The sequence below is a fragment of the Manis javanica genome, chromosome 16 (genome assembly GCF_040802235.1).
Source record: "Manis javanica isolate MJ-LG chromosome 16, MJ_LKY, whole genome shotgun sequence".
NCBI lineage: Eukaryota > Metazoa > Chordata > Mammalia > Pholidota > Manidae > Manis > Manis javanica.
Genome location: NC_133171.1, coordinates 49,297,311 through 49,421,157, shown reverse-complemented (window position 1 = coordinate 49,421,157; position 123,847 = coordinate 49,297,311). Strand labels below are relative to the sequence as shown.

The 123,847-nt window shown below is 44.6% G+C and overlaps 5 protein-coding genes across 28 annotated transcripts; 3 read left to right on the top strand and 2 right to left on the bottom strand.

Moving 5' to 3' along the window:
- Positions 1-36,752: 36,752 nt before the first annotated feature.
- UNC5CL (unc-5 family C-terminal like) lies at positions 36,753-58,120 on the bottom strand. 6 transcript variants are annotated; one of them, XM_037004667.2, is made up of 10 exons: positions 57,944-58,120; positions 52,009-52,307; positions 44,077-44,529; positions 43,281-43,581; positions 42,279-42,541; positions 41,525-41,626; positions 41,192-41,259; positions 40,235-40,335; positions 39,968-40,081; positions 36,753-38,526 (listed from the first exon to the last, which is right to left on the bottom strand). In XM_037004667.2, the coding sequence occupies exons 3-10, from the start codon at positions 44,462-44,464 to the stop codon at positions 38,304-38,306; spliced, it is 1,560 nt and encodes a 519-aa protein (XP_036860562.2). In that variant the 5' UTR covers positions 44,465-44,529; positions 52,009-52,307; positions 57,944-58,120; the 3' UTR covers positions 36,753-38,303. The 6 variants fall into 6 exon arrangements, with proteins under 6 accessions (XP_036860562.2, XP_017508606.2, XP_073080284.1 ...); XM_017653117.3 differs by having other exon boundaries at positions 52,086-52,307; XM_073224183.1 differs by having other exon boundaries at positions 52,009-52,304.
- On the top strand, positions 49,514-52,856 carry TSPO2 (translocator protein 2). Its single transcript, XM_017653120.3, has 3 exons — positions 49,514-51,623; positions 51,996-52,137; positions 52,374-52,856. The coding sequence occupies exons 1-3, from the start codon at positions 51,268-51,270 to the stop codon at positions 52,572-52,574; spliced, it is 699 nt and encodes a 232-aa protein (XP_017508609.2). The 5' UTR covers positions 49,514-51,267; the 3' UTR covers positions 52,575-52,856.
- Positions 58,121-61,522: 3,402 nt separating the features above from the next.
- On the top strand, positions 61,523-72,429 carry APOBEC2 (apolipoprotein B mRNA editing enzyme catalytic subunit 2). The gene is made up of 3 exons (XM_017653107.3): positions 61,523-61,804; positions 69,266-69,828; positions 72,273-72,429. Exons 1-2 carry the CDS (start codon positions 61,674-61,676, stop codon positions 69,807-69,809), a joined length of 675 nt encoding a protein of 224 aa, XP_017508596.2. The 5' UTR covers positions 61,523-61,673; the 3' UTR covers positions 69,810-69,828; positions 72,273-72,429.
- Positions 72,430-74,522: 2,093 nt separating this feature from the next.
- OARD1 (O-acyl-ADP-ribose deacylase 1) lies at positions 74,523-80,289 on the bottom strand. Of its 7 annotated transcripts, XR_012126356.1 has the most exons (7): positions 79,807-79,945; positions 79,106-79,185; positions 78,633-78,777; positions 77,573-77,631; positions 77,359-77,482; positions 76,526-76,638; positions 75,077-75,201 (listed from the first exon to the last, which is right to left on the bottom strand). XR_012126356.1 is itself a non-coding variant. In XM_073224919.1 (6 exons), the coding sequence occupies exons 2-6, from the start codon at positions 79,142-79,144 to the stop codon at positions 75,099-75,101; spliced, it is 459 nt and encodes a 152-aa protein (XP_073081020.1). In that variant the 5' UTR covers positions 79,145-79,185; positions 79,819-80,289; the 3' UTR covers positions 74,523-75,098. The 7 variants fall into 7 exon arrangements, 6 of the variants coding, with proteins under 6 accessions (XP_073081020.1, XP_017508601.1, XP_017508599.1 ...); XM_073224919.1 differs by lacking the exon at positions 77,359-77,482 and having other exon boundaries at positions 74,523-75,201; positions 79,819-80,289; XM_017653112.3 differs by lacking the exon at positions 77,359-77,482 and having other exon boundaries at positions 74,523-75,201; positions 79,826-80,288.
- On the top strand, positions 79,748-106,787 carry NFYA (nuclear transcription factor Y subunit alpha). Of its 13 annotated transcripts, none has more exons than XM_073224917.1 (11): positions 79,748-79,888; positions 80,478-80,579; positions 86,581-86,727; positions 88,884-88,964; positions 91,838-91,984; positions 95,482-95,613; positions 95,790-95,895; positions 97,201-97,349; positions 98,441-98,614; positions 99,403-99,504; positions 102,708-106,787. In XM_073224917.1, exons 3-11 carry the CDS (start codon positions 86,653-86,655, stop codon positions 102,759-102,761), a joined length of 1,020 nt encoding a protein of 339 aa, XP_073081018.1. In that variant the 5' UTR covers positions 79,748-79,888; positions 80,478-80,579; positions 86,581-86,652; the 3' UTR covers positions 102,762-106,787. The 13 variants fall into 13 exon arrangements, with proteins under 13 accessions (XP_073081018.1, XP_017508591.1, XP_073081016.1 ...); XM_017653102.3 differs by having other exon boundaries at positions 97,183-97,349; XM_073224915.1 differs by having other exon boundaries at positions 88,884-88,967.
- The last annotated feature ends 17,060 nt before the right edge of the window (positions 106,788-123,847 follow it).

Genomic DNA, 123,847 nt, shown 5'->3' with positions numbered 1-123,847 from the left:
GAGAAGCAACGAGTCACTGCTCCCAGGGCCCAAAGGAAGCTTAGCACAGCTACTGCAGGGACCGCGCCTCCTTGTGTCTGCTTCCTAAGAGCTTCCCTGCTGCCCTCCAGAAGCCATTGTGGATGTGGTGGCCTGTAAGTAGCACATTTAAAGTTTGAAGATAGGCATCACTTAGGAATTCTGTCCAGGTCAGCTACCTGATAAGCAGGGACTGAGGCCTGCAGCACCACAAGTTCGCGGGTAGCAGAGTGAGGAGACAAGTGGGTGATTTCAAAAGGAGCATCTTTTCTCCAAAAGGAGAGAAGCCCAGTTTTAAAAGCAGGAAGATGAGAAAGGAGAACCTTCGAACACTGCTGGTGGGAATATAAAGTGCTACAGCTGTAGCGGAAACCAGTCAGATGATGGTTCAGTAAGTTAAACATAGAAACCATATGGCTCAGCAATCCCACTGCCAGGTATATACCCAAAGGACTTAATAGCAACTTCTCAAGCAAAAACGTGTATGTGAATGTTCATGGCAGTTCTAGTCACAATAGCCCAAATGTGGAAACCACCCACATGTCATTGATTTATGAATAGAGGAACAAAATGTGGTATATCCACATGATGGATTGTTATTCAGCCATAAAAAGAGATGAATACCAACTCACACTCAGCGCATGATCCTCAAAAACATGCTGAATGAATAAGCCAGGCACAAAAGGTCGCATATTGTATGATTTCATCTGTATGAAATGTCCAGAAAAGGCAAATCAGTAGAGACAGAAAGCAGATTAGCGGCTGCCAGGGGCAGAGTGGAGGAGAGATTGGTGGACAACAAGAGGTATGAGGTTCCCATCAGGTGTAATGAAAATGTCCTAAAACTGATTGTGGTATTAATGCACAACTCTATGACTATACTAAAAGATAGGGAATTATGCACTTTAAATAGTGAATTGTACAGTATATAAACTATATCTCAATAAAGGTGTTTTTTAAAAAGTTGGCAGATGGCCCAAAATAGACTTGAAATTCCATTAGACGAGGCTAAAAGAAAAAAATCGAAAAATCATTCACCAGGGAAGAGGTGAACTCTGACACAACTGTATTGCGGTGGCTGTGGAAAGCCCAAAAGGTGGGTCACGGACCTTTTCTCTCTCCGTTGCTAGATTATTTTCCTCCTCTGCCCTTGGTGCTACCTCCGCATCTTGCACGTATCTCTCTTTCTCCTTTAAGAGACTCGGGTTATTACTGTTGGCTGACTGGGCTGCTCCCTGAGGGGATCTCAGAGGACCAAGACCATTCCCTGTTGGTCTTCATACCTCTCGTACCTGGCACCTGGCTGATGCTCAATAAAGAAGTGCTGAATTGACATAAGTCTTAGAAATCCTGGTCTCTTTATCTTAAGATCTCACAAGAAACCAGCAACACCAATTGCCTTGGAGGGAAGAATCAGGTGGCTGGGGAGGGGGAAGGTAGTGACACTTTCACATGCCTTTTAGTACATTTTGAATTGTATGCATGCCAACACATCACCTATTCCAAAAAGAAATTAATTTTTTAAGTTTAAAACTGCAACACCTATAACAAAGACACAGAATTCCTGCATTTAATAGGATAGGACAAAGGTCTCAGGAAGGCAGATTCTGGCAGCAAACCCCTTAGTGGGAGGTCCTGGGGAGTGGGGTGCAAAGCCTCTGGGAGAGAATAGTGGTGAGATTTATGGCTCCCTTCCTGTAACTGGAAGGAGACAACTGCATCTCTCTGCTCACTCCTGCTAATGGCATCAGGTCTCCCTGGACACTGCCAGCTTCCACAATCAGGCCCCTGTCATCCCAGGGTTGACACAGATTTATCAGGATCATGTGGCCTTTGCATCCACACCATCATGCCCGCCTGTCTACTGGGGAGACCCACCAGGGCTGCAGTGGCCATAAACCAGGAGGAAGACCTCATCACTCAGCATCTAAGCAACTGACCAGTGCAAAAGATGAGGCCCAGCCCCCATTGCAGGTCTGGAAGCCTATGACAGAGGCAGACCTTGTCCCCCATGCCCTGCTCCCCTCTCCTTGCAGATTTTGCTCCTTTCTCAGGAGCCCTCCCACACAACACTCCTGCCCTTCATGCTGTCCCCTCCTGGTCCTGAGCACTGACCCCTGTGGCAGTGAAAAAAGAGAAAGCAATGAGACTCAAATGGCCCTGAAGGACACCAGCCTTCACAAGGAGCCGGCATCTGGTAGGCGTTTGCTTTGAAATGGCCTACTGATGTCCCTGCCTCCCTGTCTTCCCAGTAGGCACCCTGGAGGGAGGCCTGTGCCTCCCCATCATCCACCACTGCCCCAGCATGGCCTGACAGCTGGCAGGCACTCAGTACTTCTTATTAGCTAACACTGGGTGAGTGCAAACTGACCAATGTCAAGCACTGCTCCGATTTATTTAATCCTGACAGCAGCCTGATGAGGCAGGTGCTATGATTCCCATTTTACAGATGAGTCACAGAGCTGAAAGTAACTGGCCCAAAAGCCCACAGCTACTAAGTGACAGGACCAGGACTCGAACCTAGTCAGCTCCAGAATCCATCAGCTTAACCAAAATGCTATGAGACCATGATTCAGACAAGAGTCACTGAGTGTGTGTGTGTGTGTGTGTGTGTGTGTGTGTGTGTGTATGTGTGTGTGTGTGTGAGTCAGGGTGAAGGTGGGTAGACAGAAGGAAGAAACAGAAAGAATAGAAGGGAGGGAGAGAAGACAGGAGGTCACAAAGTCCCAGGCACTTGCTTTGAGAAATAGCAGCTCTATTTGGTCAGTGTCCCAGAGGTCAGCAGCTGACCCCGGCAGTGCAGACTCTCAAGAGAGACAGATGAATAAGCCAGGATATGAGTTCATTAGTTCCAGAGAAAACCAGAACTTCTGAGAAAACCAGAACTTCGTATCCATTGGTGGGAGGCCAACGTACATGGGAAATGAATTATTCTCTTCAGAAGTTTGCATAGTGAGCCAGGACTCCAAGCCAGAGAGCAGCAGAGTGATCTTAATGGCTCATGTCGGTGAGTTATGACTGCTGATGCTCCAGCTCCTCTCGGGTCTTGCCTGTCAAGCAGAGTGGATGTTTCTGTCAGCCAGATCGGCTGCCTTGCTCTGGACAGTGCTGGAAAAACTTCGACAAATCACGGCTCCTTGGAGTCCCTTCCTCTACACGGCGCACAGACCACCCCACCTTTAGTTAATGCTTTGTTTCCCAGACAAGGCACATTGTAATCGATTAAATTTCACCATTGATCAGGCTTCACAATCACAGATGCTTAACTCCATTATGCATGCATTTTTCTTACTAGTTTTTCTCTCCTGGTTCCACCATCAATGAGCTGTGTGACCTTGGACAACTTACTTGTCCTGGTGCAACCAGAATTCAAACACAAATCTGTTTTCATAACCATTCGCTGGAATTCAGCCTGGTCAGGGAGGTTCCTGGAGTCAAGTGATTTTCCTGCAGTGACCCTAAGATCCTACCCAAAATGAGGCCACCCACTCTGTCATGTGGTAAGGTAGGTACCTTTAACTTATCATGAAACTAACTGAAAAGAACCCAAATAGTAGTGGCCACAGCATCAAGACTAAGATCTGAGCCTTCCCTATTCTAGGCTTTGAACTCAGACTCACTGCAGAGGCAGCTCGTGTTTCTCCCTGCTGGCTCACCGAGGATCACTGCCTGGGCTCCCTAGCCTGTCCTCATTTGCTATGGTTTACCACTTATTCCCCTTGGCAGCCTACCCAATGATATGACTCTGTGCCTACCTGACCTAGCTCAAAAATGTCTCATAACCATTTATTAAGCACTACTATGTGCCAAGCACTGAGTGATGCAGAAAAAAATCAGACATTGTGTGCACCCTCAAAAAGTTCACAGAATTTCTTGGATCTAGCGCTGCGCTCTCCAGTACAAGCTGCACATGCTTGAAATGCGGCTCATCTGAAAGAGATGTGCCCTTTCTGTAACATAACAGTGGGTTTCAAACACTCATATGAAAGAAAAATACCTCATTAATAATTTTGGGGAGTTATATGTTAAAGATAATATTTGGGGTATATTAAGTAAAACCTACTGTTGAAATTAATGTCATTTGTTCTTACCTTCATAATGTGGCTACAAGAAAATTTTAAATGGCATAAGTAGCTCACTTTTGTGGACTTTATTATATTTCTATTGGGCAGTACTGGTCTAGAGGCAGAGAATCAAAGGACCACAACTACCCTTTACAGAGAGAGGGCTTGCTTTGTGCCAGGTGTTTTGCTCCACACAGACTCTACACTGGACACAAGTCATTGCATGAGATCCTCATAATAATAAACTTGCTAAGTGGGTATCATTGTCCCTTTTACAGACTAAGTGGTGACCCATAGGACCAAAGCAACTTGCCCAAAGACCCAAGGTAAGTGGGTGAGCAAAGTCCAGCAGAGAGATGAATGCACGTCTGTGACGTGCAGTGGCAAGGGCTGTAGTGGGGGAAGAGGACAGGTGAGGGCACCAAGAGAAAGCAGTCACTCCACCACGGAGAGACAATGAGGCCCTCCAGATGGCGATGACACTTAGGCTGAGTGAGCCTGGAATAAAGATGTCCACATAGCCAAATAACAGAAAGGGCTTTCTGTGTGGGGAGAGAACAGGTGTGAAGTCACAGAAGCATGAAACCACATGGTGCGCTCAGGCAATGGCAGGGGTGAGATGGCGTGAGTTCAGGAGCAAGTGGAGGGAACTAAGTTGAGTGAGATCAACAGGAGCTTTGCAAGGAGAGGCCTGTATGCCATGCACAGGAGTTTGGACTTCATCCTATGACCCAGTCATCTCAGCTCTAGATGCACATTGGAGTCACCGGAAGAGCATTTCAAAAACACCAACACCCAGGTGCCACCCCAGAGCAATTAAATCAGAAAGTCAGGAGGAAATGGTGTCAGGGTGGCCCAGACCCCAGAGTTTGCTAAACACTCCTTCAAGTGATTCTAATGTGCGGCCAAGGCTGAGACATCTCTCTACAGTACTAGGCATAGGCAGAGGGCTTTCAGGAATGGAGTCAAACGGCCACAATACTTTCTGGGTTAGGAAGATCATTCTGAAGATTGTGTAGAAATGGGTTATTGGAAGTGAGACTGGAGGCAAGGAGCGCAGGCAGGGTTCTACTGCAAGAGTCCAGCTCAGGGCCCCTATGTCCTGAGGGCAAGCAATGATGACTGGGGGCTGGTGAGGTGCCCCCAGAGGGAGACCCCTTCTGCAGTTGTGACTGCCTTCAACCAGCACTTCCTAACCATGTGTCATCAGCCTCAATCACATTCAACTAACGGCCCTCTGGATCTTTCCCACCAGGCACCCCAAAGGTGTCTGCAGTTCATCACGTCCTAACCGGAGCTATCACAGGTCCCCAGAGCCTGCTCCTCCAGGTTTTCCTAACTCTCTTCACTGCTCCCTAGAAACCCCACAGCCCTCCAAGTTCACTATCAACAATTCACTCTCTGTCTCTTTCCATAACCAATCAGTCGCCAAGGATGATCACTTCTACCTTCAAAGGCCCCCAGAGCTGTTCTCCCTGTCACTCCCCAGACCCTCTCCTTCCTGGGGCTCTTTCACTGATTGTTCAAAACACTATGATATTCCCCATGGAAACCACTAGTGACTAGCACCCCAAAGCCATTTTCCCCTGTTCCTTGTTGAGGGAGTACTGACGTTATTTAGATAACAGGCAGCAATGTGCCTATCCCCAGGGACGAATCCATTTAGGTTTAGGCTAGCATTCATAATCCTGGCTGCACATAAGAATTACTTGGGGTTTTTTTTAAATCCCAGTGCTCAGGGAGTAGGTTGGGTATAGGGCTCAGACACACATATATGTATTAAAATCTCCCTTGGATTTATAGTTTTCTATGTATATAAACTCTCTCGAGGTGATTCTACCATATAGCTAGAGTTGAGAACCATCACTCTAAACCAGGGTTCTGAATGTGTGGTCCTTCAACCAGCAGCAGCAGCCTGTCCGGGAACTTGTTAGATGTGAAACTTCCTGGGTCACACACCATACCTACTAGATCAGAAACTTGGGGCTCAGCAATCTGTGTTGTAACAAGTCCCCCAAATTTTAACAAGCACACTCAAATTGGAGACCCAGGGGTCTAAATTAATCATGAGATTCTCATTCCCATTTGCTAGCACTTGGATTTCAGTGGGCCTGTGACCTAGTTGTAGCCAATGAAACATGAAAGTCTTCCAGGAGGACTTCTGGGGTAAAAAAACTTTCCTACCTGATAGAAAGAAGGAGCCCCACAAAGAGAAAACTCTTCCTCAAACTCAGACACTTTTTGTGCAGGAGAAGACCTGTTGTTGTGTGAGGCTTTGATGCTTGGAGCTATGGCAACAACCTTGGGACCATGAGGAGAAAGTGGAGAGAATCAGATGGAAGTTAATCCAGAACCTGATGTTGTTGAGCTGCCAAACTAACCAATCCTGAAATTGTCCAGTCTCTTATCTGATGTGAGGTCATTAAATAACTTCGCTGTTTAAGCCATGCTTAGTTGCATATTGTTTTACTTGCAGCCAAGAACATCCCAACTTCTATGACCTCCTAACTCTTCCCCAGAGCTCCAGGCTCTCCCCTTCAAATCCATCTTACTGTCAGGAACTGTGAAGAGTCTTAGATTTACCCTACTTACAAGAGAACAACTTAACCTGGACGCTGTCAAAAGGCACAAGACCTCCTGGGTCAAGGGCAGAAAAATGCATTACTCATGGTACAGCAAAAAAACACAGTTGCATGGGTTCCCCTTGCCCTCAAGTCCCACAGGGACAGCACTATGGGCCTATAGGGTACCCATCTACACACTGAGATACCTTTTAAGAAAAGAACCCAAAGCCAAGGGCCTTCACACCAGCACACAGTAAACAAGCCACTTCCCTCCCTCTCTTCTCAGGAAAGGAAGAGCGACACGGTAGGCAGACTGTGGTGGCCCTGACCTACTTAGTTGCCTATCTGACCAGCTGCAGAACTGTTTGGTATCCAGAGACAGAGAAGCCTTGCAATCTGCATCACTCAGCAAGAACGTGCAGACAAGCACAGAGCCCATGGTGGACTGCCCCTCGCAAAACCTACATGTGGCTTCCAGCCAAGCTCCCAAATGCCATGGCTGTGGCCACCTGAGCCCTTCCATCACATGGCAGTAGAGTCTGAGCTGGCTTAGGACTCTTAATCACTCCCTCCCGGCTTAAGGCTGAGGCCCTACCCTCCAAAGAAGGCTGTGACCGTGCCCCAGCTGGGCCAGAATGCTCTGCAAGGGCTTTCTCTCACCTCTGGGCAGAATCCTTGTTCTTGTCTGGAGTCACAACTCTCTAGATTTTTGTCTAGTACATGGACCCACCTCTCATCTGCATCTCTTTGAAATTGTGCTTCAGGGTGAGCTCAGCCTTGACCCCTTTTTCAGGTGTGCATGCCCTGGGCTCTGCAGCCTCCAGATCGGTCCTTGCCTGCTCCGTGTTCTCACAGCCAGCGCCTTGTGCTGCCATGGGTCAAGGAGGAAAGTCCAAACAAATGGCTCCCAGTTGGCTCTTAACTCCATACCGCTCCTCGCCCGGGAATCCAAGCCTCCACAGCCTTACTTCTCACACTCCCCCTCTGAAGTCTACACACCCTCCTGTCTCCCAGACTATATGGTCTTCTCCACCCCATCTGTTGTTCTTGCCCCTTTGTACTTTTGCTCATGTTCCTCACTGGGCCCGGAATGTGCTCTTCTGCCCAACTCTGTTCCTGGGGAAATACCATCCCTCCCTCAGGCCCATCTAAAATGACATGACTTTGGTGGAACTCTGCAGGATTCTCTCCCAGCTAGACAGACCCTCTGCCTCCTTTCAGCCCCTGGTGGCTGTGAATTCCTGTTATGGTTGTCATCTTTCCACGCGTCTGTTCCAGTCTTCCGGGGTAGTCTCACCCCTGCCGCTGGAATAAAAGCTCACAAAGCAGGAACCACATGACACTCTCTCTGTCTCTCTTTCAGACCAGAGCACTATTACTTGGTCTGTAACTAGCTTGATGGGTGTCCCCCTAAATATGTTTGAACACCAAGGCTGCTTGTTCCCGACGGAGGCAAACGAGCAGGTCTTGCTGCGAACTGCACAGCCACTGAACTCTTCCACTTTGCTGCTATCTTGGACACCAGAAGAGGGATGAGGCCTTCATGTCCCTGGAACAGATTCATTTACTGAGTCAGCCAAAGGGCAAACAGGCAACATTCAAGTCTATAGAGAAAGCACGTTGTGACTTGGAGTGTGCAGAATCCTACAGCCCTTTGCAGAGTATCCAAAATAGCGAGCAAGCTGAGAATGGGTTTCAGCTTTGCCTACATGCCTCAGCCCCTCAGGTAGTGAGATGGGGCCTGGGGTAGGCTGGAGAAAGCAATCCCAATGAGCTGCGCAAAGACCATTTTCTTTGCATTCATGAAAAGGAAAAAGGCTGAAATGCTCTGCTTTAGGAATGTCAAATTCCTAGACCCCTAAGGTCAAGGGTCTTGAGAGTTTAATCTACAAAGGCTTAGACTGTCATAGTGCTAAGCGCCAAATAAATGGATTTGTAAATGAAATGAAAGAGAATAAAAAAGAGGGTTGAGATGGGAATGGGCTGCCTGAAAATGGTGATGTGAGGTGGAGATGGATTGTGAACTAGGATGGAAGGGACTGGAAGGGATGAGAGTGGCAGCAGGTCAAGCATGAACTCTGGCAAGAATGGGAGGCAATGAATTTGACAGGGAACGGATGGGACTTGTGTGCACTGAGGATGGGGCTGCCGAGATCGGGGAGACAGGATGCTGCAGAAAAGCCCAACTGGCCTCCCAGTGTTCCCCCCCATCTCCCCAGCATCCTAACTGATGGCCGTGCACAGACGATCCTTGTTCCTGGTCAATGTCCAAACAACATGACAAAATGAGGCCTGCCCAGCGCACTCTAAGGCTGTATTTGTGATTGATTCAGCTCAAAAAAGTCTATTTATCATGAAGATACAATGTTTCATGACCTACTCTCTACTTTTTGCTTTATTCCCTAGCACTAAATGCGACTTCAGGATCCCCCCACTTTTTAAACACCCGTGTCCTGTTTCTATTTCCACAGAGGCTTGGTCCTCTCTCTCAGCCTTCCCCAGGCTATAACAAGCCCCGCGGCTCTTTTTGCCAGCTCTTAATTTCTTCCTGTTACCACAGGGTGCTTCTGCCCTCCCATCTTCCTCTCCCCACAGCTCAATGTCCCTTGCGATTTAAATTGAAATCAGACTCCTTCCCTTACCTTTGCTTTCCCACCTCCCGTGGCCTCTTGTTATATATTATTTAACTCAATCACGCTATTACATAAGCACAGGAACCATTTCCAAATATGGCTGGTATGAAGAAAATTAGGATCCAAACCGGAAAACAGACTCACCTCTTCTCAACCCACCTCCAAGACCCATTGTCATTCTGCCCCAGTCCTCAGCCAAGGTTCCCGGAGAGGCCAACCAGCAAGCCTGGATCTGGCCGACAAGCCCTCACACTCGATTAACAACTTCTCAGGTTGGACCCAGAGGAAAATTTCCAGATGGGTATACTTACAGGTATCCTTAAGTTTATGTAAAAGATGTCTTCCTGAAGGTGGATATTTGAATGAAATTCCTTAGGTAATTCCACATGCAATAAGTTAAGTGGAAAACACACAGTATGATTGGTTCAGGGACCCAGGTTCTGTTCGTCAGTTCATGTCCGCCATGAACTTACTCTGGACATTTAGTCTCTCTAGAGCTCAGTTTCCTCATCTGTTAAAAAAAAAAATGATGGAGCAGGGGGAGCTAGACTATGGCTCCTCAAATCCCTTTCAGTGTGAAAATTCTAAAAATCATATTGATCCATTGAGCTACATGACTCAATCGGAGATGCATTCCTTTAGTTAAAATTCAGCTTATTCTAATAAATGGTCGGTAAGGAGTATTTGCACACTGCTGTTCCTGATTAAATGGGCTTTAGACCAAGCTAGTGAGCCCCTTGTTGTACAGATGAAGAAGCTGGAGCAGAGAGAGGAGCATCAACTAACCCAAAGTCACACAGCTATTGAGGGGCAGAGTAAGACTAGAACTCACTACTCCTAGCTCCTTGTGTGGTGCTTTCAGCATGACTACAGATATTTTGACCCTCCTTCTATTGAGAGCTGGGTGTATGCCCCCTATTCTTTACCTGGTGGGCGTTCAACTGCTTCCACCAATACAGTACACGGAAGTAATGCCACGTGACTCCCGAGGCAGGGGCAAAAAGGTCACACAGCTCCTGCCTCACCCCAGAGAACATTCACTTGCTCTTGGAGCCTCGAGCCTCCATGCAAGAAGTCCAGCGATCCTGAGACCTCCATGCTGGAGAAACCACATGTAGGCAACTGGACGACAGTCTCAGCTAAGCCCAGCCCAGCTGCCAGACACACGAGTAAAGAAACTGTAGTTTGCAAATCATCTCCAGCCCCCAGCAGTTGAAGGTGCCCCCAGCCATTCAGTCTTCCCCTGAGGCCTCAGACACCAAGGAGCAAAGACCCATTCCCCATGTCCCTCCGTAACTCCTGACCCACAGAATCCAAGAACATAATAAAATGATGACTCTTTTATACTTCTAAATTTGAGGGAAATTTTTTATGTGACCATAGATAATCCCAAAATTAATAAAGCCTCACATTGGCTAATAGCTGAGCTTGGGGCTCCCTGACCCCAAGGGACTTATGCTGGAAGTGTGTGACTCCCAGCATACCCACTGGAAGTGAGGCAAGGAAACCCCCTGTCTCCTCCCATCCCAGACCTCAGCCTGCCTCCAGTCATTCCCATGGGCTTTCACCCCACTCCCCTGGCCGAGCTCTCCTGCCTCCTCCCACGGGCTTTGTGTATATCATGAATGTTAGAAATCATCAGACTGGATAGTAACTGGTTTATTTGTGTCTGTTTTCACTAGACTGTGAGCTCTGTTAACTGAAAAATAACACAGTTATTTTACCAGCAAAAATGGGTTCATTTGCGAAAGAGGATTGCAATTTAGGACGTGCAAGCTACAGCAAAACCATAGGCAGGTCCAACAGGAGAGGAACGTTATTGTAGGGAGAAGAAGGAGTTGGGAGAAGATATTTTGAATGAAATTCTATTGGAGAAAAGCAAGAGTTTGGGGTGATGACGACTCTCACTGGCTGAATTGCAGGGCTAGTCAATTTTTTGTAGAAGATGCAATGTGCATCTTTCCCTCTAGGGGCCTGCAACTGATTATTTCCTCCTGTTGAAGATTCTTCTGTGGAGGTCTGACAGTCCTTCCTGTAATTGAGGTGGAGTGGTATGGCTCTCTCCTGGCCTCCAGACTTTCATCAGGTTTCCCTTTTGTTAATTTCCACAGCCCTACGGGGCACCACTGCACTCCGTGCATTTCCCTAGGCCAAAGCCTGGCACACAGTGGGCAGGAAATCACTGTGTGTGAAATGAAGCTGGCAAAGATCAGGTGATCAGCTGCATGCCCGATCCCTGATAACAAGAACAGGTCCAGAACCTCCGTCCTCCTCCTCCAGGAAAAGCTCCATTATTTCCTCCCTGGGCAGGCTCCCTCTGCTCCACATCAGCCTAAGAGCAGGGAGTGGGCAATGGCGTGTGCTGCGGGGGGCACAGAGAAAGCCAGAGAGAACGCAGCCAGCTGGGACTGGAACCGGGAGACAGTCCAACCATTTTGGAGAGCAGGAAGTGCGTTTTGTTAGTTGTTGCCTTTATGAACGTACATGTCCTGAAACCCTGGCTAATTTTATTGTTCAAACATTGTTTTAAAATTGTTGGCTCTGGGAGAGGTACCGTCCTTCAGCAGGTTCTGTTATAAACTTTGCCACTCCAAGGTCTGATTCAGCAGCAGCTGGAAAACTTCCTGGTTGCTAAGAAACCAGAAAGCAAATTACCAGCTCACAAAAGACCCAGTTAAGGCCGGTAAACAACAAAACAAAACAAGGTAGGAAATAGGCCACCTCAAAGTCAAAATGAGGTAAATAAACTGGCTAGGAAAATGTCTGATTAGAAAAGGCAATTATAAATATTTTCAGGCTGAAAGGTATTATGTTCTATAAGCGGCTGGGCTCTTTGTGTTTTTGTCACTTGAAGGAAACAGCAGGGGAGCCCCTTCACAGTCCTGAAATTCTGAATCCGTGAGTCAGAGGGAAAAAACAAACTGTCCCAGCCGTTAAAGAAAAAAAAAAAGTGACGTAAGGCTGCCTCTTTCCTGAGCTCTCCCCACCTGGAGGGTGAATGGGCGGCCGTGGCCGTGGCCCAGAAGCAGCCCTGTAATTGGAACAAAAGCCTCCTTCCATGAAAGGTTTCTGATGGATGCTGGTGAGGGATCCCAGAATCCGGCTAGCCAGCCCCCACCAGAGTAGAACACACACTTCAGGATCCAATCTGGGCATAAAACAAGGGTAAAAACTAGCTGGGGCTTGCAAAAGAAAAAGCGATAAGGAAAGTACCCAGTGGGTCCCAGCTATTTGTTTGGTTGTCAAAGCGCTCTTACAGGTAGGATTTTCAGTCATTTCCTTTCTGGCCAGGTGATTTAATAAAATATTAAAATTCTTTTTAATGATGAAGACAAATAAGCATGCTCACCTCTCTCAGTGAATCACATCTATGTGGAAATTCCGCTCCTCAGATGGAAAGATGCCTAAGACCCCACTGCTGAACTGGGCAAATAGGAAAATCCCCTCAGTGGGAATGATCAGCGTCTGGAGACAGGAGTTTGAAAATCTTAGGTGACCACAGAGGAGTGACAATTATCTGGGTTTGGGAGCTCAGAGAAGAAATGAAGTGGGGCAAAAAAAAAAAAGTGGGAAGGAGAGATGGGGGCATCAGGGAAATAGGAATTAGTAGGGAGACTATTACACAACCCGTTTAGGTATATGTTGGGGAGTTATGGAATGATGTGGCTAATAGGTATGAGACTGAACAGTTTCCACTTATCAATACCTGTGGCACAGCAAAAGGATTTCAGAATACAATGAATCCAACAAGCATGGAAGTATCTTCAGGGGGAAGAAAATACAATTCCCCACATGGCCGTTTCCTTCAGATCTTTTCTGACAATCTTCTTTGACAGACTTCAAACAGCAGGCCACTGCTGTGTTTTAGGCAGAATTGGTAGCCTCCCGTGAAAGGCTGTATTATTGTCCAAAATATTCAAGCATTCCTCCCTGTGGGAGAAATATACGCCTCTACTCTGTTGGAGGTACCATGGCCTTATGACTTGGTTTGTCCCCCGAGATGCGAGCAAAAGTCATGTGCCTCCCTGTCCCGTGTAAATTCTAAGAGCTAGCATGGGGTTTTCTAATTTGTCTTCTCCCTGCTTATCTTGATGACCACTAATGTTCTAGACTGCACTTTATCCAACAGCTGGGTTCCCCAGGAGCTACGGAGCAGAAGTATGAACCGGATCGCCGTGGTCAGGTAGCACGGGTGATGAGTAAAGTTCCATTGTAAGCCAGAGATCTGTGGACATCTGTGCTGCGATTACAGAAAAATCTAACCTATCTGACCAATGTACCACCCATGGGACTGAACTGTGGCTGGATTTATCCTTACCCAAACTTTCTCTCTACCTGTCCACAGCCCCACCATTAGTGCAAAGTCATTGTTCTCCTGATGACCCCCTTAGATTTCAGACATGTTGCCATGCAGACTCCCTTTTCTAGGAAATCAGGACTGGAGGCTCTGAGGCCCTGCTCTTGGTGTGGTTTAGGAAGTACACTGTGCCTAACAACTGGCACAGACCATTGTCTGGAGCTGAGCAGGCAAAACAATGAACTTCATCTCTCAGAAATGCCGGACTGGAGCTGGCTCACCAGTTCTAATTTTAATGAAACAAAACAAAACAAACCCACAAAATCACCTTCTCGTTCCTACCTTTAGAACTTCAGAACTAACCCGACTTTTAAAAAAACAGTCTGACTCCCAAAGCCATAGAGAATAACTTTGCATTTATTGAAGAAAGTTTGTTTCTTCCTGTAAAAGCTCTTTACCCACCCCAGAGCCCACACTTCCCAGCCCTGGGCTGCTCTCCTCACCAAAGTTCTCTCTCTGCTCCTTCTCTAAAACTCCAGCCCAGGCCTCTTACCCACCCTTTACTTTTTCAGCTCCTTTCTCCTCATTCTCTCCCATGTGTTACTAGGCTCAGCTTCTTCCCATTGCCCTCCTCAACCAACCCCCCAATGAGCTGGGTTGCAGTGCTGGGCCCACATGCAAGCCTCTCAGAAGGGTGCAGGAGAAGAAAAGTTCTGAGTTTTCCTATTACTGTGTTCCTAAGAAACTTGGTGCACACAGCACAATGGAAGAGACCAGGTAGGAAATGAACCATCATAGCAGCAGAGAGGATGGTGAGAGGAACTTGCTGGAAAACTAAGGAAAGACAGGGTCTGTAGCAGTCACTAAGCCAGAGAGCAGCTGGGGTCACAGCAGTTTATGTGGGTCCTGTGACCACTGGAAGGGGGTGGCCTTGAGCCGGGGGTTAAGCAAGCCTTGGCAAGCAGGTCCCGGGAAGCAGGTCCAGTCAAAGAAGAAGTTTGAACACTTAATGAGGCATCAACTGGGACTTTTCCTGCAGTCTCAGAATCTCCACCAACACCCCAAAATGGAAGACAGTAGGCCAAAGCACACCCACATTCTAAGGAGGACATGATCAGAACATACCTGCAGGATTCACTCAAAGGTGCCTAATCCAGTCCTGCCAGACTCGCCTCCACATCCCAAGAGAATATGAGAAGTTTAGGGAGAGTCCGTGGAAGTAGGGGCATTCCTCGAGCAGTGAGCTGTCAGCCCAGTGAGAAAGGCCGGGCCGTTTCCCCATCCCTCCACTCTCCATGGAGAAAGGGAGGGAACTGCTGCTGCCAGTCGCCAAGCAGGGCACAGGGGTCCAGGGGAAGAGCTCGGAGGCTGGGAGACCTTCACTAGGGGAGAGTGAGTCCAGGGCCCAGCTGGAAGCTGGCGGAGCCACAGAAACAGCTGGCTAACACTGTGCTCCTGCTGGACAGAAGCTTGGGGTGGGCCCTTGTCCTTGCCCCCAGGTTCTGGAACATGGAGCAGGACCTGCTTCTTGCCCTGACAACTCTAAAGAGATATGGGAAGCTGGTCAGAGTGGCCTGCAGCAACAGAGGTGCAGGGAGGGCATGGGGACAGCTTCCCCTCTCATCATTTGGTGTGACAGCTGGATAGCACGGCCTCTGCTGAATGTATCCCTCCTCCAGGTACGTGATAAGACCTCCACCCAAAAGGGAAGCCAGAGACTACAGGCAAGTTTGGGGAGATGGTAAAAAGCAGACTATGCTACCTCCCCAAAACAGGTCCCCAAGCTCAGGCATGTGCTAAGGGATGGAGTGGGGAGAAGCTTTGAGTTGGGTGTGAGATTGAAGGTTTGATTTAGCCTGGGCTGGAAACTTCAATACCTAGAAGAGAGTTGAAGCAGCCAATATAAACCTCCTCATTGTAACTGAAGGTGGCAAAAGGCCGTAGGCTCTGCCTGAGATTACATCCAAGAAGAGAACTGCAACAGAGAGCTTGCAAACAAGACTTAGAGAGAAATAAAACCACTTCCTGATTGTACTGCGTGAGTCAAATTGGTTAAATAAATAAATAAATAAATAAATAATCAGGAGGGGAAATTCGCCCAAATAGATGCTCTCTAGAGAGTAGGTACTTTGAGCAACTACTACTGAAGAGGGTTGCTGAAGGACATGTGATGCTCCATCCCATGACCATTGAGTTCTCAGGGACAGCAGGGCCCCCAAGGGGGCCAAAATTGATTCCCAAAGAGGGGAGAGCAAAGGAACCTTCAGAATTTCTAAGTTTTCAGAATTTCCAGAATTTCAAAGTCTTGAAATTTCAGAATTTCAAAGTGATCCTAAAAACTTCAACTCTACCCAGTAAAATACTATTACTTAGGACTTCATTTATGTAAAACAGAGAAAAATGAAATGAATGGAGTGAAATTACTTCCTTAGGGGTAACTAGGAAATTTAGAAACACTGAATTAGAGAGAGACAACATTCTGCCCCAATCCAGAGCTGGTGCTTAGACATTTTTTTGGCTCCAAGTAGAATTGCTTTCATTGAATTTGCTTTGATATCCTACCTTTTGAAGACGTCATCCCCTGCCTCACAAGGTGTCCTTTTTATAAGGACCTGGAGGAAAAGTTTCTTTTAGGTCTCACGAGGTAGAAAAGCTTCTACAGGATCAGTGGTTTGTCTTTTGTGTGTCACAAATTAGACCAAATTTCCCTCTTTGCTTCAGCCACAGGGGAGCTCAGGGCATCTCTTGCAAGCAACATCTACGGGATTGGGTGATATGCATGTCTGGGGCTTTGTCTTAACTGTGTTTTCAGTATTTTTTTTTCCTTTAACTCTACCACAATTCTTCAAATATGTTTTAACTCTTTTCCATTTCCTATATTTTTATAAGCCCCCTAAACTCCTTTGTGAAATAAGTGGGGTATAAATATGTAAGGAGGAACATGTATCTCCTCTCCTTCCAAAGTTTTTTCTCCACCCTCTGTTTTCAAGTCTATTCTTAATGCAGATGCTTTTTTCTGAACTCAAGGTAGATCTGATGCCTATTCTGTTGTTTTGTTTTCATCCTAGTTTTCCAGGATTTCAAGATCATCTTAAAAATAGATGTGTTTTTCAGACCTCTCAGCTTTGTGTCATCCATAGAGTCAAGGAGCACATCTTCCATGTCTTCATCCAAGTCACTGACAGCAATGTTGAATGGACAGGGCTAACATAGATTCCTGTGGTGTGCCACTAGAGACCTCTTTCCAGCCAGTTACAAACACATTAGTCACCTTCTTCCTTTGAAATGGTTGAACTAGTGATTAGTCCATCACATGTCCATCACCTGCCCACTGGATGGTCAAGAGACGTAGTCACATACCTCTCTGCCTCTGCCCCTGCCCACAACATTCATCAGACCTGTCAGGAAGTAGACTGGCTAGGATGCCAGGAATTCAACTACACTACAGCCAAGCTGCTGTTGCCTCTGCATTAGGAATTTGACATTACATCCCCAAAATGAGAAGCCTGGGCACCAGTAAAACGGATACCCCACCTAGAGCTCTGTGTTTGCTTCCCAATGGAAGTGGCATGCAGGTTCTCCTGACCAGAGATTCACTGCAGCCTGATTCCCATGCCTGGCCACAGCTACCAAGGGTACTAAAAAATTCCAATCCTCTAGATTCTGCCTCGGATCAGAAGTTCCCCTACATCTGGAACTCCAGCAAGCATTAGAACAGTATTTGAAAGTGCCCAGCAGTCAGACAACATGGCCAATGTCCCTGGAGCTTAAATGGTGGAGCATGGCTGCCACCCACAGCCCAGGGTCCCCCCTGCAGATCTCAGGCCCTGCTCCAAGCTCCCAGGAAGAGGACCTGATTGGCTGACCTTGGATAGGGTGCTCCCCCAGGCTTGGTGAGCTTGGCCAGGGCCGCGGGGCCAGGCAGTGTGTGAAGGCTGTCAGTGCCCCACCTACATGCCCCTCAGAGCCCGTGAGCAACTCCTGGTGTGCACCCACCTGAGTCAGCCAGCGTCTGAGTCTCTTTGTCACAGGACTGTTGTCAGGTTACCTCACCCCCAGGAATTCACATCCCCCTAGAGCATTCTTTAATCAATGAGTGGCAGTATAAGGAATCCCCTCCCATCAGCTCCAAAGTGAGCCCTACACTATTTATTGGATTCCCCTGTGGGGCCGATCCAAAGTCACCCACGGGACTTTGTTTTATTCTCCCTTCCTGTCCCCATCCCACTTCCCCAGGCCCTACTGATTTTTTCCTGGGAACACTTCCAAACACTTGTACACAAACCCTCATCTCAGGGTCAGCTCCTGGGGAAATCAACCTGAGACAGACCAACGTGGCTGCTGGAGGGCAAGTGGGACATCAGGGGCAGTGAGAAAACCCCCAAAGTGCCCACCTTCCCCCTGCTTTGACCCTCTCCAGAACCTCCTGGCCCTGCAGGTGGGCACAAAGGTCTGCCCTGGCCCTGCCCTAGTCCAGGACCAGAGCTGGGATGTAAAACCAACTCTCCTCAAGGCGCACACACCTCCCACCACCCTGCTGGTGAGAACACGCAGGCCCATTGGACTCTAACTTCCAGAATTTGCTCTTTTCCCCTTTTTGACTGTCAAGAAAACCTATGCCCATGTCTTGTCTCCGAGCACAAATCCCCTCCTCTACAATTTATCAAAGATTAATGACAGCAGCTCTGAAATCGCATGTCAAGCTCCTCCAGGGTCACAGGACGTAATTCATCTGGTTCGGAGCCCCGAGTTCATTACAGCGGCTTTGGCTGGCTTTCTTGCCTCCTCACCTATCCTTGACTCTAGTCCCCTCTTTGCAATGTTTTTCCTACCCTTTCCAATGGAAGACCACTTTCCTTGCTGGAGAAAAAGGGATAAAAAATAACCAGGCAATACGGCCCTCACTTTGTCTTCAGCCCTGAACATTAAACACTTTCTCTAAGCCATGCTTGCCCTTAATCTTTGCATGCTCAACAGAGATTAATAGGATTCCTCATAGTGTTCATAACCCTTCACTTATTCAAGGCATTAGCATTCTGGCGTTGGTTTTTGCAGATGGGGACAAACTGCTGGATTCAGCCCTTGCCCCATTCAGTCACTAAGTGGACCCTTTTCACAAAACTAACTTTCGTGGCTACTTCTAAATCCCAGGCCAGCTGCTTTGGGACCCAACCTGTTGCCTGAGCTGCCTCTCTTATCCCCTATCTCCGTCCTTAAGAACAGGCTAAAAAGTTCTTAGCCATAGTCCTTGGCTACACTTCCAATCCCCTTTGCTTTTATTCCTGAGGGTAGTGCTCACGAAGTCACGCCTGCCCTCAGTTGCCTGACCCTGTGGTTGGGAAGCGCTCACTTCCTACGAGGTTTGTCCCCAGACAGTTGCCTTTGGGTCATCTGAATATTGGAGACTCTAGCCTGAGGGACCCTTTGGTTCCCTGGCTTCTGCTTTGCAGGTCCCCCGACTCCCTAAATTACTTCTCCTTCCACCATGTACTATTCTATTTTAATCTAGATCACAAGAGAGATTCACCTAGTTTCTTAGCTGAAGCCCCTTTTCCCCTTCAGCTGGATCAGTGCTATTTTAAAACAGTAACATTATCAGGAAGAGTGAATGAGATCTAATGAAAATAGCGATCTGCAGGAGGCGACTGGCATTGTGGTGGAAGTGGTAAGGGTGAGACTTCACATATATACCTTTTCATATGTTCTTTATTTTTCAATCATTTAAATATTTTACACAGCTCAAAAATAAAATTAAATCAACAACTAACCCTATACAAATTCACATAGGAAAAAATTATTCAAATAATTTTGGATACAGTACCCTGACAATACAGCCTTAATGGGATATCTAAAGAGAAAAAGAACTATAAAGAAGCCTTAAATCTGACTTAGTGTGTTTGTTATTGCAGTATTTCTGGTGTAATAATTCTAAAAGTACTTCGTGTGTATTGTAGGATAGAGAAAAATAGTAAATGTATTGACATTGTTGAGAAGCAAGTCCTCACTGGGAGAGAAAGGAAACATCCATATGGAATATGGGAGGGGGAGGAAGAACCTGTGGTGTGGGATGTGAATTGGCAGTATCAAAGCAAATCCAAGATTTGTTTTAAAAAAAAAATAGTATTTCCTAGCTCCACCCACTGAAAGATCTGGAAATAATAATACCTCAATGTTAACATGCACACTGAGTCCCCAGATCTTGGGTTTTAAATACCATTCTTCATTAAAAGGAACAGGGCAGAGCTCCTTGGAGAAATTCAGTTCTGCAGCAGAGAAAGTACCAGGTGAGCCCAGAGCATCAGAAGGCACTAAAATCAAGAAAATGCTTAGATTCAAATGAAGACACGCCGAGGGAACGCAGGAGCCACCCTGAAGAGGCTGCCACTGGCTGGATTTGGGACAATCTGAGCTTTGACATTTGTCATGAATTATGACACATTGATTTTTTTTTTAAATCCTTGAATTCATGGTGCACTTCAAAAGAGTGAAGAAACTCCTCTTTACAGGAAGAAGTCTGTTAGTGAAGTAGAAGGAACGGCAAAATCAGAAAATCGCCACTTAATCACATTATACACAGTGAAGGATTATCAGTGTATTCTCCTACCCCAGGGAGGAGGTTGGTAAGGTATTCGTACAATCAAAATATAGTCCCCTCAGAGTCCTTACGAATTAGAAAGAGAAATACCGTGGCCACCACTTAACCAAATGATCCACTTGACATGACTAAGAGCAGCACCAACGGATGTGAACCGTCCCCCAGTGCACCCCACCCATGCAGTGCTCTGGCCAAAGCGTTTAACCTGGAAGCAGCCAGAGGAAACAGAGATCCAGGCATGGTTCACTCCACAGGAGAAATGGCATGGATTCTTCAAAAATGTCAATGTCAAGAAAGACAAAAAAAATGTTGGAAGGAGCTTGTCTAGATTCTTTATTGTCTAGGATACTAAAGAGACATGCAGTGCATGATCCTTGACTGGGGGAAGAAAGCTACAGAAAACCTGAGACAATAGGGGAAATGTGAATATGGATGGTATAGTAAATATTATATCACTAGTGCATTTCTTGAGTGTAATGTGGTAGTAATTATATAGCACGGTATCTTAAGGGGAGGCATACCGAAGTATTTAAGGGGAAGTATTATGATGTCTACAACTGATACTCAAGTGATTCAGGTTCTCTTAAGTACATATATATAAAAATATATATACATATGGAAAGAGAGGGATTGATATGTGTGGCAAATGTAAGTGAAAGGTCTATTGTACTCGTTGTCCACCATACACTTCTTTCAACTTATCTATAGATTTCTAAGTTTAAGGTGGGGATGCCTAGGCCCCACTTTATACCATTTAAATCAGAATCTTTAGTCTCTGGAAGCCTTTATTGTGCAGCCAAAGTTGAGAACTGCTGACCTACATTATTCATGATGGCATCTTTCACCCCCACCACCTGCCATCAGCCTCCCAGAACTCTGGAAATAAATCCCTTAAAGGTCCCAGGGGCATCTGTGTCTCCAGCAAGCCTCTGCAGCCCTGACTCAAGCTCAGGCAGAGGAGGAGGGAGTGAAGAGCCCTTGTAGAACTTTCTACTTAGCATAGGAACCCTCCTGACACTGTCTATGGCCTCCCCCTCCAGGAAGCACCCCCCCCCCCACCATATCTCTGCCCTCTAAGGCAGTCTCTCAGGCTGCCGTCAGGGCTGCCCTTGGGGACCTCGAGGCCAGAGGCTGTCTTTCCCAGCCAGTGCTCCTCCGTGGCCCCAGCAGAAGCCTTGCCCGCAGACCTTCAGAAAACATGCGCCAGGCCAGCCAAGGCAGCTCTCGCACACCGCCTCCCCTTCTGCTGCCCTCAACCAGGGGAAGGCGAAAAGCACACTATCTTAAAAAAATGATCTTATTTTGTCCAGAGAAACCTAGAGGCAGAAGGTCAAGAAGAAAAGACAGAAGGGTGGGAAGGGGGAGTCTTTACAGAGAGCAGGGCCCCACCGGCTCCCACCAGGAGCCTTCCGGGTGCAGGCAAGCAGCCTTGCTGTGTTCTTCAGATCTCATAACGTCCGTCCACCCAGTGGCCCAGCCTCACGGAGCAGACTCTGCTTGTCATCCTCATTTTACGCCATAAGGCCCAGAAAGGTTGGTAAACTTGCCCAGCATCACAGCTTAAACCCTAACAAGCTGAGACCAGGACCCACAGTCTTAATCACTGTGCCATAGCTTCCTTCCTATGGAGGGGGCTTGAAAGGAAGGGAGGGAAGACAAGAGCTCATGTGTACCAAGCACCTACATTATCTTGTTGAATTCCCTCCACAGCCCCATGAAGTAGGTCTTCTCTCCATCCTTTGATGAAGCTGAGGAAATGGACTCTGAGATAAGTGACTCAGTTCCATCAAGGCTAAAAGGCACCACCGTTTGCACTGTTCTCTGTGACAGGCTCCCTAGTTCTGCTCAAGGACCAGACATCCCTTGGAGTTGTGCGATGCAGGACCTAGAGTGACTTTCCCAGGGTTTCCCTGCCAGGAAGTGATGGTCCCAGAATTGAAAGTCAGGTCTCTTGGCTGCAGCCACTTCCCACTGCACTGCGCTCCTCCCCTGGCAAAGCTCTGCTGCCCCCACCCTCTCAAGTGCTCTGTGCTGCCAGCATCTCTCTGCAATGATCAGGGCCTCCCTTTCTGCAAGAACTGCATGCCCCCCAGGGTGGTCTCAGAGCCTGAGTTCTTCTCCACAAGCCTCAACTACTAAAAATGTAAGAATTTTGCCTTCCAGGGGGTGAGGAGGTATGTGGGGATGGAGTTGAGAAAGCAGAGGCAGAAAAGTCTGAGACAAACTCCCCCAGTTGGCACTACTCTGGGGAGTGGTACGCATGGCAGGGTGACCAACTCATCCCAGTTTTCCCAGGACATTCTCAGTTTTAGTACTGTAAGTCCCACATCCTGGGAAACACTCGGTCCCAGCAAATGGAGGTGGTTGATGTCTTAGTTAGCCGGGACTGCCATAATAACACACCACAGCCTGGGTGACTTAAACAACAGGAATTTGTTTCCCACACTTCTGGAGATTGGGAGGTTCAAGGTGCCAGCAGACTCGGTTTCTGGTGAGAGCTTGCAGATGGTCGCCTTCTCGTTGTGCTCCCACATGGCTCCTCCTTGGTGCATGCACCCAGTGGGAGGACCTTATAAGGATGTTAATCCTCTCATGACCTCACCTAACCCTAATTATGTCCTCAAGACCCTACCACCCAATACTCTTTGGAGGCTTCAACTTCTGAGTTTGGGAGGACACAATTCAGTCAATAGCAGTAGAACACACTACTTGCAGCCAGGTTACTGTTCCCACTCTCTGGCCCCCAAGACACCCAGGGGAAAGGCTATCTATTCCACAGACACACACCCAGCCACAGCCACTGGTGAAGAAGTACCTCCCCTGGAATCGCCAGTCTTTCTTTTCCAAGGCAGGGTCCACTCAGAGTGGGCTGGCAGAGAGGGTTGGGTGGTCCTCAGAACTCCTACTAGCTCTGGATGAGGCACCTCACTACACTGGGTCAAATTCAAATGCTTCTGCCATAGACCTTTCTAGGCACCCGGTTCTGCAGGAGAGGGAGCGGCAGGCAGACTGAGCACAGATCAACCTAGAAGCCTGGCTACTACGCACATGCTGTGTGGCTTCTCAGTTTCCTTATCTGTAAAATGAGGGTGATAATGCCTACCTCATAAAGTTGTTATAAGGGTTAAAAAATATATAAATTTTGAATGACCAGCACCCACTAGGTATCAGTAAATAGCCGCAATCTTCATTGCTCTCCTGAGAGCCGTAGCATTACATCCTTTTCTCTCTCCCTGTCTCTCTCATTCATTCAGCATGTATTTATGGAATAACTACTATGTTCTAGGTCCTGGGGATGTAGCAGTAAGTAGAACAGCTTCTGTCTCCATGAAGCTCACATTGTGGTCTAAGGAAACAGACCAATGATTACATAATAGCAGCAAAAGTATCAAAGGGGGACAGAGAGGGGAACAGAGAGGGGAGGAGCAGCTACATGGATGAGTCTGGAGTACAGAGCGAGGGGAGATTAGGAACATGAACGTGGGATGTTGTGGTGGTCTTTAAAGCCACGGAACTAGCTGAGACCACAGAGGGAGGAAACGAGGAAGCAGTAAAGACACTACTAAGGGGCTGCCCACTGGTGCAGATGAGGGCCAGGCGGAGGCACGCAGAGGGCATCCAGAAGCCCAGCCTGGAGAAGATCCCAGAGGAAAGAGGTGGAAGAGAAGACTAGAGAGAGGGACTGGAGACAGCCCCCCGTGGTAGGGCTGTCCACACCAACTCCAGGAGGAAGCCCCGATGGCATATCTGTTTCTTTGCACATAATTGGTTCTCAGCCAAAATCTACTGAGTTGAAATCAGTTAAAATGCCCTTCCGCTTATGACTGCACATAATTGGTTCTCAGCCAAAATCTACTGAGTTGAAATCAGTTAAAATGCCCTTCCGCTTATGACTGGAGCAAGGCAGGGTTCTCCTAACTTCCCAGGACCTCACTCCTGGCTCCAGAAGCTCCACCTTCACGAGGGCCTCTCTTGCAGGAATGTCAAGGCGTGTGTCCAGCCAGCTTTTGATGACCTCACATGACAGGAGGGTCATGTGTGCATTCCTGGATCCCTGGCTAACCAAAGTGAAGGAAAGAAGAAACAAATGTTCAGGAGCAGGTAAAGGATTTGACTAAATGGAGGACAGAACTGAAGCACTGAACAAAATAATAGCAATGACAATACCATTTAATGAGCTCTTGTTCTGTGTCAGGCTCTGGGCCAAGTGCAGTACCCGTGATGACATGTCTCTTGGCTCAGCTCTGCTCAGTTCAGTCCACCCTCAGTTACCCGGTGAGGATGGTATTGTCAACCCAGTTTACCAAAGGTCATATAGTCAGTAAGTTCCAGGGATGGCATTTCCCAACCACTCTGTGAAGCTTTTATCATTGAGGGATAAACAAGATGGATGTAAGACCATCAAAAGATGGAGACAAAGGTCCCCACCCCCACCCCCAATGCTATCTCCATCTCCTTCCCTGTCTTCAGCAGCTTTGCCAGCAGGCTGACGTCTGCCCTTTCCAACACCACCTTTGCTGATTGGTGGGACATTCAGGTCAATGGGTGGGGGGCTGGGGCTGGCAACCAGAGAATGGTCCTCCTTAGCTGGTCCGGCTGCAGAGGCAGAGGTTCCTGAACTAACTAACTCCTGACCCTGTCAGCAGCCCTTCAGCCAACCTTTGCACAGTGACAGCTGCCCACACAATGTGATTTAGGACAGAAAAGACAAGATACACACACACACAAATACACACACACATAATGCCCATATCCACACTCAGACACATGCACACATGCACATGCATCCCATCTCAAAAAGCTCTCCCCCCACCAGCTTATCTCAGCACCTGAGATTCCACCAGGTTAAGGTCCACTGAAGCCCTGTGTTGTTACTATTATTTATTAATATAAACACCACACTTCTGGGTAGCTGGGATTTAAAAGCTGGGGGATTGAAACAAAGGAAAGATTGGTTTTGCTGGTGGGGGAGAAGGAGTGGGACAAGCTGAGTCTTTTCAGCCTATGATAGTTGGGGCGTGTGGAGGGGAAGGAAGGTAGAGGGTCTCTTGAAAGGATGGAAACAAAGCACGGGGAGGAAGTCAGAAAGACCATTCTCTGCCCTCCTAGGAGTTGTGGTTTGGTGGAGTGATTGAGTGTGAAATCAGACAATCAGCTCAAATTCCAGAAGTGCCACTTGCTAATTATGTGGATTTGGGAAAATAATCCCATTATCTCCATTTCTGTATCCTTAAAACAGTGATGACAATAGCATCTTGCAGGGTTATCCAGAGGCTTCAACAAGATAATCCATGGAAGGTGCTTGGCACTGGAGAAATGCACAGTAAATATTTAATACTATTATTAATATTTAACTGAAGACTGCCACCTGCCTCTATCACCAACATCTCCAGCTGTGACCTTCCTTTGGCATCTGCCAAGCATCTTAAGCATTCATTGATACTCTGGGTATAAATCAGTTATAAACAGACATATTTGTGTCTCATATTTGAGAAAAACATCTCCCCTTCTTTCAGCAGCAAAACACCTAGTAACTTCCCTGGGTGAGGAAAGGGTGAGTCCAAGATAGGAAAGCTAGCTGTGCATGGGGAGCAAAGCAAGAGGAATGCGTCCCAGAAGCACATGCCTCTTTCCTTAAGCTTGACACCTGTTCTGCCACGGTGTAACACAGAGGAACGGGCGCCGGGAGAACATGAATCAGTGCAACTACTACCGACAGCAAAGCGCTAATAACTGTCAAATTTTCAAAGGCACCTTCCCTTTGCTTCCAGAGTTTGGCTTCTGGGATTTTTTTACATATATGTCCACACACATGCAAAATGATAAACGAGCAAGTTTATTCACTGCAAGATTGTTTGTACAGCAGAGACTGGAAACAACCTAAATGTCATTCATTTGTTCAATAAATTATGTTCCAGCCATACAATGGAATATTATGCAACCACAGAAAAGTAAGAAGAAATTTCTATAAATTTACTATGAAAAGATCTCAAAATCCGTTGTTAAAAAAGCAGAGTGTAGATGAATATGGGAAAAGTAAGAAAAATTAATATACTCCCACATACCAGTTAATAGGCTTAGAATAACTCTAGATGAAAACCCAAGAAATGATAATATTGCCCCTGAGGTAGAAAACCAAGGGGCCAAAAGACAAGTTAGGCACCGATGTCTCTTTTATACATTTTAAATTTTAAGCTGTCGAAAATACATAGACTTTTGTTTAAGAGCACTGGACCAGGAGTCAGACCTGGGTTCAAAACCCAAATTCCCTGGTTGTGTGATGGTGGGCAGGCCACTTTAATCTCTTTGAGCCTTGGTTTCCCCATATGTAAAACAAGGATGAGAATAATACCTATATCACAGGGTGAGATTCACTGAAACTGTCAAAAAAAATATCCATGTGGAAGGGGCTACAACAAAGATAGCTTTCAGTAAATGAAAGATGAAGCTGAATTTATTTCCTCCTATATGCCTAGGAGAGCATTGTAGGGTGAGGTTAGGGACTGACAATAGACAGCATAAAAGACAGGTAAAAATAAGAAGTCTCTACCATAGCAGTGGAGGGCAGCAGATCCCTTCGTGCATGTGTGCTGTTCAGCGCTGCGGTTTGCAGGGGGCAGTACCCACCCCCGAAACACTGGATCCTCACTAAGGATCCTGTGACATAAACCAAACAAAGACGATAGCGTCATTTTACAAACATCACTATCCCAGAGAGCTGCATAAGAGGCTTCATGTTAATAACATTAATAATCAAGCAACATGAATGTAGAGGCAACATGTCAAAGTGGAGAGTGCATCAGTTCTGGGGAGAAAATAGAACCATTCTGGCTGCTTGTTTGATCATGCTGAGCCTCAGTTTCTGCATCTGCAAAACGAAGATCATCACCATACTTTCTCTGCAGTATGTTAAATGAATTAGAGCTTCAGGCAACGTGACAACGACACGGTAGGGCCCCAGTCAATAGAAGGTGTCATTATTTGTGCAGAATTATTATTTGGAAGGTTAGTATGCATGAGTGCCCAAAATGTGCCTCAACAACTCAAACAAAGAATGTTCACTTTCAAAGAGCTCACAATCTAATGAGAAAAAGAGAAACAGATGTCAATATGAGTTACAGTAACCTCTCTCCAACCAAGTTCCCTTTAAATAAAATCCTGGTTTGCACATGTGTTTCTGTATATTGTTTCTGTACATCTCATTATACTTGCAACATGAGCTGCTCCTATTAACCATGATTAAAAAATAAGGAGGTGAGGGTAAGAAGGGAAAGGTGGTAAGACAGATGCAAGGAAGAGAAGTTTTGCAAAGATCCTTGGAAAAATAAAGGAGATGGGCAAGAGTCAGGTGGCGTCTCTGAGGAGCTTTCCTTCCATGGCATCTGTGAGGGGTGGGCACAGTGGGATGTATGTCAGAGAGGCTGGTGGCAAGGACCTTGGTACAGGCCACTGTCTTAGGGAAGGGAGCTGAGAAGGGCAGTCTCAGTGTGCTAACTGTGTCACATGCAGGTTCTGCTACACTTTTTTCCCCCTTATGAACCTTAATTATTCCAGAGCTGAGTCAACAACCCTGAGTCGTAAAGTCGAAAGGCATTGATACTGGGATACTGATAAAAGCAGAACATGATGTACATCCTCTGCTGAGGATGATCTGATCTGATCTTCATGACAACCCAGACAGCAGTACTATTTTTATCATCCCCATTCTACAGATGGGAAAGTCTAAGTCGTCATTCCTGTTCCAGGTCACACAGCTTCCCAGCTGAAAAGCCAGGGTTCGAAACCAGGTCTGTCTAATGACAAAGCTCATGCTCGACTTCACTGCACTCTAGACCTTTGACATACTTACTGCTGCTATGAAGCAAAAGATATTTGGTTGTGATGGTGGAGGTATGGAATCTACACATGTGATTAACTATCATGGAATTATACACAAAGAAATACCGAAAAGTGAGTACTTGAAAAACTGGTGAAATCCCAGTAAGGTCTGCAGGCTAGAAGATTGCTTGCACAATCAAAAAATCAGAAAAATGTTAATTTTCTGGTTTTGATGATACACTATACTTAAAAAGGTGTCACCACCTGGGAGAATGGGTGATGAGTCTATCAGAGCCCTCTGGACTCTATGCAACTTCATATGAGTCTATAATTTGTTCAAAGTGGAAAACTAAAAAAAAAAAAAAACCAGAGAAATAACCTGTTGAAAATAGAAGGCCAGGGTGCAGTGACGAGATTCTAAATAGTTTCTAGCAAGTAAAGATTGGCACAAGAACATTAAAAGTGCAGGAGTAGCCCTCATTCCAAATATAAAAAGTATAAAATGTCATAACTGCCCCCCTTAATTTATAGACTCTTCTTTTAGGGTAACCCAAGTTTTCCAGCCTTTGTCTGCAGAGGGACTCAGAATTACAGGTTTTTAACCTGTAATTCTACCCCACCCCAAATCTCACCCCGCTATTGCTGGGAACCTCTGCAGGTCTCTCGCAGAAGCCCACCAGCAGTCTTCTGTGTTCTGCTGCTCACTTGCATTCCATCTGCAGATGCCCTCTGTCCTCAGGCACTCCAGAGCATGACCTCACAGTGGCCCCTCTACCAGGTACAGAAGTCACCAGGCTTGGATCCAAGAAGCTGCCTCCTTGTATCTGCAAACCCAACCAAGCCCACCAGACTCCACTGGCCAGAAACCCCTCAGCATCCCTTTCAGTAGGAGGGTAGATGCCTGCTCCAGGCCCTGCTTGGGCAGCTGGGCACCAGAGCAGGGCAGTCCATGTCCTACAGAACCCTTGTGAAAGCCACTCCTGAACCTCCACTGAGAGATTCAGAAGTGAATGCAAAGGTCTAAAACATATTCAGCCATAGTAAGAGCTAGCATTTACTGAGCATTCACCATGTGCCAGGCCCTGTGCCAAGCAGTTCTTGTTGGTAAACTCATCTAATTCTGTTTCTCTGCCATCCCCCAAGACACGGTCCTCATCCTCATGGTGGAAGCTGAGTCACCGCCACATCCGTTTGCAGCCAGAGGGAAGGAGAGAGGGGGCACGGACGAGGCACGCCTCGCCCTGAGGCACTGGGCCTGGAGGTCCACATCACTCCATTCACACCCTGCTGGTGAGAACTTCAGCCCCCAGCCTCATCTGACTGCAGGGAGATGCAAATGGGTGCCCAGCACAATTCTTTTACAGTGAAGAAGAGGGAAATATGTTCTGGTGGATAGCTGTCAGCCTCCATTCCCACCCTCACAGATAGGCCGGAGATGCTCACGTGCATAAATGCTCACCTTGGTCATAGCTACCTCATCTGACTAACTTCAGCCATTAAGGTAGAGCTGGACTCCTTTGGATAAAAGGTATACTTTCCATGATTTATTAACAGGGATCTAATGGAGCTGCAAGACTTGCCCAAAAGTACAGCTCTACCAGGGGTGGGGATTCGGGCCGACCTTTGCCAACGGTATCATAGGCCAGAGTTTAGAACAAGGGGGCTTGGGTGTGAGTCTGGGGCCTTGATTTAGGAAGACCATGGAACCTCCCAGCCCTCAGTTTTCTGTAGGACAGAACCCAGGAAGATAATGAGTGTGACATGGCTTATCAAGCTAAGAAGAGCTGTCACATCGCGATTATTTTTGAGCTCAAGGGACCTGTATTTCCTACTGCCAAAGCAACCCTTTGGGGAAGCCTGAGAAAGGTCTGGGCTTAGGATGAACAGGTTTCTAAAGGTGAGCCTGAAGAAGCTTGGCAGGAACATTCGTGTGTGTGTGCGCGTGCGTGTGTGTGTGCATCCGTGCACTCTCACGTGTGCATGCCTCAGCCAGCTGGGCAGCTAGTCACTTATCCACATGGATGACTTGATTTTTGATTGAGTTAACACATACCTATTGAACACTGTTTTCTGAAGGCCTGCAGTAAATTGGATGCAATATAGGTATATAAGAACCCTATAAATTTTTACAACCCCACATTCTTCAAATATTGAGATAGTATAAAAGAGCAGAGGAGGAAGGGGAAGGAAGAGCAAACGCTAGCGCAGGAGCAGCCATGGGGAAGTGGGTGAGAGGAGGCGGAGGGTTGATTGTCCTTGTTTCACAGCATCATGAGTATGTTCACCAATGAGAACAAACCATCCCATTGTGCAAATTACTAAAACACATAACCTGTGCTAGTCTGAGCGGATACTATTTATAACAGCTCACATTTGCTGAGTGCTTTTGAAGTGCCAGGCACTATGCTAAGTGTTTTATATACGCTCTCTCATTTAACCCTGACAATGCTGAAGACTGGCACTATTGTGGCACTATTGTTTGCTCCATTTTACAGATGCAGAAATGGAGGCAGTTGGATATTAAGCAACTCACTCAAGGTCACACAGCTAGTAAATGGCAGACTCAGGTTTGACGTCAAGGCTTGTCACTGTACCCTAACCACTGTGCCTGACTAACACCTGTTGGCCATAGACTTCATAACACTTCAATTATGAAATGGAGTCATTACCTCCAGCTCTGCTCTCCCTTTAGAACTGTTGTGAGGACCCCCTGAGAAATCATTGCCAAGAAGTTCTGTGAACTTACAAAGCCTCACAGAAAGGATTAAACAGTACTGCTTCAAGATTTGCTAAGATGATCCTACTTTAGAGAATAAAACAGCTAGCAGTAGCCAGATGAAAATAAGCCTCCTCTGCTATGAAACCACTTCAGAGGAGGGTGTTTCTGACTCACCCAGCAGAGAACAGTTCCAAGCCTGTGAGATCACAGCTGTTCTTACCCCTCAGCACCTCATCAGACTATCTAGCAATCAACAGTGTAGCCATTATGCTGTGAGGACTCTCAAGTAGTCCTCTGGAGAGCACCACGTGGAAAGGAACTGATACCACTGGCCAATAACCAGCTCCAACTTGCCAGCCACTTGAGTGGGTCACCATGGAAATGGACCCTCAGCCTCAGTCAAACCTTCAGATGATACAACCTCAAGGCAGACCCTGAATCAACAACTGCTTCTGAATCCCTGACCCATAGAAACTATGAGTGATAATAAATGACAATTATTGTTTTAAGCCACTAAATTTGGGGGTAATCTGTTACACTACAATAGATAACTAATATATAGCCTATGCTATTTCATGGCTTAAGTATAAGGCTAAGGGGTGTTCAACAGAGTTCTTGGTTTCAAGCAAGAGAAACCAATTCTGGCAAACAAAGCCAAAGGAAACCAGGGCAACAGAACTCCAAACCTGCTTCAAAAAAAGGAAGAGCCATGCAGGCACACCTCCAAGGCTCTAAAGAGCCATGAACTACCCCTCACATCCTGTCTTAGTTAAAGCTGCTGTAACAGAATAGTGGGTGCTCAGACCGATAAACTGGATGGCTTAAACAACATTTAATTCTCACAGTTCTGGAGGCTAGAAGCCCAAGATCAAGGTGCTGGCAATCTGTGCCTGGACAGAGGTCTCTTCCCTCTCTCACCTGGTCTCCAATGGTGTTCTTCTTGCTGAATCCTCACATGGCAATTCCAGAGCAGAGACAGAGAAGCAAGATCTCTGGAGTCTCTTTCTATAAGGCCCCTAATGCCATTCATGAGAGCTCCACCATCATGACCTAATTACTCCAAAGGACCCACCTCCTAATACCATCACACTGGGGGGTTCAGACTTCAATATTTGAATTTTAGGGGGACACATTCAGTCCATAGCAAATCTTCAATCTACTCTCCCAGGATTGAGTGTCTTAAGTGATAGTGACATGGCTCACGCCCCAGCCCCCCAGCTACACCAAGGGCAGGAGAGAAAGGATCTGCCCCTTTGCTATTATCTCCCTCTGAGCCTACTCCCAGTGGGAAAAGATGATGGCTGGAAGCAAATTGGGGTGCTGTTGGAGAGGTGTATGGGATGCTCTGCAGCTGAAATCAATAAAATTCTAGCCCAGGGGTCTCTGCATGGTGTTACAAAGAGGAAGGACCCAAATATTGAACCAGACCACATGCAGGCAACAGACTGAGTTCTCTACGTTCACAGGCTCATTAATCCTCACAACAGTCTTTCAGGGAGGGTGGTATTATCCCCATCATGCAGAAAAGGAGATGGAACCGCAAGCACACTAAATAACTTGTCCAGGTCTTCATGGAAAGTAATGCAACTGGTTTTAAGTTCATGCCTGGAGGTTCCCGAGTCCTCACTTGCCCCATATTACCAAGATTCCAAGACTGGGCCTTGAGGGAATGGAACTACATTCTGCTCTGATGCAATCAAATAAATTAAAGAGAGTTCATTAAGGGAAAGACACAAAGGCTGAAGTAAGGGGGTCACCTGATCTGCTCTCAGTGGGGAATGTACCTGAGTCACAGATGACCAGCTTGGCCCAGAAAGAAGGAGGTAGTCACAGTCAAAAAAGATAGCTCAAAGAAGGAGAGTTTGTAGAAGTTGAAGCTTCCCAAGAGCTCGGATCGTGTGCACTGAAAGTGGTCCACTCCTGCCACCTAGCCACAGAAGGCCCCTTCAGCCAAAGTTCAAGAAACCCAACTTTGGGGAAGCCCCATGGATGGGTAGAGAGGGGGCAAAAGCAGGATGGGGGTTTTCCTGGTAGGTCTCCAAGACAACCAATGCCACCGACCCCCTTGTTGATCACGTACTCTCCTTAGATTTCTCTGCATTTTCCAGGGACCAGATGGCCACTCCTCCATGGATCAGGTAAGTGTTCCTACTCTCTACTCACTAAGGAGCTTTTGTATAATCCCATCTTTACCCACTGTAACATTTTCTAAATATTATGCTCAATTTTCTGATTGCATCGTGCCTCATTTGTTTGGGAAACAAATCTATTCCCACCTAAAAGTTTGATAGCTAATTGAAAGTGCATGCCTGTCCTCAAGCTAATGTCTTTATGACACTACACTAGCTAGCTGGTATTGACGTTAGCTTCTTGTTGGCCAGAAGCCATAACATTTCTGCCAATAAGAAACTAGCACAGGCTAGAATAAAGCCAGCATGAGAAAGCTTACCTAAAGATATGAAAATAAATGAAGAACTACCATGATTTTAAGCACAATAAGTAATCAAATGTGTTCTGAATAGATGAATCAACATACCTAGAAAAGGCTTTTAAAAGGAGGAAGAAGGATAACAGGTACCATAAAAGAGTATTGCCAGATTTTTGTATTTCAAAGCCCAACAAAATTTTTTTGTTTTCTAAATTGGAAAGGGAAAAAATATAGGGTTACTACCTTTTTATTTTGCCAAGTAAGGACAGCTTAATAAAACCATCATCTCCATTACTATCTTTTCTTGATAATAGACCCTTGACACCAGCAAAGAAGAAAGGCATGATCACGGAATAAAGGACAGTTTTCCAGAGAAAGCATCATTGGCACATTGGATGGGAGTCTTACTTGTATATTACAGAGTCTCCGTCTAGCTAATTTAAGCACAAAACAATATATGGTGGAGTCTAGATAGTTCTCAGAACCACTGGAAGGGCTGAAGGAACAGACTGCAGGCAGGATTTCCAGTACTGACTCCCCAAACCAAACTATAGAACCAGGACACCAAGAAAGCTACCAAGGTAGGAAGGTGCTGCCACAGCTGGTGGCTCCTGCACCACTTCAGCTCCTCAAATAAGTACTAGTTGCACCCTGTTCAATTCCCACCTCATTCAATGCCAAATCAAAGTCCTGTGTGGGTTCAGCTGATTGGCAGACACTAAACCTAGCTGGATCCCCATCTGCCAAGGAGTCTCAGAAACAGGTTTTGTTTTCAGCCTCTACAGTACAGGAAGGCATGTGAGGCTTTAGAAGGCACTGAGTAAATCAGTTTACCACTGTTAGCAAGCTTTCATTGCATATTCATTCACAAGACATGTCAAGGTCCAATCCTAGATTAAAGAATCAAATTTGGGTATATTGGTGTGAGAGCCATCTTCAGGTTTGTGTGCTGTTGTGCTTTATTGACAAGAATCTGAAGGTCAGTGGAATCACACAGTCACCTGCTGAGGGCATGACTTCTTGCAGAAAGTTTGCTGCCCGGGACCTTAGCACTAATTGCACCCTAGCTATAGTGGATATCTGTCATGTTTGTGGCAGTTTACCAACTATTGTGTAGCTTTTTCCATTTCTGGGGATATGTACTTTCCATTTCTGGGAATATGTGCCCCAATATCAAAGTCAGAATTCAAGTTTCCCAATTCCCTTGCAGCTAGGATTTGGCATCTGATCTAGTCTCTGATAACCTGAAGCCCTGCTTGAGATTTAATTCAGAAATGGGTAGCGTGAAAAAGCAAGGAGTGTGTGAACCTTCCAGTTGTGCTGACATGGATGGCAGCAGATGCCTCAGCTTTCAGTAGTGGTGATGAGGGCTGGTTCCTGAGTGGCAGTGGTGACTGCAGTAATATTGAGTCCCTGCTGTCTACTACCCAGTGGCAGCAGGCACAGCATTGCCAATTTCCCACCATGGGCTGGTTCTATAGGGCAGTGCAGGGTGTTGTTCCCAGAAACTTTACCTCAGTTCTATTTCTCAGCCCTCCAGATTGTTTATCCTTCAGGATAAAATCACCTCTGTAATCCCCAGCCAGAGTGGATTCTGTTGTCAGCAACTAAGAATCCACCTGATGTGCTGGGTAAGCCAGAAATACCTAACTCTGAATCTGGGGCCTCTCTACCATACTGCAATGTGAGCCATTCCTGCAGCAGAGAGTGTCTGCTTGGACCTCATCCCCTATTTCCTTCTTGAGTCATGTAGAGAGAGGAATGGAAGGAGAGTGCCCTTCTCTTTGACTCCCACCACCCCAGGGGCTCCTAACAGAGCAAGAACATTCTTCTTCATTGAATTTTTTATAACTTAACACCTTGCTCAGGGCAGGTATTCAGCAAATGTTGATCAAGTACACTATGACGTTATGCCCAGCTGAATCCGTAATCGGACCTGCCCTGTCCATTACAGTACCTGCTAGCCACACATAGCAGCTGAACACTTGAAATGTGGCTCGTGCAACTGAGGAGCTGAATTTTTATTTTATTTTATTTTATTTCAGTTGATTCAAATTTTTAAATGTATACCTAATTTCACTTTTTGAAAACTTCTTGCTTGCTTCACTTGTGCAAGTAAATGTATTTTTTTGGCTGTAAATTTTATGAAAGCTAAATACAGATCAAATACGTCCAACGAAAATTTAGCACATTTTCGATACAAATCAAAATGTGCTGTAATTGTAAAATACACACCAGACTCCAAATACTTTATGAAGAAAAGAATATAAAATATACCATTGATAATTTTTATATCAATTACATGTGGAAATTATTATATTCTGGATATATTAGGGTATACACATTATTACAATTGACTTTACCTGTTTCTTTTTACATTTTTTTATGTGACTACTAGAAAGAGTAGAATTAAATATGTGGCTCTCATAGTATTTCTGTTGGACAGCACAGCTCTGGTCATTGGCATGAATGCTGCTCAGCAGTGATGGGTGCCAAGGACACAGTTTACCTCTGAGCACTGGAGCCCTAACCCTACAGACCTAGGCCCAACCTTTCCCTCTCACTCCCCTCCCAGCTCTAAATCCAATGTAGGGAAATTCAGGCCGAGGCCTCTAAAACATGCACGGAAGTGACAAATTTGATGTTTTTAGGGACCAGGAAGGTAACCCATCAGAGAAAGAGCTGGAGGTAAGGCCATAAGCAGTGACCAATTGTCCTATTTAAAGGCAACACACAAAGGAAAAACTCCCCAAGTGGCTGTCCTCTGGATCTCCAGTGTACCATTTCTGTGCCCATTTCAATCAAAGGAAGGCCCTTGGAGAGCCTTGAACACAATCACTTCAGCCAAGGTCAAAGAGACTAAAGCCAGGGAGATGAGGGCTGCACTAGTGCTGGAGACAGGCTGCACACTAAGTTTCTTAATGCCCCCCCCATCTCAACCACCACATCTGGGCTTTGGGTGCTGGCAAATAACTTGCCATTTGGGTTTGATTTGAGAAAGGGAGGACCTGCCCTACAGGGGTCAGGCTGCCTGCTATCTGTAAGCTTTCCGAGTCTCCCTCTCTGGGCACACAGTTTGGGCGGGGGCCAGAGGGCCTTCTATCCCATCACAGAAACTCCCGAATCTGCTATTCACAATTCCAGGAGGCTTGAAACTCTTAAAAAGAGTTGTTCCAGGGTTGGGAGGAAAACAAAATGAAGATACCTTTGGCTGGCATGGAAAGCAAGAACATGGGAGCACAAAGGAGAGCTTCTGGGAGTCTCAGGGCCACAGATGCTCTTAGCAGTCCACCCCTGAACCCAGGGAAGGGGGAGAAAGGCCGAGGCACCAACCTGGAGTGGCTGGCAGCTTCTGGTGGGGTGGGAGGACTAAGGAGAAGGGTAGAACAGGACGGATGGTGCTGGGAGAGGGGGAAGAGTGGAGGGGCCCAAAGCCTTGCTTTCAACAAAAAGGACATGACCCTCCCGGATTGACCATGCTGGACCCCGACGATTTTCATCCTGGAAGCACAATCCACAAGACGCTTCTCTCCAGTCTGCTCTCATTGGGACAATTCTACCAACAAACCATTCATACCCACATTCAAAGTTATCAATCTGAGCAAAATACAGTTAGAACAATGAAAGGCAATTTTCATATTTTATTATACAATATTTTTCATCATAGAAAAAGCTTTAATAATTTTTAATTAAATACAGAAGCAAATTTTTAGTACTGCCAGAGAGATTGTTTTTGCCTGCCCAAAAAATTTGACAACACCTGTTGGCAAACAAAAACATTTTTAGAATTGAGTCAAACTCTTTGTTCTGTTATCAGGACCCAGCCTATTGATCTTTTTTTTAATACAGTATCTAACACATAGTAGGTGCTGAATAAATATTTGTTAACTGACTGGGGTGTTTTTAAATCCCTATCCTTTATTTCCTGACCCTAAAGTGGATCTTGATTCATGGGGAAACATCCCCACCCACCTATTCCTAGGGCAGCCCAGTGTCTTTCCATATACTTTGACAACTTAACATTGGTTTCAAGACACTTGCCTGAGGACAATGACTGAGGGTTTCAGAGAAAGAAACCTAGAAAGGCAGGCACAGCAACTAGGCAGAGACAAAAAGGTGCAAAGACATAGACTGACAGAGACACTGACTGCAGGAGAGAGGGCAGCAAAATGAAGTCAGAGAGACTTAAAAGTCACACAGTTCAAGATGAAGGGGAGATAAAAAGTTTGGGCAAGAATGATAATCTTGAAGTTTCTTTTCAGTTTTGATATTTTATAACAGATAATGGCAGAGAGAGAAAGGAAAACAGGCAAGAACAGGAGGATAAAGAGACAAAGGAATGCAAAGGAGACAAGTGGACAGCCAGGTACAGCTGCCGATCTTTAGATCTGGCCTTGAACTTTTATCCTCCCCTCACCTCACACCCACCGGGCTGGGCTGCAGAACACCTCACTCCGTGCTTACTCATGGCTTCTACTTTTAAGTTCAGTCAACATCTCCCCCTACCCCCACCTAAAGCTCTGGGAACCACTCTGTGCATCCAAATCCTCTCTCCAACATCCTCCGTGAAGCTTTCTCAATGCTCCAGCCTATATTCAGCTCCCTGCCTTCTCAAACTCTTATTAAAGCATGAAAAGTTCATACCACAGGAACATCCCCTAAGCACCTGCTGTTTTAGAGTTGGCCCTCAGCTCACATGAGTGCCTTTTGCCTCCCACAGAACTGTGGGCTTGTCAAGACTTCAAAACCCTCTCATATATTCCAGAATTACCCATGGTATCAGTTCACTGCTGGGTGTCACTAAGTGCTCAGTGAATACTTATGGATTGACCAGTCCCCAAAGAGTGCCAACAGGGCACCCTAACAGTTTCCCAAAGACTGGTCACGCTGGGGCCATCTCCCGGGCTCCTGCGCCCCCTGCCGTCCAGGAGGGTATCTGCATGCAGGACAAAGCGTGGTGCAAGGGTGGTCCAGACCCGGGAAGGCTGGCAATGGCACTCCAGCCACCCCGTGGCCCCAAACACCGCCCAAGGATTCTGATGAGGACAGTAATCACAGCCGGAAACACCTGCTATGTTCTTCCGAGGTGTCGAGGCATATCCCACGGCCTCCCGGTGCCCAGAGTGCTGCGGAGAGCGCCCCACCCGGCCCCGGCCCAGCGGGACGCTCAGAGCTTCTCATCCAGCTCCAGGCCCTGGTTCTCCCAGGCGCCCCCGCGGACCGGGGCGGGGCTGCCTCCCGGCGTCCCGCCCAGGTAGTTCTGGATGGCGGAGGCGCAGTCCAGCCGCTCCATGAGGGTCATGAGGTAGTGCAGCTCCTTCAGGCTGCCGTTCTGCTCCTCAAACAGCTCCAGGATAGCTGCTGCAGGGCTGCGCTGGCAGGACAGGAACCTGGCGGAGTGTGGGGCCAGAGAGGGGCGCTGCAGCGAGAGCCACGCCTCCCCCGCTCTGGTGCCTACCCAGCTCCTGCCTGCCTTCCAGCGGACTCTGCTGGTGGACTTCGAGACCCGAGACTGTCCAGGCTAAAAGGCCACTCCTCCCTAAACCGGATTCCTCGTCCTACACCGAGGTCGGGGACGAGAGGACCTCCAAGGTTGCTTCCAGCTCTGATGATCTCTGCTTGCCTTCCCTCCCTCCCCACCCCAAACACACCCCTCCTGTCCCAGGACCAATGTGCCGTCCACCCACTGAGGGGACACTTGGTCTAAACCATGCCTTTTACCATGACCCTCCCCTGCTCAAAAACCTGCCAGAATCTCTATCGCCTACTAACCAAGCCCACCCTCCCGACTTGCTAGTCATCCACCACGTGGCCTTGCTCTGTTTTTTTCTGCCTTTTCCCCTGATACCCTCCTCAACCTACCTTCCTCAGGACTCTCTCTTCCCCACCTCGCACACACCACTCCCACACTCACCTCTGCTACTCCCTGCCCCCAAACAGAACGGCTGACCCTCCTTCCCCACCACGGCCTCCCTGAAGCCCTTTCTAATCCCCGCTTCCCTGGTAGAGGAGACCATTCTGCACCCCTCAGCTCAGACTTCTGGTCGTGGCTCCAACAGATCTTTAGTATTCTAGCTTTGGTTATTGTGTATCTCTGTTTTCAACTTGCTATGCAATATTGGGTACGTACAATAAGGACTTGCCTTCATTTGGTTAAGCTCTGTATCCCTCGCTAAGGCGGGAGCTCCTGGGCGCTGAGACCATGTCTCATTCATCTTGTATGCCAATGCTTAGCATAGTTTTCCAGAACATAGTAGCTACTTGATAAATGTTTAACAAAAGGATGACTTTAAAATTCACCCTGTTTTCAGCTGAGTCCAGCTCTAGTCCCATCTTCTGGGTGAAGTCTTGACCACTGTGTGCATTGTCTGGGTCTGGGGCTTAGCTCAGAATTGTTCTCTGACTGATTTCTCTTGGCAGAGACCATGGTTGCCTTGCCCCCATTATTGTTAACATTTGTTGAATGAACATGTGCCCGGTCCTCAGCCACATGCTTTGCACACATTCTCTTATTAGTCTGCCATTCAGCCCCTCTGGGCACAGCATGTCAGCACTCAGTGTGTACCTAATGACTTACATGTTGATTGATTCATTTTAAAATATTTATTGAGCATCTACTATGAGCCAGGCATCATTCTAGGTACTGAGAACACAATGATAAATAGAAAGAGCTACCCTTTCATGGGGAAAGGGTGGGGAGTAGCCATTCTCTGACCTTTAAGTTGCTCCCTGGTCTGTGGTTCAGTCTCCAAGGTGTCCTGAGAAACTCTCCTCCTACCCCACCACCCCAATCCACCCTCCTCTCCCAGTTGCAGACCTCATCCTTCTTACCGGATTTTCATGCCACAGAGCCCCAGGTGGGAGGCCAAGCGACGCCAGTCATTGCCTGTGATGCTGTTTGGCTCCAGCAACATCTGCAGCTGCTCAAAGAGCTCTGGAGGCAGCCTGAGATGAAGAGAAATGGTGTTCCCAGAGGAGAGGATCAGAGAGACCCAGTCTGGTCCCATGCACACTCCAAATGCTGTCTTCACCCTGATGGCACTGGGACAGGAACCCCAAACATTCCCCAGGTGGCAGCCCCAAAAAACCCCTCCTCACCTATTGCACAGGGATGGCTGGGAGACAGGGGGTGGCGCTGCCCAGGATTCCTCCTCTGATGCCTGGAATCTGAGGATCTCCATGTACTTGGTCTCCAAGCCCTGGGCCAACAGAGAGGTAGGGAACACTTAAGGATCAGAGACATCTCCTGAGCAAGAAGCTAGGGAATATCCGTCCATTCCTCATGTCTCTCCTTCAGCCTGTCACCCAGAGACACAGAGTCGCACCCCACCCAGGACCCCCTGCCCTCTACTTCCCTAAGCCCAGAGCCTTCAGCCTTCAGTTTGCCTACTCAGCTCTTGGGGACCTGGGACATGAAGACCAAACAGGGTGCATGCATCCTAGGAAACCTGGAGAAGCCCTGGGTAGGGTCAAGGGGCAGGGGGAGGTCATTCAAAAGTAGAGACACTGAACTCAGGTATATGTGGTCCCTTCTCTCCATCCCTACTGTCCTTGGTTCCTCCTCCCCAAGTGACACCCTGAGGGATATCTATTTCCTCTCCACTAAGATGCCACCATGGTTCCCCAAAAACTCTCAAGCCTGATTCCCTTACATCTTCCCCCTTGGAAGAATGGGATTTCTAACTCCCGCCTACTCAAGACCCCCCTTCCTGGTCACTCTCCACCCTGAAGGTGCACATCATCTCAGATGCAGACAGTCCGCCTGGACAGAAACCACTTCTCTTTGATGCCCAGGTTCCTCTGGGCTGGGAGAAGGGGTTAGTCTAGTGTTGGGTTCCTTTACCCTCCTCCTGGATTCATCCATGGCTACACAAGACAGAGTCAGGGATGGAAAGTAACTTGGAGGCCAGGTGGTCTGAGCCCCTGGAAGAATACATCTTCACTGGCTCGATTATATGATTAGGGCCATGCTTACTGGGCACCGTCAGCCACTTTGCCCAGGACTCCCCCAGGTTTTTGCCAGGACTCCTTCCTTTGCCCCTCAGTTCCACTTACGTCCTGGAAGGTGTGCATGGTGACAATGATCTCATTGGTTAGTGCCGAGAAGTCCTCATTCTCATTGGCTACAAAGAGGAGGTGTGGCAGGTGAGAGGGGGATAAGGCCTGGGGTAAGAGAGCGGGACAGGTTGAAAGGGACTCTACAGTAAGGCTTTGGAAATCTGAAGAAGCTGAGCAGGACGCTCCATCTTTCCCTCTGCAAAGATCTGCTGTGGCTCCTCGCCTTTAAGAGAAGGTCTGCATGCATGACCAAATAGGAGCTGCCAAGCCCTAGGGTGGCCGGGAGGGGAGGGGAGAGGGCAGGCGGTGGACTCGGGGCTCCTTCACTACCTGCTTTTCTCCGGAAGCAGAAGGAGCGGAAGGGGCACTTTCCATGCCAGATGTGGAGATGGGGAACCAGCTGGCTACGGCTGTCATCTACATTCTCCCAACCTGGGAAGGGGACAGAGAGGGAAGGGCCTCAGAGAGTGGGGCCTTCCACGGGTGTCTGAGGAGGCCTACCTGGCAGGCGCCATGCAGGATGCTGTAGGGAGGGGCAAGGAGGGAGCAAAGACACGAGAGCATCTCAGAGGGTGGGTGGGAGTCCCCAGAGCCTGGCTGGGGACCCTTGAGTGGTCTCCCTCCCCCCCGACCCTCCACCCTCCCTTCTCACCCCCCAACCTCCCATCCTACCCCCAGAAGCAGCCATGCATATGTGCTCTCTCCACAGCCACACAAACGCCCCTCAGCAATTCCAGAAGCCACAAAGGAAAGGGGGCAGAGAAGACTGGGACTCCTCCTCCGACACCTGCTCCATCCAGATGGGACAATAAAAGCCTCCCTCTCCCTCCCTATTTGGGAGGATGCAGCACCTCTGCTCCCCTCCCCCCACCACTCATCACCCTGTCCTCCCATGGAGGAACCAGGGCTAAGAGGGCCATGGAGGGAGGCAGTGGGCCAAGCCTGGGGGCCCCTAGAAACAGCAGCAGAAGCCTGTGCCCCCCTGACACTCTCCCTGCCCAGGATTGTCTGGAAGAAACTTGAGGTTCCCAGATTTCTACCCCAGGCCCCTCCCTCTGTGGAGCTCTCTATTGCCCTCCCTCACCCTCAGAGATGTACTTGAGCTTCAGACATTGGTCCCCTCGGGCTCCGGTGAAGTCGAAGAGCTGGCAGGGCCCGCGCAGGCGGCCACCGTGGGGCTCCTCGTTGGCCATGGCCCACCGCAGGGCACAGGGTGTGTTGTTGAGAAAGTAGATGCGCAGCTGCAGGTGGGACTGACCCGGTGCCAGTGGCGAGCAGAACACAGCCAGCTGCAGCCATTTGCGGGCTTCCCGGCCCAGAGGCGCCTCCAGCACACAGGTGTAGAGGCTGCAGAGGGAGGCAGTGGCAGGGAGCAGGCACACAAGTGGCCGGGACCCCAGTGCACCTGCCACTCAGCTCCCACTTTCCCAGAGGCCTCTGTGGGGAGCCCCCAAGGAGCCCAGGAGAACAGTCCAGGGCCCATAGGGCAGGAACTGAGGGGCGGGAGAGGCAGCAGGGGAACAAACAGTGCGTCATGTCCTGGTGACCATCACTGAGTGGGGAAAAGAGCCAGCCAGTACCCCCCAGCACGGGAGCGAGGGAAGGTGAGCTCAGGGCCTCTGTGCCTGGGAGTGGCCCCACGCATGGCTGGCCCTGCCCCAGTCAGTGGGTGGCAGGGAAACTGGGAGGCAGAAGGACCTAAGAGCCTAGAAAGGAAGAGTCTTAGAAAACTGGAGGGGACCAACTGTAATTGGCATTTCGTCCTAGTCCTGAACAGGGCACAGGGTAGAAATGGACAATTTTAGATCCGCAAAGGTGGGGATGGGACAGGCCCCCTCTAGACAGAGGGCTAGGGTTGAGTCAGACCTTTGTAGACAGGCAGAGAGATGACATTGGGATGTGTGGCCCTGGACAGGGTTGGGGTGAGACCAGCTGCCATAGACACGAGGACAGAGGGACCAGGAAGGGATATGGGGACATGGGATTTGCAGGCCATCTGGGACAGATAAAGGAGTTCCATTGCAGACAGATGAGTATGAGGCAGAGAAAAAGAGGCAAGAAGGACAGGCCGATGGGTTGCACCTACCTGAAGTGGGAGAGGTCAATGCGACACTCGTCGCGTGAGGTGTGGGTCCCCGGCCGCCCCAGCGGCCTCCAGGCCTTGGCATCGAGCAGGGTTGTATTGCTGCTGTAGGCACGGGCGTGGCCAGGCTCCTGAGCACAGTGCTTGAATGTGAGGGTGCAGGGCTTCAGGAAGGAAGCCCCATGGGGGCCACATGCCACCACAGGGCTCACCAGTCCCTGGGCTCGAGAGAGTGACGGAGCATCAGACAGGTCCCACACAAGGACCAGTGATACCCGCTCCTGGCGGCCCACATCCACAGCACCTAGGGAGGTAGAGAGCTGAGATGGGCCTGGCAGGCAGGCATACCACTGCCCCAGGCGAGGCCAGGCCACGGTGGGAGGGGATAGGGGATGGGAGCCCCAGAGAAAGGGCGCCTAGCAGGGCGCACAGGGAAAGCAGGATGACTGTGAGCTGACTTGTGGTGCAACCCTGAGCAAGACACCCCCTTCCTTCCAGGGCTGCCACTAGCCCACGGGGCTGTGTGAATTTGCAAAAGGCACTCTTCTTCCAGACACTCTATTCTCCTTTATTGGAGAATTGTCATGACATACCGTTCATTAGAACAGGGCATTTGCTTCCACCTGTCAGGAAGTTGTCATAAAAATATGTAACATATCCATCTTTGGAGTCAGTAAAGTCATAGAAAAATATAAACAATTTTCAAAACTATGAAGATGTCAGTGAATGATGCTTCCTTAGGTGTGGCACCCTTGGGCACTATGCAATGTACACAGAGGAGGGATCCAGGTGCCCTCACCTGGTGGGATGAGCAGAGAGATGCCCGTATCCTGGAGCATCAGGCAGCCACCACGGTGATCCACCTCTCGAGCTGAGAACACCAACAGCTTGTGCATCAGCTGACGGACAATGGTCTGGCCTTGGGTAGGTGTATGCAGTTCCTGGTAGAAGGCAGCCATCTCCGAGAGTGTGGCTGGCGGGCACTGCCTGGAGGCCTCATTTTCTGGTAGGGGAGTGGGATGGGGCACTGGCTCTTCTTGGCTGTCCAACTTCCAGGAGGCCCGCAGCAGCCGCCAGCGAGGACAGTGCCATCGAAGGCACTGGGCCAGAAGGAGGGCGCTTGCCACAGGGACCCCCACAAGCAGTAGGAACAGGGCAGGTTGGAAACAGCTCTCATGGGAGCACATTCGCCTGGTCACTCAATGCTAATATCCAGCTCCCCTGCTCCCCTGTGCCAGCCAAGGTCAAGGGCCTGGGGGAGGAAAAGGGGTCAGTGCAAGGTAAGCCTTTACAATGTCGTGGAGGCCAAGCTTTGGCTTCCAAGCAGCTACATGAGGGAGCAAATGGTCTTCATTCCAGTGCGCCCTGGTGCCCCAATCAGATTGATTCCTTTATTAGAACTTCACCTCTCTCTCTCTCTTACTCAAGATTATCTACCATGACCTAGTACATTAAATTAAATTCCTCTGAGGCAGAAAGAGCTTGGGTTTAGAGCTAGAGAATGTGTTCAAATGCCGCTTTGGTCACTGGCTAAGTGAGCTTGTCATCTTGCTTAAGTATACCTCAGTTTCCTCATCTGTCAAAATATCTACCTTGATCTATGTGTTCTGACTGATAGAGAAAAATCTTTAAGTGGAAAAGCAAGTCACAGACAGCTAGACACCCTCTGACCTCATGAACATAAATAGCAAAACTATATACAAGAATAGATACATATTTATGGGTGTGTATATGTAAATTACAGAAAAGTCTAGAGCAGTGCTATGTAATAAAAACCAAATGTGAGCCACATATGTAATGTTAAACTTCCTAGTGGCCACATTAAAAAAATAAAAAGAAACAAGAGAAGTTAATTTTAATAATATATTTTATGTACCCCAATATATTCAAAGTACTATCATTCTGACAGGTAGTCAATATAAAACGACTGAGATATTTTATACTCTTTTCTTCATAGGAAGCCTTTGAAATCCATACCGAGTTTTTGTATTTATTTTGCACTTATATAGCACATCGCGTTTGGGACTTGCTCTATTTCATGTGCCCAGTAGCCATACGTGCTAGTAATTTCTGCCTTGGAAAGCATAGGTCTGGGAGGAGGCACCCCCAAACTATTTCCACTGGTCATTACTGAAAGAGATGAGAAATTGAGAGAGGAGAAGGTGTGAATGAGGACTTTCAATTTTCTCAAACTCTTTCTTCCATAGTCTTTGAATTTTTCACACCAAGCATGTATTTTATATTAACTTTGTCATTCTTTTTAACAGCTATTAAAAGTGAAAAAAAAAATTACCCCTCAGAGTGATTGTGAGGATGGCGTAAGATCATGTGAAAAGCATTTGTAGAAGATAAAGCACTGTCCAAATATATTTGCTTTTCTTCTGCCCCACCTTCTTCCAGAAAAGTCAGAAGTTAACTCACAGGGGTTCATGAATACAGCAAGAGTAACAAAAGTTCAAAGTGGAAACAAAAAGAGAAAGAAAAACTAAAGTGGGGGCCTCCAGTTAGGGTGGAATGAGCCGTGCAAAAGTATACACTGACCCTCCTCTTAGCTGGTGATCACCTGGGACCACCTGGCCCTTCCGGCAGCTTTCCCTACAGATGTCAGCTCTCCCTGAGGCCCTCCGGCATCTACTGCCTCCCCCTCCTACTTTCTCTCTTCCTCCCTTAAATTTCTAACACCCTGTACTCCAGTCGGGCCATGGGCTCCTCACACCTCACTAAATCTAGCCTCTGGCCTTTGCTTCTGCTGTTCTCCCTTTCACCCCTCACCTGCCTCCCCTGCCTGCTCATCTACCCACCTGGACCCTTTCCTGCTCTATAGCACCTGCCCCTGGCTCACATGCACTGAGCAACTCTTGACTATATGCTGTCACATGGTTGTCCCACTCAAATGAACACTTGCTGAGCACCAGCTGTGTACCAGGCACTGTGGGAAGCTCAGCCCTGCCAAAGATGACATCTTATTCAGCTCTCAAGGAGCTTCTGAGCAATGGATTCATTCAACCCACGTTACCCACAGTATCTTCCTTCAAAGATCTCCGGCTCCCCGCAGCGGATTCAACAGGGTCTGCACTAGAAAAGTTTCCGGCATCTGTTGCTCCCCACTGCCTTCCCTCACACCACCCAGCTGGAGCTGAGGCCTTACCCCAAACCTACTGCTCCTTCCCTGCCCACCCCTTCCTTCCTTCCTTGAGATTCAAAAACTATAAGCCCCCTTCCAGGTCCTCCCAGGCAGAAGCAGAAGCTCCTCTGTGTCCTCGGGATTGAAAACTAAGGAAAGACCTCTCTGCCCTGGTCCTCACTGAAAATGTAGACAGGAAACAGGAAGGGAAGGGGTGGCATTGTCCCCTCTGCCTTAAAATCACACCCTGCAAACAGAGCAGCAGCCTGCTTCGGCCCAGCCTCCTGGGAGGCACACAAATGAAGTGAGTGCATTGGCAAGGCCCCAAATCTGGTGGGAATGGGGGTTGGAGCAGCAGGCTTCCCTCTATGTCCCATCCATTCCTTTGGCTCATCCACATTAAAGATAATTGGAATTATTATTGTAATAATAAGAATAGCTAGCATTTATGGGGCTCTGCTCTCTGCCACTGAGTTAAAACCCTCTATGTGGCCTATGATCTTCACAGCAGCCTTATGAGCAACATGTTATTTTTATCTCCATTTCACAGATAAGGAAGCCAAGTTTTCTCCCCACAGTGAGGACGGTGAGGACGGACAGGAGATTATTTAGCTACAACTGAAGGTAGAAGCCAGGGATGAACAGGGGTGACAGGACTTCAAAAAACACTCCTTTTCTCTCCCTGCCCCTCCTTTTCCCCAAGGTCTCTTTCTTTCCACTTCTAAAGGAAATGAAGTTGGAAGAGAAAGAAACAAAAATAAAAATAAGTGGAAGGAACAAAGGCATATCCTTGGTTCCAGAGTGAGTGACACCCTCCCCACCAGCCCCTGCCCGCCCGGCCACCAGGAGCTGTTGATGGCCCAGCTAACCTGAAAGAAAGGAGGGGCTCATTCTGTTTCTATAGCGACAACCTTCCTGGGGCCTCCAGAGACCAGAGTCCATATCCCCTCTACCCCACTGGGTGGCACAGCAGAATCCCCTTGCCCAGCCTCCAACCTGGAGCGGTTGGTATGTACCACTCCCCAAAGCCTTGCTGGGCCTCTCACGGGGAGCCCGTTGGTTACCTGGTCTGGAGCAGGTTATCTCCTCCACCGTGCTCAGTCCCTGCTCTCCAGGTGACAGGTCTCCAGGCCCCCTTGGCCCTCACTCCATCTTCCCCTTTCCCCGAGAGGGGCATGGGTCCCAAATCTCCAGCACCACAAGCAGCTAAATGCAGACTGGGGTTCCCCAACCCCACACCTGACTTCTTACTGCCCTTGCCTCCAGTTCATCCTGCCCTGACCCCAGGTCATCCTGGGTAGCAGGGACCCAAGACAAGGGTGTCACATGTCCCTAGGAAGTTGCCTTCCTACCACAAGGATCCAGGCCCTGCTGCAATGCTCTGCTTGTATCCTTGAGGAAACTCTCAACCCGTCTCCAGCATCACTGGCTCTTCCCATCCTCCTCAGTCCCTTCATAGATCTCCAGGTATCCAAGGACATAAAAGCAGTAGGATGGCTGAGTCCAAATGCAAATCAAGGGCACATTCATCAGCCTGGTACGCATTTCCTTGGTGCATAGGATCATGCCCCTCATCCTCACACCCTCCAGGTAGTGGCCCTCCCCTGAGCCCCTTTTCCTTCTCCTCCAGCAGACAGTACCCACACGTTGGTAGGCCCGGGCTAAGCTGGCCGGGCTCCTCCCCTGGGCCCCAGATGTCCCATCACAATGCCCCCGTAACACCAGCTACCTCAGGAGGGTGCCCACCTTACCGTGTAGGTGTCCCCAAGGACTGCTGGCTTGTCCAGGAACAGTAATTCCTTCTCTGAGAAACAGGTCAGCCAGACCCTGTCACCAGGCCAGGTGACAGTGGAGGTGGGCGGGGAATCCAGGTGGGAGTGGCCTGGCGCTTCCCGGCAGAGTCCTGCCTCCCAGTACCCTAAAGAGGGCTGAGGGGGTGTCTGTCCCTGACTGTTGGCAAAGTCCAGCCTAGGTAAGGGAGTAGCTGAGGATCCCAGAAGTCAGTGGACTCACCAGTCTAGGTCTGGAAGGGAGACAGCCTGGGTACAGGTGCAAGCAACTCCTCCCTCCAGTGCCCTCTGCTGGTGAGTGGCCATCCCCTGCCAGAGGCTGTTGAAATGGCAGAAGCTGAGAGAAGACCATAACCAGAGCTTCTAAAACAATAACATGCACAGGGGCCACCTGAGGGATCTTGTTAAACTGCATGTTCTGATCCATGATGGGACCTGAGATTCTGCATCTCTAAGAAGCCCCCACCTGATGCTAGTCCCAGGAGTCAGTCTAGGAAGCTCAGACAGAATGGAGTTCCACCCCTTTCCTGCACAGAGATGCGGGAGGAGGCGCTGGGAAGGGTAATGAGTCACACAAGTCGCTGGTGGCACTGGGGTCTACCCATATTTGCTCCCCATCCAGTGCTCTTTCCACCACCCACTCTCAGAGTTGGCAGGGTTTTACTGCAACTTGAGTCTTTCCTTAGAAACTGCCTGGGATAGATGTTGCCACTGAAGTGAAAGCTCCCTGTGAAGAGGGACTTTTTTCCACCTGTTTGCCTCTCTTTCCCCAGTTCCTGGTACAGCCCGCTCCATAATAGGTGCTCAATAAAGAATGCCAAATGAAAGAGTGGGCCAGTTGAGAGAAAAAAACAGGTGATTTTCAGGGCCAGACTGCCAACACTGAACCCACCTGTTGGCTGTGTGATCTTGGACAAGTCACTCAACCCCTCTGAGCCTCACTTCCCTTGTCTATCAAATGCAGATTATAATATCTACCTTCTGAGCTGCAAATAATAAGCACTGTCATTATTGAACTAACAAAGGTGAAACGCTTGCACAAACTGGGTGCTTAGTAAGTGGTAACTGTTATCCCCATGGTCTGGCCTCCTGCAGTTGACAAACCTCAGTGAACTTCCAGGCTCCAGTTATCATCTCCCACAGAAAATAAGTAACTGCCGCTGCTCTCATCTCAGTTAATGATTCTCTAGCCTCTGGTCTCTGACTGTAACCCCCCACCCCACCCCTGCTGCCTTTCCTGGCTGGAGGCGAGAGGATGGGATAAACACCTTCCAGCGGCACCTGAGTCCCCAAGGTAGAGAGGTGGGGCAAAGAGATGGTGGAGATCAGCCAACCTGGAAAGGGGACCTCATGCCTAAAGAACAGCAAGGAAGAGGTGCTAAGAACTTTGATAGGGAACAAGAGGGCAGGTGTTAGTCTTTATGGAACAAAGCTCTGTCTGAGTCACACAGGAGGCTGCCTTCTCCTCTGAGTCATGAAGTTCTGGGGCTTAGGGCAAGATCTGTCAAGCTCAAGTTCCAAGCCAGAAGGGCCATGCCAACTCGGCTATTAGCAGGAGCTGTGTCCATGTATAATAGACTCATTTCCAAAGCTGGTGCTTGCCTTACTAGGGGACAATCCCAATTACATGAAAGTTCTGGGGAAATGAGAGGGTCCTCACCACCCCTTGAACACAAAGCTGGTTCACAGGATGCAGAGACCACAGGCATCAGCAGCCTTGCAGCCTGGGGCTGACCTGTCACAGGAGGTCCAAGTCTCACAGTGCCACAGCCTCTGCCAGTCCATCATGGCAACCTTGCAGAGGCCAGGTCTAGCAAAGCAGGGGCAACCCTGCTAAGAGGAGACCTTCAGAGCCATGCAGGCAGCAATCTGGACTCCCCAGCCAATGTTACCACCCCTGTCACTGGAGAAAAGCAGGCCAGCTGGGAGCCCCACTCCACCCTTCTCTTCATCCCCCACCCTCCTCTGCCTTCCACATATCGAAAATCATCAAGCACTGGGTCTGGGAGGAGTGCTGCTTGAGGTAAGGGGGACAAGGGCCTGGGAAGAAGGGGGCTCTGAGAGTGGTGGAGAGCAGGAGAAAAGAGGATGAGGGTGTAGAAGGTGGAGAGGAACCCTCCAACACTAGATAGAACAACAGAAAACAAGGAGACAGGGAGACAGAAAGGCAGAAGATGAATAAATGGACAGTGAGGAGCAGAGAAAGATAAATAGAAAGATGCACAGGCAGGCAGGCTGGTCAGCCCTGTCCCCAGAACCCCCAGGATGTGGTCAGGGGCCCTTGACAGGAAAAGTTAGAGTAGGCCATCACTCCAGGACACTGAGAAAGGATAACCACATTTTTTTTTCCTGCCAATCCTGACAAGCACGGGGAGGAGGCTGAAATATCATGTGCAATGAGAAGAATGATAATGGGTGGGGTCCTTGATGGGAGGAGGGTCTGTGCATCATCCCACATGCAAATGACAGGCAAAGCAATGTGCAAAGGACCGTGGCAACTTTGTAACCAGTCAGTTGTTTGCCTGAGAAGTCATGCCACAAGAAATCTGTACACTTGTATTTACACCCTGACCCTCTGGAAGTGGAGAGGTGCAGGAGAAAGCTTCCCCAGCCCCTGAGGGGTAGGCGAGAGCTAAGGCTTCAGAGAAGGGAGCCCACAGTGGCCCTCGGCTGTGTTTGAACTTGGGCAGGAGCTCGGGCTGGGTGGGTCCCTTGAATTTGCCAGTGTGGTGTAGTGAGATAAGCCTGGGGCACATGGGCTGGCTATCCTTGACTAGAAAAGACCCCCAGGGATCTTTGGCTGCTGCCCACCGAACACGGTCCTTCCAGGGTAGTTAAGTTGGCTCAGTTGAATTCCGTCTGAGCTTTATACCTGGCCAAGGGCCACCCACTGTGGGAGGTGAAGGTGGTCACACCTGGACCTCAGCTCCAGGAGTCAGAGTCAGATACACATTGCAGGAGGGGGACGTTCCGCTCAGAAGCACTTACCAATACTGCACAGGACGCTCCGAGTGCCTGAGAGTGGTGTCAAGAAAATAAGTGTGTGGAAGCCAGAAAAAGGGCAAGTCAGTGTGGGATGGGAGCTGGCGCAAGAGGGGGCGGGAGAGGAGGCTTTATGACTAGGCCTCCTGTGAGGGGCTCAGGCCAGGGACCAGCGTCAGGGAGGAGGCAGAGAAAGGCCAGCAGACACGGGGAGAGGCCTAGCAGGAGACTCCCACTAGCATGCTCTCTGCCACCCAGATTTTGCCTCTTGAGGAGAATGTGGCCTCAAGGAGCCATCTTTGTGGCTCTTCCCCTCCTGGGGCCCATCGTGGTCTGGCTGCTTGCCGGCCGTCGGATGTCTGGCTGGTGTGATGGCCCGAGGAAGCTTTCCTGGTGCCCGCCTCACAAGATCTTGCTGCCAGTGTGGATGACCATCTTCTCTCTCATGGGGTAAGCACTTTTTCCTCATGCCATGGCCCTGGCACCTGCTGGGGTGGGAGCAAGTCCCCCTAGGCCTGAAGTACTGCTGCATGCCAGCCTCTAAAGGGATGGCACCCCACTGTGCCTCTTATGGTGAGTCTCCTCTGTGACTGCCTCTCATTCCAGCCAACCCTCTTCTTCCACCCTCCCCCAATCTCCCCACCCCTTCACCCACCCCACCATGCCCAACTCCTCCCCTCAGACGATGCCTAGCTCCTCTTGCCTCCATTTCCACCCACAGGTGTTCCCTCTCAGTAACCAAGAGTTCTTATGTCAGAGGCCTTACTCCATTTGCCACACGGCACCTTCCTTCTGAGTGTACCTGCCGCCATCTCTCCACAGCTATGCATCCTACCTGGTGTGGAAGGACCTGGGAGGGGGCTTTGGGCGGCCCCTGGCCCTGCCTCTTGGCCTCTATGCTGTGCAGCTCACCATCAGCTGGACCGTTCTGATCCTCTTTTTTGCAGCCCACGCCCCTGGTCTGGTAAGGTGTACAGTGCTCAGCAGGAGAAGTAGTGGAGGGGAAGGTGAGGCCCCCAGAAGCAGATAACACAGCTGATCAATCAAGTGCAGACAGGCAGGTAGCAGGTGGGCAGACTGAGCTCCAGTTGAGCGCACAGAGTCCTAGGAACCTGGCTCACTGGGTCCAGGCTGCTGCAGAAAGAAAGGTCAAAGCCTGGTTCTCAAGGTAGCCTGCCTGACTGCCCTGCCCCCGCCCAGGCCCTGCTCCACCTGCTGCTGCTCTTCGGGCTAGTGGTGAGCACAGCGCTGATCTGGCACCCCATCAACAAGCTGGCTGCCCTGCTCCTGCTGCCCTACCTGGTCTGGCTCACCGTGACTGCTTCCATCGCCTATCGGCTGTGGATGGACAGCCTTTGTCCAGAGCACCAGCCTCAGCCAGCGGGGCAGAAGAGTGACTGAGGCCCCAGGGCACAGGAGAGGAGAGAGGATGCCAGGGGAGGGGTGGGAGAGAGAGCAGACAGAGCAGACAGGTCCATGGAGCTGGGGGCAGGGGGTTGGTGGCCAGGGACTGATGAGTCCCTCGAGGTGACTCGCCCCAGTGCAGCCACTGTCCTGGGTCCCCTAGTGCCAGTTTCCATTGGAATTCAGAGAAATGGGAAAGAGGAAGGAAACTTATTTTACATTTAATAATCCTGGATTAATAAATGTTAATTTAGTGATATCAATCAATAAAATCGTGCTACTGACTTTGAGGGTATAAATGGGAAGTGTGTATCTGAGTTTATGGTGTCTAGGGCAGCAGAGGGGAAACAGAAGTGCCTGTACATGTGTGTGTGCACATGTGAATGAATGCACACGTGTATGTGAGAGGCTGGGCACATCACCTCTACCCAACTCACATGTCCTCCCAAAGCTGGCCAAAAAATTTAGGGCTTAGATTTTTAATTACCTGAAAAAAATCTTTCTGAAAAGTGACATAAGAACAAGTAGATAAAAGTAGATAAAGTGAAAAAGATACTAATTATACATGTCAAATTTATATTATCACATTATATGTTAGGTTATGTTATATACTATATAGCATGTAGTATGTTATGTACTATATATTATATACATGAATAAATTTTATTTATTCCAATTAATGTTATATTAATAACCATATTATAACATATAATATGGTTGCACAGTATATATTGTACATCATATATGTCATTCTAAGACTTTTTGTGATGATCTCTGCTAGGTGAAATCATAGATCATTTTTTTATTTTTGTTTTCTTATACTATTAGTTTTTTTACACCTGTTAATTGCTTTTATAATAAGAAAAGCCTCGGTGCTGGTGAGTGAATTCAGTAGGAGCTGCTTGTCTGGACTTCTGTCTTTCCAAACCTTCTCATTGGCTTCTTTGTTTTCATTTTGCCCTTCCTCTCGTTTTCTTCTCCTGTTTCAAAGCTTTCATGGTAGCAAAGAGTGGCGGCACCAGAGCCACCTCCCCAAGTCTTGTGCAAGGCCAGCAGGAAGGCCCAGACACCTTGTGGTAGGAGCTTTTCGATATATCAGCCAGGCTTTCCAGGGATGGGCCTGGGCATCGGCGTTTTTCAAACTCCACAGGCCTCACGCATGCCTGAGAACCAATGTTGAGTGTGTCCCAGAGCCATTTGGGAGCTTATGAAAAATGTGATTTCCTCAGACTCCACCCAAGACCTACAAATGAGAACTTCAGGGATGGCTCCAAGTATCTTCAGATTTAACTAGCTGCTCACTAAAATTTGAGAGCTTCAGGCATGGATGGTCTCTAGGGGTCCCTTCCACTTGGACATTCTGTGGTTCTGTGAACTGAGTTCCCCATCTGGAACCAACTATGTCCTCTCAGGCAGGGACCAAGAACCACACAGGGGGGAGAAGCCAGAGGACACCATCGTCTGACAAGGCTGGCTCTTTCTGGAGCTCACCAAGGGAGAAGAAGCAAGAAGAAATCTGCATCCTCCCTTCCTCCACTCAGGGCAGGCTCTGCCCAGCCAGGAAGGCTGGTCACCTGCATTCCTGGAAGGCCCACACACTGTTCCACCCACCTTTGTGTCCCCAGCACAGGACACAGGGTAAGTATTCCTACATCTTTTTTGGTTGATTGATTAAATACATGAACACATCGTCCCATTAAAGGAAAATGCTGGCCGGTACCCACTAACACCTGTAAGCCACTCTGGACCAATTAAAAAATCTCTCTTTGAAAAAGGGAAGGGCATTAGTAGTTTTTAAATTTTATTAGGTGGTTCCAATTGAGATTAGAAGCCAGACGGAAAACAGTTGCCGCAGGATGTTGCTTCTCAAAGTGTGGCCCGGTGACCTCCTGGGGCACTTGTGGAAGGCCTGGAATCCAGCCCCACTCCAGACCCGCGGAATCAGATCATCTTGGGGAATGAAGACTATATAGAAAGCAGTGATTTTCAGTTTCAGCCCTGGGGTCAGACCAGCCTGGGCTTGGATACTGACTCTCACTTGTTGACTGGTAACCTGGTACATCTTGCTTCACTGTCTATGCCTCATTTTCTTCATCTGTAAAATGGGGACCTCATAGAATGTGGGGGAAGAGTAAGTGAGATAATTTTAAAAAGTGTCTGGCACAGAGAAAGTGCTTAATAAATGTTAGCTTTCCAAAGAGGTGAACTCAGGAGGCCACGTGTTTAATAAGCACATATGGCTCTGATTCACGCTAAAATTGGACACCCAGCCTGCTCCGAGACCTTGGCAGACTTCCCAAACTTCCTAAGAGCCAGGAGAATGAATGACCTACTGTGGGCTAGCTAGCCTGACACACACACACGCAAAATGACGGGCTCTTTTTCTTACACATTCATGTGGATTTTTGTCTTTACCTTGATCAAATATTTTTAATCTGGTTTTAGTTAAATTTATAACTGCATTTATACATGTAGCTGTTTGAAATTTATAAATGTAATCTATAAATACTGGTTGAGGATGGGCTAGGAAGCCACACACCCCATGGTTCTCATCCCAGCTCCATTTTTGCTATGACCTTAAACAAGAAGACACCCCAGAAGTAATTGTCATTATCATATTATCACCCTCATCTCATATAGGCATTATAAATACTTGCTACCAATTTTATTCATGTGGCCAGCTAATTCTAGGAGTTAAGCCGACGCTCTAAGGAGCTGCACCATGCCTATCACATAACTTGGAGCTCCCTGGGGTAAGCTGATGCCACAAACCCAGGGTTCCAGAGACCTCCTATTTTGGATACTTGGCCCTAGGAGGAAGCTTGATTTGGGCAATGTCCCAAGCCTGGAATAACATGACCGTCTGATACAATATGAGCGAAACTAAAGGGCTTCCTTAGCTTTGTGCAGAAATAGCCAGAAATTATGAGATCCCAATCTCCAATTCTCATCCTCTGACTTCAAAGAAGTCCTGAAAATCTCCCTCTGCACCAGCTCCTTGGGTCCTGGGTGGGAGCCTCTAATTCCCCAGTTGCTCAACATGCTGGGCCTCTTGCCCTTCCTGACCCCAACTCCAGCCCTGAGCCCAGCCTGGAGTACACTCTGCCCCTTCCCTAGAGTTGTGCCTAAACAGAGACGGAGCTGCCTCCTGTCTTTGCAGATGTGTCCTGGGATCCCACCATCCAGACCATGTGTGTGTGCTTCTCTGTCCTGGGGCAGTTTTCCCATTTGCCTGAGTGGGTACATACCTTCTGAATATGGTTCACTCAGTGGTGGGGGGAGAGATGAGCCCTTCCTGGACTGTGTTGATCTCCCAACCAATGTCTGGAGAGGCAGGGAGCAGGACCAGGTAAAACAGCAACCCCAGGAGACGGTCTGTCTCATTCTACTGTACCCTCACCCATCCTTTCCTCCTCCCTGAATGCTTCATTCTTCCCTCCTTTGCAAATATCTGTGGCATGGAGACACAGGGGGCAGGTGAGGTTGACAGACAGTAGGGGTATGTCCAGTGGACAAAGGTTGGTCAGCTAGGCTAGGAGGGGGAAGAGCCCAGGAAGTGTTTTCCCTGTGCGCCTCAGGCCCCTCCTACCTATGGACAGGTAGAGGTGACTTTCAGTCCTTAGATAGAACCCACATCTGTTCTATCTCCTGGGGTTCCCCTGTACCCTCAAGTTCCTCTTTCTTGAAGTCCCAGAAAACAAGCACAAGCCTCTTTTGTTTTAAGGACTTTTTGCTGATCCTCATTAGCATAAAAGTCACCCATCCAAACAAAGGCTGGCTTTGGTCTGGACCCCCTCAGATTGGGACCTCTGTCTTTTATCCTCTGGCGGAGTCCATGGAGGCTCCTTCCCTGTCCCTAACTGTCAGGAACCCTCGCCCACTGAGGCCCACCCTCTCTTCTGGCAAGCAAGCCGGGAGAAGCTCTGTGTCTCACCCAGGGCCTCAACAGTGTCCCTTCAGCCTCACTGACCCCTCTAGCACCTATATCGCCAGGGTCCCACAGCCCACGCAGAAATCATCTGCTCAGAGGAGCACCAGAAAAGCCCCTAGCCCCTCCATCTGTACCTCCTCCTCACATTTTTTCATTCTAAGGGTTGAAAGTCACCTCTCAAATGTTGATTGTTAAGTTTATTGCTTTCTCCAAAGTAGGTTCTTTGGCCCTGCAAACACCCCTACAAAGCGGAACACTATTAGTCATCTTAATGTGCACGATTCTTATCAGATCCTTCTCCTCAAAGACTCAAAGCACCAGCCGCATAACCAGGTGGTGCTGGGAGTGGCTGCTGGACTGGAAGGCCATGGTGACCAGGACGAAAGTCCCAACTATCACCATCCTGCCTGGGGCAGGGTGTCCTGCATGGCAAGCCAAGCGTTGTGTCCTGCCCAGGATCAGACTGAAAACCCTGGCATGCCCTGTGATTCTAGTGCATTCTTCCATCTCAGCCTCAGACCCTGGGAGACCCCTGGCCCCCTCCCCACACGGGGCCAAAGCTCGGGACACCTCATGTTTATGTCAACAGAGCGGTTGCCTGAGGGCGCAGGCTCCTGCCGCCAGGGGGAGTGTCTGCTGCCTGCAGCCGGTTGTTTGTGTACCTCATCTCAGTAGTGACTGAGGGGCGGACATGCCTGAGCTGGGTCTCTGGGACAACAGGCTGTTGGGGTCCCAGCTGTCCCTGCACATAAATCACCCACTCCATCAACGCACTCCCAAGGTATCTGCTTTCACAGAGGAAGAATTTAAACCTTCCCCTGGGGAAGCTTCTATTTTCCACCAGCCCCCTCCTGGCCTTTCTATTCCCTTCCCAGTGAGGGCAGATAAGCATCCGGCTGAGACACAACAAATGGCCATGACTGATCTGTCCCCTCCTTCTCAGCCACCTCCTAGGACCTCCAAATGTTTTCTGAAATGACCATGGGAAAGGAGATAGAGGAGAACAGACTGCAGCTTATCCTGTGCCTAATTCAGTTCCTTCTCCCACTGCCCTCCAGAGAGAATTGGGAGAATTCTGCAAGAACAGATGGGGAGAATTCCCTTTCTGCTGTCCATCCTTGGTCATCAACTGTCTGGTGTCTCTAAACGTACACTCACTGCACACGCATGCGTGCATGCCTCATATACCAAGTGCTTCCAAAGTCCAATCTCCCTGCAAAAATTCCTTGTACCCTTAGTCCCCTTCTTGCCCCCATCTGCAGAGCCTGGCCTTGGGGATCTTGGTAGCAGTAGGACTGAGTGGTGAAGGGGTTATAAGCATGACCTTGGAAGCACATAGCTCTGCTCTCTCTGGCTGCGTGACTTCAGACAAGTCATTTAACCTCTCTGGTCTCACTTTCCTCACCAATACAATGAGGATAATAACGGTACTTACCCCAACATCCTGTGAGGAGTAAATGAGTTCATTTTCATGCCCCATAGAGACCAGTGTTGGGCCCCCAGGAAAGGCTGTGCCAGTGTCAGCTCTCACCGTTACGCAATTCCAGGCAGCATAACACAGTGGGGAAAAGCATGCAGTGTGGAGGCTGGCTGGCCTAGGTTCAAATCCCAGCACCCCCCTGACTCCTTGTGTGACCTTGAACTAGATACCTTATTTCCCAGTTTCCGCCTCTGCAGGAGGGGTGTTCTGACAGAAACGGACTCAATAGTGTTAACATGGGGGATGGGGAATGCCTGCCCTAAAAAGAGTATAGTGGCAGCTGCTGTGGGGGGAGGAGTCTGCTCCAGGCACCTTATTCCCCAGATTAGCTGCTGCTCTTTGGGGCCAGCAGGGGAAACTGGTCTGACTTGGAAGGGAAAGCCAGGGGCCAGCCAGGCCCCCAGGAGGTGCCATAAATAGCCAGAGGAGTCAGAGGGCCTCCAGGGATGGGGCTCAGGAAAGGAACTGTGCAAAAGGAAGCCGTTAGTTATCAGTCCAGAGCACTCTTCCAAATGTCAAAGGAAAAACTGTATATGGGTGTGGGGTCAGGTAGTTTGTCAGAGAGGACTATCTCCCAACATCTGTTTTCATCCCACTGTTCATCTCCATCCCGCAGGTCTTCAGAAGCCAGCCCTGCTTCCTCATTTTCATCCCTTTGACCACCATGGAATAAAGAGCAATAACTCAACCTATGTCAGAGGTGGGACCACTAAGGCCCAGAGATGCTAAGTGATTTGGCCAAGATCACACAGTGAATCAAGGGCTGAGATGGAAACATGAACGTGGATTTTTTTTCCCCTTCCAATCCAGCGTTATACATGACAGCCAAAATATAAGAATCTGTCCTCAGGGAAGAAGTGTTACCCACAGAGAAACTGAAAAGATCTCTCCTCCTTCCTTTGCCCCTGCCAGACATTTCATTCTTCTTCAGCTGACCCAAGCATGTCACTGAAGCTGCAAACTGGAAGTGGGAGAGGAATGTCCTGTGCAACACAGATTATGCTTTAGGGGTGGGTTTGTCAGAAATAGCTGGGGGCAGCCCTGGAAAGAAGAACTTGGGCTCAGGAGACCTGGACTTAAGTCTTTGTGTGCTTTTACACAAATCATTGTACGTTTCTGAGCTGTAGATCCCCAACCTGCAAAATGAGGCAATAACACCCGCCTCTGTGAGCTTGGTGTGAAGACTAAATGCGATAATGCATGCCTGAGTGCCAGGAGGATGCCCCAAATGTTACAAAGCCTGGGAGCTCCTGATGAGACAGTGCCTTGATCATCTTTGTATTCTTGCTTTTACTACAGTGCCTGGTGCTTTGGAGCCTTCCACAGATGTTGATCAAATAATAGAATGAAGTAAACGCTTTGCATTTAAATGCTGTGTTTGGGTGACGATGATAATGATAATAATGGGTGTCTGCTACTTATCAGCGATCGCTGCCTTTCTTTATGGACACAGGCTCTATTGCCCCTACCCTGTGTTTTACACCCCTGGAAAAATGTCTGAAAAAAAGAATCTCTGGAAAAGAATGACTTTAGTAGTAAGCCCAATAGGTAGGGTGATGGTAGAGTTCATTGTCTATTGTAGGGCACTTTGATAGTGAAACGGGTTGTTCATAGTAATTATGCCTGGACAATAGGTATAAACTATGACAATCCTGGGCAAAACAAAGTGCTTGGGCATCTTACTCACAGGGCCCTGTGCTGCTCAGAACTCTCTGGAGGCGGGAAAGCCCCAAATACTCTAAACCATCCTGACTCCTATTCTCTAGTCAGACTGTGGAAAGGTACCCCACCTTCTCATCTCTAACACCCAACCTCGTTTGGAGCTGTGTTGAGACCAGTTCCCCAGTGTCATTAGGCTGCTCATTTTCAACCTCTAGGTGACCCTGACCCCACCCATCTGTTGCCCTGAGAATATCCTAGAGCATTTGAAACTGCCCCAGATACAACCTGTGGTCCCTGCTAACCATCCATGCTGCAGACTGCAGAAATCACCTATCCATCTTCTGATGCTGTTTCAGCTTAGGGATCTTCTCTCATGACTTTCACTAGGTTTATAACTGGTCCTTCTGCTTCTGATCTTTCCCATCTCTGGTCTCTTCTCAACCAAGCAGCCTGGTGGGCCTGTAAAACTGTGTCAGACCATGTACCGCCTCTGTTCAGACAATGGCTTCCCATCTCACTAGAGAAAAGGCGAAGGTCCTTATAACAGCCTATAAGGGTTGTTATTTAGCCCATGTTTATCTCTCTGGCCTCATCTCCTAGGACTCTCCAGTCACACAGGAATCCTTGCTTGTGCCTCAAACACACCAGGAATGCTCCCACCTCAGGACCTTTATACCTGCTCTCCCCCTCTTTGGAACACTTTCCCATTAGCTATCCATATAATTATTTCCCTCACAACCTTCTGAGCCTTTCTCAGTTGTCTCCTTCTTAAAGTCCTTCCTGGCCACCCTATAAAGATGTGACCTGACCTCTTGACACTTCTGTCCCACTTCCCTGCCTTTTCTTAGCATTTAGCACCAACAAATAGACCACACATATGTATTACTCATCTTGTCTGCTGTCCAACCTCTCAAGCTCTGTGAGGCAGAGGTTTTCATGTGTTTTGTTCTTTGCCATTTCCCAGTACCTGAACCAGCATGTGCGTAAGTAGGTGCTTAATAAATATTTGTTAAATAAATAAAGGACTGACTGAGAGGCAGCACATAGAGGTTGAATGTTTGGTCTCTGCAGTAGAAAGGCCTTGGTTTTAATCCTGGCTCTGCTACTCATGGGCTGTATGACCATAGTCAAAGCCCTTAACCCTTCTGAGAGGCTCAGTTTTCCCATATGTAACATGAGATGGTACATATTCCCTCCCAGGGCTGTTGAGAGCAATAAGCTCAATTTCACATATAAACCATTAAACTCATGGCCTAGACTTATTTCAAAAAGATTAGTAAATGGCACTATTGTTAATACTGGAGGCCCTGGTCAATTTGACGTTGCATTATGGGTCTGTAATAGGCAAATCAGCACCCTATCCCTCTGAGTAACAACCCAGTGCTCTCCAAATTGGCAGTTCTTATCCCACCCCATCTCAGGACCCTTCTTTCCTGAACCCAATCCCTCTTTCCAAATGGTCGGGGTCTCTTTGCAACCACCCCATTCAATATATGCCTCATCCTGCTTCAACCTCTGAGAGAGCTTTTCTTTCCTAAATGTCAAGATGCACAGCACGAGGCCCTTCTACAGTCCCCCAGTGGCACTGGAAAAGTTGGATGGGAAACAAAGAGAAGGATCTATGGTGAGGGAGGAGAAGGAAAAAGGAGAGAATATGAATATATGGTGAGCCTGCAGGGGGAGAGAGAGCAGGCCAAGCCATCCCACCTGCCAACTTCCTGTCTTGGCCTACTGATAAATAGGGGATACTAATGGCCAGATTTTCCATTTCCCCCAGCCTGGCACTTGCTGTCACTCAATTAAAAAAAATGATAGAGGGAGAGGACCTGGGGGAGGGGCAGGAGGCCTCGGGTTATAAAGCCTGTGGCCCAGGGGGTTGAGAGCACTAAGCCTGTCCTGTCCGGCCTGTCCCCGTCATCCCCAGGCAGATTCAGCTGCTGACAGCTGCTTGCGAGTCTGCCGCAAGGCCCTGGTCCCAGACCGCCATCTGTCCTCTCAGCCGCTCCAGAGCTACAACCTCTCCATGGCCGAGAAGGACGAGGAGGCCGCTGCCGCAGCGCCTGCTTCCCAGAATGGGGAGGATCTGGAAAACCTGGAGGACCCCGAGAAGCTGAAGGAGCTGATTGAACTGCCGCCCTTTGAGATAGTCACAGGGTGAGACCCAGATGTGGGCCGGGATCCCCCTTCCTAGAAAAGCGCGGGCAGGGGCAGGCTGGGGGAATTTAGGATGGTAAGAATAGCAGCCAGGGTCACAATACTGCAGCCGAGAGAACACTTAAGTGGGCACGGCAGGGGCTGCAGGGGACACAGTGGCAAATCTCCCTTGGTTTCCCAGGGTGACGCCTTGGACCTGCTCGCTAATCAGGTGGAGGTAGGAGGAGCTCCTTGCAGGCAAGGACCTCAGGCCTCCTAGTATTGAGACGTCCCCTGCCTCTCTTGGTGGAAGCTGAGACTGAAGTCCCAGGGTGCCTGGGAGGACAAGGATGCCGCTGGCACATTAACGATGGCCCCAGTCAGTCACAGTACCTCCTCCTCCACTTCTCCCTCGGTTTCTGTATGGCTCTCGCTCTTGCTCTAGAGCTTCTCTCTGGAACCAAAGACCCTAAGACAAAGAAGACAGATCTATCCTTCCCCAAGGCTGAGGGAGAAGCATTTTTTTTTCTGGTTGTATCTTTTCTGTCTTCCATGGGGCTGTCTGCATCCACCCCCAGGAATCAGAGCAGTTACCCCATATAGATAATGCAGGGCAGGGCCAGGAGCTTCTGGCCAGAGGAGGTATCCCACCTCCCACCACCTCAGCCACAGCCTGGAGGAACCAGGACCTGAAGCAAAGGGTCTCAAGGCTCCAAAAGGGGGCTGCATACAGGGTCCCTCTGTCTTGTCCAGACTGTGCCACCTCCAGCACCAATAGAACCAAGTGCTCTTCCTCCCCTCTTCGCGGTCCCGTCCTTCAGGGGAGGCCCTGCTAAGTTCCTAGAGTAAAGAGTAGACAAGGGAATACATGGGGCCACATTTCCTCCCTGAGCCCTGAGTTTCCTTCACGGGAGTCTCCAGCTATGCCCACAGGCAGCATAGGGGCCACGCTAAGAGAAATTTCCAGAATAGAGGCGTAGTGCTCTCAGGGGCATGAGCCTGGGTTGGCAATTTGGACTTGCCCTTTTAAGTTTGGAGGGATTTTACAGATCTGGCCTTGGTGTTTCCATTTATAACACAAGTAAGTTACACTAGTTGATTCCAAAGTTCCCTTCAGTGCAGATATTTTCTAGTTTCTGAGAGAACCTGAGGAAAAATGGGTGGTAGTTCCTGAGGGAAAGTTCAGGTAAGAACCACTGATCTTGCATTTCACCCATGCCCAACCAACTAATATCACCCTCATCCTAGGGTTAAAGGAACAGAGGAGCACAAATGTAGGCATAGGAAGAGCCTAGGGCCAACAGGCCAGGCCAGTCCTCGTGGGCTCTCTATGGAAGGAGATCCTTTTTCTAACACCTCAGCATGCTGCCCTGGTCACACACAGGCACAGACACACCCTCTCAGTGCAGTGTTGTGAAGCCCCCAGCACAGGGCAGGATAGGTCAAGAAGAGAATTGGACTATATGCGTTGAGTTGAACATGCTTTTGGGTTCCAGGATGGTGGGTCCGAAAGGATTACATCCTCTGATGTAATTTACATTTGTCCAGGGCTTTATAATCACAGCATACCTCTGCGTGCATGAGCTCATTCAACCCTCAGCACAATGTTAGGAGAGGGAGACAGATGATTACTGTTCTACAGGTGGAGAGACTGAGAGTCAGCAAGGTTGAGGGACTTGTCCAAGACCGCAGAACCGTAAGTGGCAGGCTTTCTGACTCCAGCCAAGGGTCTTTCCCACTGGCCTCTTACTCATTCTGGATCCCAGGTTTTCTCCATCTATCTTCCATCTGTGAGGCAGTGGAACTCAGGGGTGTCTCTGACCTGACCTGAGGCTCAGAAAAAGACGCACAGCAAGGCAGTATTCTAGGCACTCTGAGAGCAGTTCAGGAGGGAGGTGGAGCCCTGGGTGCATCCTGGCCAAAGTAACAGCTGAAGAAATCTGTCTCCTCGGCCCCGCTGGGTAAACAGATGGCTTAAAATAGCCCAGAGTTGCAGTTTTGTCTGTGTGGGCACAAGAGAGGGGAGTGGCTTCCCCCTCCTTACTTCCCCAGATGCCCTGCAGCTCCTCTCCGAGCCTGGATGCCCACCGGAGATAGGTCTGTCCATTCCACTCCTTAGATGTGAGCCAAAAACCATCAGAAGAGCTGGCGGCTTTTGCAAAACAGTCTGAGGTGAGGAGGGAATACAAGGTAGGAATAAGGAGAAAGATGCCTCACTTATCCTGATTCTGGCTTGAACAGGGCACTCAGGATAGAAAGCAGACCTAAGGACATTAACAAAATAACGTGGTGGAAAGTGCTAGAAAAAAAAAGTCTAAGGCTGCAGTGGTATGTGGAAGCCAGTTTACATTGGCTGAGAGTTGATGGTGTGCACTTAGTGACTTAACTGTCGGTTTCTTGAAATCTCAATAGTGGGAGTGTTTATGGAAATCAGCAAACATTAGAAATCAGGTGATTTTTTACAAGTTCTTTCAGAGAGCTGGGTGTTAAACCAGCTCACCATTGAAAGAGAGCCTCCGGAAACGAGAGGAAGAGTAGAGAAGGGATCAGACTTCACAGGACTTAAGATAGAACTCTGAGGGGTCAGATTGAAGACCCAGAGAAGGTACCATCCATCAATATTAGGTTTGATTTCTTGAATGTCATGACCATTCTCCAAAATCTGAGAGGCTGGGTGGCCTGACCTATCTTTCAGATAAGGAAACTAAGCCTCAGAGGGATTAGCAATTTGCCCAAAGCTGGTAGATGGAGTAGGACATGAACCCAGGACTGTCTGACTCCAAATCACCACGCTGCATCTAGAAAAGCCATAAAGAGGAATCTTTTTACACTCAACAAATATTTACTGAATGATTTCCTGCCTGTTTTCCCCACTAGAATTTAACTCACTAAAGACAGGGGCTTTACCTTTTAACTGCTTTGTCCCTAGTCTCAAGAATAGTACCTAGTCCCTGATAGGTACTGAATAAATATTTGTGAACTAAATGAATGAATTAATGAATGAGCACCTATGTGTACTAGGCTCTCTACCAGGTGTTAGGCTAGGGAATTAATTGGATGGAGGGCTTCTTGAGGAGAAAAGGCCATGCCTGCCTTGAAACTCAATGTGCTTTAGGGAAGCTCTAGGCCACAGGAATCGCATGTCTTCTCATCCTCCATCCCAGCCATGAGTGACTGTGCTCGGCCCAGCAGGCCCCCTTGCTGTGTGTTTGTTTTTGTCTCTAGTTACATTTTCCATAAAACCATATACAATGGTTTGAACCTGCTATCAAAGGGGCTGTTATGGACAGAGATCAATGGTGCACACAGTGATTCCCCTTCCAACCACTTCTTTCGCTGCCTGTAGTTCACTCTGGCCCCATGATAAGAGAGAGGTGAGGCAGGCTTCAGAGGAGAAGGGACAGGTAAGGAGTGAGGGGCCTGCAACACCCTGTTATTGCCCTTCACCCCTCGCCCTGGATTCTGGAGCATGCTGGAAAGATGTGTTCCGTAAAGACTAGAACACAGCCACTGACTCTGGCCACACTGGCCTCCATTGACAGTTGGTGTTGGAGCATGGAAGGTCAAAGCTCAGGTGCAAAGGTGGTGTCTCTCTGAAAAGGTGGTGGGCTCAGGGCTCACCTTGGGCAGAATCCCATCCAGAACTACAGATCAGGAGCAAGCAGAGCCTCAAACCCCTCTCAGCCCTAGGAAGTCAGGCTGTTAGAACTCTCTACTTCCCTTCTCCTCAGACTACGCCCACTCCTTAGCATCTGCTTTGATAGTGGTCTGAAAGAGGGAAAAAGAAACTGAAACAGGCAGTTTTGCCTCTTTTGAGCAAGTCATGAATGGTCTAGAGAGGAAAGCTGAAACAAGTCAACAATCAATTACTTGTGAGTAGATTTTCCACTCCATGGATTGTTTTGGGGCGAATGTTTAATCTCAGACTGCCTTCTACTGCCTTCCCAGTTGCTTCCTTTCACTGTATAGATCTATGCTTCGGAAATGCAAATATTTTTAAACATGAATGTGAGAAAAAAATATATATGTATTATATTTACTCCCATTCCTTTTCCTTCCATCAAGCTGATCATCTGAATTTGCTTTTCTAGATGTTAGGATTCTGGGTTTCCTGCCCAGAGAACTCATTGCCCAGTAGCCTGGGTCTCTGCAAAGGAGGTGTGAATGGCCTTGTTTGCAGAAAGTATGAGGAAGTGGTGCCTAAAGAAACATGATCTGAGGCAGGGGGAGGGGCAGGGATAATGCTGTAGGTTTCAGGTGCCTGAAGAAAGTGACAGAGCCCAGATGAAGAAATCTACTACCAGCATCTCTCCTGACCACCCACAGAAACACACACACACACCACTTTAGCAGTAAAACATCTGTTGGGGTTGACAGTAAAGGGCTCTAATATAAGTAAATATGGTGCTCAGGCATATGATGCAACAAGAAAAAAAAGATGCTTGCGATGATCTAAATTAGTGGCACTATGTCCTTTCTTCCACTCATAGACATAATAGTTTTGACTTATTCTGTGATTCCATAATACCATCCAAGACGGCCATGTTGTCTAACTCTTGGAGAAATTTCAGACTTCTACCACCTCTGTTCTCCTGGCTTCCCTTCAGGACGTGGCTGTTTCAGTCTGTGGGAAATCCAGAGAGCTCATCTGACCATTTTCTCCCTACTTCTAAAAGACCAAGAAGCCCATTAAGAAGTCAAGCAAGCTCAATTTCTGAGCAAGCCCATAGGAAAGACGGGGAGCCAAGACCTTTGCTTTGCCCTTTGAAAGCATTTCCCTTCCTGAAGCACCTAACACAGAAGGCCCTCCTGAGGGGCGGAGTAGACAGTGGGGCTGCTGGCAACGGGAGGCTGGAAATCGGTATTTATAGAGAGGAGAACTTTCCTCCTATCCCTCAGGTTTCAGGTTTCTCTGGGTCCTGTCCTCTTGCGTAAGGAACGTCAGAGCTTAAATGGGACTGAGAGAAGCAGTAATCTCAGGCCATTCAGCCAATTTGCAATTACGTGCTGGGCCAAATTTATACTCTCAGCTGGGCTGTACAGTGGACCCTTGAACAGCAATGGTTTTGAACTGCACAGGTCCACTTCTAAGTGGATTTTTTCAATAAGTATGTTAGAAAAATTCTTGGAGATTTACAACTTGAAAAAAATTATTTTCTCTAGCTTACTTTATTCTAAGAATACAGTATGTAACATACAAAATATGTGTTAAACAACTGTTGATGTCATCAGTAAGGCTTCCAGTCAACAGTGGGCTATTAGTAGTTAAGATTGGGGCAATGCAGAAGTTATGTGTAGATTTTCAACTGTTCAGGGAGTATGTGACCCTTGCCCCCTCATTGTTCAAGAGTCAATTGTACTTAGCAAAGTTGGAGCAATGCTTTGGGGGTTCTAGGAGGAAATCTGAGGGACCACACAGACAGCTATTGCAGAAGCCCTGTAGTCATGACAGCCACGCAGTCATAAATTCTTCCTAGGCTTCTAGCTGAGAATCCATCACTCCGGTGGCTCTGGATTAGGCTTGAGGGTACAGAGGGGTCTGGCAAAAGGCCTAGAAGAGCAAAAAAGGTAAATTCTGTGTTTCTTGGGAGAAAGAAAGCCACTCCAGGAAGTGAAGGGACCATTTTGTAACCAGTAAAATTCAGGAGTGGTCTTGTGGGGTGAGTTTAATTGGAGAAAAAACAGTGTAGGTGAACTCCCAGCAGGGATTGAAAGAGGAGAAGGACTCATCAGGCCATCCATTCTCCCAAATGCTAAGTAAATAATAGACACATCCAACTGGAGACAGGAGCTTAAAAGAGCTAAGTATAGTACCCGAAGGAATCCCGGGGCGAGGTCCTCAAACACATCCATCTGCACAGTGGAAATTTAACTTGACAGCAAGAGACATGGAAACTTGGGTGAGGAAATTTTATCATGGGGGAGGGGAGTACTGCAGAGAAGTAGCTCCAGTTTATTTAGCTCTTTGGCATTTGCTACTTATCCCTAAGAAGTCAAGGCCCTGGGACACCAGGGATTCCTCTGCAGCCCAGGGGTTGAGTATCCCTCTCTGGAAACAGGAAAGGTGTATAGAGAAGCAACAGCAGAGTTAATGGTTGCTATAAGACATCTTGTGGTGCAACCACAGAGACTGCATTTTTAGAAAAGAAAACATTCAACCTCTGCAGCTGTTACTCATCCCTTCCTCTCCTGACATTTTCAATCTCTCCTGTTAAAGTCTCCTCATTCCTCTTGGCCTTCAAACCTGCACAGATCTTCCCTATTTCAGAAACACACATACACACACATGAAGGATAAAAACAATCTTCAGCTCTAAGGGCCTTTCTAGTTCCCTCTCCTTTTTTCTCTCCTTATTACTACTAGACTTTCCCCCAAAGCTGTCCCTTTGCTGCTGCTTTCATTTCCTAACTACCCATCTTCCCCTTGAAGCCACTGGACATATTCATCACCAAGTCTGCTGTCCTAGGACACCAAGCAGCCCTTCTTAATTCCAGTCTTTTCCCCAGTTTCACTCTCTCTTCCTAAAGCTACCATAGTCATCTTCAGTGGACATCACCTTTATTATGTCTTTTTTTTACTCAAGAATCTGTAACAATTCTCTATGGCCTCCTAAATTAAGGCTAAACTTTCAAGAACCTTCATCATATGTCCCCCACTCTACCTACTAGTCTTCTTATGTTCTCGGCTGTCTTAGCTAGAATCGAGCTGCTAGATTATAAGCATATACAGGCAGAGGTCAAGTCTTTTATGGTTCTGAAATGACTCAATACTATATACAAGCTAAATCATATCAAGGTACCCTTGGGTAGTCTGGCCTCAAAGATAAAAATTCTTGGACATTAATGTGACAACCCTCCTGGGGCAAAAGATAGACTTGAGATAAACAGTCACTAGGAGAGCATGGCTAAGATACAATATACAGGAGTGACAAGGAGGAGAGAGGAACGTATGCAATGGTTTGCTGAATCTTTGTCTTGCTCTGTCATGAGAAATAATCCACACTTATTACTTTGCAAAACTATGCTTTGAACACTGCTTTCAAACTTGGCCACATATTAGAATGATCTGCAGTGCTTTTCAGAAATGCTGATGTCTGGCTGCCCTCCAGATTTTCTGATTTAATTGATTTGGTGGGACCCAGGCATTGACTTTTGTAGAGTCCTGTCGGTGGTTCTGATGTACAGCCAGGTTAAAGACTGAGTCAGAAATGCAGGCATGTGGAGTGTATGGAGACCCTTCCTAACAAGGTGAGCAGAATGCACACCTCACTCCAAATCCTATCCTCTCCTGCAGGTGCACCCTTTTGGCTTCTTGTCCTGCCTTTTCGTCACTGCTGTGAGTGTAGGAAAGGCCTGTTCAGATAGTAAGAGTGAATGTGTCTCTGAGGTACTGATCTTGGAGAGCTACCTACTCCAGCTGGTCCTGGAAACGAGAACTCAGCATTCTCTCTTCTTCCCCTCCCCTTGTCTCTTTGACCCACAGGGAGCGGCTGCCTGTCAACTTCTTCAAGTTTCAGTTCCGGAATGTGGAATACAGCTCCGGGCGCAACAAAACCTTTCTCTGCTATGTGGTTGAAGCGCAGAGCAAGGGAGGCCAAGTGCAGGCCACCCGGGGATACCTAGAGGATGAGCATGCCGCAGCCCATGCGGAGGAAGCCTTCTTCAACAACATCATGCCAGCCTTCGATTCGGCCCTGCGGTACAATGTCACCTGGTACGTGTCCTCCAGCCCCTGCGCGGCTTGCGCCGACCGCATCGTCAAAACCCTCAGCAACGCCAAGAACCTGCGCCTGCTCATTCTGGTGGGGCGCCTCTTCATGTGGGAGGAGCCGGAGATCCGGGCAGCGATCCGGAAGCTGAAGGAGGCTGGCTGCAAGCTGCGCATCATGAAGCCCCAGGACTTCGAATACGTCTGGCAGAATTTTGTGGAGCAAGAGGAGGGCCAATCCAAGGCCTTTGAGCCCTGGGAGGACATTCAGGAGAACTTCCTGTACTACGAGGAGAAGTTGGCAGACATCCTGAAGTAGGCGCTGCACGTAGCCTCACGTGAGTCCTGGCACCAACACTCTGTTGGGCGTAAGCGTTGACTTGGGTGGAAGGCTAGAGGTCAGGTGCAACGAGTGATACATTTGGTTCTCTGACAGAATTTCATTTCCCTGCTTATGGTTGATTGTAAAACATTTGAGAAGATCTTGTCTAAATTTTCTTTTTCCTCTAAATTCCTCTCCCTAAATCCTTTTCTCTCCTACTCCTTTATGTCTAACTTCCGCCATAACTTGGAATACTCAAGGTTGACAGGAATCCGACAAAGTGATTTTCCATGGGAAGACTTAGATGGCGCAGGAACCTGCTGCTGAACAACAGCAGAGAGGGTATTTCAGTCCCCTGAGCATGATCCCTGTGTACATGTATCCAGACTTACCAACTCTGGACACCTGGACGCCCTCCTCCCTCTGGCATTTGCAGTCTTACCATTCCATTTTTCTCTCACACAGGCTTTTCATTCTTTCAGGGGAAATTTGTTTCTTTTTTGGTACTTTGAAAGTGCCCAAATGGATTTGTATCCAACTTTTTTTTTTGGCCAGAGACACTTTCATGTTTTCAAACAAATATTCTGCTTTGAGGCAGACCAGTAATTGCTGTGTGAATGTAGTATAATACCAGAACATTTTTCTTGTGAAGACTTCAAGCAGAACGCATAGAAAAATGCTGAATGCAGGAATGGGGGTAATATCGCAACATGTTCTTCTATGCAAGAGTGTTCTAAAGGGTTAAAAATATGTTTGTAAATAAGGCAGCTGCTCTGAAGTAAGTCTCCTACAGATATCAAGTGATTGGAGAACTGGAAGTAAAGATTAGTTATTTAGGCAAATAATCAGGACACAATTAAGGCCAATTTGGCCACTTGCTGAGGGTAAATTAGACTTTTACAGAAACAGGCCGATTACCCTCAGGAAAGAGGGTAGAGGATCCTTTACTATCTTTTTTAGAATTTAGTCTGATCTAGTTTGCTCCCACAGAAATGCTAGGAGTAAGGCCCTTTACAAAACCTGATCAAAATCCTCAAGTAACAGAGAAAGGGTCTTCAGCATCCTCGTAACTTTAAGTCTGGAATAATTTGCATATTAATAAAACAGGAAAGCAGCATGCTTCCATAAAGATATCATTTACTTTTGGTATCTACTCTTATTAAGAGATGTCAACTCAAAGACACGTTTTGGAAATATCAATGTTCTGAAGCTTGATGTTGGCAGGTGTTTGCCATTAGACATGCCTCAGGGTGCCTGATAATTCTCCAGCCTACCATTCGCCAATCCACAGACACGATTTTCAGCCATTTCTTACAAAAAGCAGGGCCCACTGACTGAATTCAGTGAGACTATGGCCAAGTAATGCCACACAGTACTCCGCTCACATCAAACACATCACCACTTCTGGGTGGTGGTAAGTGGTAATTAAAACAGATTCCTAAAGATAACGTCTGAAACTCAGTTTGAGGGAAAAGTCCATTTCTAAGTCTTTTTATTTAAATAAAATGTTATTAGGCATTGTGGGGAACATGGAAGTTACCATGGCCAGGATTCTCACCTGACAGATACTTGCCCACTGCGTATATATACAATGGTCACAGGCGTATGCTTGCACATCTGTGAGCAATGAGTTACTACTGACTCTATAGAAGGAGCTCCACCCAGTGCTCTGGGGCTGGGTGGCTGCAAGAGAGCAGGGGCTGGAGTGATGGCAGCGCCAAGGACAGAGACTGAGACTTCGGGGCAGGAGAGGCCCGGAGGCAGAGACCTGTTTGCAGCAAGCAGATTGCCCCAGAGGTGGACGAAATTCCAGTGCCTGACCTGCCACCACAGTAAAGCTTGGTATAAACTTTTATCCCAACGTTCCATTGTTGCCATTCCGTCTCAGCGAGCCAAGCATGAACTTGCCGCAGACTGAAACCTCCAGCAAGGCAGATGTGTTCCACATTATAAGTCTCCTTCCATTAGTGTACATATGTATTATGTGGACCCATTAACATGCTTCTGTGTATTCTATTTGAGTTGCTCATGTTCCTGAAGGGAAAGGTTAAAATGTACCAAGTTAAAAAAAAAAATTGGCATGAAATCAAGTTGTAATCTAAAAGCCCAAAAGAACAACTCTGCTTAATTAAAATACTACCAAGAAAAGGGCATTTGTTAAAAGAAAATTTGCCTCATATTTCATATTCCATTCTTTAGGGAAAAAATGACAGGACCTAACCATGTATTTAACTCAAGAGAACAGACTTAAGCAAATCCCTTCTGGGGCTTTCTCTGAGTGAACCACCCCAAAACATGAATAAAACAAATCCAATCCTGGGCAAACCAGTAATCAAGGGAGAGTATGGAGGAGAAATTCAGGGCCTTGCTGGGAAGACACATGAAACCCTAGCTCAACCATACTGTTCCGTGTAGGGCCAGTAGGGCTCTCAGTAACATACTCTCTGTTTTCTCACTAAGGTCTGCCTGCTACCATAGAGACAGCAATGACCTGTGTGGCCATCTGGGATATGCCTGACTTCTAATACCACTTGGCACTGGACAACATTCAACACCAGTGAATCCTACTACATGTGCCCTCCAAGGACTTTAAATACACTTCTCCTGCTTTAAATTATTTAAGCTGTGCCTCGTTTTCTATGACTGCTGTTGGGAAAGAGGAAAGTGAGTTACAAGGAGGAATGGTAAACACGTATGGGCACCAGGCATCCGTGGGACTGAAGATCCTAATTATTCCCCCAAATGGGCTGCTTAAGGCAAAAAGCCTCAGACCCAAGGTCTGCACAGATCTTTGAAATGTCCAGAATGCATTTTATGTTAATTTGCCTTTTTTAAGTAAGAAAAACACATTAATAAAATAAGTGGTATGGGTTTTTTTGGTGACCAGGTTTCTTAAGGAACTTGGACATTTAGAAGTTTACTACAAACAGTCCCATAGCTCTATCAAGTCCCAGGAATAGATATGTCCCAGGCTATGAACCAAGCGGAGGGAACCAAGTGGAAGGGAGGCTTAAACCAGGACTTGTCTAAGCAACACAGGACTCTAACTTTCCCATGCAGATTTCCTATGCTGGTCTTGACCTTCAAAGATATTTTCTTCTGAAATTACTTGTAAATGAATGCCTTTTCCCATCTTGGAAGACAAGTGGGTGTAATAAAAGTGTGGGGAATCTGTATGAAGTATCCACATTCCAACTGCCAATTAATAAGCAATTAGCCTCAATTAAAGAGGAGAGGATGAGAGGTAGTATTTCAATGTTCAATACTCATAATGTAAGAGTAGCCAATAATGTGGTACTTGGTGGTGATGGCAGAACTATGTCAACTTCTTAGGTTTGAGTCCTAAATAGAAGCAAAATTCCACATATACATGTCTGGGTGTTTGCGTAACTCTAGACCAGTTTCCAAGAATAACGTGTTCATTCTGATTATCAGGCTATGCCTCCTTTCCCCAAGCTTCAAGCATGATTAAGTCATCAGAGTTTGACCCCAAGACTATCTGCAAATGGTAAAACTTATCATACCCCTGCCAAGTCCCAGAATCCCAGCCAGTCTTCCATAGGACTTGGTTTTGTTAAAAAATAAAAAAACCAAGGCTCACACTCCATGAAAAAAATTAGCCCTAATTCCTTTTAATGTAGCTTACAAAATCAATGTTTTGACTTATTAAAATTTATTTGCAGTTAAGCAAAATACTGTTTCCTCTTACCATTTCACTCTCATTTTAAGCTGTGTAGATATTATCTCTGTCCCTTTTCCCTTCAGTTTTACTGTATGTGAAGAAAAACCTTAACCTAAAAGTTTGATAATGAACTTGCCCCTGCCCTGCTCCTACCCCAACAACATGGAGAACTTGTCTGTTCTACATAGAGATAGAAAAGTACTTTTTCAAATTGCTGCCTCATATCAGGCTGCAATGTGATAAGAACACAAGTCTAAAGTACAAAGATTATATTTAACCGGCGTTTTCCTGTGCTTCAACAGCCCCTTCTAAAATCCAGTTCTTCTGCTCTTGGGAAAGCAGCAAGCATATCCTGTGACAGAGCCAGAATTCACTCTAGGGAGAAAATCAATAGGAGGTCTGACTGTTTTAACTCGGAACACTAAGGGGAAAAAAAGAAAACTCCACCAGTTTTCCCAATACCTGATACTGAATCTGTGAACCTTATTCTACCACTGTGAAAACAAGAGTGGACAAAGTGCTGCCCTCTTAGCTTAGCAATAAATGGGAACTAATATTTACTGTTCTCCATCCATTGGCTGCACATCAAAATTCTCTTGGAGCTTAAAAAAACAAAGAAACCTGGCCATACCCCTCCTCACCTCACCCTGACTATCAAAATAGAATTTTTGGAGGAAGTAGACCTTTTTTCTTTTAAGGAAGATTATATATAGAGTATGTTGAGAACCACTGATTTATTGAGTCCTTACCCTGCACTAAGCACTTTGCCAGGCATTAAATACATTGTTTCATGTTTCATGACTGAATCCAGACAGGTGCAATCACAGAAGCTACGTAGTGCACAGGAGAGTTCACCAAAGAAAATTCTAAAAACCTGCCTTTCCCTTATGTTGACCTACAGTTTCTGTTCTTTCTTGTTTCTTAATTCTCACCTTGTTGCTCTTTGTCTGTCTGACTCTTCCAAATTAAGGTACAGGTAAATCCTCCATTACCCAAGTCCAGAACAACACAGACATGTGCAGAAGAACCTCAATGGACCACAAAAAAAGTATTTATTTTTCTATTTTTGTCATCACAAATTCCTTGTTAACAGAAAACTTTTTTTTCTAATTTAAACAAAACAAAACCTGTAATTCTCAACTAGGATGAATCTGATGATATAAGAAAAATACCAAGCAAGTGCACAAATAACAAAAGATGCAAAATAAATTGCAATGTTCGTCCTTCCTCAAATTTCTCTTGAACAGCAGAGAAGTAGAATCAATGCTGCCACCTAGTGGCAAGCCAAACAAATCAGGTAGTACCCTGGAGCAAAACATGGGTCATAGGTCTAACATGCGGTTTCCTTGCCTGGTATCAGGCCATCTACTCCATACATTCCTTTAAAAAAAAAAAGAAAAAAAATCACAGCAACATTTTCCAAACAATCCCTCCTCCAGAGACCCAGTCCACTCATGAGAATATAGCAACCCAAGTCCAAGGCTGTGCCACATACTACCGCATATGAAGCTTTCCTCTGACCATTTTAAGGTCAGTTTGCTCAGTTCTAAGGCCCAACAGGGATGACACAGGAGAATGTGAACACATCCAACATGCTCATCTATTCAGAGAATGTACACAGTAATTCTGATGTCTGTTGTCTCAAACACCTCTTCAATCATTGCGGATACGTTTTCCCATTGCAGACGATCAAGACCACATCCAATCCTGAAAAAAGACAAACATCTCCATTGGTTGTGAAGTACTAGAAAAATCACTCCTTCCCGCTTCCTTTGGAGTGCATCCACCCAAAGCATAAAGAGTAATTGTTTGGTCTTACACCTACAGGCAACCATAGTGGGAGTTTGGAAGTTAATTCCTGCTGAGTCACCTAAGGCTGTTCCCAGACAGCCCTAACATCCAACAGCTGTCACTTCTTTCTTGCCTCATAAAGTATCCCTTCCCAATTATTTCAGGCTCAATTTAGAGAAATATAACTCTGCTGTGACATGGGAGAGTCACTATGCCTCTGTCTAGCTGTGAAAACTAGCTGTGGGTGGATGGGAAAAGGCTGGTACTTTAAAAATACATTTACGATAATGGAATGTTAAGGAAACATAAGAAGAAGAGGGACACAGGATAAGATTTCTGCAAAAAGGAAATCAAGATGGAATGTTGGGAAATGCCAAGCTGACTGTAATTCAGGTCTGCAACAACCTGGTGAGAAACCTCAATCAGCCCTACTACCTGACACCTTTCTTTCAAGATGTTGCATTATTGATCCTCAATATCCCTAGGGAAAAAAAGAGAGGCTTAAAATTGCTGATTTCAGATAGTATGATAATTAAGCCCCTGAAAAAATTCTGATTAAAAAACAGAAAAATTTCTGAAACAAACCGTGAGCATATTAAAAACCATTAGTGAGATGAGGGACTCTGTAGTCACATTCACAAGTAACTTGGGGCTTAGAATAAACCTAGACACATGGTCAGCACAGACGCAAAACTAACCAACAAGAGGTGACCCCGAGCCTATTTATTTACTGAAAAGGAAGCAAAGGGGATAACTGAACCTCTAATATCATTCCCTTAAGTTACCAATAGCAAGGATCTGAGACATTAGGAATATGTCCTCTATTACCCACACTGACCATAATAAGTATGCAGTTTAAAAGGCACTAATTTACAACTTTCTTCACACAGAATTAACAGGTCTGGGATAACTGAAATAGCAAAAAAGAAACTCACAATTGCTCAGTCTTCACTTTTCAGTTTACTGCTTCAGAAATAGAGGCTATGCTTCAGGCAGAAGATGCCCAGATTTCAACAAATGAATCCCTACGAGGTAGGCTGAGGCAGGTGTGCATTTTAACTATTCTGCCTCATTCAACCCAGGCTAAGAAATAGGAATACCTTGGCCTAAGGTCTGAACCCTGGTTCACTAGTGCTTTTAAGAAGTTTTGACATTTATCCACTTTTAAGTCATTTGTCTTTGGGTGAGACAGTAAACCTCCCCCCATCAAGTCTTCATTTGGAGGCCTGGATTTCCTTGCCTGGGCATGGAGAGGTCAGTAACTCCATTCTTCAGACAATGGGACTTCATGGCCTCTAAACTCTTCTTTAAGTTTTCGTAAATTGGCTTGTGTGAAGCCCTTTTCTTTGTAATCTGAGTACAAAGAATGAATTTAAACTTTCATTAATCCAAAACAATAGCCAAAGAAAAGCCATCACATTCTCCTAACATGTTGAGAATGAAAGTAACAAGTATATTCTCATAGAATAGAACAGGGAGACCCTCCAGAAAATCCACTAAATAGGGACTGAGAAACCCACACTGCCGTGTAAGTCTTTCCCTTTCCCAAGAAGCCCAGATTAGCAGGCTAAACCTATTGTCTATTGTTTTTAAGCAAGGTAGGTGAAAGTCTTTGTGCCACTTCCAAGAGATAAGCTGGTATCTGTAACAAGGAAGAACCCAGACCACCTGAAAATTTCCTGTTACGTCTGTTTATTTAGAAACTGTGCTTGTTTTTTGTTTCTCTATGAGAGAAACTGTTAGCATTCTGAACAAGACTGAAGTCATGTCAGCCTTAAGCACAGCATTCAAAAGGGCCAGGACATGTCCTCATTTAATGTGCTGCCCAGATCAGGCTTGTAGTCCCCCAGCACCATTACCAAGAAGCTGAACTCTTTCTGGGGCCAAAGACCATTTGGACGAGGGAAGAATACCCAACTGAAGCAGCAGGCAGGAAAGGGGTTATTACTTGGCACTGCGTGTGACAGAGAAGAATGAGAGAACAACCCCTTTGGGCAATCCATCTCTAAAGACATTATTGTTTCTATCTCACTATGATTAGGAAGGAATTAAACCATGGGAAGCATCCCTAACTTTTGCAAATCCTCTTGGTGGATGTCACAGCACTTTTCCATGGAGCTGGGATGTGCTCCAAACAGCCACCAGCACTGGATGTGAGTTAATATGAGATCAGAAGCTTTTTGATATCTCTGGTTCGCTGGAATGGAACATCACGATCAACACAAATGCAGTACAGCCCATCTGTTCACCAACCTTTAGAATGTATTAAGAATTGGCCCCGTCTTACCAAGTAATATATATACCGTCCATCTCTCTTCAGAACAGCCACTTCTCCAGATTTCTTTTCTAAGAAAAAGTTATTTAGTAGCAGAAAACAAAATCAAAACACTGATCTCCATTCTTAGATTTAAAAAAAATCTTTATACAGATCTGAGTTTAACTCACAAGAAGTAATTTTCAACTCTGAAACTGTCTCCTATGAACACTGCTCTTTAGCCTTAACTACCAACTCTCTTAATCATGTTTTTTCAATCATGATTTCCTCACATTCTTTTCCACGGCCTGTTTTCAAACATACCCTTGTTTACTTAAATGTTACTGTCTATTGCCTTGAAATGTTTTAGGATGTACAGCATTTCTTATGTGCCAAATATGTGTTCATTCAATAATGACCTCTTCATATACACAGAGCAAAATGTATTACGCACTCTAAGGAACACACATGTATAAAAAAAGTTCCTACTTATTAAAGAGTTTCCAATCAAGAGAAGGTGTCATATTTACAAACAAATACAAAGCAGTGAGAAATTGCCAAAAAAGCTGGGATGAGAATTACCGTTCAGTAAGAATCAGGAGACTGATTCAGTAAGTGGGGACAGTGGCCTTAGTGACTATTTCAGAAGCTCCTCATGTGATACTGATACACATTTCTAGTTTAAAGTCACTGTCAGAAAGGGATGGGAGGGGTCTATAAGGAAAAGGTGGTTTCTGAACTCCTCTTCCAAGAACTGCAATGCAGGTAAACAGCAGAAGATCCTGAATGCCAAGTAATTCCCTGTGGACTTTGCTCAGCACTTCGGAGTTATTAAAAGTTACAGAGAAATGGAGTAATATCAAGGAAGTTTTATGAAACAGATTAGAAACTTTTAACAAAATTCAGGTTTGGTGTGACAATGGCCAAACTAGAGGCCATTTTTATAGAGGAGTAGTAACTTAATGTGAAGAGTTAAAAGTACTAAGTGGTTAGGAACACTCCTCTTTGCACATGTATTTTAATAAAATATAATAAAAGGTCAAAAGATATTGCAGCCAAGGCAGACTAATTAAGCTAGTTTTCAAAAACTCACGTTGACTTAACAGTTCCTGCACCCCTCCAAATTTCTTCTTGAAGAGGACAGCTATCCCAGCGCCCATTCGACAATCCTCACTGATACAGTGTGCTAAAGAGTCTGTTTTGGGGCATGCAAAAAGGTCTCCTCTCACATAGGTGATCTAAAAAGCACAAAGGGAAAGAAAATGTTTTATTAGATACAGAAAAATACTAAGCTATTTCATTTTCCTTTACTGTGTCTCCCACCACTACCTCTCTGCTAAATCCTCAAAATTTAAGGAGTTAACTACAACCAATTAAGTAAAGCATGTGTAAAAGGAGTGATGGATGGTCTCTGCCTAGGATTGTATTAGCTTTTCTGCAGTAAATCATCTAGAGAGAGAGAAAAAAAAGACAGTTCAATTATTGGTTTAATTAAAAAGTGTTTATGCTTTTGACGTCAATTATTCTGAATTCCAGTTCACGGGTAAGTTAATAGTTGTTACGCACTCTGCTTCCTTCTGGATCTTCATTAGGGCTGCCGGCCATAATATTAGGTCGTTATTTCCAGAATTTGAGTCTGTCTTCAGCTATGAGAAGGGAAAAGGAAGTAAAAATGCTTAGGCAGCCTTAATGTATCATATTCAGATTGCCCTGACCACCCACTTATTAATTTTTCATCCCACCGTTCGTCGTTGAACCTGAGTTCATTCAACTTCTAGGAAGTAATACAAAACTCTTGAGGCAAAAAAAAAAGAGAACGCCTAGCTCGGAAGCGGCCGAGCCTCACGCGCTGCCCGCTTTCCCGCAGCGCCCAGCTCCGCCGCAGGAGCGGTCCTAAGGCACGCCCCCTTCCTCCGCGCCCGAGCAAGGCGGCCTTAGGACAGTCTCCCTTATTCCGGACGACGCAGAAGTATTTCCCCAATGGGTTTGGCCTAGAAGAAAAAAGGAGGGACTTGGCCACTGTCCCGTTAAGCCGCAACTAGAGAGTACACGGGCCAAGGGGAGTGTACTGCCGAGCCGCAGGTAGGGGAGTGGGAAAGCGGCTTCTCAAGGCTCACCCCCATCTTTTGGGAGGGGTAAGGTGGGGGAAGGAGTCCAGAAAAAGCCTCCCGTTCTCTATCTCCTACCCTAGGTCAGCGAGAGCATAGAGCCTATCCTAGGACCCCCGCGGGAAGGAGCAAGGAGGTTCGCTCAATGTCCCAACGTACCCGGGTTATTACCCTTCACCTGGAAAGGAGTCAGCCGTTAGGAGGTCCCGCCCCGCGGGGAAGGACTCCGAATCCGGCGCTGGTAGGTGGGGAGCCGCCGACGAACCCACACGCGGAGCCAATCCCGCCACAGCCCTTAATTGCGCGCAACTAAGATGGCCGCCCACCACCCCGAAGCGGAGCGGAAACGAGCCCCTCTAGCCCGCGAGTCGAACTCGCACTCTTTGGTAGTGTACGCTGAACTTCCGGCGGTAAATTCCGTGGTCTCCCGCCGCCGCCTGGGCATGCGTAGGGAGACAGCCGACCGCGAGTTGGAGGGAAAACGGCACTTGCGCATTAGCCCCAGGGGTGTGTCTCCAGCGGCTGCATAGAAGGGGGTGGGCAGTTGGCAAAGGAACTAGTTAGCGCCTGCGTAGTACTATGTTCTGGGCGGTGTTTGAGTTGAAGGATTTGGCGCGTGTAGAAGGCGCCTGCGTATTCCTTCGATCAGGCGTGATGTCAAATCAGGGAATGGGCGTGGCCTCAGGGGACGCCTGCGCGGTGCTCCTTCCAAGGGGGCGGGGCGAGCCCAGAGGTGGGGTTAGGGGGCGTAGTCTGGGAGACGCCTGCGCGGAGACGGTTGGAGGGAGGCCCGATTCCCCTTTGTTCAGGTTCGCCATTTTGCGAGGCAGCGGCAGTGGCGGCGGCAGCGGCGGCTGGAGCCTCTGATTGGGTTTCGGGGTCCGGTACTGGAGCCAATCAGCGCGGGCAGCGAACCGGGGGAGCAAGGCACGGTGAGTGAGAGGAGCCAATATCCAACGGCCCAGAGCCGGCCCCAGCGCCCCGATTGGCGGGTCTCGCTGACCACTCAGGAGAGGCCCAGGCGCCCGTCGGGCCCGGGGAGTCTAGCTGAGCCTAGGCGTGCGGGGCGGCGGGTGACCCCGGCCGAGAGCCTGCAAGCGCCTGGGGGCACTCCCGGTTGAGACCTGCAGGGGGCCGTCCCGCGCAGGGATGGCGCCCTCAGAAGCAGGCACCTTGGGGTCCAGACCCTTGCAGGGTGTCTCTGCCAGTTGGAAATGCGTCCCCGTTAGCCTGACCCTTAAGCCCCGATTCTCAGGCCCCAGACTCGGCGGTGGTAAGCGTGCCTACCACGAATGCCCCTGCATTCAGGTACACACACGGCCCAGGCCTCGGCGGTTTCCTCCTGGTAGTTCTGGCCTTACGGTTAAATCCGCCCGTGCACCCTCCACGCCCGGCCCCTGGGACGGGAAATCGTTCCCGCGGGGCCCGCGGCCTCCACCCCTTTTGGAGCCGGGTCTATGTGTGTGCAGGCCTACAGAGTCAGGAGAAACGCCTTGGAAGGCGCGCGCCGCAGCCACGGGGCCCTGAGAGCGGCGGGGAGAGGGAGCTCACCCGCCCCCGCCTCGGCTCTCTGCGGGCCCGCCTCCGCCGTCTCCCAGTCGCGGGAGGGGGTCCGTTGGAGCACCTACTCCCCATCCCCGCCGCCCCCCTCCTCCCAGCACGCTCGGCCCGGGCCTCCGTCCCGTCGCCGTTACCACCCCCTTTTGGCTCGTCATTTCCTCCCCTCCCCGCCGCGCTCGCCGGGGCAGAACCGCACACCTCTGGCTGGGAGTCCAACCAAGCCGTCTCCCTTTCTTGCCCTGGCTGTAAGGGCAAGATCATTCGGTGCCTGGAACCTTACTCTTAGAAGATGACCAGCCTTGCGCATTCCTTTTCCTGGAGTCTACACAACTTTTTCTTCATATTACTACATTTATCTCTTGCTCATGTTGTGAACTCTTACCTTGGGCATGTACGGTTCTTTTTTTCTTTACCCTTTCTTTGTCAATTTGAATGTGTCTAGCTTGATTCATTAGCTCAGTCCACAGCCATCTCTTGGTTAATTTTTTTCTAATATATTTGTAATCCCGTTAACATTTTCTCAGCAGATGTTTATAGAAGTCTAACGTGGGGTTTTCGTTAGAGCGAGAAAAAATCCGTTGACAACCACGTCTGTGTGCTGGGGAGGAAGTAGACAGAAGTGAAATAAGAACTTTGCCTGCCCAGTGGAGACTGAAAAGTGAACAACTAATTAATGCTTAGTGCGGTAACGGGCCAAATTCAGTCCTGTGAACTAATGATATGTGAGCTTCCATCAGCCTTGGTGGAAGGCTCAACATCGCCATAGTTTTGATTGGCTTTGAAGGATGATGGGACTTGTTTAGACAGGAAAGAATGAAGAGCGTTGCTCACAGAGGGAAGAGATTTGCAGAGGCACCAAATTGTGCTGCGTGTTTGCGGGGAAGCTAGAATAGAGCAGTAGGCAGTAGTGGTGAGAGTTTAGTCTGGAAAGCCCATTTGTTAAAAGCATTTGTGTATCTCGATAAGGAATTTTTTGGAAGCAGTTGTTTTGTGGAGGTTAAGAAAGAAGAAATCTATAAGGAATTTTCTTTTTTTTCTAAGATTAGAAAATCATGCATGTTTGACTTCTGGGGTTCTCCATAGCAATAGCTGACATCTTTTAGGGAAGAAAGGGATATTTTTCTCCTGGTACTTGAAAAGATTTTACTCTTGTGGAGCACGTAGTGCAATCCCTGGGACGTAGAGTAGGTCTTCAGTCTATGGTGCCCATTTTAGAATCAAATTTGCTAAGGTCATACAACAAGTAGACTTCAGAACACTTCTAGATGGGTGTTCCCTCTACTAAATCTTTAGAGACAGTTTTTGTTTTCTCTTTTTAGAATGAGTGTGTTTAATTGTTTAAATCATTTTTCTTAAATTCGTTTAATTCTTAACCACATTGATAAATGGATCTGCGTGTCATAAGTGTTTTGTTTTGTTTTTTTTTTTTCCCTAGGGAATAGATATTTTAACTTTTGTCTTTAAAAAGGATATATGTGGTCACTTTAAACCCACCGAACACTTTCGCTAGACTTCTTTATAAAAAGCAGTTACATTCTGATCACTTTTTTGCCAGACACCTCAAGAGCCTCCACCTCTCTGTAGAAGAACTTTGCCTGGAATTTTAAGAGTATTCCATCCTCTAGCTTTCTCTTGCTATGAGTCCTTTTAGTCCGCTTTTTATGCTTGCTTTTCATTTGAAGTACGTGCACTCCCACATCATCACATGTATAAATCCTTCTCACATGTACAACCAGGCCAGATGTCCCATTTTCCTAAAGCTTTCCTTTTCCAGCTGGAAATCTCTCCTCACAAAGAAACTTCTCCTCAAATTCCCATATTACCTTGTTTCTTAAGGTTCCAGTACAGATTTTTATGCCATTACTAAAGACTCTGAAGTTAGGGTCTTCATCAGAGTATTCTTTTTATTTCTAAAACCTTCAGGACAGTGTCTGGCACATGGTGTATCATTAGTGGAAAGAAGGAGTCAGTTAGGAACTCCAGTCCCAGGACAATAAGGCTACTGCATGGTTCCTTGTTCTCTAGTCTCGTCAGACACAGACAGGACCCATTTGTTGAGTTGTGAAATCAATTTAGTGAGTTAATGCTGGTAATTGTTTATAATAGAGGATACCATAGTGCATGTCATGTTACATAGAAATAAGTATTCGCGAAACGTTTGTTTTTTAATATGTTCTGCATGCATTGATTTGTGATCCAAAATGTGTTTCTTACTGTGAATTATGGTCAAAATTTGAAAGCTGTTGTTTTGGTCTTTACTAGTAATGATTGTTGAATGTGGTAATTTTGAGAGGCTTTTAACATGCTTTTTTAAACCCGCTTATATTCCAGTTGAGTTTCAGAAAGTTCTAGCTCTAAAATGTGTGTAGAACCACTTAGAATGGGTTCCTAGTAGTTCGCATTTCAGGTTTTGCATCCTGAAGTGGGAAGGAATAAATGTCCATGCCAGCCAGAATAAATGCACCCCCTCTCTTTGAAGGAAAAAACCTTCAAAACTTTGAGGTGGGAGTAAGAGCGAGGCAGACTACATCAGGCTGACTTAATTTTGTCAGAATCTCGGTTAGAGAAGCACTTGAAGAAAGTCAGTGTCAGATGATACTGTGGTCCTGCTAACTGCAGCGCACCATTATAGGACATGTGGCTTCACTGAAGCCAGCTGTGTACAGCACTCACCATTCGCGATCCTGGTGTCTTGCTCCAAGCTGAATCACTCTCTCATTGTGAGAGAATTGCTGCTTGTTTGAAGCTGCTGCCTTTTTAACCCTTCAAAGTACAGTGAATTTATGTTTTTAAATTGGAGCATTTGTATTACCGGGATAAACTAGTTAAGAAAATCTGCATGATGTTATGTTTATTAGTCATTCCCACGCATTTTGAATAAGATGTAAATTTCTGGAAATAGTAGTCAAGGAAAAATATCTCATACAAGGGGACTTGGGTTGGAGGGAAGTGTGGAAATACAGAGGACCTTCCTTCATGACCCTTATTTTTTAAATCAACTTTATTGAGATGTAGTTTAGAAACATGTCAAGTGTACATTTTGGTGAATTTTGACAAATTTATACTCCTATGCAACCACCACCCCAATGAAAATATAAAACATTTTTATTATCCCAGAAAGTTGCAGGTGCTCTATATCCCAACCTTTTCCAGGCCCAGGGAGCCACTGATCTGCTTTCTGTCTCTAGATAACTCTTGTCTTTTCCGTGTAAGTGGAATGACATGTACTTCCATGTATCATGACCCTTAATTCTTTAATTTTATTAGTTTAGAAATACAAGTGTATTGTGTGTACAGTTGTGAAATTTGAGACAAGACAGAGTTTAAGGAAGACTGTTCACTTCTCTGGCAGAGCCATTTATTCTGGCTGAAAACTTGATTTCCTGTATTGTTCCCAGAATCTCTCAAGAGCCCAATCAGCCAACCAATTCAGAAGAGATGGGTATAAAAATCAGAAACCCAGTTTGTTAATATGCAGTGAGAAATAATTTCAAGTTTACTTGTGTTGCTGATACTTGCTCCCTGTTAGCTGATTTATATTTAAATCCAGATTATAGCTAGATCTTTGCTTGGTAGGCATTCCCTTAGCGCAAAAGTTGTGAGTGGGAGAACCACATAGCCATCATGTTAAGATGGCATGGTTATTTTGTCATTTACGGCTCTTATACTCTTATACTAAATACTGTTTGGTTAATGAGTGATAGGCTTGAATAATTTTTATTAGATTTTTTTCCTCCAATTATTCGGTATAAAAATTTTCAGAGTAAAGCTGAAAGAATTTTACAATGAACACCTGTATACTCATCACTTAGAGTCTACCATTAACATTGTACCATACTTGCCTTATCAGATACCTGTCCATCTCTGTCCATTCATCCATCAATCCATCTTAATTTTTGATGCATTTCAAAGTATATTTTTGCACCAATACACTTCTTCCTAAATACATGGACATGCCCTTGAATATATTTTTATTAACCCCATTTTGAGACACCTGACAGGTGATTAATCTCATCCACCATGTCTGGATTTATGGAGAGTGACGCATTTCTTTGCTGCTGTAATGTTTGGCTCATTTATCTCACAAAGCTTTATCATTCAAATTTGAGTTTATGAAAGCTGGGAGAAAAATTGGTGGAAAGACTTACCTATATTTTCTTTATATGTTCCTGTACCTCCTCCATTTTTCCAAAATGAATTGCCTTTTGGTAATTTATATAATTAAAATTTTTTTGACCAAGTCTCTATTCATGGTTTTCAGATATCACTTCAGGTTACCTAATTGTGTCCTTACTTCAAAAAGGAGTCTTTAATTGTTAAAGTGTATGAGAAGGGTAAACTTGGACATTGACTGGATATTTGATCATATTAGGACTTAATAATTTTTTATGTAGAGACAACACATCATTGTGATAAAAGGATAAAGGCAAGAGTCTTTACTCTTTAGAGATAGATTCTGAACTATTTATTGGTTTTTGGAGTAACATTGAGTCTAGGATTTATTTCAAAATACCCAAGGGTAGCTAGAAAGTGGATGAGATATATATGGAACAAGATTGACCATGGGTTGAAAATTCTTGAAATTGGGTGATTAGTTTTGCAGAGCCATTGTAATGTTCTAACTACTTTTGTATATAATTGAAAATTGTCATAATAAAAAATTAAAATTATACAGTAAAGGGTGGAATATTACTAAGTATTCAAATTGAAGACTGGGAAATTTTTTAATTGTTTTCAGAGAAAATCATAGCCTTAATGTCATATAAAGTTTTTCCTTTTATCTAATCTATAAGTATCATTTTTACCATTAATATAATTGTTTTTTAGCTCTGGATTAAAATGCAAACTCCTAAACCTTTGCCAGGACTTTCTTACATAACACTACTTAATGGAAATTTGGATAAGCCAAACGTTTGACTTCAAGTCTGGGTCCCTGAAGCTTTAAATTCCTTACCATATGTAGAGGACTAGAGTAATATGTTTGGTGTGGCAGGCACCAAGTGTGTGTTACAAATGAAGGAAAGTGTTCATTCTCTAAAGAACCTGGGCATACCTGAAAACCAGTGTTAAATACAACTCTTCTGAAAAAGTGGTATTGTAGCTTAATGAGTATTTTAAGGTGTGAGTGTTGCTCACATAGTATTGAAAGGAAATGACTAAAAGCATTTATAAAACATGTGAAATAGCATTGTTATTGTTGTCATGATTGTGCCATGTAATCCTAGTTAAAAATGATAGTGATTATAAGCATTTCCTATTCTCTTACTCTGTTTTCTTGCAAATAAAATTCAGTGATAAGTTATCAAGTTTAATAATCTGGCAAGGCCTTTTTAGCCATCTCACTTTTAGTTTCTTTCCCAACCTTTCTGATAGGAGTGCATCACACAGTCTCTAGGATCTCCAGAGTGAAACTCACTGTGGACAGGCTTCTAACTTGGAGGGATCATGGAGCAGTACACAGCAAACAGCAGTAGTTCAACAGAACAGATTGTTGTCCAGGCGGGACAGATTCAGCAGCAGGTATGGAAATAAAACTGCTTTAGACATCATAGCAATTGACTTGGTGGTAATAGCACTGTTCAACTGGGAAATTATTTGAGAGGTGCCAGATCTTATAAATAATAGGTTTGATGAGTTCTGCTGGAGTGCTCTTTGGATATTGGGTTTGTTGTGATTTCACTTGTGTTCTGTGTGTTCAAAGCTTTATATCCAGTCCATGGTCACTTTGAATTTGCTCTTCATGAGAGCCTGGTTTATTAGTAAATTGCCCCTTTTTTCTTATTAAAAGTCAACCTTGTCTGTTTTTTTTTTTTTTTTTTTTTGAGAGGGCATCTCTCATTTATTGATCAAATGGTTGTTAACAACAATAAAATTCTGTATAGGGGACTCAATACACAATCATTAATCAACCCCAAGCCTAATTCTCAACAGTCTCCAATCTTCTGAAGCATAACGAACAAGTTCTTACATGGTGAACAAGTTCTTACATAATGAATAAGTTCTTACATGGTGAACAGTGCAAGGGGCAGTCATATCACAGAAACTTTCGGTCACACATCATGAACTATAAACAATCAAGTCAGATATGATTATTCGTTTGATTTTTATACTTGATTTATATGTGAATCCCACATTTCTCCCTTATTATTTTTATTATTTTTTTTAATAAAGTGCTGAAGTGGTAGGTAGATGCAAGATAAAGGTAGAAAACATAATTTAGTGCTGTAAGAGGGCAAATGTAGATGATCAGGTCTGTGTCTATAGACTAAGTATTAATCCAAGCTAGACAAGGGCAACAAAACATCCACGGATGCAGAAGATTTCTCTCAAAACGGGGTGAGGTTCTAAGCCTCACCTCTGTTGATCCCCAATTTCTCACCTGATGGCCCCCCTGCGACTGTTCCTGTCTTAGGTTGTAACCTTGTCTGTTTTTAGATGGAAATTTGGAGTTTTTGTTTTTTCTGGAGATTCAGTTTGGTCCTTTTTGATTAAGCCAGGTTGTGATCTAGTAAGGCTTTGGCCACAACAATTCAAACCAAGATAGTCAGTTTCCAAGAAATCCACTCTTTATTGATTTGATCCACCACAGTGGTGATTCTGAAAAGCTCCAGTTTAACAAGAGAATAATACTTAGACAGACACTCATATGGATAAGTACATATTAGAAAAGAATTCCCTGCTGCTGGTTTATTCCTAATTAAGACAGGTAGATTTCTTAAATTTATACACAGAATACACTTTCTGATGCTTTATGCCTGGCTTTGTTTTAAAATTTGTTTTTCTCCCTGTAAGAAAAGAAGTTTATTATGCATTGATTTGTCCTTAGGCCAAGATTGAGAATGTTTTGTTCCTGAAATGGAACTCAGACAATAGAGAAAAGTAGTTCCTAGGGAGAGCAAAGGAAATTTTGATTGTGAGCTGTTCTTATCTAATGATCAAAGGAAGGAACTACTTAATTAAAAGACAATTAAGTTCCTTTGCTGACTTTTCCTTCCACACGCAGCTGTGGCTCTGGTAGCTTCCTTTAACTGCCTTGTTAGAAAAGGGGTTTCCACAAAGAACCCTCCATTCACACGAGTGCCCAGCTGGGTGAATTCTTGTTCTGTCAGAACTGGCCAGAATATAAAAATTAGGCTGAATGACTGAAAACATTGCTTCTAAGGTAATCCAGTTGAGTTTGGGGACATAAGACCAGTGAATCTCCTGAAATGGTTTTGCTTCACAGTGATTGCTTCATTCTTCCTTTCTGGTGATTGCACTTACATCCCAGAAATTCTTTGCTGTAGTTGCAAGGCTGTTAAGACCGATTAACTTTGTTATCATGAACTCATTTGAGGAAAGAAGAAGAGCATTAAAATACCTGTGTAAGCAAAGGATCAAATGCCTATTTCTAGAGGGAAGGACTGTGTTGATGCTGAAAACTGTTTTGATGTTTTTGAGTCATAGAAGTGTATTTTGAGTTCCACTCTGGGCCCAAAGGGCTAATATCTTTAATCCTACTACCTTCAACAAAACTTAAGTATAGGGAGTCTGTTTAGTTTGAAAGTCCTGTGTGGAGTGGGGCTCTTAAAAGAAGACTCCCTCCCTTTCTCACAAGAGGTAAGGTAACACTTGTCTTAAACGATACATGTCCTTCCTGACACGTTTCAAGCTCTTCCTGTTCCTATTCTCAGCAGCAGGGTGGTGTCACTGCAGTCCAGTTGCAGACTGAGGCCCAGGTGGCATCCGCCTCAGGCCAGCAAGTCCAGACCCTCCAGGTAGTGGTGCTCTCTCTGACTTTCTGTAAGCACTGCATGAACTTCTCCTCATCTCATGTCTGGTGCTGTTTGTAGTAGGATCTCAAGGAAGAATGGCAATGTCAGTTGCATGTCTTTGATGCTGCTAATTTTCTTTGAGGCTTATAAGATGCCAGGTTCCTAATATAGTGACCCCACTAGCAATTTTCTTAAAATTGCATTTGGCCAGTGTGCTTCTTTGGGAATGCCTGGGAAAGAAACAATATAAATGACGGGAAGAATTTCTTACAAGTGGCATTAGAACCTATTTAGAGTTCAAACTCTATAATCTGACTGCATGTAAAATTTCATGAATTTGTATTATGGTGGACAAGAAAATACATACATATTAACTGGGCTAGATTGTGCTTTATATTCATTAAAAGGGTAACATATGTTATTACATATATTCATACATATATTTACATATGTCAAATAATCATTGACTTGGCAAGGTTTATCTAATCACTGAATCTTGTTCAGCTTTTAACTGCTGCCTTTTCACCACCTTTCCTTGGGAAGTCATGGCTTATTACTAGATCTGCAAAGATTATCCCCTAACCTCTTGCTTGGGCAGAGATAGACATGCTTTCTCTAAGTCATAAGACTTACAGAATTCTTAGTTAACCTTTGCAGTTCCCTAACATTATGTATGGCCAAGTTAAATATCCTAAATTAGGGTTATATTTTGGCCAGTTCCTATATAAAAATAAGAGCAGAAGCGTAAGTATTTTCTGTGTCTATAGGTTACTTTGACTAAAATGACCATATTTTTGAGAAATTGGCAAGATTGTGTGTCCTGCCTTTTTCCTCCATTGAATGGAAATGATTCAAAGTAGGACCTAAAATGTAGAACTGGAATGTCACTATTACCAGTGCTGCTTGAGAGACTATGGGGTTAAAGAGTCTCCTAATAAGCTTCCAGAGTAGTTAATGACCCCTTATTGTGGTCGTTTCACTTTACCCTTTCAGTCCCATCCCCATAACTGCCATCCGCAGTGTTTGATGATGATATACAGCCAATTCTGAACATAAACTGAGCTGAAAGAAGCTGAGCTTGGAGGCACTCCTGAACTATGCTCAAATTTCAGAGTCCAAAAGCTTGTTATTCGTGTTTTTCTTGCTTGCTTCATTTTGGTGATACATATGAAACAGTACTGTCGTTAACCACTTGTGGAATGGGAATGTAACATGCTTTTAACTGTATGGCTTCTTGTCTGATGCATGTGTTCTTGTAATCATTTATGTGTTGTAAACACAGTGGGCTCCTGTGAGTTCCAAATGGTTTATCATGTGCATATATAGCATGTCAATAAGGAGAGAAATTAAGATGAGGATAGCCAGAAAATTATTAATATTAATTGTGCCTTAACACGTTTCCTACTTATGTTGATTTTATTTGAGAGAAATGGAAACACTTTATGGAAATAATGGAAACCTTCCCTCTGTAGGGCTCATTATTTTAGAGAATTTTAAATAGTTCTTTAAGTTATTCATGAAATACATATTCTGAAAAATCTTTTCTGATAGAGCATAAGTGAGCATTGGTATAGCAAAGGGATGTTGATATGGGATGGGAAAGTAAGGGAAGGAAAAGTCATGAAAGCATCAGGTTATAAAGTCCTTAAAAAAGCAGAATGGAATTTCTCAATGAACAGTTTAATAAAACCTCCGAAATGTTCCTGAAGATTCTGATCCACTGGTGATGGTGGTGGTGGTGGTGGTGAGGTAGGGGTGGGAGGTGGGACTTAACATCTAGTCTCATCTAGGACAGATTGATCTTTTAACTATTATTTTTTTAACATACTTTGATTGACATTAAGAATGAGTATTTTAATCATATGAATATTCTTTTGTTCTGTTACAAATCTTCAAAACAAAGATAGGATCTGCAAAGGAAAGTTTTGGACCAGCTATTCTGTGAACATAAAGTGGCTTGTTTTTTGGCTTCCATAATGTATTCAGTTAGCTAAGTATTTTTATATTGGGACTGAAGATATTACACTTAAAATGCACTGGCTTCCAGAGTTATCTGTTTACTCTAAAGAGCTTGAAAGTTGGAGGTTTTTTGGTACACTTGAGTGCTGTATTTCCATATTTGTCCTTGCTTCTGTTAAAGCTAAAATAACTGTGCAGGTATCGCAGGGTCCACAGTGATTGCAAACTGACCAGAAGATATTATAAATGACATGGTAGGTACGAAATGAAAAGGATAACATTTCTGTTGAAGCTTTTTTTTTTTTTTACTAGTGGCTCTTTAAAACAACACAGGAGTAGAATTCCCAAGTGAGGTGAAGAGGATAAAAGGTCTACACTTCATTTATGCTTGAGAGACTATGGGGTTAAAGAGTCTCCTCATAAGCTTACAGAGTTGCTTGCCACCCATGCTCCTGGAGTCATTGCTTGATACAGTTTGATTTATGCCTTCCAGGTTAATTAGGATTTGCACTCAACCGCCATCACCACCATCAGCCCTCCGTCCCATTGCCTCCTTGCCAGCCTTCTCTAGAGACTATTCCTGGATATTGGTCTAAAAAGGCAACTAATCTTGACATTTTGATTAAATGCTTCTTGTAGATTTAGCCTGTATTTGATGATAAATGCCTTATATTGAGACTTCCCAAAGACTCTTATGTACTCCATTATATCTGCCCTTAAAGTATTCAACTCCATTTAGTCAAAGGTACTGTATTTTTTAAGAAGATAATGAGGACAAGGACTTGAGACTTACTTTCTTAGTGTCTCTCCTACCTTTTCCCCCTCTAGCAAGGTAAAAGAATAGTTGGAGTGATTGTCTTTTGGTAAAAATCATTTGGCGTCTTATGTTATTTCATTGTTATTTTATTTCATTTCAGGTCCAGGGGCAGCCGTTAATGGTACAGGTCAGCGGAGGCCAGTTAATCACATCAACTGGCCAACCCATCATGGTCCAGGCTGTCCCTGGTGGACAAGGTCAAACGATAATGCAAGTGCCTGTGTCTGGGACACAGGGTTTACAGCAGGTGAGTGGCGTAAAAAAAAAATGTTGAGACAAATATGTGAATTTTTAAAGAATAGGTTGTTATAAACTTGACAATTGATACTGTATTTAATTGCTTCCTACCATCTTTTCTCATTTAGTCAGTTTTCCACCTTTATAGTATCAGGATGTAAAGCAGAACTACAGAAATTGGATATCTGTGGTAAGGACTAAGATATTAGGCATGATCAGAATATAGGGAATATAGAAAGATGAGAATCTAGTTTAATAAAATAATTCATTGATGTGTCCATCGTTGGCACTCCTGGAGACTGGGGGAGGGGATTTATAGTCTGCTGTGGAGATTGATGGTTTTGGTCAGAAATGTTATCCTTTTCATTTCTTACCATGTCATTTATAATTTGAAAAAACTATTTAATTCTGAACCCATCGCACACACCTAAAGCTGTACTTAGAGCAAAATTTATAACTTTAAATACGTGATTCTAAAGAACTGAAAATAAACTAATAGTACTTCTCAGGATGTTCAGAAAAGAACCAAATAAGCAAAAAGTAGGTTGAAATTAATGAAGTAGAAAACTAACAAAAATGTAGACAGGGTGAATAAAGATGACTATGTAAACAGATCAGTAAAGTAGTTAGATAAATCCACTTATTTATCAAAACAAAACAGTTTTGATTCAGTAACAAAACAAAGTTAAACAAGAAATGAACTCTGTGGCATCAGCTTTTTAACATCAGAGGGATTTTTATCATCAAGCTGGCAAAAATTAAAAGTGATTATATCCAGTGCTTAGAATGGGTGTGGAGAAAGGGAAACATTCAACACTCATCTTTTCTGATCATTTCAAATTCAAAAGTCATTTTAGAAAGCCATCTCAATGTTAAAATACTGGAACCTTCGACCTGCCTGTCCTGTACATGTGAGAATCTATCTTAGAGGGGGGAAAAAGCATTGCTATAGAGAGAGAAATGTACAAAGACATTTTTTGCAGCATTGTACTAGCAAAAAAAACCTTTTGTGTGACCTGAATGTCCGTTAATAAAGAAATGGTTGAATATATCATAATATATTCATATATGGACTATTAAGCCATTGTTTAAAAGGATAAACTGTTGGCTTAGGGGGTGGTTAATATTTAAGTGTTTTTAGTGAAAAACAGTTTGCAGGGGAAGCCATAGTAAGTGTTCTTTGTGATTGATAGCCAAACCCCATGGATATATATGTTTGTTCAGAATGGGAATGGGGTTGAGGGAGAACAATTAACTTTTTATCCATATCTGTATCTTTAACAGTTACAATGATCACATTAATCTTTTAGTTTTTCTGGAGGAATTTAATAAAAGTTGAAAAAATTCATCCATGATCACACTGCTTGATAACTCAAACTTAATTTTTGCAGTATTCCCTTTTAGTTTTATGCATACTATTTGGGTATACTTGTACCATACATATAAGTATTTTTTTTTAATATTTCCACATAATATTCTTATTTTTAATTCCTTCATAGTGATCAGTTTGATGAATCAGAATTTTTATTTGCAAAATGTATAAGGATTTTTTGTTTTGTCTTATTTTTGTTTTTTTGCTTTTATAGGTAAAGTTGCCATAATGTATTTGAGTATGATAACTTTATTTTTCAGTTGACTTAATTCCTAGGGTAATTTGGACTTGGGGAGATTGTTTGGGCAAGGGGTAAGATCATTTTTAAGGTTATTACATATTTCTGCCAAGATAGAGTAATAGTTAGGATAAAATAGTTTGCACATTTCTCCATGCATAAATGTATGAGGCCTTATATATATTTTTTCAGTGTGTGTGCTTGCCTCAGTTTCACCCTGTTTCATTTCTGCCCTTTATTTCATTGCCTCCTCTCTAGCCCCCCTTGCCACACCTTCTCCACTTTTGAATGGAGACAGTATGATACAGCACTAGGAAAGGTGTATTCTAAGCGCAGCGACCTTTCTTTCCCTGGTCTGCCATTAAACAAGCTTTCTGATCTCAGCCAGGTCGTTTGCTTGTTGGTTTTCTCATCCAGAAATGCAGTTTATATCAGGTGATTTCTAGGATTCATTCCAGCTCTAAATTCTGTACTTTTATGGGTTGGTGGGGTTTTTTGGGGTTTTGTTTGGCCTTTAACAGACTTTGAATGGGTTATTAATTCTATTCCCCTATCTCCAAGTAGGACTGTGATTAATCAAACCATCCTGGGCAAATGGTTTGTTTTGTTCCTTGCCGTGTGGGCCTCTCAGTTGAGCAGCTCACAAAATGACAGCTGTCTTCCCTTAGTGAAGGAGAAGGGGGAAGAAGCCAGCAGGATGGAAGTCACGGTCTTTTCGAAATCTAATCTTAAAAGTGACATCCCACTACGTTCACCATATTCTGTTCATTAGAAATGAGTTGCTAGGTCCTGCACACACATGCAGAAGACTACCAGAAGCAGCTGGGAACCATTCTAGAGGCTGCTTACCGCAGACATCTCCTTTAACAGAATTCTAATTTTAATTACTTCAAAAACTTAAACATTTGCTTAAGGAGATACATTCATCATTTTGTTGTTCTTGTTTGTAAAAATAAAAGTTTTTGTTTGTTGTTTGTAAAAATAAAATTGTTAGGGAAAAACTCAAATGTTAAGGGGAATGATGAATAAATTATAGAATAATTATTTAACGTAGTACTTTTATTTTATACACCAATTAAAGTGAATGAACTAGTTTCAGCTGGCTTTATCCTGTAAATGTTGACTAAAAAAACAAATTGCAAAAAAAAATATAACATGGTACCATTTATATGAAATTCATAAACAAAACCATACCACTTATTTTTATGGATATTTGTGTGTAAAATATGCTCTGTAAGGATAATAACCAGTTTTAGTATAGTGATTACCCTTTAGATGAGAAAGGAATGTTAAATGAAGCAAATATGGCACAATGTTAATTTGCTAAATCTGAATGAAAACTGCAGAAATGTCTATATGATAGTCTCTACTTTTCTGTATGTTTAAGAATTTTGTATATAAAGAGTTCCAGAATTCCAGTTGGAAAAATTGAAAAAACTTGATTTTTTTTTCAACATATTGTTATGGAAAATTTCAGGCATAGACAAAAACAAAGAGGATGGTATGATGAATCTCCATCATCCAGTTTCAATAGTTCCACATAATCAGTCTTCCAGTTTCATCGTTTTTTAAAAAAAAACCTTCAGAGTGTACTTTTAAATGCACATGCTTTGAAAAATATACAACTGCCAACACTATCATCTTTTTAAAGGATGACATTGATTCCTTAATATCATACAGTATCCAGACAGTGATCAAAATTCTCCCATTGTTTCATGATTGGAAACGAGTTATCTATCTCTAATTCATTAATAGAGAGCAGAACAGGACTTCTGTTTCTTTCTTCTTTAGAGCATTTCCTGCTTTCTAGAAGAATTGAATAACTTGATTCTTAATCTTCCAGGACCAAGAGAGACCAGTGTTGGCAGTGTACTAACCTTTGTGTTCTCTTCCACAGATCCAGTTAGTCCCCCCCGGACAAATCCAGATCCAGGGTGGGCAAGCTGTGCAGGTGCAGGGCCAGCAGGGCCAGACCCAGCAGATCATCATCCAGCAGCCCCAGACAGCCGTCACTGCTGGCCAGACCCAGGTAATTCCACTGTCTCTGTCAGTACAGGAGCACAACCAATTTGGAAGGACTATTCCACGTGCAGTAGAAAGGGGCAAGAAAAAATCATCAAAAATGTTTTTTAAAAGACTATGTGGTCCTTTTCTTTGTGGTGTCTTTGAAATCTGTTAAATTGTATTATGATTTATTTCCTACAGACACAGCAACAGATTGCTGTCCAAGGACAGCAAGTGGCACAGACGGCTGAAGGGCAGACCATTGTCTATCAGCCAGTTAATGCAGATGGCACCATTCTGCAGCAAGGTAAATGTGCCCATTCATTTTTGTGGGAGTTTGGGTAATGACTTCTTTTATTCTTTGAGCAAATTACCGCTTCAGAAATTTTGTAGTGACCTCTGCCATATTTTGAACAAAAAATTCCATCTAAATCTCCATTGATTGTTAGTTCCTTGCCAGTAATACGTGACCACCATTGATTCCATTTGTACGAGTTCTGAAGTGGTTATTAAAAGACTGGTCTAAGGATTCTGTAAGTCTTTAATCCTTTCTGGGAAGAAATGTTTCTAAATAGAAGATTGGAAATAATGAGGTTTCTTCATTGGTAGAGAGAAGGAGATCAGAAATCAAGGTGTCATTTAGTGTCGTTAGTGCTTATGTTTTTTCTTTTTTTCTGGGACACTTCATTATTAATTTATTCCAGAAACACTTAATATATCCCTACTATATACACACCACTTTTTACTAAGAAAGAGTTCTCTTTCTAAGGAGCCTCTGGTCTAGTAAGGGAGACAGACATGTGAACACACACAACGCAAAGCTCTTGCAAATGTATGTTCTAGAACTAGGTAATGCATAATAAGAGGTCAGATCTGTTCGGTTTAGGAGGAAAATGGACATCAGAGAGGAAGAGATGGCTCAAACTGAACTTGGGAGCTTTTGGAGGCATTTGTCAGATAGCTAAATCTAGAAAGGACATGTTGGACTCTTAACTAAAAGTTTGACTTTCAGTTAAAACTTAGCAGTAAAGAAGATCCAGTGAGTGTAGTAAGGATGCTCTCAGGACTCAGGAGAGGGCCTGAACTGTACTGATCCCTGGCAGGAGCTCAGATTGGTGAACAAATCCTGAAGTGCTGCTGTTGATAGATAGTTTGGGGGCTGTTGGTGCTTGGTTTAATTTTAATTTACCATCCTGCAATGGGTTGGCTCATTGATTTAGGATAAAATGTCCATCCTGAAGCAGATTATTCCTGTATACAAGTATAGTGGGAATAGCTAGACAGACAGGCCTATAGAAGGAGAAGCCTCCAAACTTTCTCACCACCGTTGAAAACTGTATTGGAAAGCCGAGAATTATCCATTTTAAGGCTAGTTTTATTCAGAGCTAGAACCCAGCTAATAGAATTTAAAAGACTGTGATTACTTGGGTTACATACAGAAACCAGGCAGAGAGTGAGTGCTTTACTCCCCTTGAACTCCCTAGTATGTTATTCCAAGGTGAGTAAGTGTGTGCCAGATAGAAGAGGGACTAACTGTGTTCCCTTCTTTCTGTGTACCTGTTTTTTGTTTGTTTTATGTTTTATTTTCTTAAAGTTACAGTCCCTGTTTCAGGCATGATCACCATCCCAGCAGGCAGTTTGGCAGGAGCACAGATTGTTCAGACAGGAGCCAACACCAATACAACAAGCAGTGGGCAAGGGACTGTCACTGTAACACTGCCAGTGGCAGGCAATGTGGTCAATTCGGGAGGCATGGTTATGGTAAGAAGACTGATTTTTCAGCTTACTACTCTCATCTGTAATTTATTTTTCCATATATCTGTTTGTCATTGGAAATTTCTTGACTTGTAATTTGCTGCTTCTCATAAAGCTTGATTATAATGCTCATACTCTTGAGATACAGGTTGATTCTTAAGGCACTTACAGAGATCTAACTTTTACAATAAACATTACAGTGAACCATAATTCTTTCAGAGCACCTACTGTGTTTCAGGGACTATTCTAAGTGCTGGAGATACAGCAGAAGATAAACATGTAAATATTTGCTTTTATTTCATCTTACTCAGAATTCAAATGACAGACCACTGATCTTAAGGAAGTGGAAAACATATTGCCCACAGTGGGTGAAACAAGAAAGAGGCTTAAAATTAGAAAGATTGTAATCAATAGAGGAACCAAAAAATATAAATACATTTTTATATTCATAAATACAAATATGGGTAAGTAAATAAATATCATTAATAAATTAAATATAATACGAAGAGATAAATTAAGACTAGTAGTAGTAGAAGCTTGCACAGAGGTGGAGGAAGCTACCAGAAGAAATAGTACATCTATTCAAAGTCATAATTGGGAAGAAAATGGAATACAACTTGTTTCCTCATACATTTAGTACATTGTTTACTTCTATTTGTTTAGAAAACTTAGGATTGAATTATAGAGTAAGTTAACCATTTAATTAAGCTATTTATATAATTATAGGCATTTAGTAGCCCTTGGTCAATCTGTACCTACCTTTCTCTGTCCATTTTATTGTCAACGATTACAGTCCCTGACCATTAGATGGCAGCAGACATTACTAGAAAATGGAGCCATAGGTGGACAAGAATTTGGACATGGTTGATTCCGTTCTCAGTGTGGCTCTTGGGCCCCCTATGACAGAAACATCTGGAGTGTTTAAATGCAGACTTTTAGTGTGAGTGTGCCTCAGGAATCTTCATTTAAGAAAGAGCCCTATTAAAAGCTACTCTGTAGCATTCAGAAGAAAATAAATTAACAGGAACTAAGCAACTATTTCCTGTGCCCATACTTCATGCCATTATTTAATAAGCTCTGGTTTTCTCTTCACACAGATGGTGCCTGGTGCTGGCTCTGTACCTGCTATCCAAAGAATCCCTCTCCCTGGGGCAGAGATGCTCGAAGAAGAGCCTCTGTATGTGAATGCCAAACAGTACCACCGAATACTTAAGAGGAGGCAAGCCCGGGCGAAACTAGAGGCAGAAGGGAAAATTCCAAAGGAAAGAAGGGTATGTGTAGCTCTGGAAAGGATATAGGGAAACAGCAGGATTCTACTTTTGAAATTACCTTTTATATAGTTTGTTTTTTTGAGTACCTTCTAAACAAGTGAAGACAGATAGCTGTTATCTTTGTAAAAATTAGTATTTGTTGTTATTATATGCAGGTGCAACTACAGTAACAAAAAAAAAATAGCAGTATCTTAGTAAGTTTTTTTTATATATAAAAGAAGTCCAGAGATTAAGTTGTCCTGGGCTGGGAGAACATTTCCACACCTCAAGACTCATTCTCCTCCTATCTTACTGTTGTAATAATCCTAGTATTCATAGCTGTTCATAGACCAGGTGACTGCTTGGCTTCCAGCCTAGGACCAAAGGGAATTAAAAAAGGCAGTCTTTCAAGGAAACTTCCAAGAAGTTTGGTACATCTCAGCAAAAACCTAATTACATGGTCACACATTCCTCCAGTTAAGGCCAGGAAATGGCAGTCGTTTTACTGAGTAGCCATTTGCCCACTGAAATTTGGCCTGTTATTAAAGCGCCGGAGAGGATATCTACATATTGGGAGGAAAGTAGGGATCTCTATGGTACCTTTAGGGAAATCTTTATTACTCATTTAGCATTCACATTTTTATGGTAGTTAATATATGGTAGCTGCTATGTAGTGTTTTCTTCATAATCAAGGTCATAATGCGCCTTGTGGCTTTGATCACAGTTGTCCTCAACTTCTCAGGATGGAATTTGTGCATGAGATAATGATAAGCTGGTTCCAGCTAATAGTTTTATTTCTCTTGTTTTAGAAATACCTACATGAGTCTCGGCACCGTCATGCCATGGCACGGAAGCGTGGTGAAGGTGGACGATTTTTCTCTCCAAAGGAAAAGGATAGTCCCCATATGCAGGTGAGGAGACTGTAGTTCATTCTTCTCTTCATTACCATATCTTGAGTGGAAGCCTTCACACTTATCTCTTGCAATTTTTACACTAGGAACTAATCATATTCTCTAAATTGAATGCAACTTTGTGTTTCTTGGATTCCCTTTCATCTTAAAAGCTCTAAAGGTCTTTAATCCAGTGGCCTTTTCCTCCCAGTCTTTGCTAGTTACTACTGTTAATACCTTCTTGAAATTCTTCTCTTGATTTTCAAAGAACATATTTTATGTCTCTTAGTGTAATAACAGCAGCAGCAGCTAACACTTAATTGACATGTGCTAGCCATTGTTAAGCACTTTTACAAGCTCTTTTTTGTTCATTGAATCTTTACAGCAACCTCAAGCCCCATGAGGTAAGAATTATTGTTTCTATTTTACAGTTGATCCGAGGTTTAGAGAGCTTAAGCAGTCTGCCAAAGGTAAAACAATTAATGGTGCAACTGAAATTCAAACCCAGGAATTAGAATTCCAGACCTTACTCTGTAACTACTCTATTACACTGGTTTTTACTTAATAGAACTCTTGATTTTTATTTCATTTTTTTGTGCCTAGACCAGTCACTATGTCAACAAGTGACATCTCCATCCACCTAGTTACTAAATCTAGAACTGTCCAATACTTGAAGAAGGCCTTTTTGGTTTTACCTCTAAAATATAATCTGAATCAATTTACTTTTTCTCTTCCAGCTGCTGTCAGCCTGGTATAATTCTCTTCTTTTGCTTTAATTAATGTAACAACTGCCTACTGGTCTCCCTTCCACTCATGTGCCCTTTAGTCCATTCTCCAAATCTTAGTGTGATCTTTCATAAATGTCTCTTATCACATCTCTACCTTGCTTAAACTGCTTCCACCCCCACCCTTTCCCATTTACACTTACAATTAAAATCTAAACCATTTACCATGTTCAACAAAGCCCAGCATGCTCCAATTCTTGTATTCCTCTGGCTTCATTTCCCCCTGCTAATTGGTCTGTATGCCCTTGCTGTACTTTCCTTGTTCTGTCTCTTGCCATAGGATCTTTGTCTTTAAAATAGCCAGTCCATAAAGCTTTTCACTATATCCTTTTGCATGGCTCTGTCCTTGTCATTTATGTCTTGGGTTAAGTTGAGAGACCATGTCCAGAGTAGGTCTCTTCTACTCCATTATTTTCTCAAATCTTCCTTTTCTTTTGAGTTAGTAATCGAGTTGGTTTATTTATGTAATTGTGCAGTAGTTGTCTTCTTTGCAAGACTATAAGCTGTGTGGAAGATTGTTGTGTTCTACATTGTATTTATTGAGTGTAGTATATAATGTAGTAAATGTTTGTTGAATTAATGGGTTATTCCTATTTACTGATACTTCATTCCATATGACCGTTACGAAATGCTCTGCACTATTGCCACATCAGTCTTCATAAGGTAGTACTTTTATAATCATGTCACTTTCCTGCTCACGGATGTATGCTAGCTCCTCATTTCTTAACCGCATCATACCTCAAACTGTTTCTCTGTACAGCACATAAGCAACTTTGCCTCATCACGCCTCTCAACAATCAGACTAGGATTCCTCGGTGTCCCACACATGAACAGTGACTTCTTCAGTGCATTTAATTCCTGTCTGTAGTCGAGAGCTCCTCTTTACTCATTATTCATGCAGTTTATGGATGTAAAGTGCCATGTATGGGCGTTATGCTGGGAACTCTGCTAATTCTGGGTGTTGACAATATGACCTCAGTCAACTTAGCCTCTTTTAGCCTCAGTTTCTTATATAGTGGGATCTATTGATAGGTCACAGGAATATTGCGGGGATTTAATGCAGTAAGCCACATTAAGCACCTTATAACACAGCACAGTACCTAGCACCTGGTGACACCTCAACAGATGCTAGTTATTGTTCCTGCTCCCTTCTTCCACTCATGTGCCCTTTAGCCCATTCTCCAGATCTTAATGTGATCCTTTATAAGTGTATATCCTTCATATCTGCCCTGCTTGGTCAAGACCCAGCTCTACACTTACCCCTCCAGAAATCTGATTTTCCTTGGATAACGCCAGCTGAGGCTTTAGAGCCTTGGTGTGGAGGAACTAAAGGTGGTTATTGTAGAGTATTGCAAAAAGCTCCTAAGGACTAATCCTTGTCTTAACGTGGTAAGTTTTAAGTGAGAGGCAGTAAGTAAGCAGAGTTTAATAGAAAGAAGACTAATGAGAGCCAAAAGATTTGAGAGTTCATTCTTACTGGTCTCCTGACTTTTTTACTTTAGTCCAGGTAAATCACTTTACCCACCCAAGCTTCAAGTTTATCTACAAAATAAGTTCATTAAAGTAAATAAATTCCAGTGTCCTTTGCCAGCCCTGCTAAGTGCCCAGTATTTAAATATGATCATAAAGTAATGACAGAAAAATACACATGATAAGCTTTCTCTGGGTCTTTTTTTAAGCCACCTAAGGACCCTTAAACCTTAAGAGTGGAGCACAATACAGGTGCCCAGGAAAGAGATAACACTCTCAACTCTGGAGTATTGGGTAATGGAGTGCCAGAACAGACCTGGAATCCTTTTAAAAATAAAGTTTATTGTCTTCCCTAATAGAGCTGCATTTTAATCTGTATATGCAGACCTGGATCCATTACAGGCCTTTTGTTTACTTAGCAAAGTTACAGGCACACCTCAGCTAGTACTGCAGGTTCCATTCCAGACCACCTCCGTAAAGTGAATATTGGAATAAAGTGAGTCCAGTGAATTTTTTGGTTTCCCAGTGCATATAAAAGTTACGTTTCCACTATACTGTAGTCTCTTAATAGCCTTATGACTCAAAAACAGTGCTGCATACTATTAATTTAAAAATGCCTTATTGCTAAAAAAAAATGCCAACCATCATCTGAGCTTTCAGCAAGTTATAATCACTGATAACTGATGAAAAGGTTTGAACTATTGTGAGAATTACCAAATTGACACAGAGACTCAAGAGTGAGTGAGCAAATGCTTTTGAAAAAATGGTTCCAATAGATGTGCTTGATGTAGGGTTGCCACACACCTTCAATTTGTAAAAACGCTGTATCTACATAGCACACTAAAGCTAATTAAGCACAGGAAAATGAGGTATGTCTGTATATTCCCTTGGTGATAAGCAGGAAGAGCCATGAGTTCCCTGTTGCTTTTGCAAAGACTTTAATCATGATTATGCTTTCTTTGTCTCTAGGATCCAAACCAAGCAGATGAAGAAGCAATGACACAGATCATCCGAGTGTCCTAACCCCAGGCCATGTGATGGAGCTGATGTTCCTCACCACCATTTCCCACTGTTCCAGGAAATTGATCAGCTCTTCCCATGGGTCACTGATGATCACATTCTGCCCTTTTCTATAAGACAGAAACCACTTAGTTTTTAATAAGTGGTCAGTATTATAATTGCAGCAATGTCTGGAAAATTGAAGTTGCAAGCCTTTGTCTGACCCTTCAGTCAGGACCTATTTCAGACTATTGATGATACGAACATTTCATGGATTAGGATGATGCACGGGACCCAGGCCAGCCCAGCAGTACCACATAGCACTGAATGTTGACTGGTGAGGCCAGCCAGTCATCTCAGTGGGAAGAAAAGCTGCTCACCCTAAACTGCAATCAGGGAAGCGACAGCCCACTCCTTCCCATGGAACCTAAACAGCATCTATCCCTCTAAAGGGGGATTTCAGACTGACTTGCTGAATGGACACTTTGTATTCAGAGATGGCTTCTAGGAAAGGAAGTCTCATCTCATGATACAGAACAGTAAATGCTCTGAGATAACATTCATCTACTCTGTGGTAATAATAAGAATCTCTCTGCCCAGCTGATAGGTTGGTATTTTTGGACTCCAGCCAAGACAAAGCTAACTGGGGATAGAATGATAAAAGACTTAAGCACTAAAAATCTGAACTGCTGAATATCCCTTTTTTTTTAAGCCCTGCAAGTTGTCATCTGCTTGTCCTGTTGACAGATCATCTGGACCATAGTTTTACTATGTCTACTTTTAAAGCAATTTAGAGCATATCGGACTGTGAAACTGCCTTCTAAATAGAGAACAAAACTATATAACTTCTGTACTGAAGTGCTGAGAACATTTGTAGCAACTCCTAAACAATGCCAAACTAGAGATTTTCAGTCACAGGCTTTGTGACAGCATTTGAGGGATAGAAGGAGTGTGTTTCAGTCTACAAGGAGAAGAGAGAGAGTAAAGTATATTTACCCAGGTGTTGTCATATAGTATGATTCTGCAGTGGATGGATGCCTGGGATGGATCATTAAGATGAAGAGAATAATTTACGTTTATACTATAACCTTTTAACAAGCACGGAAAAAGGAGAAGTCTGAGCTTTGGTCCTTGACAATTTCTGGAAAGCATGATTCAATCAAGCTATCCTGGGCATATTCCAGGTTACCTGCTAGAGCCTGAAGTGGATGTTGGCTTCAGTCCTGCAGTGCTTTGTGCTGGCTCCAGAGAGCAAACCTCATTCTTCCCATGGCAGTTGAGTCTTGGGTGCCACTTTCCATTTGTTTCCCCACTTCTTCATAGGCTCTGTGCAGAAAGGTTTTCACATTGCATCCACATGCTGCAGATAAACTGTAGACTGAAAATAGAGATGCCTGCAGGGTCAGGAACTGGGCCAGTTGTCAGAATGGGTGGTGCCTCAGAAATCTGTATCTAGATTTCTACATCAAGCACATCTAGATGTTGAACCCCTGAAGAACTAAGATAATATTTCAGTAGGTTTGCTACCTACTCTGGAAACAAAGGAGAACTTAATCCTTTTGAAGAACATTTGGGTTTGATATAAATACCAAGTGTAAAGATTAGCTCTTTGATTTCACTCTAATTGTATTATGAGGGAAAAGAAATTAAGCCCTTTAAAGAAAATATCACTAAGGGAAATCATTGTGATGATAGAAAATAGAGGTATATACGAACTATGCAAAGAAAGCAGAAAGTGAAGTTTCTCTCTAGTCCCTGGCTTTCAGATGTCAGGGGGAACTAAGCCTTCATAGGTTCACTAGATGGCTTCTGGCTCTTCACATGAGTTTCAGATAATTAACTTTTATTCAGTAAGCCCCCAACTTTTTCACATGATAGATTACTAAAAACAATGAGGAATGTATAGCCCCTGGTTTTTAGGAGTCTTTTAAGATGCAGAGTCCAGAAATTCCTCAGACCTAATTTCTAGTACTTAAGCCAACAGTCCTAATTTATTTGTGTAAATTTGTATATAGTAATACCAACCTCGTATTGCAGAGTTTTTGTTTGTTTTTTGAGTTTTTTGAAATTAAATGCTTCAGTTGTCATTTTGTCATTACATTTCAGGTAGCTATGGCCCTTTTATTATGGTTTTTTTAACACAGCATAATAACCCACAAAGAGAGTTAAGGTTTGAATTTTTTCTTCGTTACTAGAAGTTATTTTATTCATTTGTCTTCATGACTAGTGATGACTTCGTAGATGCAGAAGTGTGAATGGATGAATGAGTAATTGGTTTAATTCATAGTTCACTTCTTGAGTGCTTTTTTTTTTTTGCAGGATAATTGTAAATGTATATTTTAATTGCACTGATACATCAAACATGTCAGTGTGTATAGCACTGGACCAACACAGCATTTTCTGTCTATTGGGTGCCTCATAATAACGTCTTGATTTTCCTTTGGGTCTCAGCTACATAAATGGTTTTTTCCCCCAGCAGTAGGGGGAGTACAGGATCGATCATTAATGTCATTGCAATTGTTACTTTTTAAAATAAATTTATAAAAATATTAAAAAGTGACATTAATTTTGAGGAGTCTACATCCCCTAGGTCCTAGATTATAATGTTGAAATTATCTCTACAGGCAGACATGCAAGCTCTGTTGTCAATGTGTCAAACTTTTGATGTCCAGGCCTGTTGGCCACATCTCTCCACTTAATCCGGCTTATTTTTTGTCCCTCCCTCCCTCCTGAGGAGGTATTTTGTCACAGCGGGCTGATCGATGTATATCTGGCCTTACTCCAGGAAGTATTAATGAAAATGAAATGGATAATTCTGTGAGTAAAATTAGACCTTCAGTTGTCACCAAAACAGCATTGATTTGGTAGTCTAAAACTAAAGATAGTATGTAATTTTTAGATTTTGTTTTTAATTCTGTAGAAAAGCAAAACAAAGATACTTTTATGATTGCTGAAAATCCACAACATGCTCATCCTATTACTGCTTTGTATTCTCAATCTGGCAAGACTGGCGACCTCAAGTGTGCCTTCATCACACACACAACAGGGATCCAGTACCCTAGAGAAAAATAGCCCTGTTACGCACTCCCATGAGACCAAATACACCTGGCCTGGCCGGCCTGGCCTGTTTTGAGAAACGCTCTAACAATTAAGGAAATGGACTGACAGCTTTAGTCTAAGGATGTTAAAAAACCATCCAGAGTTTGTCTTAGATGCCAGTGGAACTCGTCCCTAGAAATTCAGATGACAAGTTTCTTCTCCGGTAATACGAGGAAGAGACCGCTCTATTGGTAGTTATCGCCAATGAACTGCTTTGTCGTAGAAGCGCCTCACCACGTTTCAAAAAGATTTTAAAATAAGCTTAGCCCCTCTGAACGCGCCACGCCGGAAGCAGAGCTAGCGGAAGGCAACAGGAAGCTGGTGTGTGACCTGCGGTAGCTTCCGATTGATGGTGCCCCAAGGCAGCCCGCACTGATTGGTAGGAGGGACCCAAGGCCGTCGCTGAGGAATGGCTGCTACGCGAACCCTGTTTCCGTAGTTTAGCGGCCAAGCCCAACGCCGCCATGGCGACCGGCAAGCGGGTGGTGGCCCCTCCTCTGTAGCCGGTAGAGGCCCGGCTGGCGGCGCTGCTTCCCGACCTGCTGGTCTTCCGGAAGCCCCGGGGATCTGACCCCGACTCGTCACTGCCCAGGGCGTCCTCCCTGGCGTCCACGTGACGGGTGAGAGTGACGGGAGGGGCGGCCGTGGGGCCTCCGCTGCGGAGCTGCGGCGTTAAGGCCTTTCCCCGCGACCAGTTTACGGCGCGGTTTACCTGCACGCCACCGCCTTCGCAGGAAACTTTGAGGATCGTTCTAAGAGCAGGAAGACACCTTTCGGGACGATCTGGCTTAGCACTTGAGTTCACTTAAGTGATGGAACTGAGACTCAGAAAGGGAAAGGACTTAAAGTTTTCTCCCAAAATCGAGCATTTCCCAACAAGCATTCTGTCGCATACAGTTATTTGGGAGTTAGAGGCCTAGGAGCTGCTTTGAGAGTCGTTCATTTAACAAATATTTATGGAGTTTATGTGTCATGGACATGAAGATCAAGTTGTCCTCAAGTAGCTCACCAATGAGCCCTCCATAAGGCTTTAATCCATTCCCCCTTGTTAATAGTTTCTTTTATCCCTCACGTGGGGGGACATCCTATAATTTCCTTTGGTCAGGACGCCTTGAGTTGGTGGTGGGAAAAGGGTTATTGTGGGTGAATCTTCACCATCTGAGTCCCTGTAAACATGGATTCCCAGAGGCAGCAGCTACCAGCCTGGCCCTGAGTTCTTTCTAAGTAACACCCTATTCAAGGACAATGAAATTAGTCATCTAGAAGATAACCTGCTCCCTTTACCCTGGCCTGATGCGTGGAGGGAATAGGGTGTAGAAGTTAAGGATTTGCAGCTCACAGTAATGTTTGTTTTGTTGGTCAGGGTTTACAGCATTAATGGACAGGTTCAGCCTGACCTGCAAATCGGAACATGACATGGACAAACTGGCCCACATCTTCAGTCATTACATTAGTGACATCGTGGAGCGTGAGTGACCATTGTAGGGGAGCAAGGAGGTGTGCTGGGTTCCTGAGGGTTTGTAACAGAAGGGGTGTACCTTAAAGAAAGGGATACTAAATGGTCATTCCTTTAGTGTTACCCATCTTTGATTTCTTCAGATTGCCACTGACAAGCTTAATCTTTGCCTGTACCTGCCATTTTACCCAGTGTCATATCCTGTTGACTCAATGTTCAGAAAGGGGAAAATAGCTCATTTTAATTTTTACTTTGCACATTTGTATTTTATTTCAAAATAAAGTATTCCTCAGTTTGTCTTCTAACATAATATAATGTGCCTTGTGTGTGTATATCAGATATAATTTACAAAACATCTTCCTATTCTATTCCAATGAGGTAGGAATGAGTGTTTTTTTCCTACCATGTCTTCAGTTTGTGGATATTTGCCTAATCTGGAAAAAAAAAAAGCCCTCCTTATTTGAGCAGTAAATATATTTTGAGTACCTAGTCTGTGACAAGCACTGTAATTGGTATAGGGGGTACAAAAACCTACTCTGGAGGAACTTCCAATCTAGCTAGAAATTACTCTGGCCCTATATCCTTTAGTACTTAAGTAATTTTCCCTTCCTTTACTGACAGTGCCCCAGTGCCCATTCTGAGATTCACCAGAATAATTATTTTGTGGCATCTTCTTTAGGAATTTGGTTATGTATCTCACCCCTAATCCCTTGGGAACTATTATAAAAGGTCTTTTCAAAGTTTCTCATCAAGTTCATGTGAAAGGGGAAGGTAGAAATCACGTATTATGTATAAATTGTAACATCGGGAACTGCTGGGTACTAGAAATACAGGGAGAAATAAGACTTAGTACCTGCCCTCTTGAGTTCCCATTTTAGTGGAAGAGACAGATGAGAAATAAGATAAAGATTATCCATGCTACAAAGAAAAGAAGTACGGTGTAGTGGTATAAGAATTGCAGGGTGAGAGTTTCTGTATTAGGATGATGATAGGCTCCTCTGAGAAGGTGTCACTTAAGTTGAGACAGAATGAGAGGAACACCTTGTTAAGACAGGTGAAGCATTTTAAGCAGAAAAATGCCAAGTTCAAAGGTTCTGGGATGGGAGAAAGTTTGGCATGTTCTGGGAAGTGAGAATGCCAGTGTGACGAGCATAGCCAGCAGGGGGAAGAGTGGCTTGAGGTAAGGTTGGAAGTCATCAAGTTTTGTGGGCAAAAAAGGAGTTTATTTTGTATTTTTGTGCAAATGGATACTGTTGAAAGGTTCTAGCAGGGGAGTGATGTGATCAATTTACATTTTTTGAAGCTTGTTTTAGCTGCCTCATGGAGACTGGATTATAGGGAGTTGATGGGGGTAGGTGGCAAGAATAGAAGGTGGAAGAGGCAATTAAAGCAGTTGTGGAGGTATTACAGAGATTCGGTCTAGGATAGTGGTTCTCAACTTTGGCAGGACATTAGAGAACCACTAAGGAGCTTTAAAAAATCCTGATGTGTAGGCTTCACCCTAGACCAATTAAATCGGCATGTCTTGAGGTAGACCCAGGAATTAGGATTTTAAAAAATTTCACAGGCAATTCTGATGTGCAGTCAAGGTTGAGACCATTGGTCTAGAGGTGTGGCAGTAATCTGTGGGGAGGTAGATTGATTTGAAATATATTTTCTGGCTCAACAGACAGGATTTATTGATGTATTGGATTTCTGTGAGAAGTGGTTAGAATACAGACTCTAAAGTGTCTGCTTTTGTAACTGAATTGATAGTGGTGTCACTTACCAAGGTGGGAAAGAGAAGGCTTTGAGAATGAAAATCAAGAGTTCTGTTTTGAATACATCGAGTTTGAGATGTCACTAAATACTCCAAATGGAGAAATGGAGTTAGTAGCTATGATTGGACTTAGAGTTCAAACAGATCTCTGTCAAAGATAAAAAGTGAATTGATAGCATGAAGATGTAAGAAATGAGTGAGTCCACATGGGGAAAGTTTAAATAAAGAGAAAGATCCTAAGATTGAGGCTTGAAGAACTCCAGGGTAGAGTTATGATTAGGGAGAAAGAACTTACAAAAGAGACTGTAAAGCAGCCAGTGAGGTAGGATACTGTGGTGTTCCTGAAGCCAAAGGGGCCATAGCGTCTCTGGAGGAAGAGCCATGGCTAGGTGGGTCAGAATGACAGGTGTTGAAGTACAGAGATGTCAGGAAAATGGGAAATTGAGCAAGGTGTGTACTGTTGATGATCTTGGTAATTTTAGTCAAGTGGTGGAGATGGAAGTCAGAGTGGAGTAAGGTGAGAAAAAAATTGGTAGAGAATTTAAGAGTGAATAGAATATGAGGAGACAATTGTGTATAACCAACAAATTTGAGATTTTTTTGTGCTGGGAGTGTAGCTTAAAAATGGAACTAACATCTAGAGAAGACAGTAGAGTCAAGAATAAGTGGGTTAATTTATTGTGTTTTGTTTTTGTTTTTAAAGATATCAAAGAAAATGACTCGGTAGAGGAAAGATAAGGGGAAGAGTAAGCTCCTAAGAGAGTGACAGGGGTTATTTGTCCAGAGCACAAATGACAGGGGCATGGGGGTGGGTGACAGATTTTGAAGACAGCGTGAGTTCTTCCACTTTAGAGAAGATAGATGTGGGAGCAGGCAGATTTAGGGAGAGGCTAGGGGAAAGGAAGAAGGAGTCTGAGCCGTGGAGTGAAAAAATAGACCAGAAAATATAAGACCAGAAAAATATTGTGTTTGAAGAAAAAATGGACCAGAAAATATAAGAAAACTAAATAGGCCATTCTTCAGGTCATATATGATTCTGCCATGATCTAGTATATCTGATTTTGATTAATTTCCTTCTCCCTTATTTGATTTCAGATGTGCTCTATTTGGGAAGGTATATCCTAAATATCACGTATTTTTCTGTTTCTCTGAATATTTAAAGGACTGTAAGCAAGGTGGAATTTGGCATATTTGTTTATCATCATTTGATGATTTGATATGTACTGGGCTCTGGGGAGACAAAGGTGAGGAAGACACATTCTGCTTCAAAAGATCTCCCAGTCTAATAAGAAAGCGTTGCCCATATTAAGCTCACACATACTGTGCATTTTACTTAGATTGAATGACAGGAAAATACTAATGAGAAACATGGTCACTAATAGCAGAAACTAAGTGTGACATTGGAAGGAGTCAAGAGTTTCCTATCTGTAGAACACTTAGGATCATTATCATATGTGCCACAGAGTTGGCCTATCTTTTCATTTAATTATATTTAAACCACCCTTAAAAGTAGATGTGAGCGTGAACCTGCATTTTGTGCACCTCTTAGCTAGTACTCCTCCACTTGTGCTAGTATTAATATAATGGTGAGGGGAAGAGTATCAATATTCTTAAGCCTTAGAAACATTTCGGCTTCTACTGAGTAATGTTTTTATACGCTGAGTGATTTTGAGGATCTAAGGTAGTTATTTTAATTGAACGTAATGTATAGGGTCAAGAAACCTTGCCTGACGTCTTACATATCTTCTGCATGACTGAGGGCTTTGTCCTGGTCAAGTGATCCATATATTTTATCTCTGTTAGCCTGTCTTGTGTCTCTGCAGGGAATGTGCTCCTGGCACTCTGGACAGTGAAACAGAATCAGATGTGTGACATCATTGCCCTAGTGGCAAAATGCAGCCTGGAGATACAGGAGAAATTTGGGATCTACCATACCAGAGAAGGCCAGGACCTGCAACTAAAGATAGTAGTAACTACTAAAAGAGACCAAAAGACAAGCAAAAAAAAAAAAAAAAAAAAACTACAAAAATATTCAAAAGATCAATGACAACCTGGAAAAAAAATATTTGCAACTCATATCATGTAGACAAAGGGTGAATTCTAATACACAGAGAATACCTAAAAATCAAGAAAAGACTAACATTTTAAGAGAAAAATGGGCAAAGGACAGAAATCGTTTATAGACAAAGAAATACATCGATTTTAACATTTGAAAAGATGTCCAGCTTCATTATAAGAAAAATGCCCATTGAAAGTACATTGAGATCTTTTTCTCCCTATAGAAAGACAAAAATTCTGATCCTGAACACACAGCTATGAGGCTGTAAGGATAAGCCTTTTCACACAGCTCTGGTAGGAGTCAGCCATGGTACTACTTCTATAGAGGGTGATTCAGTAATCTCTATCAAGATTACAGATGCATTTATTCTCTAAACCAACAATCCCACTTCTGAACATTTAGACATAACTGAGTATGTATGAAATATCATATGTACAGGATTATGATTGCAATGTTGTTTGTAATGAAAGGCTGAAAAATCTATCTATAGGAGGTTGGTTAAATAAACAATAATGTGTCTTCTCAATAGGATTCTCTATAACTATAAAAAGGAAGGTGTTATGATAATAGCAATATCTCCAAAATATAGAGAAAAAGCAAGATGCAGAATACTATACTTATCATGCTACCTTTTATAGAAGGAGGACTAATAAGTATTTTTCTTCTTTGTTTATATTTGTATAAAGAAACATGGGAAAGATGTATAAGAAACTTAATATTACCTATTAGAGGAAAATAGTATAGGTGGGTATATAGGTGGCATCAAGACTTTTAATGTATATTCTTAATATAGTTTGATTTTTGAACTATGTTATTGTATTTAGTAACCAAAAATATAATACAAAACAATAAAAATTTTAAAGCTGCACACAGAGGCCAAAGTTTCACAAATGGCAGAGTCAGGATTGGAGGGGAAGCCCTGCTCTATACACAAAGCTCCATCACAAGAGTCCAGAAACTTCAAAGGGTTTCTGAATTAAGGACAAAAGTTGTCTCCAGCTACTCCTTTGTATTTAGAGGAGCAGTCATGAAAAATCACATTCTAAATAATATGGCATCTCTCCTGTCCTACCATCCTTTATTCTTTTGGCTTTTTTTATTGATGAATAATTCATAATTGATACTGTCTATAGATGTACTTATATGCTTCTGAAACCATCACCACAAGATAACACATCCATCACTCACTAAAGTTTCCTATGCCACTTTTTAAACCCTCTCTCCCACCACTCCCCTCCCCATCCCCAAGCAACTACTTTCTGTCATTAGAGATTATTTTGAATTTTTAAGAATAAGTGGAATCATATAGTATATACTTTTTGGCTGCTTTAATTCAGCATGATTATTTTGAGACTCATCCATGTTGTAGCATGTACAACAGTTCATTCCTTTTGATTGCTGCACAGTATTCTGTTACATGGGATATGGTACAGTTTGTTCAACTGTTCTTTTGGAAGATTGGATTGTTGTTGGTTTTTTGCTATTACAAATAAAGCTGCTACAAACATCTGTGTACAAGTCTTTGTATGAACATATGCATTAGTATTTCTTGGGTAAATACCTAGGAGTGAAAGGGCTGGGTCATATTGTAGATGTACATTTAACTTTTTAAGAAATTGCTAATCTTTTTTCCAAAGTGGTTTTACCATCTTACATTCCTACTAGCAGTGTATGAGGGTTTCAATTTCTCTTTGTCTTTACCAGCACTTCACATTGTGTTTGAAGAACTTCTTTTGACTTTTTTCATCGTGTGGGTTTGCTGGAGATGTGTTAGTTCAGCTTTTGTATGTCTGAAAAATCTTTATTTGGCCTCAGTTTTTGAAAGCTATTTTCATTGGGTATAGAACTTTAGGATGATAGGGATTTTTTCTCTCTTATGTTAAAGCTGTTGTTCTGTCTTATAGCTTGCAGTGTTTCTAACAAATCTGTTTTCATCTTCATCTTTGTTCATTTGTATATAATGCCTTCTGAACCCCCTTTGCCCCCACTGCTTTTAAGATTTTTTTCTTTATCACTGGTCTTAAGTAACCTGGTTATGATGTGCCTTGGTATAGTTTCTTCATTTTCTTGTGCTTGGGGCTATAGGGTTTTAGTTTTTATCAAATTTAGAAAATGTTCTGCCGTTATTTCTCTGAATAATTTTTTCTCTCTGCCTCCTCCTCTGTCTCACACATATTAGGCTGCTTGAAATTGTTCCACAACTCACTGGTGCTGTGTTCATTATTTATCTTTTTGCTCCCTGTGTTTCATTTTGGATAGTTTCTACTATTACATTGTCAAATTTACAGACCTTTTCTTTTGCAATATCTAGTTTGCCTTTGATCCTATCTAGTGTATTTTTCATCTCAGGCCTAGAAATTTTTATACTTAGAGGGTTGATTTGGTCCTTTTTATGTATGTATATGTCTTCCATATCTCTACTTATTCAACCTTTTCTTGAATATATGGAATACATAACTCTTCAGATGTCCTTATCTACTAATTCTGTCATCAGTGTTGTTCTGGGTTGGACTTGATTGATAGATTTTTCTCTTTATTGTGGATCCTCTTTTTCTTTGTAATCCTGGTAATTTTTGGTGGGTGCCAGCCATTGTGAATTTAACCATTTGGGTGCTGGCTTTTTTTACATTTCTGTAAATATTCTTGCAATTAGTCCTGGGATGTGGTTAGTTTCAGGTTTTGCTTTTAAATTTTATTGGGTGGGACCAGACCAGTGTTTAATCTAGGGCTAATTTTATCCCATTCCTCAGACAAGCCTCTTCTAAGTGCTATAGCCTAATGTCCCGTGAATTACTAATTTTGACACTCTAGCTAATGAGAACAGAGACTATTCCCAAGTCTGTGTGATATTGGGGATTGTTTCTTCTAATATTTTCAGGTGATTCTTTCCCTAACTTCAGGTAGTTTCTTTATACTTATATACTGATTTCCTTATACTGATGTACCTACCAGTACTTAGCTGAAGATATGAAGGGAATCCAGTTCAGATGCCTGGAGTTCTTACTTTCTACATTTCTCTCCAGTGCTCACAGTACCCTGTGACTCTAGCCACCTTGGCCTCCTCAGACTCCTCGTCATGTATCCCTGACTCAGGGAGTCCTCTGGGCTACAAGTGGGTCTCCCCTCCCTGAGATGTGTCCTGAAAACTCTCTCCAGGCAGTAAGCTGAGGTACCAGATGGTTCATCTTGTTTGTTTCCCATCTCTCAAGCATCACTGTCCTTCATTACCTGATGCCCAATATCTTAAAAACTGTTGTTTTGTGTATTTTTTCCAGTTCTAGGCATTATGGTAAGTTCTCTACCTGTTATTCCATCTTGGCCAACTTTTCCCCCTTGTTTTTAGCTTGCAGTGGGTGACTTGGCTAAGGAAGAGTTCTCTTAGTTACAGTCCTTTTTTCTGTCACAAGAAAACCAGTTTTTCAGCTACGTTAGCAGTAAGAAATGCCCCAGGGCAAGAAAAACAGGAGGTAGAATATAAGTGTACACCAAAGCCCATGTCCAGTAAAATACTGATTGTCTACTCACTCAGCCCTGGTTACACATGAAGATGTGTGGTCCCTGTGGCAGCAGTTTCTGAGCATAACTGTTTGGTCTCTGCCATCAGGCCCTAGCTGTCCACTAGAAGAACAATTTAGAAACAAGACTCTTGGAGGCCTGTGATCTTATTTCTTCCCCTGTACAACCCAGTCTTGTCTAAAAGTCTCTAGGTGTGCTTAAGACAGGTAATCTGGGGCAAGGAATTGTTTTTGAAGGTGAGCTCACCTAATACTTTTGCAATTCTGGGCAATAACAAAACTTGCATGATGTATAGAGCAATGTGGGGATTCCGGCCCCCACTGTTTGCATGGTTTTCCAAAAGAGTTTGGCTATTCACTACTTGTCAATGCTTTTTTCTGGATAGGTCTCTCTTCAGGTCAGATTTCCCAAGTTATTGTTGGAGACCAGCAGCGACAGTACCTCTTGGTGATTGGGCGAGATGTAGATGATGTCCAGTTAGCTCAGCATTTGGCTCAGGCAAATGAGATTGTTTGTCCTGGAACTGCTGAAAGCTTTGTGAACAGTACATGTTTGAAGTGGAAATCATGAAGGAGGACGAAGCTGTGAAGGTAGGAAGCTGTTCCCGTCCATTGCATGTTCTGTAAAGGCCTTCCTACTACACAGGCAGTGTTCTGGTAGTGTTCACATTTGGCCTGGCCAAACCAGCAACCATTGGAATTCTGTTTTGGAGGGAGGTGGGGGATATTCCTCTAGGGAGATAAGACAGAACAGTAAGACTGGAAAGATGAATGGTAAACAAGGGAAATGGCAGCCTCAACCCCCCTGTTAAGGAACCAAAGGTAATCCAGTTGATGGGTGGGCACAGAATTGAGCATTTCCCTTTCTATATAGTTAAGAGGTATGTGGATCATTGACCCATTTGATTTTGATGAGCATTTTGACAAGTGCTCGATTACCTGCCACATTACCAGACAAGTGCTGGTAAGTTACTTTGTCCTTTCTACCCAAGTCCAGAATTTCAAAGATTAATTCTTACGTGGCCAGAGACATTTGGCTTGTTTTCCTTTTCTCAGGCACTCCAAGAACTGCCCTGGGGCTGGATTCAAACTCTGCACTCGAGCAAACTCTGCTGAAGCACATAATGAAAACCTTTTGAAGAAGGTTATTTCCTAGCTCTAGAGTCCTTGTATAGACTCTGTGTGTTTGTATAAACAAGTGTACATTTACACCTTTTTGTATTGTCAAGTTCATCTCCTGCTCCCCATTGTAATACCAGCAGATTTCCCCCTCTGCACCAATTACTGTGACAACATGTCTTTAGGTTTCCCAATCCTAGAAAGCAGAAGGTGTATTTGTTTTTCAGTTTGGGCCTCAAGAAGCTAGTACACTGAAAACAGAGCATAGAGTTTATGCTTGATGAGTATATATTGATTGTGTATATATGAGTCTATATGAATCCCTTAGTAAGTGAGGTGACTGATAGAGTTGGACATATCAAAGTAACTCTTAGGAGATTAAAAGCATGGCAGGTTTCATCAGTGAATTAGTTTGAAGTCAAACAGTTTTAATTCCAAGTGCACTGGTTTATGTATCTTCTCTAACTCTCAAACCAAGTTTTTTGTCTGACATCCTTAAGTTCTTTTCCCATACTGCCATGGAATATGGAATTAAAATGCCTAAGCATGATACTGAGAGTTGAAGATACAGGCAAGTTGACTCACTGTGTATTTGTACATTGACGAAGGCCAGCCTATGGAGTATATATCAGAGTTCCGTACTGTGGCTCTGGTTTTGGTCAGCCTAGAGTTCCACAGGACTGTGTGGATGTTGCACTTGCATCATCTTATCCAGGAGGCTGCCTTATACATCTCCAGAGTCATAGAGAAAAGGGTGGCCAGCTGCGCCAGATCTTTATATCTGAGAAAGTAAGTACAAAGGAACCTGACTCACCAGCATTAAAGGCGAGTGGGGAATCATAGTCTCATACGACCATTAACACAGGCATAAATCTGATTCCCTGCTACTTATTTTGTAACAAGTTATATATTATATTAAAACCTCAACTTATAATAAATAGTTAAGGAATGAGGCAGTCTAGTTAATTTTCAGGGTAACTGAGGGTAACTTTCCATAGCCTTTTTGATTCAGTTCTTGTTGAAAAAAATCCATGTGAAAGTAAGAAGAATGTTTTTCCGGCTCCAGTAGCAAAGGAAATGTAATGTGAGCTTTCTCAGGAATTGAGCCTGAAAAAGAGCAATATCATCATACTTGACAAGACAGGCGAAGCAAATGCGGGCAGATGGGCTTAGCTCAAGGTTTACACTAAAAATTGAATTTTTGAAAAGTTCTTCACATCACCTTTTCTTGTGCTTTAAATTTCAGTTCTCTGAATGGTTAGTTAAATCAAGATTTTATTTCTTCTTCTTTTTTTAAATCTCCATGTTGATGTAGCCCAGAGTGTCCATTTCATGAATCTTGTAGAATCCTATATTCCTAACAGGTGAATAGTCAGAAAGGGGTCTGGCTTCATTCAGGCGAGTTGGTTCCGTTGAATCAAGCTATATTCCTTCCCCAAGTAAACCTTTCTTTCTCTGTCATCTCTCCCAGGGCTACATGTTCTTCTGTGTTTTTGGCCTTCCTGGGGATAAGAAGCCAGATGAATGTGCATACGCCCTGGAGAGCTCTGTCAGCATCTTCAACCCCTGCTGGGAGAATCTTGATGAGACCAAGTGAGAGGAGCTTCTCAGCCCCCAGGGGGCTCCGCAGGCAGGACAGTATGCAGTAACAAGTAGCAGGGGTTGGAGGCATTCAGAATCGGCCTGAAGGAGAGAAAACATGCAAAGGGAAGTCAGAAAATAAGGTCTGTTAAAAAATCACTAAGTACAGAACTATGTACTAGATACCTAGGGGAAATGAAGATAAGTTTCCATCCAATGGGTGAGAAAGGGGGAGGAACAGAATACACAGAGCAGATTCAAGAATAATGTTGCAAAGGAATAAACAAATGTATAAACTAATATAATACAAATAATATATCTATCTATCTGTGGCGGGAATGCAGAACAAAGGCTGCCTGTCTGATGGGGAAGGAAGATGTGGGAAGAGAAGTTGTGGGGCCATTACCTAGACAGGAAGGGACCACAGCCGGTTAGCATTCTCCTTCTTAGCTTTCGCTTTTGGTCTTTCCCAGGCCCTTTCACTTTTCTGGAATTCCCGCTGAACTGATCTCCATCCTCCAGGCCTAACCCACCCTCCCATCTTCTATAAAAGCTTAGTCCTAATGAAAACAGAGAAAATTCCATTCTCCCACCAGTTGCCCTGTGACAAAGTTGGTTAGAATTTTTCAAATGACTTTTTCTTTTCACTAGAGAGCTATGAGGAAAGTAGATAGGTAAATAAATTTGAAAAACAGTTATTTCTAATGCTAACATTGAGTCAAAGGTTTGTTTGCCTCCCATACTTATTCAACATGAATAAAAATTATACATTTATATAGTGCTTTAATATTTATAGAATACTTCAGTATACACTACCAGTATGAACATTTTTATCCCTCTTTTCCTCATGAGGAAACTAAGGCCACAGAAGAGAAGTTACTGGCATATTTCAGAGCTGTTAATGAAACCCAGATCTTCTGTCCTCAAATCCTGTTGTTTTCATTGCCTCACAGCTGCCTCTCATAAATGCAAATACTCTCCAAAAGGGATGCATACATTATTAATGTGATACCATGGTAGAGGCATATCCACAGAATATTAGTATTGAAAAGGAACTTAGAGATGATCTGCTCCAACTCCTTATCTTACAGATAAGAAAGATGCTACAGTTGCTTCACAGGTATTCAAACTCTTAGCCATAGATCCTGGAACTCAAGGCAGATATGTGTTGGCACTTCTTTCAGTCTTGATAGGATCTGCAGATATTCCTACACCAACTTCCCAGTCTTATCTCCAGTAAGGGTGTGGTGGGCCATCCCTTCCAATGCTGGTCCACTCTGCTCATGAATTTTGCATTGACCTGTGGTCTTTAAGAGTCCTGCCCTTGGCCCTTACTCCTGAATGACACAGTCATTTCTTTGGCCAGTAGAGACCATCTTACAATGCCCTTAATGATGCCTTCCATGACTCTTAGGCCATAACTTGATCTTTCAGTTTTATTTAGTTTAGAATATAGTAGATGTTAAGAGCAAGATAGAATCTTTGAGTTCATCTAATCTGGCATTAATTTAAGGAAACTATGATCTAGAGGTTATGTTGGTAAGCCAAATAGCTTGAATATCAGAGCCTAGAAACTAGTTTCTGGGTTAGCATTTTTTTCTAGATAATTAATAATTGATAATTTGAAGATAATTACTAATTCAGTAATTTCCCAAAGTATGTTTGGTAGTCTCTTAATAACTCATGAAAAAGAGATTTTTGTGGCCAAATATGTTCAGTAAGTGATACAAACCAATGTTTTCTTCTTAGAGGTTCACAATATACATTAACATCGAAGGTTCTGAGTAATCTTATAAGTAAAGAAATTTGTTGTATTTGTTTTGCTCAACATTTCCCAAATTTACTTGATCATCAAAGACATTTCTCCAGAAAGACCTATACATCCAGAAGAATAAATGTTCTGAGTTGCCTAGTGTAGTGAAAAGCTACGCTAATCAGATGTTGAAGTTTGCCTCCTTCACCCATAATTCAGGTGTAAGAGGTGGTCTCAGAGGTGCCTGTTTGGTGTCAATAGCAGATACTATTATTGCTCTTGCTTCTCTGGATCACTTCAGCCTCACCCAGACCCAGGACCGCATCCCACATCTCCTTTCTTAGTGACCCTATTCACCTTGGGTCATCTTCTAAGTTCCTCTTTCTAATCTAAAAATACCTTCAGTTTTCAGTTCATTTACAGAAGAAAGATGATTCCCTGAGTCCAGTGATCAGAATTTTCTGGTTTATGATTCTTTGTTCAGGCTATTTTTGAGACCCTGGGAGTGCAGTCTCAGAATCACATCATTATAGTTTTTTAGCACCAGAAATGCTTTATGTATATTTAAATATGAATAAAGAATACATTCTTCATCAATGAAGAACATTTTTTTTTGGAAAAGGAAGCAACATGGACTTCCAGGAAGAGCTAGGGGGAATTACAAAGTACAATAGAAAGAAATAAGAGGTAACTAAGTGAGAAAAGTACTATTTGTTTCATTTTCATAGACTGGTTAATAGCTGAGTTTCTCACATGTGCAAATCCATTCATTCATAAGCACTCATTGAACAAAGCTATGAGCCAGGCACTGTGCTAGGTGTGAGGGACATAAAGAGAAATAACTAAGGACACTACCTCCTTAGTTAGGTAAACAACTGACTTTAATACAATAAAATTTAAGTGCAGGAATAAAATGCTGTAGATGCTGCAACAAAGTGGGAAGAAATAGTTAATTCTCCCCAGAAGTACCTGAGGAGTCTTGACGACTCAAGAACATTTAGAAGCATGGGTGATCAGTGGTAGTGAGGGAAATTAAAAGCTCTAGAATGATTCCAAGGTTTGGGGCTTGGTAACTTACTTGCTCAAAACTGACTCCTTTAATGTGGTCAGAATATGGATAGATTTACTAAAATGCTCAGAGTTAATTAAGATCTTTATAATTATTAGAGTTCTGGGACTAGGAAGCCTGGTCTCCATGTTTATTTAGCTGGCAGTTAAGAAGAAATGTGCCTAGTAACTTATAGTCATGAAAATGGGTAAAATCAGTAGAAGAGCTGAATGATTCAGAGCACAGCTTTGGGTCTACAAACAAAAGGCCTTGGTGACCAGGAGAATGGTTTCAGTGGTGTGGTGAAGACCTGATTGCAGTTGGTTAAACAATAAATGTGGAATGAGGAAAAATGAGGACATGGAGCTGAGGCTCTTTCAAGAGGTCTGGCTAAGTGGAGAAGAGGTAGACTGAAAGCAAGCCTTTTTTTTTTTAACAAACACATTCTCAACACAGTATATTCTAGGTTTGTAGAAAGCTTGTTCATTGCTGATTTTTTTGTTTTTGCAGAAATAGCAGTAAACCAACTGGATCGGCTGAGCCCAGAGGAACAGCTGCTGGTTAAGTGTGCTGCAGTCATTGGCCACTCCTTCCACACTGATCTGCTGCAGCACCTCCTGCCCAGCTGGGGTAAAAATAAGCCATGTCAGGTGCTGAGGGCGCTTGTGGATATACACGTGCCGTGTTGGTTCAACAAGAGCCAAGAGCTTCCGGCTGAACCAATATTAGCCCCTTCCTCTATTGAGATTATTGAACAATGCAAAGGGAAGAAGAAAGAATCAGGTGAGGAGAAGCTGCTCCCTTGTTCTCAGGCCTGAACAGAGAGCCCTGAGTGAGGGTATCTGTGCTCAGAAAGAGCACCAATATCATGTATGAAGGGCCTCAGTCTCTTAAGCTATGGCTAAGATATGGGGGGAAATGATTACTTTAATCATAAAAGAGACATGATTATAGTGAATGAAGTCTTTCTTTTCTCAGAATTGTCTTCACTGCAAGAATTCTAGCTCCTTGTTAACCCCGTGTGCTAACTACAGGCATACTTCATTTTTTTTTTTTTTGAGAGGGCATCTCTCATATTTATTGATCAAATGGTTGTTAACAACAATAAAATTCAGTATAGGGGGGGTCAATGCTCAATGTACAATCATTAATCCATCTCAAGCCTAATTCTCGTCAGTCTCCAATCTTCTGAAGCATAACGAACAAGTTCTTACATGGTGAACGAATTCTTACATACTGAATAAATTCTTACATGGTGAACAGTACAAGGGCATTCATCACAGAAACTTTCAGTTTTGATCACGCATTATGACCTATAAACAATCAGGTCAAATATGAATATTCGTTTGATTTTTGTACTTGATTTATATGTTGTTCCCACATTTCTCCCTTTATTATTATTACTATTTTTATTTTTAATAAAATGCTAAAGTGGTAGGTAGATGCAAGATAAAGGTAGAAAACATAGTTTAGTGCTGTAAGAGGGCAAATGTAGATGATCAGATGATCAGGTGTGTGCCTATGGACTAAGTATTAATCCAGGCTAGACAAGGGCAGCAAGACATCCACGGATGCAGAAGATTTCTCTCAAAGCAGGGGGGGTGAGGTTCTGAGCCTCACCTCTGTTGATCCCCAAATTCTCACCTGATGGCCCCCCTGGAACTGTGCCTGTCTTAGGTTGTTCCTCCCTTGAGGAATCTTACCCGCCTCTGGCTAACCAGTCCTCTTCCAGGCATACTTCATTTTTTTGAGCTTCATTTCATCACACTTTGCAGATCCTGCATTTTTATGTAAATTGAAGGTTTGTGGCAATCCTGTGTTAAGCAAGTCTATTGGCACCATTTTTCCAACAGTATTTTCTCACTTTGTGTCTGTCACATTTTAGTAATTCTCCCGACACTCCAAACTTTTCCATTACTACTATATTATATAGTTACTGTGATTGGTAATATTTGGTGTTACTATTGTAATTGTTTTGGAATGCCAAATCATGCCCATATAAGACAGTGAATGTAATAATGGTTGTGTGTGTTCTGGCTGCTCTAGTGGACTGGCTGTTCCCCCATCTCTCTCCCCTCCTCAGGCCTCCTTACTCCCTAAGACACAACAGTATTGAAATTAGGCCAATTAATAACCCTACAATGGCCTCTAAATGTTCAAGTGAAAGAAGATTTACACATCTCTCATTTTAATCAAAAGCTAGAAATGATACGCTTTGTGAGAAAGGCATGTTGAATGCAAAGACAGGCCAAAAGCTAGGCCTCTTGCACCAGTTAGCTAAGTTATGAAGGCAAAGGAAAAGTTCTTGAAGAAATTCAAAATCCAATAACCACGCAAATAATAAGAAAGCAAAACCACCTTATTGTTCATACAGAGAAAGTTTCAGTGGTCTGGATGGAAGATCTAACCAGCCACAACACTCCCTTAAGCTAAAGCCTCATCAGAACAAGGCCCGAACTCTCTTCAATTCTGTGAAGGCTGAGAGAGGTGAGGAAGTTGCAGAAGAAAAGTTGGAAGCTAGCAGAGGTTGGTTCATGAGGTGTGAGGAAAGAAGCCATCTCCAAAACATCAAATTGCCAAGGGAAGCAGCAAGTGCGGATGGAGAAGCTGCAACAGATTATCCAGAAGATCTAGCTGAGATCATCAATGAAGGTGGCTGCACTAAACAATAGATTTTCAGTGGAGATGGAACAGTCTTCTGTTTGAAGAAGGTGCATCTAGAACTTTCATAGCTGCAGAGGAAAAGTCAGTGTCTAGCTTCAAAGCTTCAAAGAACAGGCTGACCCTCTTGTTAGGGGCTAATGCAGCTTGTGCTTTGAAGTCGAAGTCCTGGGGCCCTTAAGAATTATGCTAAATCTACTCTGCCTGTGCTCTATTTTAAATGGAATAACAAAGCCTGAATGGCAGCATATCTGTTTACAACATGGTTTACTGCATATTTTAGGCTGGTGTTGAGACTTACTGCTCAAGATTCCTTTCAAAATATTACTGCTCATTGACAGTGCACCTGGTCACCCAGGAGCTCTGATAGAGATGTACAACAAGATTCATGTTTTTTTATGCCTGCTGATACAGCATCCATTCTGTAGCCCATGGACCAAGGAGTCATTTCAACTTTCAAGTCTTATTATGATCTCTGGAGACGGAACCTACTCCTGATGACGATGCTGTGAAGAAGGTTGAATAATAACAAAGGATTCAGAATATGGCAAAGCTTTGATAATGCAGCATCAGGGTTTGAGAGGATTGATCCAATTTTGAAAGAAGTTCTGCTATAAGTAAAATGCTATCAAATAGCCTCATATGCTACAGAGAAATTGTTCATAACAGAAAGAATGATATGACAAACTTCACTGTTGTTTTAAGTAATTGCCACAGCCACCCCAGCCTTCAGCAACCACCATCCCGATCAGTCAGCACCCATCAACACCAAGGCAAGACCCTCCACCAGTAAAATGATTATGACTCCCTGAAACCTTAGATGATGGTTAGCAATTTTTAGCAATCAAGTATTTTTAAATTAAGTTATGTACATATTTTTAGACATAATGCAATGCATACTTAATAAACTATGGTATAGTATAAACAGTTTTTTAAATGTACTGGGAAATGAAAAAATTCATTTGACTCACTTTATTGCAATATACACTTCATTGTGATGGTCTGGAAGCAAACCCACAGTATCTCCAAAGTGTGTCTTATTTGTGATTTAATTTTCAGT

What these genes read in the sequence shown, in the direction of transcription:
- APOBEC2 (XM_017653107.3), top strand. Translation starts at nt 61,674, where the DNA reads ATGGCCGAGAAGGACGAGGAGGCCGCTGCCGCAGCGCCTGCTTCCCAG. An exon ending in CCCTTTGAGATAGTCACAGG is followed by an intron (nt 61,805 to 69,265) that starts GTGAGACCCAGA and finishes TTTGACCCACAG; the next exon opens with GGAGCGGCTGCCTGTCAACT.
- NFYA (XM_017653097.3), top strand. Translation starts at nt 86,653, where the DNA reads ATGGAGCAGTACACAGCAAACAGCAGTAGTTCAACAGAACAGATTGTT. An exon ending in GGACACAGGGTTTACAGCAG is followed by an intron (nt 91,985 to 95,481) that starts GTGAGTGGCGTA and finishes TCTCTTCCACAG; the next exon opens with ATCCAGTTAGTCCCCCCCGG. An exon ending in AAATTCCAAAGGAAAGAAGG is followed by an intron (nt 98,615 to 99,402) that starts GTATGTGTAGCT and finishes CTCTTGTTTTAG; the next exon opens with AAATACCTACATGAGTCTCG.
- TSPO2 (XM_017653120.3), top strand. Translation starts at nt 51,268, where the DNA reads ATGGGAGCTGGCGCAAGAGGGGGCGGGAGAGGAGGCTTTATGACTAGG. An exon ending in ACCATCTTCTCTCTCATGGG is followed by an intron (nt 51,624 to 51,995) that starts GTAAGCACTTTT and finishes ATCTCTCCACAG; the next exon opens with CTATGCATCCTACCTGGTGT. An exon ending in CAGCCCACGCCCCTGGTCTG is followed by an intron (nt 52,138 to 52,373) that starts GTAAGGTGTACA and finishes GCCCCCGCCCAG; the next exon opens with GCCCTGCTCCACCTGCTGCT.
- OARD1 (XM_073224919.1), bottom strand. Translation starts at nt 79,144, where the DNA reads ATGGCCGGCAGCCCTAATGAAGATCCAGAAGGAAGCAGA. An exon ending in GCAGGAACTGTTAAGTCAAC is followed by an intron (nt 77,632 to 78,632) that starts GTGAGTTTTTGA and finishes ACTTTTTCTTAG; the next exon opens with AAAAGAAATCTGGAGAAGTG. An exon ending in GACGGTATATATATTACTTG is followed by an intron (nt 76,639 to 77,572) that starts GTAAGACGGGGC and finishes CTTTGTACTCAG; the next exon opens with ATTACAAAGAAAAGGGCTTC.
- UNC5CL (XM_037004667.2), bottom strand. Translation starts at nt 44,464, where the DNA reads ATGTGCTCCCATGAGAGCTGTTTCCAACCTGCCCTGTTCCTACTGCTT. An exon ending in CTGCTTCCGGAGAAAAGCAG is followed by an intron (nt 41,260 to 41,524) that starts GTAGTGAAGGAG and finishes TCCTCTTTGTAG; the next exon opens with CCAATGAGAATGAGGACTTC. An exon ending in CTCTGTGGCATGAAAATCCG is followed by an intron (nt 38,527 to 39,967) that starts GTAAGAAGGATG and finishes ACACTCCGCCAG; the next exon opens with GTTCCTGTCCTGCCAGCGCA.